Source organism: Taudactylus pleione, unplaced genomic scaffold (assembly GCF_031769625.1).
Source record: "Taudactylus pleione unplaced genomic scaffold, aTauple2 ptg000760l, whole genome shotgun sequence".
Classification (NCBI taxonomy): domain Eukaryota; kingdom Metazoa; phylum Chordata; class Amphibia; order Anura; family Myobatrachidae; genus Taudactylus; species Taudactylus pleione.
The window spans coordinates 8,545,893-8,690,071 of NW_028285162.1; positions in this window are offsets into that span (position 1 = coordinate 8,545,893).

The window sequence follows — 144,179 nt, forward strand, 5'->3', positions numbered from 1 at the left end:
CTGGGGTTCGAATCATGGAAGGGGAGTTTTTTTTCCTTTTCTTTTGAATCTTTATATTTAGATTAAAAATAAATCACTTTGTGGTGTGTGTGAATTCTGTTATGGCATGGTGTGATTCGGTAGCGCGAGCATCTTTAATGCAACTTTTTACCTTCAATTACATCTGAATCATACAGCGAATCAAATTGAAAGCACAAGCAGCTTTTGCTGATGAAAACAATATGCAAATTGATTATAATCTGTGAGCCAGTTCAGGTATTTCTGCATGTTTTATGTTACGTTACACTAATAGCGACTATAACACTTAAATGTAGTGGTTTTCTTGAAGATACATCTGTACTGGATCACAGAACATAGGCATGCTTCATATCATTTTAATCAGCAGAAGCAGATTGTTCTAATAAGATGCACTTAAGTGTAAAAAGACGCATTAAAAGATGCACGATGCTACCAAGTCACACAGCACTCCTATGACCTTGGACTCAAAACAAATCTCTCAACATCCTATCACTTGAAATTTCTGCTATACAATAGAAATTGTATTTAACACATAACAGGTGGCAAGTTTCCCATAATGAGATATCATGTTAGGTTCAATACTTTTTAAAATACACTACTTTGTACTTTCCTTCTCACTTCCTCTCTGTGTATGGACACCCAAGTTCCTAATCCACCTCCCCCCACCATCACACAATTATAATTCATCTGCATTGAGCTCATTATATGGCTCACCAACACACCACCTTCTTTTGCTTCTATTCAATGCTGCCGCATGCTGAGCCTGCGATTGACAAGGTATACATTGTCTACTTTAATTGCACACTTCACATCAAAAACACAACAGGTGATGTTCTCAACATGGATAGACTGTTTAGGCTAGTGGGTACTGTCTGTGCTTTGCACATTGAGGTATGGGGTTGGGATCATGGAAGGGGAGTTTTTTTTCCTTTTCTTTTGAATCTTTATTTTTAGATTAAAAATAAATCACTTGGTGGTGTGTGTGAATTCTGTTATGGCATGGTGTGACTCGGTAGCGCGAGTATCTTTAATGCAAGTTTTTACCTTCAATTACATCTGAATCATACAGCGAATCAAATTGAAAGCACAAGCAGCTTTTGCTGATGAAAACAATATGCAAATTGATTATAATCTGTTAGCCAGTTCAGGTGTTTCTGCATGTTTTATGTTACGTTACACTAATAGCGACTATAACACTTAAACGTAGTGGTTTTCTTGAAGATACATCTGTACTGGATCACAGAACATAGGCATGCTGCATATAATTTTAATCAGCAGAAGCAGATTGTTCTATAAAGATGCATTTTAGGGTAAAAAGATGCATTAAAAGATGCACAATGCTACCAAGTCACACAGCTCTCCTATGACCTTAGACTCAAAACATTTCTCTCAACATCCTATCCAATGAAATTTCTGCTATACAGTAGAAATTGTATTACACACAAAACAGGGGGCAAGTTTCACATAATGAGAGATCATGTTAGGTTCAATACTTTTTAAAATACACTACTTTGTACTTTACTTCTCCCTTCCTCTCTGTGTATGGACACCCAAGTTCCTAAACCACCTCCCCCCACCATCACACAATTATAATTCATCTGCATTGAGCTCATTATATCGCTCACCAACACCCCACCCTCTTTTGCTTCTATTCAATGCTGCCGCATGCTGAGCCTGCTAATGACAAGGTATTCATTGTCTGCTTTAATTGCATACTTCACATCAAATACACAACAGGTGATGTTCTCAACATGGATAGACTGTTTAGGCTAGTGGGTACTGTCTGTGCTTTGCACATTGAGGTCTGGGGTTCGGATCATGGAAGCGGAGTTTTTTTTCCTTTTCTTTTGAATCTTTATTTTTAGATTAAAAATAAATCACTTTGTGGTGTGTTTGAATTCTGTTATTGGATGGTGTGACTCGGTAGCGCGAGCATCTTTAATGCAACTTTTTACCTTCAATTACATCTGAATCATACAGCGAATCAAATTGAAAGCACAAGCAACTTTTGCTGATTAAAACATTAAGCAAAGTGATTATAATCTGTTAGCCAGTTCAGGTGTTTCTGCATGTTTTATGTTACGTTACACTAATATCGACTATAACACTTAAACGTAGTGGTTTTCTTGAAGATACATCTGTACTGGATCACAGAACATAGGCATGCTGCATATCATTTTAATCAGCAGAAGCAGATTGTTCTAATAAGATGCATTTTAGGGTAAAAAGATGCATTAAAAGATGCACGATGCTACCAAGTCACACAGCACTCCTATGACCTTAGACTCAAAACATTTCTCTCAACATCCTATCACTTGAAATTTCTGCTATACAGTAGAAATTGTTTTGTACACATAACAGGGGGCAATTTTCACATAATGAGAGATCATGTTAGGTTCAATACATTTTAAAATACTCTACTTTGTACTTTCCTTCTCACTTCCTCTCTGTGTATGGACACCCAAGTACCTAAACCACCTCCCCCCACCTACACACAATTATAATTCATCTGCATTGAGCTCATTATATCGCTCACCAACACCCCACCTTCTTTTGCTTCTATTCAATGCTGCCGCATGCTGAGCCTGCTAATGACAAGGTATTCATTGTCTGCTTTAATTGCATACTTCACATCAAATACACAACAGGTGATGTTCTCAACATGGATAGACTGTTTAGGCTAGTGGGTACTTTCTGTGCTTTGCACATTGAGGTCTGGGGTTCGAATCATGGAAAGGGAGTTTTTATTCCTTTTCTTTTGAATCTTTATTTTTAGATAAAAAGTAAATCACTTGGTGGTTTGTTTGAATTCTGTTATGGCATGGTGTGACTCGGTAGCGCGAGTATCTTTAATGCAACTTTTTACCTTCAATTACATCTGAATCATACAGCGTATCACATTGAAAGCACTAGCAACTTTTGCTGATTAAAACATTATGCAAAGTGATTATAATCTGTGAGCCAGTTCAGGTGTTTCTGCATGTTTTATGTTACGTTACACTAATAGCGACTATAACACTTAAACGTAGTGGTTTTCTTGAAGATACATCTGTACTGGATCACTGAACATAGGCATGCTACATATCATTTTAATCAGCAGAAGCAGATTGTTCTAATAAGATGCATTTTAGGGTAAAAAGATGCATTAAAAGATGCACGATGCTACCAAGTCACACAGCACTCCTATGACCTTAGACTCAAAATATTTCTCTCAACATCCTATCACTTGAAATTTCTGCTATACTGTAGAAATTGTTTTGTACACATAACAGGGGGCAAGTTTCACATAATGAGAGATCATGTTAGGTTCAATACTTTTTAAAATACACTACTTTGTATTTTCCTTCTCACTTCCTCTCTGTGTATGGACACCCAAGTTCCAAAACCACCTCCCCCCTCCATCACACAATTATAATTCATCTGCATTGAGCTCATTATATGGCTCACCAACACCCCTCCTTCTTTTGCTTCTATTCAATGCTGCCGCATGCTGAGCCTGCTATTGACAAGGTATACATTGTCTACTTTAATTGCACACTTCACATCACATACACAACAGGTGATGTTCTCAACATGGATAGACTGTGTAGTCTAGTGGGTACTGTCTGCGCTTTGCACCTTGAGGTATGGGGTTTGGATTATGGAAGGGGAGTATTTTTTCTTTTTCTTTTGAATCTTTATTTTTAGATTAAAAATAAATCACTTGGTGGTGTGTGTGAATTCTGTTATGGCATGGTGTGACTCGGTAGCACGAGTATCTTTAATGCAACATTTTACCTTCAATTACATCTGAATCATACAGTGAATCAAATTGAAAGCACAAGCAGCTTTTGCTGATGAAAACAATATGCAAATTGATTATAATCTGTGAGCCAGTTCAGGTGTTTCTGCATGTTTTATGTTACGTTACACTAATAGCGACTATAACACTTAAATGTAGTGGTTTTCTTGAAGATACATCTGTACTGGATCACAGAACATAGGCATGCTGCATATCATTTTATTCAGCAGAAGCAGATTGTTCTAATAAGATGCATTTTAGTGTAAAAAGACGCATTAAAAGATGCATGATGCTACCAAGTCACACAGCACTCCTATGACCTTAGACTCAAAACAAATCTCTCAACATCCTATTCATTGAAATTTCTGCTATACAGTAGACATTGTATTGTACACATAACAGGGGGCAAGTTTCACATAATGAGAGATCATGTTAGGTTCAATACTTTTAAAATACACTACTTTGTACTTTCCTTCTCCCTTCCTCTCTGTGTATGGCCACCCAAGTTCTTAAATGACCTCCCCCCACCATCACACAATTATAATTCATCTGCATTGAGCTCATTATATGGCTCACCAAAACCTGACATTCTTTGGCTTCTTATCAATGCAGCCGCATGCTGAGCCTGCTATTTACAAGGTATACATTGTCTACTTTAATTGCACACTTCACATCACATACACAACAGGTGATGTTCTCAACATGGATAGACTGTTTAGTCTAGTAGGTACTGTCTGCGCTTTGCACCTTGAGGTATGGGGTTCGGATCATGGAAGGGGAGTTTTTTTTCCTTTTCTTTTGAATCTTTATTTTTAGATTAAAAATAAATCACTTGGTGGTGTGTGTGAATTCTGTTATGGCATGGTGTGACTCAGTAGCGCGAGTATCTTTAATGCAACTTTTTACCTTCAATTACATCTGAATTATACAGCGAATCAAATTGAAAGCACAAGCAGCTTTTGCTGATGAAAACAATATTCAAATTGATTATAATCTGTGAGCCAGTTCAGGTGTTTCTGCATGTTTTATGTTACGTTACACTGATAGCGACTAAAACACTTAAACATAGTGGTTTTCTTGAAGATACATCTGTACTGGATCACAGAACATAGGCATGCAGCATATCATTTTAATCTGCAAAAGCAGATTGTTCTAATAAGATGCATTTTAGGGTGAAAAGATGCAATAAAAGATGCACGATGCTACCAAGTCACACAGCACTCCTATGACCTTAGACTAAAAACATTTCTCTCAACATCCTATCACTTGAAATTTCTGCTATACAGTAGAAATTGTTTTGTACACATAACAGGGGGCAAATTTCACATAATGAGACATCATGTTAGGTTCAATACTTTTTAAAATACACTACTTTGTATTTTCCTTCTCACTTCCTCTCTGTGTATGGACACCCAAGTTCCTAAACCACCTCCCCCCACCATCACACAATTATAATTCATCTGCATTGAGCTCATTATATGGCTCACCAACACCCCTCCTTCTTCTGTTTCTATTCAATGCTGCCGCATGCTGAGCCTGCAATTGACAAGGTATACATTGTCTACTTTAATTGCACACTTCACATCACATACACAACAGGTGATGTTCTCAACATGGATAGACTGTGTAGTCTAGTGGGTACTGTCTGCGCTTTGCACCTTGAGGTATGGGGTTGGGATCATGGAAGGGGAGTATTTTTTCATTTTCTTTTGAATCTTTATTTTTAGATTAAAAATAAATCACTTGGTGGTGTGTGTGTATTCTGTTATGGCATGGTGTGACTCGGTAGTGAGAGTATCTTTAATGCAACTTTTTACCTTCAATTACATCTGAATCATACAGTGAATCAAATTGAAAGCACAAGCAGCTTTTGCTGATGAAAACAATATGCAAATTGATTATAATCTGTGAGCCAGTTCAGGTGTTTCTGCATGTTTTATGTTACGTTTCACTAATAGCGACTATAACACTTAAACGTCGTGGTTTTCCTGAAGACACATCTGTACTGGAACACAGAACATAGGCATGCTGCATATCATTTTAATCTGCAGAAGCAGATTGTACTAATAAGATGCATTTTAGGGTAAAAAGATGCATTAAAAGATGCACGATGCTACCAAGTCACACAGCACTCCTATGACCTTAGACTCAAAACATTTCTCTCAACATCCTATCACTTGAAATTTCTGCTATACAGTAGAAATTGTTTTGTACACATAACAGGGGGCAAATTTCACATAATGAGAGATCATGTTAGGTTCAATACTTTTTAAAATACACTACTTTGTACTTTCCTTCTCACTTCCTCTCTGTGTATGGACACCCAAGTTCCTAAACCACCTCCCCCCACCTTCACGCAATTATAATTCATCTGCATTGAGCTCATTATATGGCTCACCAACACCCCACCTTCTTTTGCTTCTATTCAATGCTGCCACATGCTGAGCCTGCTAAAGACAAGGTATTCATTGTCTGCTTTAATTGCATACTTCACAGCAAATACACAACAGGTGATGTTCTCAACATGGATAGACTGTTTAGTTTAGTGGGTACAGTCTGCGCTTTGCACCTTGAGGTATGGGGTTCGGATCATGGAAGGGGAGTTTTTTTCCTTTTCTTTTGAATCTTTATTTTTAGATTAAAAATAAATCACTTGGTGGTGTGTGTGAATTCTGTTATGGCATGGTGTGACTCGGTAGCGCGAGTATCTTTAATGCATCTTTTTACCTTCAATTACATCTGAATCATACAGCGAATCAAATTGAAAGCACAAGCAGCTTTTGCTGATGAAAACAATATGCAAATTGATTATAATCTGTGAGCCAGTTCAGGTGATTCTGCATGTTTTATGTTACGTTACACTAATAGCGACTATATCACTTTAACGTAGTGGTTTTCTTGAAGATACACCTGTACTGGATCACTGAACATAGGCATGCTGCATATCATTTTAATCAGCAGAAGCAGATTGTTCTAATAAGATGCATTTTTTGGTAAAAAGATGCATTAAAAGATGCACGATGCTATCAAGTCACACAGTACTCCTGTGACCTTAGACTCAAAATATTTTTCTCAACATCCTATCCCTTGACATTTCTGCTATACAGTAGACAGTGTATTGTACACATAACATGGGCCAAGTTTCACATAATGAGAGATCATGTTAGGTTCAATATTTTTAAAATACACTACTTTGTACTTTCCTTCTCCCTTCATCTCTGTGTATGGCCACCCAAGTTCCTAAACCACCTCCCCCCACCATCACACAATTACAATTCATCTGCATTGAGCTCATTATATGGCTCAACAACACCACACCTTCTTTTGCTTCTATTCAATGCTGCCACATGCTGAGCCTGCTATTTACAATGTACACATTGTCTGCTTTCATTGCACACTTCAAATCACATACAGAACAGGTGATGCTCTCAACATGGATAGACTGTTTAGGCTAGTAGCTACAGTCTGCGCTTTGCATTTTGAGGTATGGGGTTTGGATCATGGAAGGGGAGTTTTTTTTCCTTTTCTTTTGAAACTTTATTTTTAGATTAAATATAAATCACTTGGTGGTGTGTGTGAATTCTGTTATGGCATGGTGTGACTCGGTAGCGCGAGTATCTTTAATGCAACTTTTTACCTTCAATTACAGCTGAATCATACAGCGAATCAAATTGAAAGCACAAGCAGCTTTTGCTGATGAAAACAATATGCAAATTGATTATAATCTGTGAGCCAGTTCAGGTGTTTCTGCATGTTTTATGTTACGTTACACTAATAGCGACTATAACACTTAAACGTAGTGGTTTTCTTGAAGATACATCTTTACTGGATCACAGAACATAGGCATGCAGCATATCATTTTAATCAGCAGAAGCCAATTGTTCTAATAAGATGCATTTTAGGGTAAAAAGAGGCATTAAAAGATGCACGATGCTACCAAGTCACACAGCACTACTATGACCTTAGACTTTAAACATTTCTCTCAACATCCTATCACTTGAAATTTCTGCTGTACAGTAGACATTGTATTGTACACATAACAGGGGGCAAGTTTCACATAATGAGAGATCATGTTAGCTTCAATACATTTTAAAATACACTACTTTGTACTTTCCTTCTCCCTTCCTCTCTGTGTATGGCCACCCATGTTCCTATACCACCTCCCCCCACCATCACACAATTATAATTAATCTGCATTGAGCTCATTATATGGCTCACCAACACCCCACCATCTTTTGCTTCTATTCAATGCTGCCGCATGCTGAGCCTGCTAATGACAAGGTATACATTGTCTAATTTAATTGCACACTTCACATCACATACACAACAGGTGATGTTCTCAACATGGATAGACTGTTTAGTCTAGTGGGTACTGCCTGCGCTTTGGACCTTGAGTTCTGGGGTTCGGATCATGGAAGGGGAGTTTTTTTTCCTTTTCTTTTGAATCTTTATTTTTAAATTAAAAATAAATATCTTGGTGGTGTGTGTGAATTGTGTTATGACATGGTGTGACTCGGTAGCGTGAGAATCTTTAATGCAACTTTTTACCTTCAATTACATCTGGATCATACAGCGAATCAAATTGAAAGCACAAGCAGCTTTTGCTGATGAAAACAATATGCAAATTGATTATAATCTGTGAGCCAGTTCAGGTGTTTCTGCATGTTTTAAGTTACGTTACACTAAAAGCAACTATAACACTTAAACGTGGTGGTTTTCTTGAAGATACATCTGTACTGGATCACAGAACATAGGCATGCTGCATATCATTTTAATCAGCAGAAGCAGATTGTTCTAATAAGATGCATTTTAGTGTAAAAAGACGCATTAAAAGATGCACGATGCTACCAAGTCACACAGCACTCCGATGACCTTAGACTCAAAACATTTCTCTCATCATCCTATCACTTGAAATTTCTGCTGTACAGTAGAAATTGTATTATACACATAACAGGGGGCAAGTTTCACATAATGAGAGATCATGTTAGGTTCAATACTTTTTAAAATACACTACTTTGTACTTTCCTTCTCCCTTCCTCTCTGTGTATGGACACCCAAGTTCCTAAACCACCTCCCCCCACCATCACACAATTATAATTCATCTGCATTGAGCTCATTATATCGCTCACCAACACCCCACCTTCTTTTGCTTCTATTCAATACTGCCGCATGTTGAGCCTGCTAATGACAAGGTATTCATTGTCTGCTTTAATTGCATACTTCACATCAAATACACAACAGGTGATGTTCTCAACATGGATAGACTGTTTAGGCTAGTGGGTACTTTCTGTGCTTTTCACATTGAGGTCTGGGGTTCGAATCATGGAAGGGGAGTTTTTTTTCCTTTTCTTTTGAATCTTTATATTTAGATTAAAAATAAATCACTTTGTGGTGTGTGTGAATTCTGTTATGGCATGGTGTGATTCGGTAGCGCGAGCATCTTTAATGCAACTTTTTACCTTCAATTACATCTGAATCATACAGCGAATCAAATTGAAAGCACAAGCAACTTTTGCTGATGAAAACAATATGCAAATTGATTATAATCTGTGAGCCAGTTCAGGTGTTTCTGCATGTTTTATGTTACGTTACACTAATAGCGACTATAACACTTAAATGTAGTGGTTTTCTTGAAGATACATCTGTACTGGATCACAGAACATAGGCATGCTGCATATCATTTTAATCAGCAGAAGCAGATTGTTCTAATAAGATGCACTTAAGTGTAAAAAGACGCATTAAAAGATGCACGATGCTACCAAGTCACACAGCACTCCTATGACCTTGGACTCAAAACAAATCTCTCAACATCCTATCACTTGAAATTTCTGCTATACAATAGAAATTGTATTTAACACATAATAGGTGGCAAGTTTCCCATAATGAGATATCATGTTAGGTTCAATACTTTTTAAAATACACTACTTTGTACTTTCTTTCTCACTTCCTCTCTGTGTATGGACACCCAAGTTCCTAATCCACCTCCCCCCACCATCAGACAATTATAATTCATCTGCATTGAGCTCATTATATGGCTCACCAACACACCACCTTCTTTTGCTTCTATTCAATGCTGCCGCATGCTGAGCCTGCGATTGACAAGGTATACATTGTCTACTTTAATTGCACACTTCACATCAAAAACACAACAGGTGATGTTCTCAACATGGATAGACTGTTTAGGCTAGTGGGTACTGTCTGTGCTTTGCACATTGAGGTATGGGGTTGGGATCATGGAAGGGGAGTTTTTTTTCCTTTTCTTTTGAATCTTTATTTTTAGATTAAAAATAAATCACTTGGTGGTGTGTGTGAATTCTGTTATGGCATGGTGTGACTCGGTAGCGCGAGTATCTTTAATGCAAGTTTTTACCTTCAATTACATCTGAATCATACAGCGAATCAAATTGAAAGCACAAGCAGCTTTTGCTGATGAAAACAATATGCAAATTGATTATAATCTGTTAGCCAGTTCAGGTGTTTCTGCATGTTTTATGTTACGTTACACTAATAGCGACTATAACACTTAAACGTAGTGGTTTTCTTGAAGATACATCTGTACTGGATCACAGAACATAGGCATGCTGCATATCATTTTAATCAGCAGAAGCAGATTGTTCTATAAAGATGCATTTTAGGGTAAAAAGATGCATTAAAAGATGCACAATGCTACCAAGTCACACAGCTCTCCTATGACCTTAGACTCAAAACATTTCTCTCAACATCCTATCCAATGAAATTTCTGCTATACAGTAGAAATTGTATTACACACAAAACAGGTGGCAAGTTTCACATAATGAGAGATCATGTTAGGTTCAATACTTTTTAAAATACACTACTTTGTACTTTACTTCTCCCTTCCTCTCTGTGTATGGACACCCAAGTTCCTAAACCACCTCCCCCCACCATCACACAATTATAATTCATCTGCATTGAGCTCATTATATCGCTCACCAACACCCCACCTTCTTTTGCTTCTATTCAATGCTGCCGCATGCTGAGCCTGCTAATGACAAGGTATTCATTGTCTGCTTTAATTGCATACTTCACATTATATACACAACAGGTGATGTTCTCAACATGGATAGACTGTTTAGGCTAGTGGGTACTGTCTGTGCTTTGCACATTGAGGTCTGGGGTTCGGATCATGGAAGCGGAGTTTTTTTTCCTTTTCTTTTGAATCTTTATTTTTAGATTAAAAATAAATCACTTTGTGGTGTGTTTGAATTCTGTTATTGGATGGTGTGACTCGGTAGCGCGAGCATCTTTAATGCAACTTTTTACCTTCAATTACATCTGAATCATACAGCGAATCAAATTGAAAGCACAAGCAACTTTTGCTGATTAAAACATTAAGCAAAGTGATTATAATCTGTGAGCCAGTTCAGGTGTTTCTGCATGTTTTATGTTACGTTACACTAATATCGACTATAACACTTAAACGTAGTGGTTTTCTTGAAGATACATCTGTACTGGATCACAGAACATAGGCATGCTGCATATCATTTTAATCAGCAGAAGCAGATTGTTCTAATAAGATGCATTTTAGGGTAAAAAGATGCATTAAAAGATGCACGATGCTACCAAGTCACACAGCACTCCTATGACCTTAGACTCAAAACATTTCTCTCAACATCCTATCACTTGAAATTTCTGCTATACAGTAGAAATTGTTTTGTACACATAACAGGGGGCAATTTTCACATAATGAGAGATCATGTTAGGTTAAATACTTTTTAAAATACTCTACTTTGTACTTTCCTTCTCACTTCCTCTCTGTGTATGGACACCCAAGTTCCTAAACCACCTCCCCCCACCATCACACAATTATAATTCATCTGCATTGAGCTCATTATATGGCTCATCAACACCCCACCTTCTTTTGCTTCTATTCAATGCTGCCACATGCTGAGCCTGCTATTGACAAGGTATACATTGTCTACTTTAATTGCACACTTCACATCACATACACAACAGGTGATGTTCTCAACATGGATAGACTGTTTAGTCTAGTGGGTACTGTCGGCGCTTTGCACCTTGAGGTATGGGGTTCGTATCATGGAAGGGGAGTTTTTATTCCTTTTCTTTTGAATCTTTATTTTTAGATAAAAAGTAAATCACTTGGTGGTGTGTTTGAATTCTGTTATGGCATGGTGTGACTCGGTAGCGCGAGTACCTTTAATGCAACTTTTTACCTTCAATTACATCTGAATCATACAGCGTATCACATTGAAAGCACAAGCAACTTTTGCTGATTAAAACATTAAGCAAAGTGATTATAATCTGTGAGCCAGTTCAGGTGTTTCTGCATGTTTTATGTTACGTTACACTAATATCGACTATAACACTTAAACGTAGTGGTTTTCTTGAAGATACATCTGTACTGGATCACAGAACATAGGCATGCTGCATATCATTTTAATCAGCAGAAGCAGATTGTTCTAATAAGATGCATTTTAGGGTAAAAAGATGCATTAAAAGATGCACGATGCTACCAAGTCACACAGCACTCCTATGACCTTAGACTCAAAACATTTCTCTCAACATCCTATCACTTGAAATTTCTGCTATACAGTAGAAATTGTTTTGTACACATAACAGGGGGCAAGTTTCACATAATGAGAGATCATGTTAGGTTCAATACATTTTAAAATACTCTACTTTGTACTTTCCTTCTCACTTCCTCTCTGTGTATGGACACCCAAGTACCTAAACCACCTCCCCCCACCTACACACAATTATAATTCATCTGCATTGAGCTCATTATATCGCTCACCAACACCCCACCTTCTTTTGCTTCTATTCAATGCTGCCGCATGCTGAGCCTGCTAATGACAAGGTATTCATTGTCTGCTTTAATTGCATACTTCACATCAAATACACAACAGGTGATGTTCTCAACATGGATAGACTGTTTAGGCTAGTGGGTACTTTCTGTGCTTTGCACATTGAGGTCTGGGGTTCGAATCATGGAAAGGGAGTTTTTATTCCTTTTCTTTTGAATCTTTATTTTTAGATAAAAAGTAAATCACTTGGTGGTTTGTTTGAATTCTGTTATGGCATGGTGTGACTCGGTAGCGCGAGTATCTTTAATGCAACTTTTTACCTTCAATTACATCTGAATCATACAGCGTATCACATTGAAAGCACTAGCAACTTTTGCTGATTAAAACATTATGCAAAGTGATTATAATCTGTGAGCCTGTTCAGGTGTTTCTGCATGTTTTATGTTACGTTACACTAATAGCGACTATAACACTTAAACGTAGTGGTTTTCTTGAAGATACATCTGTACTGGATCACTGAACATAGGCATGCTACATATCATTTTAATCAGCAGAAGCAGATTGTTCTAATAAGATGCATTTTAGGGTAAAAAGATGCATTAAAAGATGCACGATGCTACCAAGTCACACAGCACTCCTATGACCTTAGACTCAAAATATTTCTCTCAACATCCTATCACTTGAAATTTCTGCTATACTGTAGAAATTGTTTTGTACACATAACAGGGGGCAAGTTTCACATAATGAGAGATCATGTTAGGTTCAATACTTTTTAAAATACACTACTTTGTATTTTCATTCTCACTTCCTCTCTGTGTATGGACACCCAAGTTCCAAAACCACCTCCCCCCTCCATCACACAATTATAATTCATCTGCATTGAGCTCATTATATGGCTCACCAACACCCCTCCTTCTTTTGCTTCTATTCAATGCTGCCGCATGCTGAGCCTGCTATTGACAAGGTATACATTGTCTACTTTAATTGCACACTTCACATCACATACACAACAGGTGATGTTCTCAACATGGATAGACTGTGTAGTCTAGTGGGTACTGTCTGCGCTTTGCACCTTGAGGTATGGGGTTTGGATTATGGAAGGGGAGTATTTTTTCTTTTTCTTTTGAATCTTTATTTTTAGATTAAATATAAATCACTTGGTGGTGTGTGTGAATTCTGTTATGGCATGGTGTGACTCGGTAGCACGAGTATCTTTAATGCAACATTTTACCTTCAATTACATCTGAATCATACAGTGAATCAAATTGAAAGCACAAGCAGCTTTTGCTGATGAAAACAATATGCAAATTGATTATAATCTGTGAGCCAGTTCAGGTGTTTCTGCATGTTTTATGTTACGTTACACTAATAGCGACTATAACACTTAAATGTAGTGGTTTTCTTGAAGATACATCTGTACTGGATCACAGAACATAGGCATGCTGCATATCATTTTATTCAGCAGAAGCAGATTGTTCTAATAAGATGCATTTTAGTGTAAAAAGACGCATTAAAAGATGCATGATGCTACCAAGTCACACAGCACTCCTATGACCTTAGACTCAAAACAAATCTCTCAACATCCTATTCATTGAAATTTCTGCTATACAGTAGACATTGTATTGTACACATAACAGGGGGCAAGTTTCACATAATGAGAGATCATGTTAGGTTCAATACTTTTAAAATACACTACTTTGTACTTTCCTTCTCCCTTCCTCTCTGTGTATGGCCACCCAAGTTCTTAAATGACCTCCCCCCACCATCACACAATTATAATTCATCTGCATTGAGCTCATTATATGGCTCACCAAAACCTGACATTCTTTGGCTTCTTATCAATGCAGCCGCATGCTGAGCCTGCTATTTACAAGGTATACATTGTCTACTTTAATTGCACACTTCACATCACATACACAACAGGTGATGTTCTCAACATGGATAGACTGTTTAGTCTAGTAGGTACTGTCTGCGCTTTGCACCTTGAGGTATGGGGTTCGGATCATGGAAGGGGAGTTTTTTTTCCTTTTCTTTTGAATCTTTATTTTTAGATTAAAAATAAATCACTTGGTGGTGTGTGTGAATTCTGTTATGGCATGGTGTGACTCAGTAGCGCGAGTATCTTTAATGCAACTTTTTACCTTCAATTACATCTGAATTATACAGCGAATCAAATTGAAAGCACAAGCAGCTTTTGCTGATGAAAACAATATTCAAATTGATTATAATCTGTGAGCCAGTTCAGGTGTTTCTGCATGTTTTATGTTACGTTACACTGATAGCGACTAAAACACTTAAACATAGTGGTTTTCTTGAAGATACATCTGTACTGGATCACAGAACATAGGCATGCAGCATATCATTTTAATCTGCAAAAGCAGATTGTTCTAATAAGATGCATTTTAGGGTGAAAAGATGCAATAAAAGATGCACGATGCTACCAAGTCACACAGCACTCCTATGACCTTAGACTAAAAACATTTCTCTCAACATCCTATCACTTGAAATTTCTGCTATACAGTAGAAATTGTTTTGTACACATAACAGGGGGCAAATTTCACATAATGAGACATCATGTTAGGTTCAATACTTTTTAAAATACACTACTTTGTATTTTCCTTCTCACTTCCTCTCTGTGTATGGACACCCAAGTTCCTAAACCACCTCCCCCCACCATCACACAATTATAATTCATCTGCATTGAGCTCATTATATGGCTCACCAACACCCCTCCTTCTTCTGCTTCTATTCAATGCTGCCGCATGCTGAGCCTGCAATTGACAAGGTATACATTGTCTACTTTAATTGCACACTTCACATCACATACACAACAGGTGATGTTCTCAACATGGATAGACTGTGTAGTCTAGTGGGTACTGTCTGCGCTTTGCACCTTGAGGTATGGGGTTGGGATCATGGAAGGGGAGTATTTTTTCATTTTCTTTTGAATCTTTATTTTTAGATTAAAAATAAATCACTTGGTGGTGTGTGTGTATTCTGTTATGGCATGGTGTGACTCGGTAGTGAGAGTATCTTTAATGCAACTTTTTACCTTCAATTACATCTGAATCATACAGTGAATCAAATTGAAAGCACAAGCAGCTTTTGCTGATGAAAACAATATGCAAATTGATTATAATCTGTGAGCCAGTTCAGGTGTTTCTGCATGTTTTATGTTACGTTACACTAATAGCGACTATAACACTTAAACGTCGTGGTTTTCCTGAAGACACATCTGTACTGGAACACAGAACATAGGCATGCTGCATATCATTTTAATCTGCAGAAGCAGATTGTTCTAATAAGATGCATTTTAGGGTAAAAAGATGCATTAAAAGATGCACGATGCTACCAAGTCACACAGCACTCCTATGACCTTAGACTCAAAACATTTCTCTCAACATCCTATCACTTGAAATTTCTGCTATACAGTAGAAATTGTTTTGTACACATAACAGGGGGCAAATTTCACATAATGAGAGATCATGTTAGGTTCAATACTTTTTAAAATACACTACTTTGTACTTTCCTTCTCACTTCCTCTCTGTGTATGGACACCCAAGTTCCTAAACCACCTCCCCCCACCTTCACGCAATTATAATTCATCTGCATTGAGCTCATTATATGGCTCACCAACACCCCACCTTCTTTTGCTTCTATTCAATGCTGCCACATGCTGAGCCTGCTAAAGACAAGGTATTCATTGTCTGCTTTAATTGCATACTTCACAGCAAATACACAACAGGTGATGTTCTCAACATGGATAGACTGTTTAGTTTAGTGGGTACAGTCTGCGCTTTGCACCTTGAGGTATGGGGTTCGGATCATGGAAGGGGAGTTTTTTTCCTTTTCTTTTGAATCTTTATTTTTAGAATAAAATAAATCACCTGGTGGTGTGTTTGAATTCTGTTATGGCATGGTGTGACTCGGTAGCGCAAGCATCTTTAATGCAACTTTTTACCTTCAATTACATCTGAATCATACAGCGAATCAAATTGAAAGCACTAGCAGCTTTTGCTGATGAAAACAATATGCAAATTGATTATAATCTGTGAGCCAGTTCAGGTGTTTCTGCATGTTTTATGTTATGTTACACTAATAGCGACTATAACACTTAATCGTAGTGGTTTTCTTGAAGATATATCTTTACTGGATCACAGAACATAGGCATGCAGCATATCATTTCAATCAGCAGAAGCAGATTGTTCTAATAAGATGCATTTTAGGGTAAAAAGATGCATTAAAAGATGCACGATTCTACCAAGTCACACAGCACTACTATGACCTTAGACTCAAAACATTTCTCTCAACATCCTATCACTTGAAATTTCTGCTGTACAGTAGACATTGTATTGTACACAAAACAGGGGGCAAGTTTCACATAATGAGAGATCATGTTAGCTTCAATTCATTTTAAAATACACTACTTTGTACTTTCCTTCTCCCTTCCTCTCTGTGTATGGCCACCCAAGTTCCTATACCACCTCCCCCCACCATCACACAATTATAATTCATCTGAATTGAGCTCATTATATGGCTCACCAACACCCCACCATCTTTTGCTTCTATTCAATGCTGCCGCATGCTGAGCCTGCTAATGACAAGGTATACATTGTCTACTTTAAATGCACACTTCACATAACATACATAACAGGTGATGCTCTCAACATGGATAGACTGTTTTGTCTAGTGGGTACTGCCTGCGCTTTGGACCTTGAGGTCTGGGGTTCGGATCATGGAAGGGGAGATTTTTTTCCTTTTCTTTTGAATTTTTATTTTTAGATTAAAAATAAATAACTTGGTGGTGTGTGTGAATTGTGTTATGGCATGGTGTGACTCGGTAGTGTGAGCATCTTTATTGCAACTTTTTACCTTCAATTACATCTGAATCATACAGCAAATCAAATTGAAAGCACTAGCAGCTTTTGCTGATGAAAACAATATGCAAATTGATTATAATCTGTGAGCCAGTTCAGGTGTTTCTGCATGTTTTATGTTACATTACACTAATAGCGACTATAACACTTAAACGTCGTGGTTTTCTTGAAGACACATCTGTACTGGAACACAGAACATAGGCATGCTGCATATCATTTTAATCAGCAGAAGCAGATTGTTCTAATAAGATGCATTTTAGGGTAAAAAGATGCATTAAAAGATGCACGATGCTACCAAGTCACACAGCACTCCTATGACCTTAGACTCAAAACATTTCTCTCAACATCCTATCACTTGAAATTTCTGCTATACAGTAGAAATTGTTTTGTACACATATCAGGGGGCAATTTTCACATAATGAGAGATCATGTTAGGTTCAATACTTTTTAAAATACACTACTTTGTACTTTCCTTCTCACTTCCTCTCTGTGTATGGACACCTAAGTTCCTAAACCACCTCCCCCCACCTTCACGCAATTATAATTCATCTGCATTGAGCTCATTATATGGCTCACCAACACCCCTCCTTCTTCTGCTTCTATTCAATGCTGCCGCATGCTGAGCCTGCTATTGACAAGGTATGCATTGTCTACTTTTAATGCACACTTCACATCACATACACAACAGGTGATGTTCTCAACATGTATAGACTGTTTAGTCTAGTGGGTACTGCCTGCACTTTGGACCTTGAGGTTTGGGGTTCAGATCATGGAAGGGTAGTTTTTTTTTCTTTTCTTTTGAATCTTTATTTTTAGATTAAAAATAAATAACTTGGTGGTGTGTGTGAATTGTGTTATGACATGGTGAGACTCGGTAGCGTGAGCATCTTTAATGCAACTTTGTACCTTCAATTACATCTGGATCATACAGCGAATCAAATTGAATGCACAAGCAGCTTTTGCTGATGATAACAATATGCAAATTGATTATAATCTGTGAGCCAGTTCAGGTGTTTCTGCACGTTTTATGTTACGTTACACTAATAGCGACTATAACACTTAAACATTGTGGTTTTCTTGAAGATACACCTGTTCTGGATCACAGAACATAGGCATGCTGCAAATCATTTTAATCAGCAGAAGCAGATTGTTCTAATAAGATGCATTTTAGGGTAAAAAGATGCATTAAAAGATGCACGATGCTACCAAGTCACACAGCACTCCTATGACCTTAGACTCAAAACATTTCTCTCAACATCCTATCACTTGAAATTTCTGCTATACAGTAGAAATTGTTTTGTACACATAACAGGGGGCAAGTTTCACATAATGAGAGATCATGTTAGGTTCAATACTTTTTAAAATACACTACTTTGTACTTTCCTTCTCACTTCCTCTCTGTGTATGGACACCCAAGTTCCTAAACCACCTCCCCCCACCATCACACAATTATAATTCATCTGCATTGAGCTCATTATATGGCTCATCAACACCCCACCTTCTTTTGCTTCTATTCAATGCTGCCACATGCTGAGCCTGCTAAAGACAAGGTATTCATTGTCTGCTTTAATTGCATACTTCACATCAAATACACAACAGGTGATGTTCTCAACATGGATAGACTGTTTAGTCTAGTGGGTACTGTCTGCGCTTTGCACCTTGAGGTATGGGGTTTGGATCATGGAAGGGGAGTTTTTTTTCCTTTTCTTTTGAATCTTTATTTTTAGATTAAAATATAAATCACTTGGTGGTGTGTGTGAATTCTGTTATGGCATGGTGTGACTCGGTAGCGCGAGTACCTTTAATGCAACTTTTTACCTTCAATTACATCTGAATCATACAGCGAATCAAATTGAAAGCACAAGCAGCTTTTGCTGATGAAAACAATATGCAAATTGATTACAATCTGTGAGCCAGTTCAGGTGTTTCTGCATGTTTTATGTTATGTTACACTAATAGCGACTATAACACTTAATCGTAGTGGTTTTCTTGAAGATATATCTTTACTGGATCACAGAACATAGGCATGCAGCATATCATTTCAATCAGCAGAAGCAGATTGTTATAATAAGATGCATTTTAGTTTAAAAAGATGCATTAATAGATGCACGATGCTAAAAAGTCACACAGCACTACTATGACCTTAGACTCAAAACATTTCTCTCAACATCCTATCACTTGAAATTTCTGCTGTACAGTAGACATTGTATTGTACACAAAACAGGGGGCAAGTTTCACATAATGAGAGATCATGTTAGCTTCAATACATTTTAAAATACACTACTTTGTACTTTCCTTCTCCCTTCCTCTCTGTGTATGGCCACCCAAGTTCCTATACCACCTCCCCCCACCATCACACAATTATAATTCATCTGCATTGAGCTCATTATATGGCTCACCAACACCCCACCATCTTTTGCTTCTTTTCAATGCTGCCGCATGCTCAGCCTGCTATTGACAAGGAATACATTGTCTACTTTAATTGCACACTTCACATCACATACACAACAGGTGATGTTCTCAACATGGATAGACTGTTTAGTCTAGTGGGTACTGTCTGAACTTTGCACATTGAGGTATGGGGTTCGGATCATGGAAGGGGAGTTTTTTTTCCTTTTCTTTTGAATCTTTATTTTTAGATTAAAAATAAATCACCTGGTGGTGTGTTTGAATTCTGTTATGGCATGGTGTGACTCGGTAGCGCGAGCATCTTTAATGCAACTTTTTACCTTCAATTACATCTGAATCATACAGCGAATCAAATTGAAAGCACAAGCAGCTTTTGCTGATGAAAAGAATATGAAGCATGCCTATAATCTGTGAGCCAGTTCAGGTGTTTCTGCATGTTTTATGTTACGTTACACTAATAGCGACTATAACACTTTAACATAATGGTTTTCTTGAAGATACACCTGAAGTGGATCGCAGAACATAAGCATGCTGCATATCATTTTTATCAGCAGAAGCAGATTGTTCTAATAAGATACATTTTAGGGTGAAAAGATGCATTAAAAGATGCACGATACTACCATGTCATATAGCACTCCTATGACATTAGACTCAAAACAATTCTCTCCACATCCTTTCACTTGAAATTTCTGTTATACAGTAGTCATTGTATTGTACTCATAACAGGGGGCAAGTTTCACATAATGAGAGATCATGTTAGATTCAATACTTTTAAAATACACTACTTTGTTCTTCCCTTCTCCCTTCCTCTCTGTGTATGGCAACCCAAGTTCCTAGACCACCTCCCCCCACTATCACACAATTACTATTCATCTGCATTGAGCTCATTATATGGCTCACCAACACCCCACCTTCTTTTGCTTCTATTCAATGCTGCCGCATGCTGAGCCTGCTATTGACAATGAACACATTGTCTGCTTTAGTTGCACACTTCACATCACATACACAACAGGTGATGTTCTCAAGATGGATAGACTGTTTAGGCTAATGGGTTCCTTCTGCACTTTGCACTTTGAGTTCTGGGGTACAAATCATGGAAGGGGAGTTTTTTTTCCTTTTCTTTTGAATCTTTATTTTTAGATAAAAAAAAAATCACTTGGTGGTGTCCTTGAATTCTGTTATGGCATGGTGTGACTCGGTAGCGCGAGCATCTTTAATGCAACTTTATACCTTCAATTGCATCTGAATCATACAGCGAATCAAATTGAAAGCACAAGCAGCTTTTGCTGATGAAAAGAATATGAAGCATGCCTATAATCAGTGAGCCAGTTCAGGTGTTTCTGCATTTTTTATGTTATGTTACACTAACAGCGACTATAACACTTTAACGTAATGGTTTTCTTGAAGATACACCTGTACTGGATCACAGAACATAAGCATGCTGCATATCATTTTAATCAGCAGAAGCAGATTGTTCTAATAAGATGCATTTTAAGGTGAAAAGATGCATTAAAAGATGCATGATACTACCATGTCACACAGCACTCCTATGACCTTAGACTCAAAACAATTCTCTCCACATCCTTTCACTTGAAATTTCTGCTATACAGTAGACATTGTATTGCACTCATAACAGGAGGCAAGCTTCACATATTGAGAGATCATGTTAGCTTCAATACATTTTAAAATACACTACTTTGTACTTTACATCTCCCTTCCTCTCTGTGTATGGCCACCCAAGTTCCTATACCACCTCCCCCCACCATCACACAATTATAATTAATCTGCATTGAGCTCATTATATGGCTCACCAACACCCCACCATCTTTTGCTTCTATTCAATGCTGCCGCATGCTGAGCCTGCTATTGACAAGGTATACATTGTCTACTTTAAATGCACACTTCACATCACATACACAACAGGTGATGTTCTCAACATGTATAGACTGTTTAGTCTAGTGGGTACTGTCTGAACTTTGCACATTGAGGTATGGGGTTCGGATCATGGAAGGGGAGTTTTTTTTCCTTTTCTTTTGAATCTTTATTTTTAGATTAAAAATAAATCACCTGGTGGTGTGTTTGAATTCTGTTATGGCATGGTGTGACTCGGTAGCGCGAGCATCTTTAATGCAACTTTTTACCTTCAATTACATCTGAATCATACAGCAAATCAAATTGAAAGCACTAGCAGCTTTTGCTGATGAAAACAATATGCAAATTGATTATAATCTGTGAGCCAGTTCAGGTGTTTCTGCATGTTTTATGTTACCTTACACTAATAGGGACTATAACACTTAAACGCAGTGGTTTTCTTGAAGATACACCTGTTCTGGATCACAGAACATAGGCATGCTGCATATCATTTTAATCAGCAGAAGCAGATTGTTCTAATAAGATGCATTTTAGGGTAAAAAGATGCATTAAAAGATGCACGATGCTACCAAGTTACACAGCACTCCTATGACCTTAGACTCAAAACATTTCTCTCAACATCCTATCACTTGAAATTTCTGCTATACAGTAGAAATTGTTTTGTACACATAACAGGGGGCGATTTTCACATAATGAGAGATTATGTTAGGTTCAATACTTTGTAAAATACACTACTTTGTACTTTCCTTCTCACTTCCTCTATGTGTATGGATACCCAAGTTCCTAAACCACCTCCCCCCACCTTCACGCAATTATAATTCATCTGCATTGAGCTCATTATATGGCTCACCAACACCCCACCTTCTTTTGCTTCTATTCAATGCTGCCACATGCTGAGCCTGCTAATGACAAGGTATTCATTGTCTGCTTTAATTGCATACTTCACATCAAATACACAACAGGTGATGTTCTCAACATGGATAGACTGTTTAGTCTAGTGGGTACTGTCTGCGCTTTGCACCTTGAGGTATGGGGTTCGGATCATGGAAGGGGAGTTTTTTTTCCTTTTCTTTTGAATCTTCATTTTTAGATTAAAAATAAATAACTTGGTGGTGTGTGTGAATTGTGTTATGGCATGGTGTGACTCGGTAGCGCGAGAATCTTTAATGCAACTTTTTACCTTCAATTACATCTGAGTCATACAGCGAATCAAATTGAAAGCACAAGCAGCTTTTGCTGATGAAAACAATATGCAAATTGATTATAATCTGTGAGCCAGTTCAGGTGTTTCTGCATGTTTTATGTTACCTTACACTAATAGGGACTATAACACTTAAACGCAGTGGTTTTCTTGAAGATACACCTGTTCTGGATCACAGAACATAGGCATGCTGCATATCATTTTAATCAGCAGAAGCAGATTGTTCTAATAAGATGCATTTTAGGGTAAAAAGATGCATTAAAAGATGCACGATGCTACCAAGTTACACAGCACTCCTATGACCTTAGACTCAAAACATTTCTCTCAACATCCTATCACTTGAAATTTCTGCTATACAGTAGAAATTGTTTTGTACACATAACAGGGGGCACGTTTCACATAATGAGAGATCATGTTAGGTTCAATACTTTTTAAAATACACTACTTTGTACTTTCCTTCTCACTTCCTCTCTGTGTATGGACACCCAAGTTCCTAAACCACCTCCCCCCACCATCACACAATTATAATTCATCTGCATTGAGCTCATTATATGGCTCACCAACACCCCACCTTCTTTTGCTTCTATTCAATGCTGCCACATGCTGAACCTGCTAATGACAAGGTATTCATTGTCTGCTTTAATTGCATACTTCACATCAAATACACAACAGGTGATGTTCTCAACATGGATAGACTGTTTAGTCTAGTGGGTACTGTCTGCGCTTTGCACCTTGAGGTATGGGGTTCGGATCATGGAAGGGGAGTTTTTTTTCCTTTTCTTTTGAATCTTTATTTTTAGATTAAAAATAAATCACTTGGTGGTGTGTGTGAATTCTGTTATGGCATGGTGTGACTCGGTAGCGCGAGTATCTTTAATTCAACTTTTTACCTTAAATTACATCTGAATCATACAGCGAATCAAATTGAAAGCACAAGCAGCTTTAGCTGATGAAAACAATATGCAAATTGATTATGATCTGTGAGCCAGTTCAGGTGTTTCTGCATATTTGATGTTACGTTACACTAATAGCGACTATAACACTTGATCGTTGTGGTTTTCTTGAAGATATATCTTTACTGGATCACAGAACATAGGCATGCAGCATATCATTTCAATCAGCAGAAGCAGATTGTTCTAATAAGATGCATATTAGGGTAAAAAGATGCATTAAAAGATGCACGATTCTACCAAGTCACACAGCACTACTATGACCTTAGACTCAAAACAATTCTCTCAACATCCTATCACTTGAAATTTCTGCTGTACAGTAGACATTGTATTGTACACATAACAGGGGGCAAGTTTCACATAATGAGAGATCATCTTTGCTTCAATACATTTTAAAATACACTACTTTGTACATTCCTTCTCCCTTCCTCTCTGTGTATGGCCACCCAAGTTCCTATACCACCTCCCCCCACCATCACACAATTATAATTCATCTGCATTGAGCTCATTATATGGCTCACCAACACCCCACCATCTTTTGCTTCTATTCAATGCTGCCGCATGCTGAGCCTGCTAATGACAAGGTAAACATTGTCTACTTTAAATGCACACTTCACATCACATACATAACAGGTGATGTTCTCAACATGGATAGACTGTTTAGTCTAGTGGGTACTGCCTGCGCTTTGGACCTTGAGGTCTTGGGTTCGGATCATGGAAGGGGAGTTTTTATTCCATTTCTTTTGAATTTTTATTTTTAGATTAAAAATAAATAACTTGTTGGTGTGTGTGAATTGTGTTATGACATGGTGTGACTCGGTAGCGTGAGCATCTTTAATGCATCTTTTTACCTTCAATTACATCTGGATCATACAGCGAATCAAATTGAAAGCACAAGCAGCTTTTGCTATTGAGAACAATATACAAATTGATTATAATCTGTGAGCCAGTTCAAGTGTTTCTGCATGTTTTATGTTACATTACACTAATAGCAACTATAACACTTAAACGTAGTGTTTTTCTTGAAGATAAACCTGTTCTGGATCATAGAACATAGGCATGCTGCAAATCATTTTAATCAGCAGAAGCAGATTGTTCTAATAAGATACATTTTAGGGTGAAAAGATGCATTAAAAGATGCACAATACTACCATGTCATAGAGCACTCCTATGACCTTAGACTCAAAAATAATTCTCTCATCATCCTATCACTTGAAATTTCTGCTATACAGTAGACATTGTATTGAACTCATAACAGGGGGCAAGTTTCACATAATGAGAGATCATGTTAGATTCAATACTTTTAAAATACACTACATTGTTCTTCCCTTCTCCCTTCCTCTCTGTGTATGGCCACCCAAGTTCCTAGACCACCTCCCCCCACTATCACACAATTACTATTCATCTGCATTGAGCTCATTATATGGCTCACCAACACCCCACCTTCTTTTGCTTCTTTTCAATGCTGCCCCATGCTGAGCCTGCAATTGACAATGTACACATTGTCTGCTTTAATTGCACACTTCACATCACATACACAACAGGTGATGTTCTCAACATGGATAGACTGTTTAGGCTAGTGGGTTCCTTCTGCGCTTTGCACTTTGAGGTCTGGGGTTCAAATCATGGAAGGGGAGTTTTTTTTTCCTTTTCTTTTGAATCTTTATTTTTAGATTTAAAAAAAATCACTTTGTGGTGTCCTTGAATTAATTTATGGCATGGTGTGACTCGGTAGCGCGAGTATCTTTAATGCAACTTTATACCTTCAATTGCATCTGAATCATACAGCGAATCAAATTGAAAGCACAAGCAGCTTTTGCTGATGAAAAGAATATGAAGCATGCCTATAATCTGTGAGCCAGTTCAGGTGTTTCTGCATGTTTTATGTTACGTTACACTAATAGCGACTATAACACTTTAACGTAATGGTTTTCTTGAAGATACACCTTAAGTGGATCGCAGAACATAAGCATGCTGCATATCATTTTTATCAGCAGAAGCAGATTGTTCTAATAAGATACATTTTAGGGTGAAAAGATGCATTAAAAGATGCACGATACTACCATGTCATATAGCACTCCTATGACATTAGACTCAAAACAATTCTCTCCACATCCTTTCACTTGAAATTTCTGTTATACAGTAGTCATTGTATTGTACTCATAACAGGGGGCAAGTTTCACATAATGAGAGATCATGTTAGATTCAATACTTTTAAAATACACTACTTTGTTCTTCCCTTCTCCCTTCCTCTCTGTGCATGGCAACCCAAGTTCCTAGACCACCTCCCCCCACTATCACACAATTACTACTCATCTGCATTGAGCTCATTATATGGCTCACCAACACCCCACCTTCTTTTGCTTCTATTCAATGCTGCCGCATGCTGAGCCTGCTATTGACAATGTACACATTGTCTGCTTTAGTTGCACACTTCACATCACATACACAACAGGTGATGTTCTCAAGATGGATAGACTGTTTTAATCTAGTGGGTTCCTTCTGCACTTTGCACTTTGAGTTCTGGGGTACAAATCATGGAAGGGGAGTTTTTTTTCCTTTTCTTTTGAATCTTTATTTTTAGATTAAAAAAAATCACTTGGTGGTGTCCTTGAATTCTGTTATGGCATGATGTGACTCGGTAGCGCGAGCATCTTTAATGCAACTTTATACCTTCAATTGCATCTGAATCATACAGCGAATCAAATTGAAAGCACAAGCAGCTTTTGCTGATGAAATGAATATGAAGCATGCCTATAATCAGAGAGCCAGTTCAGGTGTTTCTGCATTTTTTATGTTATGTTACACTAATAGCGACTATAACACTTTAACGTAATGGTTTTCTTGAAGATACACCTGTACTGGATCACAGAACATAAGCATGCTGCATATCATTTTAATCAGCAGAAGCAGATTGTTCTAATAAGATGCATTTTAAGGTGAAAAGATGCATTAAAAGATGCATGATACTACCATGTCACACAGCACTCCTATGACCTTAGACTCAAAACAATTCTCTCCACATCCTTTCACTTGAAATTTCTGCTATACAGTAGACATTGTATTGCACTCATAACAGGAGGCAAGCTTCACATATTGAGAGATCATGTTAGATTCAATACTTTGAAAATACACTACTTTGTTCTTCCCTTCTCCCTTCCTCTCTGTGTATTGCCACCCAAGTTCCTAGACCACCTCCCCCCACTATCACACAATTACTTTTCATCTGCATTGAGCTCATTATATGGCTCACCAACACCCCACCTTCTTTTGCTTCTATTCAATGCTGCCGCATGCTGAGCCTGCTATTGACAATGTACACATTGTCTGCTTTAATTGCACACTTCACATCACATACACAACAGGTGATGTTTTCAAGATGGATAGACTGTTTAGGCTCGTGGGTTCCTTCTGCGCTTTGCACTTTGAGTTCTGGGGTACAAATCATGGAAGGGGAGTTTTTTTTTCCTTTTCTTTTGAATCTTTATTTTTAGATTAAAAATAAATCACTTGGTGGTGTCCGTAAATTCTGTTATGGCATGGTGTGACTCGGTAGCGCGAGCATCTTTAATGCAACTTTATACCTTCAATTGCATCTGAATCATAAAGCTAATCAAATTGAAAGCACAAGCAGCTTTTGCTGATGAAAAGATTATGAAGCATGCCTATAATCTGTGAGCCAGTTCAGGTGTTTCTGCATGTTTTATGTTACGTTACTCTAATAGCGACTATAACACTTTAACGTAATGGTTTTCTTGAAGATACACCTCTACTGGATCACAGAACATAAGCATGCTGCATATCATTTTAATCAGCAGAAGCAGATTGTTCTAATAAGTTACATTTTAGGGTGAAAAGATGCTTTAAAAGATGCTCGATACTACCATGTCATACAGCACTACTATGACCTTAGAATCAAAACAATTCTCTCCACATCCTTTCCCTTGAAATTTCTACTATACAGTAGACATTGTATTGTACTCATAACAGGGTGCAAGTTTCATATAATGAGAGATCATGTTAGATTCAATACTTTTAAAATACACTACTTTGTTCTTCCCTTCTCCCTTCCTCTCTGTGTATGGCCACCCAAGTTCCTAGACCACCACCCCCCACCTATCACACAATTACTATTCATCTGCATTGAGCACATTATATGGCTCACCAACACCCCACCTTCTTTTGCTTCTATTCAATGCTGCCGCATGCTGAGCCTGCTATTGACAATGTACACATTGTCTGCTTTAATTGCACACTTCACATCACATACACAACAGGTGATGTTCTCAAGATGGATAGACTGTTTAGGCTAGTGGGTTCCTTCTGCGCCTTGCACTTTGAGTTCTGGGGTACAAATCATGGAAGGGGAGTTTTTTTTTCCTTTTCTTTTGAATCTTTATTTTTAGATAAAAAAAAAATCACTTGGTGGTGTGTTTGAATTCTGTTATGGCATGGTGTGACTCGGTAGTGCGAGCATCTTTAATGCAACTTTATACCTTCAATTGCATCTGAATCATACAGCGAATCAAATTGAAAGCACAAGCAGCTTTTGCTGATGAAAAGAATATGAAGCATGCCTATAATCTGTGAGCCAGTTCAGGTGTTTCTGCATGTTTTATGTTACGTTACACTAATAGCGACTATAACACTTTAACGTAATGGTTTTCTTGAAGATACACCTGAAGTGGATCACAGAACATAAGCATGCTGCATATCATTTTTATCAGCAGAAGCAGATTGTTCTAATAAGATACATTTTAGGGTGAAAAGATGCATTAAAATATGCACGATACTACCATGTCATATAGCACTACTATGACATTAGACTCAAAACAATTATCTCCACATCCTTTCACTTGAAATTTCTGTTATACAGTAGACATTGTATTGTACTCATAACAGGGGGCAAGTTTCACATAATGAGAGATCATGTTAGATTCAATACTTTTAAAATACACTACTTTGTTCTTCCCTTCTCCCTTCCTCTCTGTGTATGGCCACCCAAGTTCCTAGACCACCTCCCACCACTATCACACAATTACTATTCATCTGTATTGAGCTCATTATAAGGCTCACCAACACCCAACCTTCTTTTGCTTCTATTCAATGCTGCCGCATGCTGAGCCTGCTATTGACAATGTACACATTGTCTGCTTTAATTGCACACTTCACATCACATACACAACAGGTGATGTTCTCAAGATGGATAGACTGTTTAGGCTAGTGGGTTCCTTCTGCGCTTTGCACTTTGAGTTCTGGGGTACAAATCATGGAAGGGGAGTTTTTTTTCCTTTTCTTTTGAATCTTTATTTTTAGATTAAAAAAAAATCACTTGGTGGTGTCCTTGAATTCTGTTATGGCATGGTGTGACTCGGTAGCACGAGCATCTTTAATGCAACTTTATACCTTCAATTGCATCTGAATCATACAGCGAATCAAATTGAAAGCAGAAGCAGCTTTTGATGATGAGAAGAATATGAAGCATGCCTATAATATGTGAGCCAGTTCAGGTGTTTCTGCATGTTTTATGTTACGTTACACTAATAGCGACTATAACACTTTAACGTAATGGTTTTCTTGAAGATTCACCTGTACTGGATGACAGAACATAGGCATGCTGCATATCATTTTAATCAGCAGAAGCAGATTGTTCTAATAAGATACATTTTAGGGTGAAAAGATGCATTAAAAGATGCACAATACTACCATGTCACACAGCACTCCAATGACCTTAGACTCAAAACAATTCTCTCCACATCCTTTCACTTGAAATTTCTGTTATACAGTAGTCATTGTATTGTACTCATAACAGGGGGCAAGTTTCACATAATGAGAGATCATGTTAGATTCAATACTTTTAAAATACACTACTTTGTTCTTCCCTTCTCCCTTCCTCTCTGTGTATGGCAACCCAAGTTCCTAGACCACCTCCCCCCACTATCACACTATTACTATTCATCTGCATTGAGCTCATTATATGGCTCACCAACACCCCACCTTCTTTTGCTTCTATTCAATACTGCCGCATGCTGAGCCTGCTATTGACAATGTACACATTGTCTGCTTTAGGTGCACACTTCACATCACATACACAACAGGTGATGTTCTCAAGATGGATAGACTGTTTAGGCTAGTGGGTTCCTTCTGCGCTTTGCACTTTGAGTTCTGGAGTACAAATCATGGAAGGGGAGTTTTTTTTCCTTTTCTTTTGAATCTTTATTTTTAGATTAAATAAAAATCACTTGGTGGTGTCCTTGAATTCTGTTATGGCATGGTGTGACTCGGTAGCGCGAGCATCTTTAATGCAACTTTATACCTTCAATTGCATCTGAATCATACAGCGAATCAAATTGAAAGCACAAGCAGCTTTTGATGATGAAAAGAATATGAAGCATGCCTATAATATGTGAGCCAGTTCAGGTGTTTCTGCATGTTTTATGTTACGTTACACTAATAGCGACTATAACACTTTAACGTAATGGTTTTCTTGAAGATTCACCTGTACTGGATCACAGAACATAGGCATGCTGCATATCATTTTAATCAGCAGAAGCAGATTGTTCTAATAAGATACATTTTAGGGTGAAAAGATGCATTAAAAGATGCACGATACTACCATGTCACACAGCACTCCTATGACCTTAGACTCAAAACAATTCTCTCCACATCCTTTCACTTGAAATTTCTGCTATACAGTAGACATTGTATTGTACTCATAACAGGGGGCAAGTTTCACATAATGAGAGATCATGTTAGATTCAATACTTTTAAAATACACTACTTTGTTCTTCCCTTCTCCCTTCCTCTCTGTGTATGGCCACCCAAGTTCCTAGACCACCTCCCCCCACTATCACACAATTACTATTCATCTGCATTGAGCTCATTATATGGCTCACCAACACCCCACCTTCTTTTGCTTCTATTCAATGCTGTCACATGCTGAGCCTGCTATTGACAATGTACACATTGTCTGCTTTAATTGCACACTTCACATCACTTACACAACAGGTGATGTTCTCAAGATGGATAGACTGTTTAGGCTAGTGGGTTCCTTCTGCGCTTTGCACTTTGAGTTCTGGGGTACAAATCATGGAAGGGGATTTTTTTTTTTCCTTTTCTTTTGAATCTTTATTTTTAGATTAAAATTAAATCACTCGGTGCTGTCCGTGAATTCTGTTATGGCATGGTGTGACTCGGTAGCGCGAGCATCTTTAATGCAACTTTATACCTTCAATTGCATCTGAATCATAAAGCGAATCAAATTGAAAGCACAAGCAGCTTTTGCTGATGAAAAGATTATGAAGCATGCCTATAATCTGTGAGCCAGTTCAGGTGTTTCTGCATGTTATATGTTACGTTACTCTAATAGCGACTATAACACTTTAACGTAATGGTTTTCTTGAAGATACACCTCTACTGGATCACAGAACATAAGCATGCTGCATATCATTTTAATCAGCAGAAGCAATTTGTTCTAATAAGTTACATTTTAGGGTGAAAAGATGCTTTAAAAGATGCTCGATACTACCATGTCATACAGCACTCCTATGACCTTAGACTCAAAACAATTCTCTCCACATCCTTTCACTTGAAATTTCTGTTATACAGTAGACATTGTATTGTACTCATAACAGGGGGCAAGTTTCACATAATGAGAGATCATGTTAGATTCAATACTTTTAAAATACACTACTTTGTTCTTCCCTTCTCCCTTCCTCTCTGTGTATGGCCACCCAAGTTCCTAGACCACCTCCCCCCACTATCACACAATTACTATTCATCTGCATTGAGCTCATTATATGGCTCACCAACACCCCACCTTCTTTTGCTTCAATTCAATGCTGCCGCATGCTGAGCCTGCTATTGACAATGTACACATTGTCTGCTTTAGGTGCACACTTCACATCACATACACAACAGGTGATGTTCTCAAGATGGATAGACTGTTTAGGCTAGTGGGTTCCTTCTGCGCTTTGCACTTTGAGTTCTGGAGTACAAATCATGGAAGGGGAGTTTTTTTTCCTTTTCTTTTGAATCTTTATTTTTAGATTAAATAAAAATCACTTGGTGGTGTCCTTGAATTCTGTTATGGCATGGTGTGACTCGGTAGCGCGAGCATCTTTAATGCAACTTTATACCTTCAATTGCATCTGAATCATACAGCGAATCAAATTGAAAGCACAAGCAGCTTTTGATGATGAAAAGAATATGAAGCATGCCTATAATATGTGAGCCAGTTCAGGTGTTTCTGCATGTTTTATGTTACGTTACACTAATAGCGACTATAACACTTTAACGTAATGGTTTTCTTGAAGATTCACCTGTACTGGATCACAGAACATAGGCATGCTGCATATCATTTTAATCAGCAGAAGCAGATTGTTCTAATAAGATACATTTTAGGGTGAAAAGATGCATTAAAAGATGCACGATACTACCATGTCACACAGCACTCCTATGACCTTAGACTCAAAACAATTCTCTCCACATCCTTTCACTTGAAATTTCTGCTATACAGTAGACATTGTATTGTACTCATAACAGGGGGCAAGTTTCACATAATGAGAGATCATGTTAGATTCAATACTTTTAAAATACACTACTTTGTTCTTCCCTTCTCCCTTCCTCTCTGTGTATGGCCACCCAAGTTCCTAGACCACCTCCCCCCACTATCACACAATTACTATTCATCTGCATTGAGCTCATTATATGGCTCACCAACACCCCACCTTCTTTTGCTTCTATTCAATGCTGTCACATGCTGAGCCTGCTATTGACAATGTACACATTGTCTGCTTTAATTGCACACTTCACATCACTTACACAACAGGTGATGTTCTCAAGATGGATAGACTGTTTAGGCTAGTGGGTTCCTTCTGCGCTTTGCACTTTGAGTTCTGGGGTACAAATCATGGAAGGGGATTTTTTTTTTTCCTTTTCTTTTGAATCTTTATTTTTAGATTAAAATTAAATCACTCGGTGCTGTCCGTGAATTCTGTTATGGCATGGTGTGACTCGGTAGCGCGAGCATCTTTAATGCAACTTTATACCTTCAATTGCATCTGAATCATAAAGCGAATCAAATTGAAAGCACAAGCAGCTTTTGCTGATGAAAAGATTATGAAGCATGCCTATAATCTGTGAGCCAGTTCAGGTGTTTCTGCATGTTATATGTTACGTTACTCTAATAGCGACTATAACACTTTAACGTAATGGTTTTCTTGAAGATACACCTCTACTGGATCACAGAACATAAGCATGCTGCATATCATTTTAATCAGCAGAAGCAATTTGTTCTAATAAGTTACATTTTAGGGTGAAAAGATGCTTTAAAAGATGCTCGATACTACCATGTCATACAGCACTCCTATGACCTTAGACTCAAAACAATTCTCTCCACATCCTTTCACTTGAAATTTCTGTTATACAGTAGACATTGTATTGTACTCATAACAGGGGGCAAGTTTCACATAATGAGAGATCATGTTAGATTCAATACTTTTAAAATACACTACTTTGTTCTTCCCTTCTCCCTTCCTCTCTGTGTATGGCCACCCAAGTTCCTAGACCACCTCCCCCCACTATCACACAATTACTATTCATCTGCATTGAGCTCATTATATGGCTCACCAACACCCCACCTTCTTTTGCTTCAATTCAATGCTGCCGCATGCTGAGCCTGCTATTGACAATGTACACATTGTCTGCTTTAATTGCACACTTCACATCACATACACAACAGGTGATGTTCTCAAGATGGATAGACTGTTTAGGCTAGTGGGTTCCTTCTGTGCTTTGCACTTTGAGTTCTGGGGTACAAATCATGGAAGGGGAGTTTTTTTTCCCCTTTCTTTTGAATCTTTATTTTTAGATTAAAATTAAATCACTTGGTGGTGTCCGTGAATTCTGTTATGGCATGGTGTGACTCGGTAGCGCGAGCATCTTTAATGCAACTTTATACCTTCAATTGCATCTGAATCATACAGCGAATCAAATTGAAAGCACAAGCAGCTTTTGGTGATGAAAAGAATATGAAGCATGCCTATAATGTGTGAGCCAGTTCAGGTGTTTCTGCATGTTTTATATTACGTTACACTAATAGCGACTATAACACTTTAACGTAATGGTTTTCTTGAAGATACACCTGTACTGGATCACAGAACATAGGCATGCTGCATATCATTTTAATCATCAGAAGCAGATTGTTCTAATAAGATACATTTTAGGGTGAAAAGATGCATTAAAAGATGCACTATACTACCAAGTCATACAGCACTCCTATGACCTTAGACTCAAAAATAATTCTCTCAACATCCTATCACTTGAAATTTCTGCTATACAGTCAACATTGTATTGTACTCATAACAGGGGGCAAGTTTCACATAATGAGAGATCATGTTAGATTCAATACTTTTAAAACACACTACTTTGTTCTTCCCTTCTCCCTTCCTCTCTGAGTATGGCCACCCAAGTTCCTAGACCACCACCCCACACTATCACACAATTACTATTCATCTGCATTGAGCTCATTATATGGCTCACCAACACCCCACTTTCTTTTGCTTCTATTCAATGCTGCCGCATGCTGAGCCTGCTATTGACAATGTATACATTGTCTGCTTTAATTGCACACTTCACATCACATACACAACAGGTGATGTTCTCAACATGGATAGACTGTTTAGGCTAGTGGGTTCCTTCTGTGCTTTGCACTTTGAGGTCTGGTGTTCAAATCATCGAAGGGGAGTTTTTTTTCCTTTTCTTTTGAATCTTTATTTTTAGATTAAAAAAAAATCACTTGGTGGTGTCCTTGAATTCTGTTATGGCATGGTGTGACTCGGTAGCACGAGCATCTTTAATGCAACTTTATACCTTCAATTGCATCTGAATCATACAGCGAATCAAATTGAAAGCAGAAGCAGCTTTTGATGATGAGAAGAATATGAAGCATGCCTATAATATGTGAGCCAGTTCAGGTGTTTCTGCATGTTTTATGTTACGTTACACTAATAGCGACTATAACACTTTAACGTAATGGTTTTCTTGAAGATTCACCTGTACTGGATGACAGAACATAGGCATGCTGCATATCATTTTAATCAGCAGAAGCAGATTGTTCTAATAAGATACATTTTAGGGTGAAAAGATGCATTAAAAGATGCACAATACTACCATGTCACACAGCACTCCAATGACCTTAGACTCAAAACAATTCTCTCCACATCCTTTCACTTGAAATTTCTGTTATACAGTAGTCATTGTATTGTACTCATAACAGGGGGCAAGTTTCACATAATGAGAGATCATGTTAGATTCAATACTTTTAAAATACACTACTTTGTTCTTCCCTTCTCCCTTCCTCTCTGTGTATGGCAACCCAAGTTCCTAGACCACCTCCCCCCACTATCACACTATTACTATTCATCTGCATTGAGCTCATTATATGGCTCACCAACACCCCACCTTCTTTTGCTTCTATTCAATACTGCCGCATGCTGAGCCTGCTATTGACAATGTACACATTGTCTGCTTTAGGTGCACACTTCACATCACATACACAACAGGTGATGTTCTCAAGATGGATAGACTGTTTAGGCTAGTGGGTTCCTTCTGCGCTTTGCACTTTGAGTTCTGGAGTACAAATCATGGAAGGGGAGTTTTTTTTCCTTTTCTTTTGAATCTTTATTTTTAGATTAAATAAAAATCACTTGGTGGTGTCCTTGAATTCTGTTATGGCATGGTGTGACTCGGTAGCGCGAGCATCTTTAATGCAACTTTATACCTTCAATTGCATCTGAATCATACAGCGAATCAAATTGAAAGCACAAGCAGCTTTTGATGATGAAAAGAATATGAAGCATGCCTATAATATGTGAGCCAGTTCAGGTGTTTCTGCATGTTTTATGTTACGTTACACTAATAGCGACTATAACACTTTAACGTAATGGTTTTCTTGAAGATTCACCTGTACTGGATCACAGAACATAGGCATGCTGCATATCATTTTAATCAGCAGAAGCAGATTGTTCTAATAAGATACATTTTAGGGTGAAAAGATGCATTAAAAGATGCACGATACTACCATGTCACACAGCACTCCTATGACCTTAGACTCAAAACAATTCTCTCCACATCCTTTCACTTGAAATTTCTGCTATACAGTAGACATTGTATTGTACTCATAACAGGGGGCAAGTTTCACATAATGAGAGATCATGTTAGATTCAATACTTTTAAAATACACTACTTTGTTCTTCCCTTCTCCCTTCCTCTCTGTGTATGGCCACCCAAGTTCCTAGACCACCTCCCCCCACTATCACACAATTACTATTCATCTGCATTGAGCTCATTATATGGCTCACCAACACCCCACCTTCTTTTGCTTCTATTCAATGCTGTCACATGCTGAGCCTGCTATTGACAATGTACACATTGTCTGCTTTAATTGCACACTTCACATCACTTACACAACAGGTGATGTTCTCAAGATGGATAGACTGTTTAGGCTAGTGGGTTCCTTCTGCGCTTTGCACTTTGAGTTCTGGGGTACAAATCATGGAAGGGGATTTTTTTTTTTCCTTTTCTTTTGAATCTTTATTTTTAGATTAAAATTAAATCACTCGGTGCTGTCCGTGAATTCTGTTATGGCATGGTGTGACTCGGTAGCGCGAGCATCTTTAATGCAACTTTATACCTTCAATTGCATCTGAATCATAAAGCGAATCAAATTGAAAGCACAAGCAGCTTTTGCTGATGAAAAGATTATGAAGCATGCCTATAATCTGTGAGCCAGTTCAGGTGTTTCTGCATGTTATATGTTACGTTACTCTAATAGCGACTATAACACTTTAACGTAATGGTTTTCTTGAAGATACACCTCTACTGGATCACAGAACATAAGCATGCTGCATATCATTTTAATCAGCAGAAGCAATTTGTTCTAATAAGTTACATTTTAGGGTGAAAAGATGCTTTAAAAGATGCTCGATACTACCATGTCATACAGCACTCCTATGACCTTAGACTCAAAACAATTCTCTCCACATCCTTTCACTTGAAATTTCTGTTATACAGTAGACATTGTATTGTACTCATAACAGGGGGCAAGTTTCACATAATGAGAGATCATGTTAGATTCAATACTTTTAAAATACACTACTTTGTTCTTCCCTTCTCCCTTCCTCTCTGTGTATGGCCACCCAAGTTCCTAGACCACCTCCCCCCACTATCACACAATTACTATTCATCTGCATTGAGCTCATTATATGGCTCACCAACACCCCACCTTCTTTTGCTTCAATTCAATGCTGCCGCATGCTGAGCCTGCTATTGACAATGTACACATTGTCTGCTTTAATTGCACACTTCACATCACATACACAACAGGTGATGTTCTCAAGATGGATAGACTGTTTAGGCTAGTGGGTTCCTTCTGTGCTTTGCACTTTGAGTTCTGGGGTACAAATCATGGAAGGGGAGTTTTTTTTCCCCTTTCTTTTGAATCTTTATTTTTAGATTAAAATTAAATCACTTGGTGGTGTCCGTGAATTCTGTTATGGCATGGTGTGACTCGGTAGCGCGAGCATCTTTAATGCAACTTTATACCTTCAATTGCATCTGAATCATACAGCGAATCAAATTGAAAGCACAAGCAGCTTTTGGTGATGAAAAGAATATGAAGCATGCCTATAATGTGTGAGCCAGTTCAGGTGTTTCTGCATGTTTTATATTACGTTACACTAATAGCGACTATAACACTTTAACGTAATGGTTTTCTTGAAGATACACCTGTACTGGATCACAGAACATAGGCATGCTGCATATCATTTTAATCATCAGAAGCAGATTGTTCTAATAAGATACATTTTAGGGTGAAAAGATGCATTAAAAGATGCACTATACTACCAAGTCATACAGCACTCCTATGACCTTAGACTCAAAAATAATTCTCTCAACATCCTATCACTTGAAATTTCTGCTATACAGTCAACATTGTATTGTACTCATAACAGGGGGCAAGTTTCACATAATGAGAGATCATGTTAGATTCAATACTTTTAAAACACACTACTTTGTTCTTCCCTTCTCCCTTCCTCTCTGAGTATGGCCACCCAAGTTCCTAGACCACCACCCCACACTATCACACAATTACTATTCATCTGCATTGAGCTCATTATATGGCTCACCAACACCCCACTTTCTTTTGCTTCTATTCAATGCTGCCGCATGCTGAGCCTGCTATTGACAATGTATACATTGTCTGCTTTAATTGCACACTTCACATCACATACACAACAGGTGATGTTCTCAACATGGATAGACTGTTTAGGCTAGTGGGTTCCTTCTGTGCTTTGCACTTTGAGGTCTGGTGTTCAAATCATCGAAGGGGAGTTTTTTTTTCCTTTTCTTTTGAATCTTTATTTTTAGATTAAAAATAAATCACTTGGTGGTGTCCGTGAATTCTGTTATGGCATTGTGTGACTCGGTAGCGCGAGCATCTTTAATGCAACTTTATACCTTCAATTGCATCTGAATCATACAGCGAATCAAATTGAAAGCACAAGCAGCTTTTGCTGATGAAAACAATATGAAGCATGCCTATAATATGTGAGCCAGTTCAGATGTTTCTGCATGTTTTATGTTACGTTACACTAATAGCCACTATAACACTTTAACGTAATGGTTTTCTTGAAGATACACCTGTAGTGGAGCACAGAACATAAGCATGCTGCATATCATTTTAATCAGCAGAAGCAGATTGTTCTAAGAAGATACATTTTAGGGTGAAAAGATGCATTAAAAGATGCACTATACTACCATGTCATACAGCACTACTATGACCTTAGACTCAAAATAATTCTCTCCACATCCTTTCACTTGAAATTTCTGTTATACAGTAGACATTGTATTGTACTCATAACAGGGGGCAAGTTTCACATAATGAGAGATCATGTTAGATTCAATACTTTTAAAATACACTACTTTGTTCTTCCCTTCTCCCTTCCTCTCTGTGTATGGCCACCCAAGTTCCTAGACCACCACCCCCCACTATCACACAATTACTATTCATCAGCATTGAGCTCATTATATGGCTCACCAACACCCCACCTTCTTTTGCTTCTATTCAATGCTGCCCCATGCTGAGCCTGCAATTGACAATGTACACATTGTCTGCTTTAATTGCACACTTCACATCACATACACAACAGGTGATGTTCTCAACATGGATAGACTGTTTAGGCTAGTGGGTTCTTTCTGTGCTTTGCACTTTGAGTTCTGGGGTACAAATCATGGAAGGGGAGTTTTTTTTTCCTTTTCTTTTGAATCTTTATTTTTAGATTAAAAATAAATCACTTGGTGGTGTCCGTGAATTCTGTTATGGCATGGTGTGACTCGGTAGCGCGAGCATCTTTAATGCAACTTTATACCTTCAATTGCATCTGAATCATAAAGCGAATCAAATTGAAAGCACAAGCAGCTTTTGCTGATGAAAAGATTATGAAGCATGCCTATAATCGGTGAGCCAGTTCAGGTGTTTCGGCATGTTTTATGTTACGTTACTCTAATAGCGACTATAACACTTTAACGTAATGGTTTTCTTGAAGATACACCTCTACTGGATCACAGAACATAAGCATGCTGCATATCATTTTAATCAGCAGAAGCAGATAGTTCTAATAAGTTACATATTAGGGTGAAAAGATGCTTTGAAAGATGCTCGATACTACCATGTCATACAGCACTCCTATGACCTTAGACTCAAAACAATTCTCTCCACATCCTTTCACTTGAAATTTCTGTTATACAGTAGACATTGTATTGTACTCATAACAGGGGGCAAGTTTCACATAATGAGAGATCATGTTAGATTCAATACTTTTAAGATACACTACTTTGTTCTTCCCGTCTCCCTTCCTCTCTGTGTATGGCCACCCAAGTTCCTAGACCACCTCCCCCCACTATCACACAATTACTATTCATCTGCATTGAGCTCATTATATGGCTCACCAACACCCCACCTTATTTTGCTTCTATTCAATGCTGCCGCATGCTGAGCCTGCTATTGACAATGTACACATTGTCTGCTTTAATTGCACACTTCACATCACATACACAACAGGTGATGTTCTCAAGATGGATAGACTGTTTAGGCTAGTGGGTTCCTTCTGCGCTTTGCACTTTGAGTTCTGGGGTACAAATCATGGAAGGGGAGTTTTTTTTTCCTTTTCTTTTGAATCTTTATTTTTAGATTAAAATTAAATCACTCGGTGGTGTCCGTGAATTCTGTTATGGCATGGTGTGACTCGGTAGCGCGAGCATCTTTAATGCAACTTTATACCTTCAATTGCATCTGAATCATAAAGCGAATCAAATTGAAAGCACAAGCAGCTTTTGCTGATGAAAAGATTATGAAGCATGCCTATAATCTGTGAGCCAGTTCAGGTGTTTCTGCATGTTTTATGTTACGTTACTCTAATAGCGACTATAACACTTTAACGTAATGGTTTTCTTGAAGATACACCTCTACTGGATCACAGAACATAAGCATGCTGCATATCATTTTAATCAGCAGAAGCAATTTGTTCTAATAAGTTACATTTTAGGGTGAAAAGATGCTTTAAAAGATGCTCGATACTACCATGTCATACAGCACTCCTATGACCTTAGACTCAAAACAATTCTCTCCACATCCTTTCACTTGAAATTTCTGTTATACAGTAGACATTGTATTGTACTCATAACAGGGGGCAAGTTTCACATAATGAGAGATCATGTTAGATTCAATACTTTTAAAATACACTACTTTGTTCTTCCCTTCTCCCTTCCTCTCTGTGTATGGCCACCCAAGTTCCTAGACCACCTCCCCCCTCTATCACACAATTACTATTCATCTGCATTGAGCTCATTATATGGCTCACCAACACCCCACCTTCTTTTGCTTCAATTCAATGCTGCCGCATGCTGAGCCTGCTATTGACAATGTACACATTGTCTGCTTTAATTGCACACTTCACATCACATACACAACAGGTGATGTTCTCAAGATGGATAGACTGTTTAGGCTAGTGGGTTCCTTCTGTGCTTTGCACTTTGAGTTCTGGGGTACAAATCATGGAAGGGGAGTTTTTTTTCCCCTTTCTTTTGAATCTTATATTTTTAGATTAAAATTAAATCACTTGGTGGTGTCCGTGAATTCTGTTATGGCATGGTGTGACTCGGTAGCGCGAGCATCTTTAATGCAACTTTATACCTTCAATTGCATCTGAATCATACAGCGAATCAAATTGAAAGCACAAGCAGCTTTTGGTGATGAAAAGAATATGAAGCATGCCTATAATGTGTGAGCCAGTTCAGGTGTTTCTGCATGTTTTATATTACGTTACACTAATAGCGACTATAACACTTTAACGTAATGGTTTTCTTGAAGATACACCTGTACTGGATCACAGAACATAGGCATGCTGCATATCATTTTAATCATCAGAAGCAGATTGTTCTAATAAGATACATTTTAGGGTGAAAAGATGCATTAAAAGATGCACTATACTACCAAGTCATACAGCACTCCTATGACCTTAGACTCAAAAATAATTCTCTCAACATCCTATCACTTGAAATTTCTGCTATACAGTCAACATTGTATTGTACTCATAACAGGGGGCAAGTTTCACATAATGAGAGATCATGTTAGATTCAATACTTTTAAAACACACTACTTTGTTCTTCCCTTCTCCCTTCCTCTCTGAGTATGGCCACCCAAGTTCCTAGACCACCACCCCACACTATCACACAATTACTATTCATCTGCATTGAGCTCATTATATGGCTCACCAACACCCCACTTTCTTTTGCTTCTATTCAATGCTGCCGCATGCTGAGCCTGCTATTGACAATGTATACATTGTCTGCTTTAATTGCACACTTCACATCACATACACAACAGGTGATGTTCTCAACATGGATAGACTGTTTAGGCTAGTGGGTTCCTTCTGTGCTTTGCACTTTGAGGTCTGGTGTTCAAATCATCGAAGGGGAGTTTTTTTTTCCTTTTCTTTTGAATCTTTATTTTTAGATTAAAAATAAATCACTTGGTGGTGTCCGTGAATTCTGTTATGGCATTGTGTGACTCGGTAGCGCGAGCATCTTTAATGCAACTTTATACCTTCAATTGCATCTGAATCATACAGCGAATCAAATTGAAAGCACAAGCAGCTTTTGCTGATGAAAACAATATGAAGCATGCCTATAATATGTGAGCCAGTTCAGATGTTTCTGCATGTTTTATGTTACGTTACACTAATAGCCACTATAACACTTTAACGTAATGGTTTTCTTGAAGATACACCTGTAGTGGAGCACAGAACATAAGCATGCTGCATATCATTTTAATCAGCAGAAGCAGATTGTTCTAAGAAGATACATTTTAGGGTGAAAAGATGCATTAAAAGATGCACTATACTACCATGTCATACAGCACTACTATGACCTTAGACTCAAAATAATTCTCTCCACATCCTTTCACTTGAAATTTCTGTTATACAGTAGACATTGTATTGTACTCATAACAGGGGGCAAGTTTCACATAATGAGAGATCATGTTAGATTCAATACTTTTAAAATACACTACTTTGTTCTTCCCTTCTCCCTTCCTCTCTGTGTATGGCCACCCAAGTTCCTAGACCACCACCCCCCACTATCACACAATTACTATTCATCAGCATTGAGCTCATTATATGGCTCACCAACACCCCACCTTCTTTTGCTTCTATTCAATGCTGCCCCATGCTGAGCCTGCAATTGACAATGTACACATTGTCTGCTTTAATTGCACACTTCACATCACATACACAACAGGTGATGTTCTCAACATGGATAGACTGTTTAGGCTAGTGGGTTCTTTCTGTGCTTTGCACTTTGAGTTCTGGGGTACAAATCATGGAAGGGGAGTTTTTTTTTCCTTTTCTTTTGAATCTTTATTTTTAGATTAAAAATAAATCACTTGGTGGTGTCCGTGAATTCTGTTATGGCATGGTGTGACTCGGTAGCGCGAGCATCTTTAATGCAACTTTATACCTTCAATTGCATCTGAATCATAAAGCGAATCAAATTGAAAGCACAAGCAGCTTTTGCTGATGAAAAGATTATGAAGCATGCCTATAATCGGTGAGCCAGTTCAGGTGTTTCGGCATGTTTTATGTTACGTTACTCTAATAGCGACTATAACACTTTAACGTAATGGTTTTCTTGAAGATACACCTCTACTGGATCACAGAACATAAGCATGCTGCATATCATTTTAATCAGCAGAAGCAGATAGTTCTAATAAGTTACATATTAGGGTGAAAAGATGCTTTGAAAGATGCTCGATACTACCATGTCATACAGCACTCCTATGACCTTAGACTCAAAACAATTCTCTCCACATCCTTTCACTTGAAATTTCTGTTATACAGTAGACATTGTATTGTACTCATAACAGGGGGCAAGTTTCACATAATGAGAGATCATGTTAGATTCAATACTTTTAAGATACACTACTTTGTTCTTCCCGTCTCCCTTCCTCTCTGTGTATGGCCACCCAAGTTCCTAGACCACCTCCCCCCACTATCACACAATTACTATTCATCTGCATTGAGCTCATTATATGGCTCACCAACACCCCACCTTATTTTGCTTCTATTCAATGCTGCCGCATGCTGAGCCTGCTATTGACAATGTACACATTGTCTGCTTTAATTGCACACTTCACATCACATACACAACAGGTGATGTTCTCAAGATGGATAGACTGTTTAGGCTAGTGGGTTCCTTCTGCGCTTTGCACTTTGAGTTCTGGGGTACAAATCATGGAAGGGGAGTTTTTTTTTCCTTTTCTTTTGAATCTTTATTTTTAGATTAAAATTAAATCACTCGGTGGTGTCCGTGAATTCTGTTATGGCATGGTGTGACTCGGTAGCGCGAGCATCTTTAATGCAACTTTATACCTTCAATTGCATCTGAATCATAAAGCGAATCAAATTGAAAGCACAAGCAGCTTTTGCTGATGAAAAGATTATGAAGCATGCCTATAATCTGTGAGCCAGTTCAGGTGTTTCTGCATGTTTTATGTTACGTTACTCTAATAGCGACTATAACACTTTAACGTAATGGTTTTCTTGAAGATACACCTCTACTGGATCACAGAACATAAGCATGCTGCATATCATTTTAATCAGCAGAAGCAATTTGTTCTAATAAGTTACATTTTAGGGTGAAAAGATGCTTTAAAAGATGCTCGATACTACCATGTCATACAGCACTCCTATGACCTTAGACTCAAAACAATTCTCTCCACATCCTTTCACTTGAAATTTCTGTTATACAGTAGACATTGTATTGTACTCATAACAGGGGGCAAGTTTCACATAATGAGAGATCATGTTAGATTCAATACTTTTAAAATACACTACTTTGTTCTTCCCTTCTCCCTTCCTCTCTGTGTATGGCCACCCAAGTTCCTAGACCACCTCCCCCCTCTATCACACAATTACTATTCATCTGCATTGAGCTCATTATATGGCTCACCAACACCCCACCTTCTTTTGCTTCAATTCAATGCTGCCGCATGCTGAGCCTGCTATTGACAATGTACACATTGTCTGCTTTAATTGCACACTTCACATCACATACACAACAGGTGATGTTCTCAAGATGGATAGACTGTTTAGGCTAGTGGGTTCCTTCTGTGCTTTGCACTTTGAGTTCTGGGGTACAAATCATGGAAGGGGAGTTTTTTTTCCCCTTTCTTTTGAATCTTTATTTTTAGATTAAAATTAAATCACTTGGTGGTGTCCGTGAATTCTGTTATGGCATGGTGTGACTCGGTAGCGCGAGCATCTTTAATGCAACTTTATACCTTCAATTGCATCTGAATCATACAGCGAATCAAATTGAAAGCACAAGCAGCTTTTGGTGATGAAAAGAATATGAAGCATGCCTATAATGTGTGAGCCAGTTCAGGTGTTTCTGCATGTTTTATATTACGTTACACTAATAGCGACTATAACACTTTAACGTAATGGTTTTCTTGAAGATACACCTGTACTGGATCACAGAACATAGGCATGCTGCATATCATTTTAATCATCAGAAGCAGATTGTTCTAATAAGATACATTTTAGGGTGAAAAGATGCATTAAAAGATGCACTATACTACCAAGTCATACAGCACTCCTATGACCTTAGACTCAAAAATAATTCTCTCAACATCCTATCACTTGAAATTTCTGCTATACAGTCAACATTGTATTGTACTCATAACAGGGGGCAAGTTTCACATAATGAGAGATCATGTTAGATTCAATACTTTTAAAACACACTACTTTGTTCTTCCCTTCTCCCTTCCTCTCTGAGTATGGCCACCCAAGTTCCTAGACCACCACCCCACACTATCACACAATTACTATTCATCTGCATTGAGCTCATTATATGGCTCACCAACACCCCACTTTCTTTTGCTTCTATTCAATGCTGCCGCATGCTGAGCCTGCTATTGACAATGTATACATTGTCTGCTTTAATTGCACACTTCACATCACATACACAACAGGTGATGTTCTCAACATGGATAGACTGTTTAGGCTAGTGGGTTCCTTCTGTGCTTTGCACTTTGAGGTCTGGTGTTCAAATCATCGAAGGGGAGTTTTTTTTTCCTTTTCTTTTGAATCTTTATTTTTAGATTAAAAATAAATCACTTGGTGGTGTCCGTGAATTCTGTTATGGCATTGTGTGACTCGGTAGCGCGAGCATCTTTAATGCAACTTTATACCTTCAATTGCATCTGAATCATACAGCGAATCAAATTGAAAGCACAAGCAGCTTTTGCTGATGAAAACAATATGAAGCATGCCTATAATATGTGAGCCAGTTCAGATGTTTCTGCATGTTTTATGTTACGTTACACTAATAGCCACTATAACACTTTAACGTAATGGTTTTCTTGAAGATACACCTGTAGTGGAGCACAGAACATAAGCATGCTGCATATCATTTTAATCAGCAGAAGCAGATTGTTCTAAGAAGATACATTTTAGGGTGAAAAGATGCATTAAAAGATGCACTATACTACCATGTCATACAGCACTACTATGACCTTAGACTCAAAATAATTCTCTCCACATCCTTTCACTTGAAATTTCTGTTATACAGTAGACATTGTATTGTACTCATAACAGGGGGCAAGTTTCACATAATGAGAGATCATGTTAGATTCAATACTTTTAAAATACACTACTTTGTTCTTCCCTTCTCCCTTCCTCTCTGTGTATGGCCACCCAAGTTCCTAGACCACCACCCCCCACTATCACACAATTACTATTCATCAGCATTGAGCTCATTATATGGCTCACCAACACCCCACCTTCTTTTGCTTCTATTCAATGCTGCCCCATGCTGAGCCTGCAATTGACAATGTACACATTGTCTGCTTTAATTGCACACTTCACATCACATACACAACAGGTGATGTTCTCAACATGGATAGACTGTTTAGGCTAGTGGGTTCTTTCTGTGCTTTGCACTTTGAGTTCTGGGGTACAAATCATGGAAGGGGAGTTTTTTTTTCCTTTTCTTTTGAATCTTTATTTTTAGATTAAAAATAAATCACTTGGTGGTGTCCATGAATTCTGTTATGGCATGGTGTGACTCGGTAGCGCGAGCATCTTTAATGCAACTTTATACCTTCAATTGCATCTGAATCATAAAGCGAATCAAATTGAAAGCACAAGCAGCTTTTGCTGATGAAAAGATTATGAAGCATGCCTATAATCGGTGAGCCAGTTCAGGTGTTTCGGCATGTTTTATGTTACGTTACTCTAATAGCGACTATAACACTTTAACATAATGGTTTTCTTGAAGATACACCTCTACTGGATCACAGAACATAAGCATGCTGCATATCATTTTAATCAGCAGAAGCAGATAGTTCTAATAAGTTACATATTAGGGTGAAAAGATGCTTTGAAAGATGCTCGATACTACCATGTCATACAGCACTCCTATGACCTTAGACTCAAAACAATTCTCTCCACATCCTTTCACTTGAAATTTCTGTTATACAGTAGACATTGTATTGTACTCATAACAGGGGGCAAGTTTCACATAATGAGAGATCATGTTAGATTCAATACTTTTAAGATACACTACTTTGTTCTTCCCGTCTCCCTTCCTCTCTGTGTATGGCCACCCAAGTTCCTAGACCACCTCCCCCCACTATCACACAATTACTATTCATCTGCATTGAGCTCATTATATGGCTCACCAACACCCCACCTTATTTTGCTTCTATTCAATGCTGCCGCATGCTGAGCCTGCTATTGACAATGTACACATTGTCTGCTTTAATTGCACACTTCACATCACATACACAACAGGTGATGTTCTCAAGATGGATAGACTGTTTAGGCTAGTGGGTTCCTTCTGCGCTTTGCACTTTGAGTTCTGGGGTACAAATCATGGAAGGGGAGTTTTTTTTTCCTTTTCTTTTGAATCTTTATTTTTAGATTAAAATTAAATCACTCGGTGGTGTCCGTGAATTCTGTTATGGCATGGTGTGACTCGGTAGCGCGAGCATCTTTAATGCAACTTTATACCTTCAATTGCATCTGAATCATAAAGCGAATCAAATTGAAAGCACAAGCAGCTTTTGCTGATGAAAAGATTATGAAGCATGCCTATAATCTGTGAGCCAGTTCAGGTGTTTCTGCATGTTTTATGTTACGTTACTCTAATAGCGACTATAACACTTTAACGTAATGGTTTTCTTGAAGATACACCTCTACTGGATCACAGAACATAAGCATGCTGCATATCATTTTAATCAGCAGAAGCAGATTGTTCTAATAAGTTACATTTTAGGGTGAAAAGATGCTTTAAAAGATGCTCGATACTACCATGTCATACAGCACTCCTATGACCTTAGACTCAAAACAATTCTCTCTATATCCTTTCACTTGAAATTTCTGTTATACAGTAGACATTGTATTGTACTCATAACAGGGGGCAAGTTTCACATAATGAGAGATCATGTTAGATTCAATACTTTTAAAATACACTACTTTGTTCTTCCCTTCTCCCTTCCTCTCTGTGTATGGCCACCCAAGTTCCTAGACCACCTCCCCCCACTATCACACAATTACTATTCATCTGCATTGAGCTCATTATATGGCTCACCAACACCCCACCTTCTTTTGCTTCTATTCAATGCTGCCGCATGCTGAGCCTGCTATTGACAAACTACACATTGTCTGCTTTAATTGCACACTTCACATCACTTACACAACAGGTGATGTTCTCAACATGGATAGACTGTTTAGGCTAGTGGGTTTCTTCTGCGCTTTGCACTTTGAGGTCTGGGGTTCAAATCATGGAAGGGGAGTTTTTATTTCCTTTTCTTTTGAATCTTTATTTTTAGATTAAAAAAAAATCACTTGGTGGTGTCCTTGAATTCTGTTATGGCATTGTGTGACTCGGTAGCCAGAGCATCTTTAATGCAACTTTATACCTTCAATTGCATCTGAATCATACAGCGAATCAAATTGAAAGCACAAGCAGCTTTTGCTGATGAAAACAATATGAAGCATGCCTATAATATGTGAGCCAGTTCAGGTGTTTCTGCATGTTTTATGTTACGTTACACTAATAGCGACTATAACACTTTAACGTAATGGTTTTCTTGAAGATACACCTGTAGTGGATCACAGAACATAAGCATGCTGCATATCATTTTAATCAGCAGAATCAGATTGTTCTAATAAGATACATTTTAGGGTGAAAAGATGCATTAAAAGATGCACGATACTACCATGTCATAGAGCACTCCTATGACCTTAGACTCAAAAATAATTTTCTCAACATCCTATCACTTGAAATTTCAGCTATACAGTAGACATTGTATTGAACTCATAACAGGGGGCAAGTTTCACATAATGAGAGATCATGTTAGATTCAATACTTTTAAAATACACTACTTTGTTCTTCCCTTCTCCCTTCCTCTCTGTGTATGGCCACCCAAGTTCCTAGACCACCACCCCCCACTATCACACAATTACTATTCATCTGCATTGAGCTCATTATATGGCTCACCAACACCCCACCTTCTTTTGCTTCTATTCAATGCTGCCCCATGCTGAGCCTGCAATTGACAATGTACACATTGTCTTCTTTAATTGCACACTTCACATCACATACACAACAGGTGATGTTCTCAACATGGATAGACTGTTTAGGCTAGTGGGTTCCTTCTGCACTTTGCACTTTGAGGTCTGGGGTTCAAATCATGGAAGGGGAGTTTTTTTTTCCTTTTCTTTTGAATCTTTATTTTTAGATTTAAAAAAAATCACTTGGTGGTGTCCTTGAATTCTGTTATGGCATGGTGTGACTCGGTAGCGCGAGCATCTTTAATGCAACTTTATACCTTCAATTGCATCTGAATCATAAAGCGAATCAAATTGAAAGCACAAGCAGCTTTTGCTGATGAAAAGCATATGAAGCATGCCTATAATCTGTGATCCAGTTCAGGTGTTTCTGCATGTTTTATGTAACATTACACTAATAGCGACTATAACACTTTAACGTAATGGTTTTCTTGAAGATACACCTGTAGAGGATCACAGAACATAAGCATGCTGCATATCATTTTTATCAGCAGAAGCAGATTGTTCAAATAAGATACATTTTAGGGTGAAGAGATGCATTAAAAGATGCACGATACTACCATGTCATATAGCACTCCTATGACATTAGACTCAAAACAATTCTCTCCACATCCTTTCACTTGAAATTTCTGTTATACAGTAGACATTGTATTGTACTCATAACAGGGGGCAAGTTTCACATAATGAGAGATCATGTTAGATTCAATACTTTTAAAATACACTACTTTGTTCTTCCCTTCTCCCTTCCTCTCTGTGTATGGCCACCCAAGTTCCTAGACCACCTCCCCCCACTATCACACAATTACTATTCATGTGCATTGAGCTCATTATAAGGCTCACCAACACCCCACCTTCTTTTGCTTCTATTCAATCCTGCCGCATGCTGAGCCTGCTATTGACAATGTACACATTGTCTGCTTTAATTGCACACTTCACATCACATACACAACAGGTGATGTTTTCAAGATGGATAGACTGTTTAGGCTAGTGGGTTCCTTCTGCGCTTTGCACTTTGAGTTCTGGGGTACAAATCATGGAAGGGGAGTTTTTTTTTCCTTTTCTTTTGAATCTTTATTTTTAGATTAAAATTAAATCACTTGGTGGTGTCAGTGAATTCTGTTATGGCATGGTGTGACTCGGTAGCGCGAGCATCTTTAATGCAACTTTATACATTCAATTGCATCTGAATCATAAAGCGAAACAAATTGAAAGCACAAGCAGCTTTTGCTGATGAAAAGATTATGAAGCATGCCTATAATCTGTGAGCCAGTTCAGGTGTTTCTGCATGTTTTATGTTACGTTACTCTAATAGCTACTATTACACTTTAACGTAATGGTTTTCTTGAAGATACACCTCTACTGGATCACAGAACATAAGCATGCTGCATATCATTTTAATCAGCAGAAGCAGATTGTTCTAATAAGTTACATTTTAGGGTGAAAAGATGCTTTAAAAGATGATCGATACTACCATGTCATACAGCACTCCTATGACCTTAGACTCAAAACAATTCTCTCCACATCCTTTCACTTGAAATTTCTGTTATACAGTAGACATTGTATTGTACTCATAACAGGGGGCAAGTTTCACATAATGAGAGATCATGTTAGATTCAATACTTTTAAAATACACTACTTTGTTCTTCCCTTCTCCCTTCCTCTCTGTGTATGGCCACCCAAGTTCCTAGACCACCACCCCCCACTATCACACAATTACTATTCATCTGCATTGAGCTCATTATATGGCTCACCAACACCCCACCTTCTTTTGCTTCTATTCAATGCTGCCCCATGCTGAGCCTGCAATTGACAATGTACACATTGTCTGCTTTAATTGCACACTTCACATCACATACACAACAGGTGATGTTCTCAACATGGATAGACTGTTTAGGCTAGTGGGTTCCTTCTGCGCTTTGCACTTTGAGGTCTGGGGTTCAAATCATGGAAGGGGAGTTTTTTTTTCCTTTTCTTTTGAATCTTTATTTTTAGATAAAAAAAAAATCACTTGGTGGTGTCCTTGAATTCTGTTATGGCATGGTGTGACTCGGTAGCGCGAGCATCTTTAATGCAACTTTATACCTTCAATTGCATCTGAATCATAAAGCGAATCAAATTGAAAGCACAAGCAGCTTTTGCTGATGAAAAGAATATGAAGCATGCCTATAATCTGTGATCCAGTTCAGGTGTTTCTGCATGTTTTATGTAACGTTACACTAATAGCGACTATAACACTTTAACGTAATGGTTTTCTTGAAGATACACCTGTAGAGGATCACAGAACATAAGCATGCTGCATATCATTTTTATCAGCAGAAGCAGATTGTTCAAATAAGATACATTTTAGGGTGAAGAGATGCATTAAAAGATGCACGATACTACCATGTCATATAGCACTCCTATGACATTAGACTCAAAACAATTCTCTCCACATCCTTTCACTTGAAATTTCTGTTATACAGTAGACATTGTATTGTACTCATAACAGGGGGCAAGTTTCACATAATGAGAGATCATGTTAGATTCAATACTTTTAAAATACACTACTTTGTTCTTCCCTTCTCCCTTCCTCTCTGTGTATGGCCACCCAAGTTCCTAGACCACCTCCCCCCACTATCACACAATTACTATTCATGTGCATTGAGCTCATTATAAGGCTCACCAACACCCCACCTTCTTTTGCTTCTATTCAATGCTGCCGCATGCTGAGCCTGCTATTGACAATGTACACATTGTCTGCTTTAATTGCACACTTCACATCACATACACAACAGGTGATGTTTTCAAGATGGATAGACTGTTTAGGCTAGTGGGTTCCTTCTGCGCTTTGCACTTTGAGTTCTGGGGTACAAATCATGGAAGGGGAGTTTTTTTTTCCTTTTCTTTTGAATCTTTATTTTTAGATTAAAAATAAATCACTTGGTGGTGTCAGTGAATTCTGTTATGGCATGGTGTGACTCGGTAGCGCGAGCATCTTTAATGCAACTTTATACATTCAATTGCATCTGAATCATAAAGCGAAACAAATTGAAAGCACAAGCAGCTTTTGCTGATGAAAAGATTATGAAGCATGCCTATAATCTGTGAGCCAGTTCAGGTGTTTCTGCATGTTTTATGTTACGTTACTCTAATAGCTACTATTACACTTTAACGTAATGGTTTTCCTGAAGATACACCTCTACTGGATCACAGAACATAAGCATGCTGCATATCATTTTAATCAGCAGAAGCAGATTGTTCTAATAAGTTACATTTTAGGGTGAAAAGATGCTTTAAAAGATGATCGATACTACCATGTCATACAGCACTCCTATGACCTTAGACTCAAAACAATTCTCTCCACATCCTTTCACTTGAAATTTCTGTTATACAGTAGACATTGTATTGTACTCATAACAGGGGGCAAGTTTCACATAATGAGAGATCATGTTAGATTCAATACTTTTAAAATACACTACTTTGTTCTTCCCTTCTCCCTTCCTCTCTGTGTATGGCCACCCACGTTCCTATACCACCTCCCCCCACTATCACACAATTACTATTCATCTGCATTGAGCTCATTATATGGCTCACCAACACCCCACCTTCTTTTGCTTCTATTCAATGCTGCCGCATGCTGAGCCTGCTATTGACAATGTACACATTGTCTTCTTTAATTGCACACTTCACATCACTTACACAACAGGTGATGTTCTCAACATGGATAGACTGTTTAGGCTAGTGGGTTTCTTCTGCGCTTTGCACTTTGAGGTCTGGGGTTCAAATCATGGAAGGGGAGTTTTTATTTCCTTTTCTTTTGAATCTTTATTTTTAGATTAAAAATAAATCACTTGGTGGTGTCCTTGAATTCTGTTATGGCATTGTGTGACTCGGTAGCGCGAGCATCTTTAATGCAACTTTATACCTTCAATTGCATCTGAATCATACAGCGAATCAAATTGAAAGCACAAGCAGCTTTTGCTGATGAAAACAATATGAAGCATGCCTATAATATGTGAGCCAGTTCAGGTGTTTCTGCATGTTTTATGTTACGTTACACTAATAGCGACTATAACACTTTAACGTAATGGTTTTCTTGAAGATACACCTGTAGTGGATCACAGAACATAAGCATGCTGCATATCATTTTAATCAGCAGAAGCAGATTGTTCTAATAAGATACATTTTAGGGTGAAAAGATGCATTAAAAGATGCACGATACTACCATGTCATACAGCACTCCTATGACCTTAGACTCAAAAATAATTTTCTCAACATCCTATTACTTGAAATTTCAGCTATACAGTAGACATTGTATTGAACTCATAACAGGGGGCAAGTTTCACATAATGAGAGATCATGTTAGATTCAATACTTTTAAAATACACTACTTTGTTCTTCCCTTCTGCCTTCCTCTCTGTGTATGGCCACCCAAGTTCCTAGACCACCACCCCCCACTATCACACAATTACTATTCATCTGCATTGAGCTCATTATATGGCTCACCAACACCCCACCTTCTTTTGCTTCTATTCAATGCTGCCCCATGCTGAGCCTGCAATTGACAATGTACACATTGTCTGCTTTAATTGCACACTTCACATCACATACACAACAGGTGATGTTCTCAACATGGATAGACTGTTTAGGCTAGTGGGTTCCTTCTGCGCTTTGCACTTTGAGGTCTGGGGTTCAAATCATGGAAGGGGAGTTTTTTTTTCCTTTTCTTTTGAATCTTTATTTTTAGATTAAAAAAAAATCACTTGGTGGTGTCCTTGAATTCTGTTATGGCATGGTGTGACTCAGTAGCGCGAGCATCTTTAATGCAACTTTATACCTTCAATTGCATCTGAATCATAAAGCGAATCAAATTGAAAGCACAAGCAGCTTTTGCTGATGAAAAGAATATGAAGCATGCCTATAATCTGTGAGCCAGTTCAGGTGTTTCTGCATGTTTTATGTAACGTTACACTAATAGCGACTATAACACTTTAACGTAATGGTTTTCTTGAAGATACACCTGTAGAGGATCACAGAACATAAGCATGCTGCATATCATTTTTATCAGCAGAAGCAGATTGTTCTAATAAGATACATTTTAGGGTGAAGAGATGCATTAAAAGATGCACGATAATACCATGTCATATAGCACTCCTATGACATTAGACTCAAAACAATTCTCTCCACATCCTTTCACTTGAAATTTCTGTTATACAGTAGACATTGTATTTTACTCATAAAAGGGGGCAAGTTTCACATAATGAGAGATCATGTTAGATTCAATACTTTTAAAATACACTTCTTTGTTCTTCCCTTCTCCCTACCTCTCTGTGTATGGCCACCCAAGTTCCTAGACCACCTCACCCCACTATCACACAATTACTATTCATGTGCATTGAGCTCATTATAAGGCTCACCAACACCCCACCTTCTTTTGCTTCTATTCAATGCTGCCGCATGCTGAGCCTGCTATTGACAATGTACACATTGTCTGCTTTAATTGCACACTTCACATCACTTACACAACAGGTGATGTTCTCAACATGGATAGACTGTTTAGGCTAGTGGGTTTCTTCTGCGCTTTGCACTTTGAGGTCTGGGGTTCAAATCATGGAAGGGGAGTTTTTATTTCCTTTTCTTTTGAATCTTTATTTTTAGATTAAAAATAAATCACTTGGTGGTGTCCTTGAATTCTGTTATGGCATTGTGTGACTCGGTAGCGCGAGCATCTTTAATGCAACTTTATACCTTCAATTGCATCTGAATCATACAGCGAATCAAATTGAAAGCACAAGCAGCTTTTGCTGATGAAAACAATATGAAGCATGCCTATAATATGTGAGCCAGTTCAGTTGTTTCTGCATGTTTTATGTTACGTTACACTAATAGCGACTATAACACTTTAACGTAATGGTTTTCTTGAAGATACACCTGTAGTGGATCACAGAACATAAGCATGCTGCATATCATTTTAATCAGCAGAAGCAGATTGTTCTAAGAAGATACATTTTAGGGTGAAAAGATGCATTAAAAGATGCACTATACTACCATGTCATACAGCACTCCTATGACCTTAGACTCAAAATAATTCTCTCCACATCCTTTCACTTGAAATTTCTGTTATACAGTAGACATTGTATTGTACTCATAACAGGGGGCAAGTTTCACATAATGAGAGATCATGTTAGATTCAATACTTTTAAAATACACTACTTTGTTCTTCCCTTCTCCCTTCCTCTCTGTGTATGGCCACCCAAGTTCCTAGACCACCTCCCCCCACTATCACACAATTACTATTCATCTGCATTGAGCTCATTATATGGCTCACCAAAACCCCACCTTCTTTTGCTTCTATTAAATGCTGCCGCATGCTGAGCCTGCAAATGACAATGTACACATTGTCTGCTTTAAATGCACACTTCACATCACATACACAACAGGTGATGTTCTCAACATGGATAGACTGTTTAGGCTAGTGGGTTTCTTTTGCGCTTTGCACTTTGAATTCTGGGGTTCAAATCATGGAAGGGGAGTTTTTTTTTCCTTTTCTTTTGAATCTTTATTTTTAGATTAAAAATAAATCATTTGGTGGTGTCCGTGAATTCTGTTATGGCATGGTGTGACTCGGTAGCGCGAGCATCTTTAATGCAACTTTATAGCTTCAATTGCATCTGAATCATACAGTGAATCAAATTGAAAGCACAAGCAGCTTTTGCTGATGAAAACAATATGAAGCATGCCTATAATATGTGAGCCAGTTCAGTTGTTTCTGCATGTTTTATGTTACGTTACACTAATAGCGACTATAACACTTTAACGTAATGGTTTTCTTGAAGATACACCTGTACTGGATCACAGAACATAGGCATGCTGCATATCATTTTAATCAGCAGAAGCAGATTGTTCTAATAAGATACATTTTAGGGTGAAAAGATGCATTAAAAGATGCACGATACTACCATGTCATACAGCACTCCTATGACCTTAGACTCAAAAATAATTTTCTCAACATCCTATCACTTGAAATTTCAGCTATACAGTAGACATTGTATTGAACTCATAACAGGGGGCAAGTTTCACATAATGAGAGATCATGTTAGATTCAATACTTTTAAAATACACTACTTTGTTCTTCCCTTCTCCCTTCCTCTCTGTGTATGGCCACCCAAGTTCCTAGACCACCTCCCCCCACTATCACACAATTACTATTCATGTGCATTGAGCTCATTATAAGGCTCACCAACACCCCACCTTCTTTTGCTTCTATTCAATGCTGCCGCATGCTGAGCCTGCTATTGACAATGTACACATTGTCTGCTTTAATTGCACACTTCACATCACATACACAACAGGTGATGTTCTCAAGATGGATAGACTGTTTAGGCTAGTGGGTTCCTTCTGCGCTTTGCACTTTGAGGTCTGGGGTACAAATCATGGAAGGGGAGTTTTTTTTTACTTTTCTTTTGAATCTTTATTTTTAGATTAAAAATAAATCACTTGGTGGTGTCCGTGAATTCTGTTATGGCATGGTGTGACTCGGTAGCGCGAGCATCTTTAATGCAACTTTATACCTTCAATTGCATCTGAATCATAAAGCGAATCAAATTGAAAGCACAAGCAGCTTTTGATGATGAAAAGAATGTGAAGCATGCCTATAATCTGTGAGCCAGTTCAGGTGTTTCTGCATGTTTTATGTTACGTTACTCTAATAGCGACTATAACACTTTAACGTAATGGTTTTCTTGAAGATACACCTGTACTGGATCACAGAACATAAGCATGCTGCATATCATTTTAATCAGCAGAAGCAGATTGTTCTTATAAGTTACATTTTAGGGTGAAAAGATGCATTAAAAGATGCTCGATACTACCATGTCATACAGCACTCCCATGACCTTAGACTCAAAACAATTCTCTACACATCCTTTCACTTGAAATTTCTGTTATACAGTAGACATTGTTTTGTACTCATAACAGGGGGCAAGTTTCACATAATGAGAGATCATGTTAGATTCAATACTTTTAAAATACACTACTTTGTTCTTCCCTTCTCCCTTCCTCTCTGTGTATGGCCACCCAAGTTCCTAGACCACCTCCCCCCACTATCACACAATTACTATTCATCTGCATTGAGCTCATTATATGGCTCAGCAACACCCCACCTTCTTTTGCTTCTATTCAATGCTGCCGCATGCTGAGCCTGCTATTGACAATGTACACATTGTCTGCTTTAGTTGCACACTTCACATCACATACACAACAGGTGATGTTCTCAAGATGGATAGACTGTTTAGGCTAGTGGGTTCCTTCTGCGCTTTGCACTTTGAGTTCTGGGGTACAAATCATGGAAGGGGATTTTTTTTTTCCTTTTCTTTTGAATCTTTATTTTTAGATTAAAAAAAATCACTTGGTAGTGTCCTTGAATTCTGTTATGGCATGGTGTGACTCGGTAGCACGAGCATCTTTAATGCAACTTTATACCTTCAATTGCATCTGAATCATACAGCGAATCAAATTGAAAGCACAAGCAGCTTTTGCTGATGAAAAGAATATGAAGCATGCCTATAATCTGTGAGCCAGTTCAGGTGTTTCTGCATTTTTTATGTTACGTTACACTAATTGCGACTATAACACTTTAACGTAATGGTTTTCTTGAAGATACACCTGTAGTGGATCACAGAACATAAGCATGCTGCATATCATTTTAATCAGCAGAAGCAGATTGTTCTAAGAAGATACATTTTAGGGTGAAAAGATGCATTAAAAGATGCACTATACTACCATGTCATACAGCACTCCTATGACCTTAGACTCAAAATAATTCTCTCCACATCCTTTCACTTGAAATTTCTGTTATACAGTAGACATTGTATTGTACTCATAACAGGGGGCAAGTTTCACATAATGAGAGATCATGTTAGATTCAATACTTTTAAAATACACTACTTTGTTCTTCCCTTCTCCCTTCCTCTCTGTGTTTCGCCACCCAAATTCCTAGACCACCTCCCCCCACTATCACACAATTACTATTCATCTGCATTGAGCTCATTATATGGCTCACCAAAACCCCACCTTCTTTTGCTTCTATTAAATGCTGCCGCATGCTGAGCCTGCAAATGACAATGTACACATTGTCTGCTTTAAATGCACACTTCACATCACATACACAACAGGTGATGTTCTCAACTTGGATAGACTGTTTAGGCTAGTGGGTTTCTTTTGCGCTTTGCACTTTGAGGTCTGGGGTTCAAATCATGGAAGGGGAGATTTTTTTTCCTTTTCTTTTGAATCTTTATTTTTAGATTAAAAATAAATCACTTGGTGGTGTCCGTGAATTCTGTTATGGCATGGTGTGACTCGGTAGCGCGAGCATCTTTAATGCAACTTTATAGCTTCAATTGCATCTGAATCATACAGTGAATCAAATTGAAAGCACAAGCAGCTTTTGCTGATGAAAACAATATGAAGCATGCCTATAATATGTGAGCCAGTTCAGTTGTTTCTGCATGTTTTATGTTACGTTACACTAATAGCGACTATAACACTTTAACGTAATGGTTTTCTTGAAGATACACCTGTACTGGATCACAGAACATAGGCATGCTGCATATCATTTTAATCAGCAGAAGCAGATTGTTCTAATAAGATACATTTTAGGGTGAAAAGATGCATTAAAAGATGCACGATACTACCATGTCATACAGCACTCCTATGACCTTAGACTCAAAAATAATTTTCTCAACATCCTATCACTTGAAATTTCAGCTATACAGTAGACATTGTATTGAACTCATAACAGGGGGCAAGTTTCACATAATGAGAGATCATGTTAGATTCAATACTTTTAAAATACACTACTTTGTTCTTCCCTTCTCCCTTCCTCTCTGTGTATGGCCACCCAAGTTCCTAGACCACCTCCCCCCACTATCACACAATTACTATTCATGTGCATTGAGCTCATTATAAGGCTCACCAACACCCCACCTTCTTTTGCTTCTATTCAATGCTGCCGCATGCTGAGCCTGCTATTGACAATGTACACATTGTCTGCTTTAATTGCACACTTCACATCACATACACAACAGGTGATGTTCTCAAGATGGATAGACTGTTTAGGCTAGTGGGTTCCTTCTGCGCTTTGCACTTTGAGGTCTGGGGTACAAATCATGGAAGGGGAGTTTTTTTTTACTTTTCTTTTGAATCTTTATTTTTAGATTAAAAATAAATCACTTGGTGGTGTCCGTGAATTCTGTTATGGCATGGTGTGACTCGGTAGCGCGAGCATCTTTAATGCAACTTTATACCTTCAATTGCATCTGAATCATAAAGCGAATCAAATTGAAAGCACAAGCAGCTTTTGATGATGAAAAGAATGTGAAGCATGCCTATAATCTGTGAGCCAGTTCAGGTGTTTCTGCATGTTTTATGTTACGTTACTCTAATAGCGACTATAACACTTTAACGTAATGGTTTTCTTGAAGATACTCCTGTACTGGATCACAGAACATAAGCATGCTGCATATCATTTTAATCAGCAGAAGCAGATTGTTCTTATAAGTTACATTTTAGGGTGAAAAGATGCATTAAAAGATGCTCGATACTACCATGTCATACAGCACTCCCATGACCTTAGACTCAAAACAATTCTCTACACATCCTTTCACTTGAAATTTCTGTTATACAGTAGACATTGTTTTGTACTCATAACAGGGGGCAAGTTTCACATAATGAGAGATCATGTTAGATTCAATACTTTTAAAATACACTACTTTGTTCTTCCCTTCTCCCTTCCTCTCTGTGTATGGCCACCCAAGTTCCTAGACCACCTACCCCCACTATCACACAATTACTATTCATCTGCATTGAGCTCATTATATGGCTCACCAACACCCCACCTTCTTTTGCTTCTATTCAATGCTGCCGCATGCTGAGCCTGCTATTGACAATGTACACATTGTCTGCTTTAATTGCACACTTCACATCACATACACAACAGGTGATGTTCTCAACATGGATAGACTGTTTAGGCTAGTGGGTTCCTTCTGCGCTTTGCACTTTGAGGTCTGGGGTTCAAATCATGGAAGGGGAGTTTTTTTCTCCTTTTCTTTTGAATCTTTATTTTTAGATTAAAAATAAATCACTTGGTGGTGTCCGTGAATTCTGTTATGGCATGGTGTGACTCGGTAGCGCGAGCATCTTTAATGCAACTTTATACCTTCAATTGCATCTGAATCATAAAGTGAATCAAATTGAAAGCACAAGCAGCTTTTGCTGATGAAAAGAATATGAAGCATGCCTATAATCTGTGAGCCTGTTCAGGTGTTTCTGCATGTTTTATGTTACGTTACTCTAATAGCGACTATAACACTTTAACGTAATGGTTTTCTTGAAGACACACCTGTACTGGATCACCGAACATAAGCATGCTGCATACCATTTTAATCAGCAGAAGCAGATTGTTCTTATAAGTTACATTTTAGGGTGAAAAGATGCATTAAAAGATGCTCGATACTATCATGTCATACAGCACTCCTATGACCTTAGACTCAAAACAATTCTCTCCACATCCTTTCACTTGAAATTTCTGTTATACAGTAGACATTGTATTGTACTCATAACATGGGGCAAGTTTCACATAATGAGAGATCATGTTAGATTCAATACTTTTAAAATACACTACTTTGTACTTCCCTTCTCCCTTCCTCTCTGTGTATGGCCACCAAAGTTCCTAGACCACCTCCCCCCACTATCACACAATTACTATTCATCTGCATTGAGCTCATTATACAGCTCACCAACACCCCACCTTCTTTTGCTTCTATTCAATGCTGCCGCATGCTGAGCCTGCTATTGACAATGTACTCATTGTCTGCTTTAGTTGCACACTACACATCACATACACAACAGGTGATGATCTCAAGATGGATAGACTGTTTAGGCTAGTGGGTTCCTTCTGCGCTTTGCACTTTGAGTTCTGGGGTACAAATCATGGAAGGGGAGTTTTTTTTTCCTTTTCTTTTGAATCTTTATTTTTAGATTTAAAAAAAATCACTTGGTGGTGTCCTTGAATTCTGTTATGGCATGGTGTGACTCGGTAGCGCGAGCATCTTTAATGCAACTTTATACCTTCAATTGCATCTGAATCATACAGCGAATCAAATTGAAAGCACAAGCAGCTTTTGCTGATGAAAAGAATATGAAGCATGCCTATAATCTGTGAGCCAGTTCAGGTGTTTCTGCATTTTTTATGTTACGTTACACTAATAGCGACTATAACACTTTAACGTAATGGTTTTCTTGAAGATACACCTGTACTGGATTACAGAACTTAAGCATGCTGCATATCATTTTAATCAGCAGAAGCAGATTGTTCTAATAAGATACATTTTAGGGTGAAAAGATGAATTAAAAGATGCACGATACTACCATGTCACACAGCACTCATATGACCTTAGACTCAAAAATAATTCTCTCAACATCCTATCACTTAAAATTTCTGCTATACAGTAGACATTGTATTGTACTCATAACAGGGGGGCAAGTTTCACATAATGAGAGATCATGTTAGATTCAATACTTTTAAAATACACTATTTTGTTCTTCCCTTCACCCTTCCTCTCTGTGTATGGCCACCCAAGTTCCTAGACCACCACCCCCCACTATCACACAATTACTATTCATCTGCATTGAGCTCATTATATGGCTCACCAACTCCCCACCTTCTTTTGCTTCTATTCAATGCTGCCGCATGCTGAGCCTGCTATTGACAATGTACACATTGTCTGCTTTAGTTGCACACTACACATCACATACACAACAGGTGATGTTCTCAAGATGGATAGACTGTTTAGGCTAGTGGGTTCCTTCTGCGCTTTGCACTTTGAGTTCTGGGGTACAAATCATGGAAGGGGAGTTTTTTTTTCCTTTTCTTTTGAATCTTTATTTTTAGATAAAAAAAAAATCACTTGGTGGTGTCCTTGAATTCTGTAATGGCATGGTGTGACTCGGTAGCGCGAGCATCTTTAATGCAACTTTATACCTTCAATTGCATCTGAATCATACAGCGAATCAAATTGAAAGCACAAGCAGCTTTTGCTGATGAAAAGAATATGAAGCATGCCTATAATCTGTGAGCCAGTTCAGGTGTTTCTGCATGTTTTATGTTACGTTACTCTAATGGCGACTATTACACTTTAACGTAATGGTTTTCTTGAAGATACACCTCTACTGGATCACAGAACATAAGCATGCTGCATATCATTTTAATCAGCAGAAGCAGATTGTTCTAATAAGTTACATTTTAGGGTGAAAAGATGCTTTAAAAGATGCTCGATACTACCATGTCATACAGCACTCCTATGACCTTAGACTCAAAACAATTCTCTCCACATCCTTTCACTTGAAATTTCTGTTATACAGTAGACATTGTATTGTACTCATAACAGGGGGCAAGTTTCACATAATGAGAGATCATGTTAGATTCAATACTTTTAAAATACACTACTTTGTTCTTCCCATCTCCCTTCCTCTCTGTGTATGGCCACCCAAGTTCCTAGACCACCTCCCCCCACTATCACACAATTACTATTCATCTGCATTGAGCTCATTATATGGCTCACCAACACCCCACCTTCTTTTGCTTCTATTCAATGCTGCCGCATGCTGAGCCTGCTATTGACAATGTACACATTGTCTGCATTAATTGCACACTTCACATCACTTACACAACAGGTGATGTTCTCAACATGGATAGACTGTTTAGGCTAGTGGGTTTCTTCTGCGCTTTGCACTTTGAGGTCTGGGGTTCAAATCATGGAAGGGGAGTTTTTATTTCCTTTTCTTTTGAATCTTTATTTTTAGATTAAAAATAAATCACTTGGTGGTGTCCTTGAATTCTGTTATGGTATTGTGTGACTCGGTAGTGCGAGCATCTTTAATGCAACTTTATACCTTCAATTGCATCTGAATCATACAGCGAATCAAATTGAAAGCACAAGCAGCTTTTGCTGATGAAAACAATATGAAGCATGCCTATAATATGTGAGCCAGTTCAGGTGTTTCTGCATGTTTTATGTTACGTTACACTAATAGCGACTATAACACTTTAACGTAATGGTTTTCTTGAAGATACACCTGTAGTGGATCACAGAACATAAGCATGCTGCATATCATTTTAATCAGCAGAAGCAGATTGTTCTAATAAGATACATTTTAGGGTGAAAAGATGCATTAAAAGATGCACGATACTACCATGTCATACAGCACTCCTATGACCTTAGACTCAAAAATAATTTTCTCAACATCCTATTACTTGAAATTTCAGCTATACAGTAGACATTGTATTGAACTCATAACAGGGGGCAAGTTTCACATAATGATAGATCATGTTAGATTCAATACTTTTAAAATACACTACTTTGTTCTTCCCTTCTCCCTTCCTCTCTGTGTATGGCCACCCAAGTTCCTAGACCACCACCCCCCACTATCACACAATTACTATTCATCTGCATTGAGCTCATTATATGGCTCACCAACACCCCACCTTCTTTTGCTTCTATTCAATGCTGCCCCATGCTGAGCCTGCAATTGACAATGTACACATTGTCTGCTTTAATTGCACACTTCACATCACATACACAACAGGTGATGTTCTCAACATGGATAGACTGTTTAGGCTAGTTGGTTCCTTCTGCGCTTTGCACTTTGAGGTCTGGGGTTCAAATCATGGAAGGGGAGTTTTTTTTTCCTTTTCTTTTGAATCTTTATTTTTAGATAAAAAAAAAATCACTTGGTGGTGTCCTTGAATTCTGTTATGGCATGGTGTGACTCGGTAGCGCGAGCATCTTTAATGCAACTTTATACCTTCAATTGCATCTGAATCATAAAGCGAATCAAATTGAAAGCACAAGCAGCTTTTGCTGATGAAAAGAATATGAAACATGCCTATAATCTGTGAGCCAGTTCAGGTGTTTCTGCATGTTTTATGTAACGTTACACTAATAGCGACTATAACACTTTAACGTAATGGTTTTCTTGAAGATACACCTGTAGAGGATCAAAGAACATAAGCATGCTGCATATCATTTTTATCAGCAGAAGCAGATTGTTCTAATAAGATACATTTTAGGGTGAAGAGATGCATTAAAAGATGCACGATACTACCATGTCATATAGCACTCCTATGACATTAGACTCAAAACAATTCTCTCCACATCCTTTCACTTGAAATTTCTGTTATACAGTAGACATTGTATTGTACTCATAAAAGGGGGCAAGTTTCACATAATGAGAGATCATGTTAGATTCAATACTTTTAAAATACACTTCTTTGTTCTTCCCTTCTCCCTACCTCTCTGTGTATGGCCACCCAAGTTCCTAGACCACCTCCCCCCACTATCACACAATTACTATTCATGTGCATTGAGCTCATTATAAGGCTCACCAACACCCCACCTTCTTTTGCTTCTATTCAATGCTGCCGCATGCTGAGCCTGCTATTGACAATGTACACATTGTCTGCTTTAATTGCACACTTCACATCACATACACAACAGGTGATGTTCTCAAGATGGATAGACTGTTTAGGCTAGTGGGTTCCTTCTGCGCTTTGCACTTTTAGGTCTTGGGTACAAATCATGGAAGGGGAGTTTTTTTTTACTTTTCTTTTGAATCTTTATTTTTAGATTAAAAATAAATCACTTGGTGGTGTCCGTGAATTCTGTTATGGCATGGTGTGACTCGGTAGCGCGAGCATCTTTAATGCAACTTTATACCTTCAATTGCATCTGAATCATAAAGCGAATCAAATTGAAAGCACAAGCAGCTTTTGTTGATGAAAAGAATATGAAGCATGCCTATAATCTGTGAGCCAGTTCAGGTGTTTCTGCATGTTTTATGTTACGTTACTCTAATAGCGACTATAACACTTTAACGTAATGGTTTTCTTGAAGATACACCTGTACTGGATCACAGAACATAAGCATGCTGCATATCATTTTAATTAGCAGAAGCAGATTGTTCTAATAAGATACATTTTAGGGTGAAAAGATGCATTAAAAGATGCACGATACTACCATGTCATACAGCACTCCTATGACCTTAGACTCAAAACAATTCTCTCCACATCCTTTCACTTGAAATTTCTGTTATACAGTAGACATTGTATTGTACTCATAACAGGGGGCAAGTTTCACATAATGAGAGATCATGTTAGATTCAATACTTTTAAAACACACTACTTTGTTCTTCCCTTCTCCCTTCCTCTCTGAGTATGGCAACCCAAGTTCCTAGACCACCACCCCACACTATCACACAATTACTTTTCATCTGCATTGAGCTCATTATATGGCTCACCAACACCCCACCTTCTTTTGCTTCTATTCAATGCTGCCGCATGCTGAGCCTGCTATTGACAATGTACACATTGTCTGCTTTAATTGCACACTTCACATCACATACACAACAGGTGATGTTCTCAACATGGATAGACTGTTTAGGCTAGTGGGTTCCTTCTGTGCTTTGCACTTTGTGGTCTGGGGTTCAAATCATCGAAGGGGAGTTTTTTTTCCTTTTCTTTTGAATCTTTATTTTTAGATTAAAAATAAATCACTTGGTGGTGTCTGTGAATTCTGTTATGGCATGGTGTGACTCGGTAGCGCGAGCATTTTTAATGTAACATTTTACCTTCAATTGCATCTGAATCATACAGCGAATCAAATTGAAAGCACAAGCAGCTTTTGCTGATGAAAAGATTATGAAGCATGCCTATAATCTGTAAGCCAGTTCAGGTGTTTCTGCATGTTATATGTTACGTTACACTAATAGCGACTATAACACTTTAAAGTAATAGTTTTCTTGAAGATACACCTGTACTGGATCACAGAACATAGGCATGCTGCACATCATTTTAATCAGCAGAAGCAGATTGTTCAAATAAGATACATTTTAGGGTGAAAAGATGCATTAAAAGATGCAGGATACTACCATGTCATACAGCACTCCTATGACCTTAGACTCAAAACAATTCTCTCCACATCCTTTCACTTGAAATTTCTACTATACTGTAGCCATTGTATTGTACTCATAACAGGGGGCAAGTTTCACATAATGAGAGATCATGTTAGATTCAATACTTTTAAAATACACTACTTTGTTCTTCCCTTCTCCCTTCCTCTCTGTGTATGGCCACCCAAGTTCCTGGACAACCTCCCCCAACTGTCACACAATTACTATTCATCTGCATTGAGCTCATTATATGGCTCACCAATACCCCACCTTATTTTGCTTCTATTCAATGCTGCCGCATGCTGAGCCTGCTATTGACAATGTACACATTGCCTGCTTTAGATGCACACTTAACATCACTTACACAACAGGTGATGTTCTCAACATGGATAGACTGTTTAGGCTAGTGGGTTCCTTCTGCGCTTTGCACTTTGAGGTCTGGGGTACAAATCATGGAAGGGGAGTTTTTATTTCCTTTTCTTTTGAATCTTTATTTTTAGATTAAAAATAAATCACTTGGTGGTGTCCGTGAATTCTGTTATGGCATGGTTTGACTCGGTAGCGCGAGCATCTTTAATGCAACTTTATACCTTCAATTGCATCTGAATCATACAGCGATTCAAATTGAAAGCACAAGCAGCTTTTGCTGATGAAAAGAATACGAAGCATGCCTATAATCTGTGAGCCAGTTCAGGTGTTTCTGCATGTTTTATGTTACGTTACACTAATAGCGACTATAACACTTTAACGTAATGGTTTTCTTGAAGAGACACCTGTACTGGATCACAGAACATAGGCATGCTGCATATCATTTTAATCAGCAGAAGCAGATTGTTCTAATAAGATACATTTTAGGGTGAAAAGATGCATTAAAAGATGCAGGATACTACCATGTCATACAGCACTCCTATGACCTTAGACTCAAAACAATTCTCTCCACATCCTTTCACTTGAAATTTCTACTATACTGTAGCCATTGTATTGTACTCATAACAGGGGGCAAGTTTCACATAATGAGAGATCATGTTAGATTCAATACTTTTAAAATACACTACTTTGTTCTTCCCTTCTCCCTTCCTCTCTGTGTATGGCCACCCAAGTTCCTGGACAACCTCCCCCAACTGTCACACAATTACTATTCATCTGCATTGAGCTCATTATATGGCTCACCAATACCCCACCTTATTTTGCTTCTATTCAATGCTGCCGCATGCTGAGCCTGCTATTGACAATGTACACATTGTCTGCTTTAATTGCACACTTAACATCACTTACACAACAGGTGATGTTCTCAACATGGATAGACTGTTTAGGCTAGTGGGTTCCTTCTGCGCTTTGCACTTTGAGGTCTGGGGTACAAATCATGGAAGGGGAGTTTTTATTTCCTTTTCTTTTGAATCTTTATTTTTAGATTAAAAATAAATCACTTGGTGGTGTCCGTGAATTCTGTTATGGCATGGTTTGACTCGGTAGCGCGAGCATCTTTAATGCAACTTTATACCTTCAATTGCATCTGAATCATACAGCGATTCAAATTGAAAGCACAAGCAGCTTTTGCTGATGAAAAGAATACGAAGCATGCCTATAATCTGTGAGCCAGTTCAGGTGTTTCTGCATGTTTTATGTTACGTTACACTAATAGCGACTATAACACTTTAACGTAATGGTTTTCTTGAAGATACACCTGTACTGGATCACAGAACATAGGCATGCTGCATATCATTTTAATCAGCAGAAGCAGATTGTTCTAATAAGATACATTTTAGGGTGAAAAGATGCATTAAAAGATGCACGATACTACCATGTCATACAGCACTCCTATGACCTTAGACTCAAAAATAATTCTCTCAACATCCTATCACTTAAAATTTCTGCTATACAGTAGACATTGTATTGTACTCATAACAGGGGGGCAAGTTTCACATAATGAGAGATCATGTTAGATTCAATACTTTTAAAATACACTATTTTGTTCTTCCCTTCTCCCTTCCTCTCTGTGTATGGCCACCCAAGTTCCTAGACCACCACCCCCCACTATCACACAATTACTATTCATCTGCATTGAGCTCATTATATGGCTCACAAACTCCCCACCTTCTTTTGCTTCTATTCAATGCTGCCGCATGCTGAGCCTGCAATTGACAATGTACACATTGTCTGCTTTAATTGCACACTTCACATCACATACTCAACAGGTGATGTTCTCAACATGGTTAGACTGTTTAGGCAAGTGGGTTCCTTCTGCGCTTTGCACTTTGAGGTCTGGGGTTCAAATTATGGAAGGGGAGTTTTTTTTTCCTTTTCTTTTGAATCTTTATTATTAGATTAAAAATATATCATTTGGTGGTGTCCGTGAATACAGTTATGGCATGGTGTGACTCGGTAGCGCGAGCATCTTTAATGCAACTTTATACCTTCAATTGCATCTGAATCATAAAGCGAATCAAATTGAAAGCACAAGCAGCTTTTGATGATGAAAAGAATATGAAGCATGCCTATAATATGTGAGCCAGTTCAGGTGTTTCTGCATGTTTTATGTTATGTTACACTAATAGCGACTATAACACTTTAACGTAATGGTTTTCTTGAAGATACACCTGTAGTGGATCACAGAACATAAGCATGCTGCATATCATTTTAATCAGCAGAAGCAGATTGTTCTAATAAGATACATTTTAGGGTGAAAAGATGCATTAAAAGATGCACAATACTACCATGTCATACAGCACTCCTATGACCTTAGACTCAAAAATAATTTTCTCAACATCCTATTACTTGAAATTTCAGCTATACAGTAGACATTGTATTGAACTCATAACAGGGGGCAAGTTTCACATAATGAGAGATCATGTTAGATTCAATACTTTTAAAATACACTACTTTGTTCTTCCCTTCTCCCTTCCTCTCTGTGTATGGCCACCCAAGTTCCTAGACCACCACCCCCCACTATCACACAATTACTATTCATCTGCATTGAGCTCATTATATGGCTCACCAACACCCTACCTTCTTTTGCTTCTATTCAATGCTGCCCCATGCTGAGCCTGCAATTGACAATGTACACATTGTCTGCTTTAATTGCACATTTCACATCACATACACAACAGGTGATGTTCTCAACATGGATAGACTGTTTAGGCTAGTTGGTTCCTTCTGCGCTTTGCACTTTGAGGTCTGGGGTTCAAATCCTGGAAGGGGAGTTTTTTTTTCCTTTTCTTTTGAATCTTTATTTTTAGATTTAAAAAAAATCACTTGGTGGTGTCCTTGAATTCTGTTATGGCATGGTGTGACTCGGTAGCGCGAGCATCTTTAATGCAACTTTATACCTTCAATTGCATCTGAATCATAAAGCGAATCAAATTGAAAGCACAAGCAGCTTTTGCTGATGAAAAGAATATGAAACATGCCTATAATCTGTGAGCCAGTTCAGGTGTTTCTGCATGTTTTATGTAACGTTACACTAATAGCGACTATAACACTTTAACGTAATGGTTTTCTTGAAGATACACCTGTAGAGGATCACAGAACATAAGCATGCTGCATATCATTTTTATCAGCAGAAGCAGATTGTTCTAATAAGATACATTTTAGGGTGAAGAGATGCATTAAAAGATGCACGATACTACCATGTCATATAGCACTCCTATGACATTAGACTCAAAACAATTCTCTCCACATCCTTTCACTTGAAATTTCTGTTATACAGTAGACATTGTATTGTACTCATAAAAGGGGGCAAGTTTCACATAATGAGAGATCATGTTAGATTCAATACTTTTAAAATACACTTCTTTGTTCTTCCTTTCTCCCTACCTCTCTGTGTATGGCCACCCAAGTTCCTAGACCACCTCCCCCCACTATCACACAATTACTATTCATGTGCATTGAGCTCATTATAAGGCTCACCAACACCCCACCTTCTTTTGCTTCTATTCAATGCTGCCGCATGCTGAGCCTGCTATTGACAATGTACACATTGTCTGCTTTAATTGCACACTTCACATCACATACACAACAGGTGATGTTCTCAAGATGGATAGACTGTTTAGGCTAGTGGGTTCCTTCTGCGCTTTGCACTTTTAGGTCTTGGGTACAAATCATGGAAGGGGAGTTTTTTTTTACTTTTCTTTTGAATCTTTATTTTTAGATTAAAAATAAATCACTTGGTGGTGTCCGTGAATTCTGTTATGGCATGGTGTGACTCGGTAGCGCGAGCATCTTTAATGCAACTTTATACCTTCAATTGCATCTGAATCATAAAGCGAATCAAATTGAAAGCACAAGCAGCTTTTGCTGATGAAAAGAATATGAAGCATGCCTATAATCTGTGAGCCAGTTCAGGTGTTTCTGCATGTTTTATGTTACGTTACTCTAATAGCGACTATAACACTTTAACGTAATGGTTTTCTTGAAGATACACCTGTACTGGATCACAGAACATAAGCATGCTGCATATCATTTTAATCAGCAGAAGCAGATTGTTCTTATAAGTTACATTTTAGGGTGAAAAGATGCATTAAAAGATGCTCGATACTACCATGTCATACAGCACTCCCATGACCTTAGACTCAAAACAATTCTCTACACATCCTTTCACTTGAAATTTCTGTTATACAGTAGACATTGTATTGTACTCATAACAGGGGGCAAGTTTCACATAATGAGAGATCATGTTAGATTCAATACTTTTAAAACACACTACTTTGTTCTTCCCTTCTCCCTTCCTCTCTGAGTATGGCAACCCAAGTTCCTAGACCACCACCCCACACTATCACACAATTACTTTTCATCTGCATTGAGCTCATTATATGGCTCACCAACACCCCACCTTCTTTTGCTTCTATTCAATGCTGCCGCATGCTGAGCCTGCTATTGACAATGTACACATTGTCTGCTTTAATTGCACACTTCACATCACATACACAACAGGTGATGTTCTCAACATGGATAGACTGTTTAGGCTAGTGGGTTCCTTCTGTGCTTTGCACTTTGTGGTCTGGGGTTCAAATCATCGAAGGGGAGTTTTTTTTCCTTTTCTTTTGAATCTTTATTTTTAGATTAAAAATAAATCACTTGGTGGTGTCTGTGAATTCTGTTATGGCATGGTGTGACTCGGTAGCGCGAGCATTTTTAATGTAACATTTTACCTTCAATTGCATCTGAATCATACAGCGAATCAAACTGAAAGCACAAGCAGCTTTTGCTGATGAAAAGATTATGAAGCATGCCTATAATCTGTAAGCCAGTTCAGGTGTTTCTGCATGTTATATGTTACGTTACACTAATAGCGACTATAACACTTTAAAGTAATAGTTTTCTTGAAGATACACCTGTACTGGATCACAGAACATAGGCATGCTGCACATCATTTTAATCAGCAGAAGCAGATTGTTCAAATAAGATACATTTTAGGGTGAAAAGATGCATTAAAAGATGCAGGATACTACCATGTCATACAGCACTCCTATGACCTTAGACTCAAAACAATTCTCTCCACATCCTTTCACTTGAAATTTCTACTATACTGTAGCCATTGTATTGTACTCATAACAGGGGGCAAGTTTCACATAATGAGAGATCATGTTAGATTCAATACTTTTAAAATACACTACTTTGTTCTTCCCTTCTCCCTTCCTCTCTGTGTATGGCCACCCAAGTTCCTGGACAACCTCCCCCAACTGTCACACAATTACTATTCATCTGCATTGAGCTCATTATATGGCTCACCAATACCCCACCTTATTTTGCTTCTATTCAATGCTGCCGCATGCTGAGCCTGCTATTGACAATGTACACATTGTCTGCTTTAATTGCACACTTAACATCACTTACACAACAGGTGATGTTCTCAACATGGATAGACTGTTTAGGCTAGTGGGTTCCTTCTGCGCTTTGCACTTTGAGGTCTGGGGTACAAATCATGGAAGGGGAGTTTTTATTTCCTTTTCTTTTGAATCTTTATTTTTAGATTAAAAATAAATCACTTGGTGGTGTCCGTGAATTCTGTTATGGCATGGTTTGACTCGGTAGCGCGAGCATCTTTAATGCAACTTTATACCTTCAATTGCATCTGAATCATACAGCGATTCAAATTGAAAGCACAAGCAGCTTTTGCTGATGAAAAGAATACGAAGCATGCCTATAATCTGTGAGCCAGTTCAGGTGTTTCTGCATGTTTTATGTTACGTTACACTAATAGCGACTATAACACTTTAACGTAATGGTTTTCTTGAAGATACACCTGTACTGGATCACAGAACATAGGCATGCTGCATATCATTTTAATCAGCAGAAGCAGATTGTTCTAATAAGATACATTTTAGGGTGAAAAGATGCATTAAAAGATGCAGGATACTACCATGTCATACAGCACTCCTATGACCTTAGACTCAAAACAATTCTCTCCACATCCTTTCACTTGAAATTTCTACTATACTGTAGCCATTGTATTGTACTCATAACAGGGGGCAAGTTTCACATAATGAGAGATCATGTTAGATTCAATACTTTTAAAATACACTACTTTGTTCTTCCCTTCTCCCTTCCTCTCTGTGTATGGCCACCCAAGTTCCTGGACAACCTCCCCCAACTGTCACACAATTACTATTCATCTGCATTGAGCTCATTATATGGCTCACAAACTCCCCACCTTCTTTTGCTTCTATTCAATGCTGCCGCATGCTGAGCCTGCAATTGACAATGTACACATTGTCTGCTTTAATTGCACACTTCACATCACATACTCAACAGGTGATGTTCTCAACATGGTTAGACTGTTTAGGCAAGTGGGTTCCTTCTGCGCTTTGCACTTTGAGGTCTGGGGTTCAAATTATGGAAGGGGAGTTTTTTTTTCCTTTTCTTTTGAATCTTTATTATTAGATTAAAAATATATCATTTGGTGGTGTCCGTGAATACAGTTATGGCATGGTGTGACTCGGTAGCGCGAGCATCTTTAATGCAACTTTATACCTTCAATTGCATCTGAATCATAAAGCGAATCAAATTGAAAGCACAAGCAGCTTTTGATGATGAAAAGAATATGAAGCATGCCTATAATCTGTGAGCCAGTTCAGGTGTTTCTGCATGTTTTATGTTACGTTACTCTAATAGCGACTATAACACTTTAACGTAATGGTTTTCTTGAAGATACACCTGTACTGGATCACAGAACATAAGCATGCTGCATATCATTTTAATCAGCAAAAGCAGATTGTTCTAATAAGATACATTTTAGGGTGAACAGATGCTTTAAAAGATGCACGATACTACCATGTCATACAGCACTCCTATGACCTTATACTCAAAAATAATTCTCTCAACATCCTATCACTTGAAATTTCTGCTATACAGTAGACATTGTATTGTACTCATAACAGGGGGCAAGTTTCACATAATGAGAGATCATGTTAGATTCAATACTTTTAAAATACACTACTTTGTTCTTCCCTTCTCCCTTCCTCTCTGTGTATGGCCACCCAAGTTCCTGGACAACCTCCCCCAACTATCACACAATTACTATTCATCTGCATTGAGCTCATTATATGGCTCACCAACACCCCACCTTCTTTTGCTTCTATTCAATGCTGCCGCATGCTGATCCTGCTATTGACAATGTACACATTGTCTGCTTTAATTGCACACTTAACATCACTTACACAACAGGTGATGTTCTCAACATGGATAGACTGTTTAAGCTAGTGGGTTCCTTCTGCGTTTTGCACTTTGAGGTCTGGGGTACAAATCATGGAAGGGGAGTTTTTATTTCCTTTTCTTTTGAATCTTTATTTTTAGATTAAAAATAAATCACTTGGTGGTGTCCGTGAATTCTGTTATGGCATGGTGTGACTCGGTAGCGCGAGCATCTTTAATGCAACATTTTACCTTCAATTGCATCTGAATCATACAGCGAATCAAATTGAAAGCACAAGCAGATTTTGCTGATGAAAAGAATATGAAGCATTCCTATAATATGTGAGCCAGTTCAGGTGTTTCTGCATGTTTTATGTTACGTTACACTAATAGCGACTATAACACTTTAACATAATGGTTTTCTTGAAGATACACCTGTAGAGGATCACAGAACATAAGCATGCTGCATATCATTTTAATCAGCAGAAGCAAATTGTTCTAATAAGTTACATTTTAGGGTGAAAAGATGCATTAAAAGATGCTCAATACTACCATGTCATACAGCACTCCTATGACCTTAGACTCAAAACAATTATCTCCACATCCTTTCACTTGAAATTTCTGTTATACAGTAGACATTGTATTGTACTCATAACAGGGGGCAAGTTTCACATAATGAGAGATCATGTTAGATTCAATACTTTTAAAATACACTACTTTGTTCTTCCCTTCTCCCTTCCTCTCTGTGTATGGCCACCCAAGTTCCTAGACCACCTCCCCCCACTATCACACAATTACTATTCATCTGCATTGAGCTCATTATATGGCTCACCAACACCCCACCTTCTTTTGCTTCTATTCAATGCTGCCGCATGCTGAGCCTGCTATTGACAATGTACACATTGTCTGCTTTAATTGCACACTTCACATCACAAACACAACAGGTGATGTTCTCAACATGGATAGACTGTTTAGGCTAGTGGGTTCCTTCTGCGCTTTGCACTTTGAGGTCTGGGGTTCAAATCATGGAAGGGGAGTTTTTTTCTCCTTTTCTTTTGAATCTTTATTTTTAGATTAAAAATAAATCACTTGGTGGTGTCCGTGAATTCTGTTATGGCAAGGTGTGACTCGGTAGCGTGAGCATCTTTAATGCATCTTTATACCTTCAATTGCATCTGAATCATAAAGTGAATCAAATTGAAAGCACAAGCAGCTTTTGCTGATGAAAAGAATATGAAGCATGCCTATAATCTGTGAGCCTGTTCAGGTGTTTCTGCATGTTTTATGTTACGTTACTCTAATAGCGACTATAACACTTTAACGTAATGGTTTTCTTGAAGACACACCTGTACTGGATCACCGAACATAAGCATGCTGCATATCATTTTAATCAGCAGAAGCAGATTGTTCTTATAAGTTACATTTTAGGGTGAAAAGATGCATTAAAAGATGCTCGATACTATCATGTCATACAGCACTCCTATGACCTTAGACTCAAAACAATTCTCTCCACATCCTTTCACTTGAAATTTCTGTTATACAGTAGACATTGTATTGTACTCATAACATGGGGCAAGTTTCACATAATGAGAGATCATGTTAGATTCAATACTTTTAAAATACACTACTTTGTTCTTCCCTTCTCCCTTCCTCTCTGTGTATGGCCACCCAAGTTCCTAGACCACCTCCCCCCACTATCACACAATTACTATTCATCTGCATTGAGCTCATTATACGGCTCACCAACACCCCACCTTCTTTTGCTTCTATTCAATGCTGCCGCATGCTGAGCCTGCTAATGACAATGTACACATTGTCTGCTTTAGTTGCACACTACACATCACATACACAACAGGTGATGTTCTCAAGATGGATAGACTGTTTAGGCTAGTGGGTTCCTTCTGCGCTTTGCACTTTGAGGTCTGGGGTTCAAACTATGGAAGGGGAGTTTTTTTTTTTCCTTTTCTTTTGAATCTTTATTTTTAGATAAAAAATAAATCACTTGGTGGTGTCCGTGAATTCTGTTATGGCATGGTGTGACTCGGTAGCGTGAGCATCTTTAATGCAACTTTATACCTTCAATTGCATCTGAGTCATACAGCGAATCAAATTGAAAGCACAAGCAGCTTTTGCTGATGAAAACAATATGAAGCATGCCTATAATATGTGAGCCAGTTCAGGTGTTTCTGCATGTTTTATGTTACGTTACACTAATAGCGACTATAACACTTTAACGTAATGGTTTTCTTGAAGATACACCTGTAGTGGATCACAGAACATAAGCATGCTGCATATCATTTTAATCAGCAGAAGCAGATTGTTCTAACAAGATACATTTTAGGGTGAAAAGATGCATTATAAGATGCACGATACTACCATGTCATACAGCACTCCTATGACCTTAGACTCAAAACAATTCTCTCCACATCCTTTCACTTGAAATTTCTGTTATACAGTAGACATTGTATTGTACTCATAACAGGGGGCAAGTTTCACATAATGAGAGATCATGTTAGATTCAATACTTTTAAAATACACTACTTTGTTCTTCCCTTCTCCCTTCCTCTCTGTGTATGGCCACCCAAGTTCCTAGACCACCTCCCCCCACTATCACACAATTACTATTCATCTGCATTGAGCTCATTATATGGCTCACCAACACCCCACCTTCTTTTGCTTCTATTCAATGCTGCCGCATGCTGAGCCTGCTATTGACAATGTACACATTGTCTGCTTTAATTGCACACTTCACATCACATACACAACAGGTGATGTTCTCAACATGGATAGACTGTTTAGGCTAGTGGGTTCCTTCTGCGCTTTGCACTTTGAGGTCTGGGGTTCAAATCATGGAAGGGGAGTTTTTTTCTCCTTTTCTTTTGAATCTTTATTTTTAGATTAAAAATAAATCACTTGGTGGTGTCCGTGAATTCTGTTATGGCATGGTGTGACTCGGTAGCGCGAGCATCTTTAATGCATCTTTATACCTTCAATTGCATCTGAATCATAAAGTGAATCAAATTGAAAGCACAAGCAGCTTTTGCTGATGAAAAGAATATGAAGCATGCCTATAATCTGTGAGCCTGTTCAGGTGTTTCTGCATGTTTTATGTTACGTTACTCTAATAGCGACTATAACACTTTAACGTAATGGTTTTCTTGAAGACACACCTGTACTGGATCACCGAACATAAGCATGCTGCATATCATTTTAATCAGCAGAAGCAGATTGTTCTTATAAGTTACATTTTAGGGTGAAAAGATGCATTAAAAGATGCTCGATACTATCATGTCATACAGCACTCCTATGACCTTACACTCAAAACAATTCTCTCCACATCCTTTCACTTGAAATTTCTGTTATACAGTAGACATTGTATTGTACTCATAACATGGGGCAAGTTTCACATAATGAGAGATCATGTTAGATTCAATACTTTTAAAATACACTACTTTGTACTTCCCTTCTCCCTTCCTCTCTGTGTATGGCCACCCAAGTTCCTAGACCACCTCCCCCCACTATCACACAATTACTATTCATCTGCATTGAGCTCATTATACGGCTCACCAACACCCCACCTTCTTTTGCTTCTATTCAATGCTGCCGCATGCTGAGCCTGCTATTGACAATGTACACATTGTCTGCTTTAATTGCACACTTAACATCACTTACACAACAGGTGATGTTCTCAACATGGATAGACTGTTTAAGCTAGTGGGTTCCTTCTGCGTTTTGCACTTTGAGGTCTGGGGTACAAATCATGGAAGGGGAGTTTTTATTTCCTTTTCTTTTGAATCTTTATTTTTAGATTAAAAATAAATCACTTGGTGGTGTCCGTGAATTCTGTTATGGCATGGTGTGACTCGGTAGCGCGAGCATCTTTAATGCAACATTTTACCTTCAATTGCATCTGAATCATACAGCGAATCAAATTGAAAGCACAAGCAGATTTTGCTGATGAAAAGAATATGAAGCATTCCTATAATATGTGAGCCAGTTCAGGTGTTTCTGCATGTTTTATGTTACGTTACACTAATAGCGACTATAACACTTTAACATAATGGTTTTCTTGAAGATACACCTGTAGAGGATCACAGAACATAAGCATGCTGCATATCATTTTAATCAGCAGAAGCAAATTGTTCTAATAAGTTACATTTTAGGGTGAAAAGATGCATTAAAAGATGCTCAATACTACCATGTCATACAGCACTCCTATGACCTTAGACTCAAAACAATTATCTCCATTTCCTTTCACTTGAAATTTCTGTTATACAGTAGACATTGTATTGTACTCATAACAGGGGGCAAGTTTCACATAATGAGAGATCATGTTAGATTCAATACTTTTAAAATACACTACTTTGTTCTTCCCTTCTCCCTTCCTCTCTGTGTATGGCCACCCAAGTTCCTAGACCACCTCCCCCCACTATCACACAATTACTATTCATCTGCATTGAGCTCATTATATGGCTCACCAACACCCCACCTTCTTTTGCTTCTATTCAATGCTGCCGCATGCTGAGCCTGCTATTGACAATGTACACATTGTCTGCTTTAATTGCACACTTCACATCACATACACAACAGGTGATGTTCTCAACATGGATAGACTGTTTAGGCTAGTGGGTTCCTTCTGCGCTTTGCACTTTGAGGTCTGGGGTTCAAATCATGGAAGGGGAGTTTTTTTCTCCTTTTCTTTTGAATCTTTATTTTTAGATTAAAAATAAATCACTTGGTGGTGTCCGTGAATTCTGTTATGGCATGGTGTGACTCGGTAGCGTGAGCATCTTTAATGCATCTTTATACCTTCAATTGCATCTGAATCATAAAGTGAATCAAATTGAAAGCACAAGCAGCTTTTGCTGATGAAAAGAATATGAAGCATGCCTATAATCTGTGAGCCTGTTCAGGTGTTTCTGCATGTTTTATGTTACGTTACTCTAATAGCGACTATAACACTTTAACGTAATGGTTTTCTTGAAGACACACCTGTACTGGATCACCGAACATAAGCATGCTGCATATCATTTTAATCAGCAGAAGCAGATTGTTCTTATAAGTTACATTTTAGGGTGAAAAGATGCATTAAAGATGCTCGATACTATCATGTCATACAGCACTCCTATGACCTTAGACTCAAAACAATTCTCTCCACATCCTTTCACTTGAAATTTCTGTTATACAGTAGACATTGTATTGTACTCATAACATGGGGCAAGTTTCACATAATGAGAGATCATGTTAGATTCAATACTTTTAAAATACACTACTTTGTACTTCCCTTCTCCCTTCCTCTCTGTGTATGGCCACCCAAGTTCCTAGACCACCTCCCCCCACTATCACACAATTACTATTCATCTGCATTGAGCTCATTATACGGCTCACCAACACCCCACCTTCTTTTGCTTCTATTCAATGCTGCCGCATGCTGAGCTTGCTAATGACAATGTACACATTGTCTGCTTTAGTTGCACACTACACATCACATACACAACAGGTGATGTTCTCAAGATGGATAGACTGTTTAGGCTAGTGGGTTCCTTCTGCGTTTTGCACTTTGAGTTCTAGGGTACAAATCATGGAAGGGGAGTTTTTTTTTCCTTTTCTTTTGAATCTTTATTTTTAGATTAAAAAAAAATCACTTGGTGGTGTCCTTGAATTCTGTTATGGCATGGTGTGACTCGGTAGCGCGAGCATCTTTAATGCAACTTTATACCTTCAATTGCATCTGAATCATACAGCGAATCAAATTGAAAGCACAAGCAGCTTTTGCTGATGAAAAGAATATGAAGCATGCCTATAATCTGTGAGCCAGTTCAGGTGTTTCTGCATTTTTTATGTTACGTTACACTAATAGCGACTATAACACTTTAACGTAATGGTTTTCTTGAAGATACACCTGTACTGGATCACAGAACTTAAGCATGCTGCATATCATTTTAATCAGCAGAAGCAGATTGTTCTAATAAGATACATTTTAGGGTGAAAAGATGAATTAAAAAATGCACGATACTACCATGTCACACAGCACTCCTATGACCTTAGACTCAAAACAATTCTCTCCACATCCTTTCTCTTGAAATTTCTGCTATGCAGTAGACATTGTATTGCACTCATAACAGGAGGCAAGTTTCACATATTGAGAGATCATATTAGATTCAATACTTTTAAAATACACTACTTTGTTCTTCCCTTCTCCCTTCCTCTCTGTGTATTGCCACCCAAGTTCCTAGACCACCTCCCCCCACTATCACACAATTACTATTCATCTGCATTGAGCTCATTATATGGCTCACCAACACCCCACCTTCTTTTGCTTCTATTCAATGCTGCCGCATGCTGAGCATGCTATTGACAATGTACACATTGTCTGCTTTAATTGCACATTTCATATCACATACACAACATGTGATGTTCTCAACATGGATAGACTGTTTAGGCTAGCGGGTTCCTTCTGCGCTTTGCACTTTGAGGTCTGGGGTTCAAACTATGGAAGGGGAGTTTTTTTTTTTCCTTTTCTTTTGAATCTTTATTTTTAGATAAAAAATAAATCACTTGGTGGTGTCCGTGAATTCTGTTATGGCATGGTGTGACTCGGTAGCGTGAGCATCTTTAATGCAACTTTATACCTTCAATTGCATCTGAGTCATACAGCGAATCAAATTGAAAGCACAAGCAGCTTTTGCTGATGAAAACAATATGAAGCATGCCTATAATATGTGAGCCAGTTCAGGTGTTTCTGCATGTTTTATGTTACGTTACACTAATAGCGACTATAACACTTTAACGTAATGGTTTTCTTGAAGATACACCTGTAGTGGATCACAGAACATAAGCATACTGCATATCATTTTAATCAGCAGAAGCAGATTGTTCTAACAAGATACATTTTAGGGTGAAAAGATGCATTATAAGATGCACGATACTACCATGTCATACAGCACTCCTATGACCTTAGACTCAAAACAATTCTCTCCACATCCTTTCACTTGAAATTTCTGTTATACAGTAGACATTGTATTGTACTCATAACAAGGGGCAAGTTTCACATAATGAGAGATCATGTTAGATTCAATACTTTTAAAATACACTACTTTGTTCTTCCCTTCTCCCTTCCTCTCTGTGTATGGCCACCCAAGTTCCTAGACCACCTCCCCCCACTATCACACAATTACTATTCATCTGCATTGAGCTCATTATATGGCTCACCAACACCCCACCTTATTTTGCTTCTATTCAATGCTGCCGCATGCTGAGCCTGCTATTGACAATGTACTCATTGTCTGCTTTAATTGCACACTTCACATCACATACACAACAGGTGATGTTCTCAACATGGATAGACTGTTTAGGCTAGTGGGTTCCTTCTGCGCTTTGCACTTTGAGGTCTGGGGTTCAAATCATGGAAGGGGAGTTTTTTTCTCCTTTTCTTTTGAATCTTTATTTTTAGATTAAAAAAAAATCACTTGGTGGTGTCCTTGAATTCTGTTATGGCATGGTGTGACTCGGTAGCGCGAGCATCTTTAATGCAACTTTATACCTTCAATTGCATCTGAATCATACAGCGAATCAAATTGAAAGCACAAGCAGATTTTGCTGATGAAAAGAATATGAAGCATGCCTATAATCTGTGAGCCAGTTCAGGTGTTTCTGCATTTTTTATGTTACGTTACACTAATAGCGACTATAACACTTTAACGTAATGGTTTTCTTGAAGATACACCTGTACTGGATCACAGAACTTAAGCATGCTGCATATCATTTTAATCAGCAGAAGCAGATTGTTCTAATAAGATACATTTTAGGGTGAAAAGATGAATTAAAAGATGCACGATACTACCATGTCACACAGCACTGCTATGAGCTTAGACTAAAAACAATTCTCTCCACATCCTTTCTCTTGAAATTTCTGCTATGCAGTAGACATTGTATTGCACTCATAACAGGAGGCAAGTTTCAAATATTGAGAGATCATGTTAGATTCAATACTTTTAAAATACACTACTTTGTTCTTCCCTTCTCCCTTCCTCTCTGTGTATTGCCACCCAAGTTCCTAGACCACCTCCCCCCACTATCACACAATTACTATTCATCTGCATTGAGCTCATTATACGGCTCACCAACACCCCACCTTCTTTTGCTTCTATTCAATGCTGCCACATGCTGAGCCTGCTAATGACAATGTACACATTGTCTGCTTTAGTTGCACACTACACATCACATACACAACAGGTGATGTTCTCAAGATGGATAGACTGTTTAGGCTAGTGGGTTCCTTCTGCGCTTTGCACTTTGAGGTCTGGGGTTCAAACTATGGAAGGGGAGTTTTTTTTTTTCCTTTTCTTTTGAAGATTTATTTTTAGATAAAAAATAAATCACTTGGTGGTGTCCGTGAATTCTGTTATGGCATGGTGTGACTCGGTAGCGTGAGCATCTTTAATGCAACTTTATACCTTCAATTGCATCTGAGTCATACAGCGAATCAAATTGAAAGCACAAGCAGCTTTTGCTGATGAAAACAATATGAAGCATGCCTATAATATGTGAGCCAGTTCAGGTGTTTCTGCATGTTTTATGTTACGTTACACTAATAGCGACTATAACACTTTAACGTAATGGTTTTCTTGAAGATACACCTGTAGTGGATCACAGAACATAAGCATGCTGCATATCATTTTAATCAGCAGAAGCAGATTGTTCTAACAAGATACATTTTAGGGTGAAAAGATGCATTATAAGATGCACGATACTACCATGTCATACAGCACTCCTATGACCTTAGACTCAAAACAATTCTCTCCACATCCTTTCACTTGAAATTTCTGTTATACAGTAGACATTGTATTGTACTCATAACAGGGGGCAAGTTTCACATAATGAGAGATCATGTTAGATTCAATACTTTTAAAATACACTACTTTGTTCTTCCCTTCTCCCTTCCTCTCTGTGTATGGCCACCCAAGTTCCTAGACCACCTCCCCCCACTATCACACAATTACTATTCATCTGCATTGAGCTCATTATATGGCTCACCAACACCCCACCTTCTTTTGCTTCTATTCAATGCTGCCGCATGCTGAGCCTGCTATTGACAATGTACACATTGTCTGCTTTAATTGCACACTTCACATCACATACACAACAGGTGATGTTCTCAACATGGATAGACTGTTTAGGCTAGTGGGTTCCTTCTGCGCTTTGCACTTTGAGGTCTGGGGTTCAAATCATGGAAGGGGAGTTTTTTTCTCCTTTTCTTTTGAATCTTTATTTTTAGATTAAAAATAAATCACTTGGTGGTGTCCGTGAATTCTGTTATGGCATGGTGTGACTCGGTAGCGCGAGCATCTTTAATGCATCTTTATACCTTCTATTGCATCTGAATCATAAAGTGAATCAAATTGAAAGCACAAGCAGCTTTTGCTGATGAAAAGAATATGAAGCATGCCTATAATCTGTGAGCCTGTTCAGGTGTTTCTGCATGTTTTATGTTACGTTACTCTAATAGCGACTATAACACTTTAACGTGATGGTTTTCTTGAAGACACACCTGTACTGGATCACCGAACATAAGCATGCTGCATATCATTTTAATCAGCAGAAGCAGATTGTTCTTATAAGTTACATTTTAGGGTGAAAAGATGCATTAAAAGATGCTCGATACTATCATGTCATACAGCACTCATATGACCTTACACTCAAAACAATTCTCTCCACATCCTTTCACTTGAAATTTCTGTTATACAGTAGACATTGTATTGTACTCATAACATGGGGCAAGTTTCACATAATGAGAGATCATGTTAGATTCAATACTTTTAAAATACACTACTTTGTACTTCCCTTCTCCCTTCCTCTCTGTGTATGGCCACCCAAGTTCCTAGACCACCTCCCCCCACTATCACACAATTACTATTCATCTGCATTGAGCTCATTATACGGCTCACCAACACCCCACCTTCTTTTGCTTCTATTCAATGCTGCCGCATGCTGAGCCTGCTATTGACAATGTACACATTGTCTGCTTTAATTGCACACTTAACATCACTTACACAACAGGTGATGTTCTCAACATGGATAGACTGTTTAAGCTAGTGGGTTCCTTCTGCGTTTTGCACTTTGAGGTCTGGGGTACAAATCATGGAAGGGGAGTTTTTATTTCCTTTTCTTTTGAATCTTTATTTTTAGATTAAAAATAAATCACTTGGTGGTGTCCGTGAATTCTGTTATGGCATGGTGTGACTCGGTAGCGCGAGCATCTTTAATGCAACATTTTACCTTCAATTGCATCTGAATCATACAGCGAATCAAATTGAAAGCACAAGCAGATTTTGCTGATGAAAAGAATATGAAGCATTCCTATAATATGTGAGCCAGTTCAGGTGTTTCTGCATGTTTTATGTTACGTTACACTAATAGCGACTATAACACTTTAACATAATGGTTTTCTTGAAGATACACCTGTAGAGGATCACAGAACATAAGCATGCTGCATATCATTTTAATCAGCAGAAGCAAATTGTTCTAATAAGTTACATTTTAGGGTGAAAAGATGCATTAAAAGATGCTCAATACTACCATGTCATACAGCACTCCTATGACCTTAGACTCAAAACAATTATCTCCACATCCTTTCACTTGAAATTTCTGTTATACAGTAGACATTGTATTGTACTCATAACAGGGGGCAAGTTTCACATAATGAGAGATCATGTTAGATTCAATACTTTTAAAATACACTACTTTGTTCTTCCCTTCTCCCTTCCTCTCTGTGTATGGCCACCCAAGTTCCTAGACCACCTCCCCCCACTATCACACAATTACTATTCATCTGCATTGAGCTCATTATATGGCTCACCAACACCCCACCTTCTTTTGCTTCTATTCAATGCTGCCGCATGCTGAGCCTGCTATTGACAATGTACACATTGTCTGCTTTAATTGCACACTTCACATCACAAACACAACAGGTGATGTTCTCAACATGGATAGACTGTTTAGGCTAGTGGGTTCCTTCTGCGCTTTGCACTTTGAGGTCTGGGGTTCAAATCATGGAAGGGGAGTTTTTTTCTCCTTTTCTTTTGAATCTTTATTTTTAGATTAAAAATAAATCACTTGGTGGTGTCCGTGAATTCTGTTATGGCAAGGTGTGACTCGGTAGCGTGAGCATCTTTAATGCATCTTTATACCTTCAATTGCATCTGAATCATAAAGTGAATCAAATTGAAAGCACAAGCAGCTTTTGCTGATGAAAAGAATATGAAGCATGCCTATAATCTGTGAGCCTGTTCAGGTGTTTCTGCATGTTTTATGTTACGTTACTCTAATAGCGACTATAACACTTTAACGTAATGGTTTTCTTGAAGACACACCTGTACTGGATCACCGAACATAAGCATGCTGCATATCATTTTAATCAGCAGAAGCAGATTGTTCTTATAAGTTACATTTTAGGGTGAAAAGATGCATTAAAAGATGCTCGATACTATCATGTCATACAGCACTCCTATGACCTTAGACTCAAAACAATTCTCTCCACATCCTTTCACTTGAAATTTCTGTTATACAGTAGACATTGTATTGTACTCATAACATGGGGCAAGTTTCACATAATGAGAGATCATGTTAGATTCAATACTTTTAAAATACACTACTTTGTTCTTCCCTTCTCCCTTCCTCTCTGTGTATGGCCACCCAAGTTCCTAGACCACCTCCCCCCACTATCACACAATTACTATTCATCTGCATTGAGCTCATTATACGGCTCACCAACACCCCACCTTCTTTTGCTTCTATTCAATGCTGCCGCATGCTGAGCCTGCTAATGACAATGTACACATTGTCTGCTTTAGTTGCACACTACACATCACATACACAACAGGTGATGTTCTCAAGATGGATAGACTGTTTAGGCTAGTGGGTTCCTTCTGCGCTTTGCACTTTGAGGTCTGGGGTTCAAACTATGGAAGGGGAGTTTTTTTTTTCCTTTTCTTTTGAATCTTTATTTTTAGATAAAAAATAAATCACTTGGTGGTGTCCGTGAATTCTGTTATGGCATGGTGTGACTCGGTAGCGTGAGCATCTTTAATGCAACTTTATACCTTCAATTGCATCTGAGTCATACAGCGAATCAAATTGAAAGCACAAGCAGCTTTTGCTGATGAAAACAATATGAAGCATGCCTATAATATGTGAGCCAGTTCAGGTGTTTCTGCATGTTTTATGTTACGTTACACTAATAGCGACTATAACACTTTAACGTAATGGTTTTCTTGAAGATACACCTGTAGTGGATCACAGAACATAAGCATGCTGCATATCATTTTAATCAGCAGAAGCAGATTGTTCTAACAAGATACATTTTAGGGTGAAAAGATGCATTATAAGATGCACGATACTACCATGTCATACAGCACTCCTATGACCTTAGACTCAAAACAATTCTCTCCACATCCTTTCACTTGAAATTTCTGTTATACAGTAGACATTGTATTGTACTCATAACAGGGGGCAAGTTTCACATAATGAGAGATCATGTTAGATTCAATACTTTTAAAATACACTACTTTGTTCTTCCCTTCTCCCTTCCTCTCTGTGTATGGCCACCCAAGTTCCTAGACCACCTCCCCCCACTATCACACAATTACTATTCATCTGCATTGAGCTCATTATATGGCTCACCAACACCCCACCTTCTTTTGCTTCTATTCAATGCTGCCGCATGCTGAGCCTGCTATTGACAATGTACACATTGTCTGCTTTAATTGCACACTTCACATCACATACACAACAGGTGATGTTCTCAACATGGATAGACTGTTTAGGCTAGTGGGTTCCTTCTGCGCTTTGCACTTTGAGGTCTGGGGTTCAAATCATGGAAGGGGAGTTTTTTTCTCCTTTTCTTTTGAATCTTTATTTTTAGATTAAAAATAAATCACTTGGTGGTGTCCGTGAATTCTGTTATGGCATGGTGTGACTCGGTAGCGCGAGCATCTTTAATGCATCTTTATACCTTCAATTGCATCTGAATCATAAAGTGAATCAAATTGAAAGCACAAGCAGCTTTTGCTGATGAAAAGAATATGAAGCATGCCTATAATCTGTGAGCCTGTTCAGGTGTTTCTGCATGTTTTATGTTACGTTACTCTAATAGCGACTATAACACTTTAACGTAATGGTTTTCTTGAAGACACACCTGTACTGGATCACCGAACATAAGCATGCTGCATATCATTTTAATCAGCAGAAGCAGATTGTTCTTATAAGTTACATTTTAGGGTGAAAAGATGCATTAAAAGATGCTCGATACTATCATGTCATACAGCACTCCTATGACCTTACACTCAAAACAATTCTCTCCACATCCTTTCACTTGAAATTTCTGTTATACAGTAGACATTGTATTGTACTCATAACATGGGGCAAGTTTCACATAATGAGAGATCATGTTAGATTCAATACTTTTAAAATACACTACTTTGTACTTCCCTTCTCCCTTCCTCTCTGTGTATGGCCACCCAAGTTCCTAGACCACCTCCCCCCACTATCACACAATTACTATTCATCTGCATTGAGCTCATTATACGGCTCACCAACACCCCACCTTCTTTTGCTTCTATTCAATGCTGCCGCATGCTGAGCCTGCTATTGACAATGTACACATTGTCTGCTTTAATTGCACACTTAACATCACTTACACAACAGGTGATGTTCTCAACATGGATAGACTGTTTAAGCTAGTGGGTTCCTTCTGCGTTTTGCACTTTGAGGTCTGGGGTACAAATCATGGAAGGGGAGTTTTTATTTCCTTTTCTTTTGAATCTTTATTTTTAGATTAAAAATAAATCACTTGGTGGTGTCCGTGAATTCTGTTATGGCATGGTGTGACTCGGTAGCGCGAGCATCTTTAATGCAACATTTTACCTTCAATTGCATCTGAATCATACAGCGAATCAAATTGAAAGCACAAGCAGATTTTGCTGATGAAAAGAATATGAAGCATTCCTATAATATGTGAGCCAGTTCAGGTGTTTCTGCATGTTTTATGTTACGTTACACTAATAGCGACTATAACACTTTAACATAATGGTTTTCTTGAAGATACACCTGTAGAGGATCACAGAACATAAGCATGCTGCATATCATTTTAATCAGCAGAAGCAAATTGTTCTAATAAGTTACATTTTAGGGTGAAAAGATGCATTAAAAGATGCTCAATACTACCATGTCATACAGCACTCCTATGACCTTAGACTCAAAACAATTATCTCCATTTCCTTTCACTTGAAATTTCTGTTATACAGTAGACATTGTATTGTACTCATAACAGGGGGCAAGTTTCACATAATGAGAGATCATGTTAGATTCAATACTTTTAAAATACACTACTTTGTTCTTCCCTTCTCCCTTCCTCTCTGTGTATGGCCACCCAAGTTCCTAGACCACCTCCCCCCACTATCACACAATTACTATTCATCTGCATTGAGCTCATTATATGGCTCACCAACACCCCACCTTCTTTTGCTTCTATTCAATGCTGCCGCATGCTGAGCCTGCTATTGACAATGTACACATTGTCTGCTTTAATTGCACACTTCACATCACATACACAACAGGTGATGTTCTCAACATGGATAGACTGTTTAGGCTAGTGGGTTCCTTCTGCGCTTTGCACTTTGAGGTCTGGGGTTCAAATCATGGAAGGGGAGTTTTTTTCTCCTTTTCTTTTGAATCTTTATTTTTAGATTAAAAATAAATCACTTGGTGGTGTCCGTGAATTCTGTTATGGCATGGTGTGACTCGGTAGCTTGAGCATCTTTAATGCATCTTTATACCTTCAATTGCATCTGAATCATAAAGTGAATCAAATTGAAAGCACAAGCAGCTTTTGCTGATGAAAAGAATATGAAGCATGCCTATAATCTGTGAGCCTGTTCAGGTGTTTCTGCATGTTTTATGTTACGTTACTCTAATAGCGACTATAACACTTTAACGTAATGGTTTTCTTGAAGACACACCTGTACTGGATCACCGAACATAAGCATGCTGCATATCATTTTAATCAGCAGAAGCAGATTGTTCTTATAAGTTACATTTTAGGGTGAAAAGATGCATTAAAGATGCTCGATACTATCATGTCATACAGCACTCCTATGACCTTAGACTCAAAACAATTCTCTCCACATCCTTTCACTTGAAATTTCTGTTATACAGTAGACATTGTATTGTACTCATAACATGGGGCAAGTTTCACATAATGAGAGATCATGTTAGATTCAATACTTTTAAAATACACTACTTTGTACTTCCCTTCTCCCTTCCTCTCTGTGTATGGCCACCCAAGTTCCTAGACCACCTCCCCCCACTATCACACAATTACTATTCATCTGCATTGAGCTCATTATACGGCTCACCAACACCCCACCTTCTTTTGCTTCTATTCAATGCTGCCGCATGCTGAGCCTGCTATTGACAATGTACACATTGTCTGCTTTAATTGCACACTTAACATCACTTACACAACAGGTGATGTTCTCAACATGGATAGACTGTTTAAGCTAGTGGGTTCCTTCTGCGTTTTGCACTTTGAGGTCTGGGGTACAAATCATGGAAGGGGAGTTTTTATTTCCTTTTCTTTTGAATCTTTATTTTTAGATTAAAAATAAATCACTTGGTGGTGTCCTTGAATTCTGTTATGGCATGGTGTGACTCGGTAGCGCGAGCATCTTTAATGCAACATTTTACCTTCAATTGCATCTGAATCATACAGCGAATCAAATTGAAAGCACAAGCAGATTTTGCTGATGAAAAGAATATGAAGCATTCCTATAATATGTGAGCCTGTTCAGGTGTTTCTGCATGTTTTATGTTACGTTACACTAATAGCGACTATAACACTTTAACATAATGGTTTTCTTGAAGATACACCTGTAGAGGATCACAGAACATAAGCATGCTGCATATCATTTTAATCAGCAGAAGCAAATTGTTCTAATAAGTTACATTTTAGGGTGAAAAGATGCATTAAAAGATGCTCAATACTACCATGTCATACAGCACTCCTATGACCTTAGACTCAAAACAATTATCTCCACATCCTTTCACTTGAAATTTCTGTTATACAGTAGACATTGTATTGTACTCATAACAGGGGGCAAGTTTCACATAATGAGAGATCATGTTAGATTCAATACTTTTAAAATACACTACTTTGTTCTTCCCTTCTCCCTTCCTCTCTGTGTATGGCCACCCAAGTTCCTAGACCACCTCCCCCCACTATCACACAATTACTATTCATCTGCATTGAGCTCATTATATGGCTCACCAACACCCCACCTTCTTTTGCTTCTATTCAATGCTGCCGCATGCTGAGCCTGCTATTGACAATGTACACATTGTCTGCTTTAATTGCACACTTCACATCACATACACAACAGGTGATGTTCTCAACATGGATAGACTGTTTAGGCTAGTGGGTTCCTTCTGCGCTTTGCAATTTGAGGTCTGGGGTTCAAATCATGGAAGGGGAGTTTTTTTCTCCTTTTCTTTTGAATCTTTATTTTTAGATTAAAAATAAATCACTTGGTGGTGTCCGTGAATTCTGTTATGGCATGGTGTGACTCGGTAGCGTGAGCATCTTTAATGCATCTTTATACCTTCAATTGCATCTGAATCATAAAGTGAATCAAATTGAAAGCACAAGCAGCTTTTGCTGATGAAAAGAATATGAAGCATGCCTATAATCTGTGAGCCTGTTCAGGTGTTTCTGCATGTTTTATGTTACGTTACTCTAATAGCGACTATAACACTTTAACGTAATGGTTTTCTTGAAGACACACCTGTACTGGATCACCGAACATAAGCATGCTGCATATCATTTTAATCAGCAGAAGCAGATTGTTCTTATAAGTTACATTTTAGGGTGAAAAGATGCATTAAAGATGCTCGATACTATCATGTCATACAGCACTCCTATGACCTTAGACTCAAAACAATTCTCTCCACATCCTTTCACTTGAAATTTCTGTTATACAGTAGACATTGTATTGTACTCATAACATGGGGCAAGTTTCACATAATGAGAGATCATGTTAGATTCAATACTTTTAAAATACACTACTTTGTACTTCCCTTCTCCCTTCCTCTCTGTGTATGGCCACCCAAGTTCCTAGACCACCTCCCCCCACTATCACACAATTACTATTCATCTGCATTGAGCTCATTATACGGCTCACCAACACCCCACCTTCTTTTGCTTCTATTCAATGCTGCCACATGCTGAGCTTGCTAATGACAATGTACACATTGTCTGCTTTAGTTGCACACTACACATCACATACACAACAGGTGATGTTCTCAAGATGGATAGACTGTTTAGGCTAGTGGGTTCCTTCTGCGCTTTGCACTTTGAGTTCTAGGGTACAAATCATGGAAGGGGAGTTTTTTTTTCCTTTTCTTTTGAATCTTTATTTTTAGATTAAAAAAAAATCACTTGGTGGTGTCCTTGAATTCTGTTATGGCATGGTGTGACTCGGTAGCGCGAGCATCTTTAATGCAACTTTATACCTTCAATTGCATCTGAATCATACAGCGAATCAAATTGAAAGCACAAGCAGCTTTTGCTGATGAAAAGAATCTGAAGCATGCCTATAATCTGTGAGCCAGTTCAGGTGTTTCTGCATTTTTTATGTTACGTTACACTAATAGCGACTATAACACTTTAACGTAATGGTTTTCTTGAAGATACACCTGTACTGGATCACAGAACTTAAGCATGCTGCATATCATTTTAATCAGCAGAAGCAGATTGTTCTAATAAGATACATTTTAGGGTGAAAAGATGAATTAAAAGATGCACGATACTACCATGTCACACAGCACTCCTATGACCTTAGACTCAAAACAATTCTCTCCACATCCTTTCTCTTGAAATTTCTGCTATGCAGTAGACATTGTATTGCACTCATAACAGGAGGCAAGTTTCACATATTGAGAGATCATATTAGATTCAATACTTTTAAAATACACTACTTTGTTCTTCCCTTCTCCCTTCCTCTCTGTGTATTGCCACCCAAGTTCCTAGACCACCTCCCCCCACTATCACACAATTACTATTCATCTGCATTGAGCTCATTATATGGCTCACCAACACCCCACCTTCTTTTGCTTCTATTCAATGCTGCCGCATGCTGAGCATGCTATTGACAATGTACACATTGTCTGCTTTAATTGCACATTTCATATCAGATACACAACAGGTGATGTTCTCAACATGGATAGACTGTTTAGGCTAGCGGGTTCCTTCTGCACTTTGCACTTTGAGGTCTGGGGTTCAAACTATGGAAGGGGAGTTTTTTTTTTTTCCTTTTCTTTTGAATCTTTATTTTTAGATAAAAAATAAATCACTTGGTGGTGTCCGTGAATTCTGTTATGGCATGGTGTGACTCGGTAGCGTGAGCATCTTTAATGCAACTTTATACCTTCAATTGCAACTGAGTCATACAGCGAATCAAATTGAAAGCACAAGCAGCTTTTGCTGATGAAAACAATATGAAGCATGCATATAATATGTGAGCCAGTTCAGGTGTTTCTGCATGTTTTATGTTACGTTACACTAATAGCGACTATAACACTTTAACGTAATGGTTTTCTTGAAGATACACCTGTAGTGGATCACAGAACATAAGCATGCTGCATATCATTTTAATCAGCAGAAGCAGATTGTTCTAACAAGATACATTTTAGGGTGAAAAGATGCATTATAAGATGCACAATACTACCATGTCATACAGCACTCCTATGACCTTAGACTCAAAACAATTCTCTCCACATCCTTTCACTTGAAATTTCTGTTATACAGTAGACATTGTATTGTACTCATAACAGGGGGCAAGTTTCACATAATGAGAGATAATGTTAGATTCAATACTTTTAAAATACACTTCTTTGTTCTTCCCTTCTCCCTTCCTCTCTGTGTATGGCCACCCAAGTTCCTAGATCACCTCCCCCCACTATCACACAATTACTATTCATCTGCATTGAGCTCATTATATGGCTCACCAACACCCCACCTTCTTTTGCTTCTATTCAATGCTGCCGCATGCTGAGCCTGCTATTGACAATGTACACATTGTCTGCTTTAATTGCACACTTCACATCACATACACAACAGGTGATGTTCTCAAGATGGATAGACTGTTTAGGCTAGTGGGTTCCATCTGCGCTTTGCACTTTGAGTTCTGGGGTACAAATCATGGAAGGGGAGTTTTTTTTTCCTTTTCTTTTGAATCTTAATTTTTAGATTAAAAATAAATCACTTGGTGGTGTCCGTGAATTCTGTTATGGCATGGTGTGACTCGGTAGCGTGAGCATCTTTAATGCAACTTTATACCTTCAATTGCATCTGAATCATAAAGCGAATCAAATTGAAAGCACATGCAGCTTTTGCTGATGAAAAGATTATGAAGCATGCCTATAATCTGTGAGCCAGTTCAGGTGTTTCTGCATGTTTTATGTTACGTTACTCTAATAGCGACTATAACACTTTAACGTAATGGTTTTCTTGAAGATACACCTCTACTGGATCACAGAACATAAGCATGCTGCATATCATTTTAATCAGCAGAAGCAGATTGTTCTAATAAGTTACATTTTAGGGTGAAAAGATGCATTAAAAGATGCTCGATACTACCATGTCATACAGCACTCCTATGACCTTAGACTCAAAACAATTCTCTCCACATCCTTTCACTTGAAATTTCTGTTATACAGAAATTATAAGTTAAAGGATGTGGAGAGAATTGTTTTGAGTCTAAGGTCATAGGAGTGCTGTATGACATGGTAGTATCGAGTATCTTTTAATGCATCTTTTCACCCTAAAATGTAACTTATTAGAAAAATAGACAGTAGACATTGTATTGTACTCATAACAGGGGGCAAGTTTCACATAATGAGAGATCATGTTAGATTCAATACTTTTAAAATACACTACTTTGTTCTTCCCTTCTCCCTTCCTCTCTGTGTATGGCCACCCAAGTTCCTAGACCACCTCCCCCCACTATCACACAATTACTATTCATCTGCATTGAGCTCATTATATGGCTCACCAACACCCCACCTTCTTTTGCTTCTATTCAATGCTGCCGCATGCTGAGCCTGCTATTGACAATGTACACATTGTCTGCTTTAATTGCACACTTCACATCACATACACAACAGGTGATGTTCTCAAGATGGATAGACTGTTTAGGCTAGTGGGTTCCTTCTGCGCTTTGCACTTTGAGTTCTGGGGTACAAATCATGGAAGGGGAGTTTTTTTTTCCTTTTCTTTTGAATCTTTATTTTTAGATTAAAAATAAATCACTAGGTGGTGTCCGTGAATTCTGTTATGGCATGGTGTAACTCGGTAGCGTGAGCATCTTTAATGCAACTTTATACCTTCAATTGCATCTGAATCATACAGCGAATCAAATTGAAAGCACAAGCAGCTTTTGGTGATGAAAAGAATATGAAGCATGCCTATAATCTGTGAGCCAGTTCAGGTGTTTCTGCATGTTTTATGTTACGTTACTCTAATAGCGACTATAACACTTTAACGTAATGGTTTTCTTGAAGATACACCTGTACTGGATCACAGAACATAAGCATGCTGCATATCATTTTAATCAGCAGAAGCAGATTGTTCTAATAAGATACATTTTAGGGTGAAAAGATGCATTAAAAGATGCACGATACTACCATGTCACACAGCACTCCTATGACCTTAGACTCAAAACAATTCTCTCCACATCCTTTCTCTTGAAATTTCTGCTATGCAGTAGACATTGTATTGCACTCATAACAGGAGGCAAGTTTCACATATTGAGAGATCATGTTAGATTCAATACTTTTAAAATACACTACTTTGTTCTTCCCTTCTCCCTTCCTCTCTGTGTATTGCCACCCAAGTTCCTAGACCACCTCCCCCCACTATCACACAATTACTATTCATCTGCATTGAGCTCATTATATGGCTCACCAACACCCCACCTTCTTTTGCTTCTATTCAATGCTGCCGCATGCTGAGCATGCTATTGACAATGTACACATTGTCTGCTTTAATTGCACATTTCATATCACATACACAACAGGTGATGTTCTCAACATGGATAGACTGTTTAGGCTAGCGGGTTCCTTCTGCGCTTTGCACTTTGAGGTCTGGGGTTCAAACTATGGAAGGGGAGTTTTTTTTTTTCCTTTTCTTTTGAATCTTTATTTTTAGATTCAAAATAAATCACTTGGTGGTGTCCGTGAATTCTGTTATGGCATGGTGTGACTCGGTAGCACGAGCATCTTTAATGCAACTTTATACCTTCAATTGCATCTGAATCATACAGCGAATCAAATTGAAAGCACAAGCAGCTTTTGCTGATGAAAAGAATATGAAGCATGCCTATAATCTGTGAGCCAGTTCAGGTGTTTCTGCATTTTTTATGTTACGTTACACTAATAGCGACTATAACACTTTAACGTAATGGTTTTCGTGAAGATACACCTGTTCTGGATCACAGAACACAGGCATGCTGCATATCATTTTAATCAGCAGAAGCAGATTGTTCTAATAAGATACAATTTAGGGTGAAAAGATGCATTAAAAGATGCACGATACTACCATGTCATACAGCACAACTATGACCTTATACTCAAAAATAATTCTCTCAACATCCTATCACTTGAAATTTCTGCTATACAGTAGACATTGTATTGTACTCATAACAGGGGGCAAGTTTCACATAATGAGAGATCATGTCAGATTCAATACTTTTAAAATACACTACTTTGTTCTTCCCTTCTCCCTTCCTCTCTGTGTATTGCCACCCAAGATCCTAGACCACCTCCCCCCACTATCACACAATTACTATTCATCTGCATTGAGCTCATTATATGGCTCACCAACACCCCACCTTCTTTTGCTTCTATTCAATGCTGCCGCATGCTGAGCATGCTATTGACAATGTACACATTGTCTGCTTTAATTGCACATTTCATATCACATACACAACAGGTGATGTTCTCAACATGGATGGACTGTTTAGGCTAGCGGGTTCCTTCTGCGCTTTGCACTTTGAGGTCTGGGGTTCAAACTATGGAAGGGGAGTTTTTTTTTTTCCTTTTCTTTTGAATCTTTATTTTTAGATAAAAAAAAAATCACTTGGTGGTGTCCGTGAATTCTGTTATGGCATGGTGTGACTCGGTAGCGTGAGCATCTTTAATGCAACTTTATACCTTCAATTGCATCTGAGTCATACAGCGAATCAAATTGAAAGCACAAGCAGCTTTTGCTGATGAAAACAATATGAAGCATGCCTATAATATGTGAGCCAGTTCAGGTGTTTCTGCATGTTTTATGTTACGTTACACTAATAGCGACTATAACACTTTAACGTAATGGTTTTCTTGAAGATACACCTGTAGTGGATCACAGAACATAAGCATGCTGCATATCATTTTAATCAGCAGAAGCAGATTGTTCTAACAAGATACATTTTAGGGTGAAAAGATGCATTATAAGATGCACGATACTACCATGTCATACAGCACTCCTATGACCTTAGACTCAAAACAATTCTCTCCACATCCTTTCACTTGAAATTTCTGTTATACAGTAGACATTGTATTGTACTCATAACAGGGGGCAAGTTTCACATAATGAGAGATCATGTTAGATTCAATACTTTTAAAATACACTTCTTTGTTCTTCCCTTCTCACTTCCTCTCTGTGTATGGCCACCCAAGTTCCTAGATCACCTCCCCCCACTATCACACAATTACTATTCATCTGCATTGAGCTCATTATATAGCTCACCAACACCCCACCTTCTTTTGCTTCTATTCAATGCTGCCGCATGCTGAGCCTGCTATTGACAATGTACACATTGTCTGCTTTAATTGCACACTTCACATCACATACACAACAGGTGATGTTCTCAAGATGGATAGACTGTTTAGGCTAGTGGGTTCCTTCTGCGCTTTGCACTTTGAGTTCTGGGGTACAAATCATGGAAGGGGAGTTTTTTTTTCCTTTTCTTTTGAATCTTTATTTTTAGATTAAAAATAAATCACTAGGTGGTGTCCGTGAATTCTGTTATGGCATGGTGTAACTCGGTAGCGTGAGCATCTTTAATGCAACTTTATACCTTCAATTGCATCTGAATCATACAGCGAATCAAATTGAAAGCACAAGCAGCTTTTGGTGATGAAAAGAATATGAAGCATGCCTATAATCTGTGAGCCAGTTCAGGTGTTTCTGCATGTTTTATGTTACGTTACTCTAATAGCGACTATAACACTTTAACGTAATGGTTTTCTTGAAGATACACCTGTACTGGATCACAGAACATAAGCATGCTGCATATCATTTTAATCAGCAGAAGCAGATTGTTCTAATAAGATACATTTTAGGGTGAAAAGATGCATTAAAAGATGCACGATACTACCATGTCACACAGCACTCCTATGACCTTAGACTCAAAACAATTCTCTCCACATCCTTTCTCTTGAAATTTCTGCTATGCAGTAGACATTGTATTGCACTCATAACAGGAGGCAAGTTTCACATATTGAGAGATCATGTTAGATTCAATACTTTTAAAATACACTACTTTGTTCTTCCCTTCTCCCTTCCTCTCTGTGTATTGCCACCCAAGTTCCTAGACCACCTCCCCCCACTATCACACAATTACTATTCATCTGCATTGAGCTCATTATATGGCTCACCAACACCCCACCTTCTTTTGCTTCTATTCAATGCTGCCGCATGCTGAGCATGCTATTGACAATGTACACATTGTCTGCTTTAATTGCACATTTCATATCACATACACAACAGGTGATGTTCTCAACATGGATAGACTGTTTAGGCTAGCGGGTTCCTTCTGCGCTTTGCACTTTGAGGTCTGGGGTTCAAACTATGGAAGGGGAGTTTTTTTTTTTCCTTTTCTTTTGAATCTTTATTTTTAGATTCAAAATAAATCACTTGGTGGTGTCCGTGAATTCTGTTATGGCATGGTGTGACTCGGTAGCACGAGCATCTTTAATGCAACTTTATACCTTCAATTGCATCTGAATCATACAGCGAATCAAATTGAAAGCACAAGCAGCTTTTGCTGATGAAAAGAATATGAAGCATGCCTATAATCTGTGAGCCAGTTCAGGTGTTTCTGCATTTTTTATGTTACGTTACACTAATAGCGACTATAACACTTTAACGTAATGGTTTTCGTGAAGATACACCTGTTCTGGATCACAGAACACAGGCATGCTGCATATCATTTTAATCAGCAGAAGCAGATTGTTCTAATAAGATACAATTTAGGGTGAAAAGATGCATTAAAAGATGCACGATACTACCATGTCATACAGCACAACTATGACCTTATACTCAAAAATAATTCTCTCAACATCCTATCACTTGAAATTTCTGCTATACAGTAGACATTGTATTGTACTCATAACAGGGGGCAAGTTTCACATAATGAGAGATCATGTCAGATTCAATACTTTTAAAATACACTACTTTGTTCTTCCCTTCTCCCTTCCTCTCTGTGTATTGCCACCCAAGATCCTAGACCACCTCCCCCCACTATCACACAATTACTATTCATCTGCATTGAGCTCATTATATGGCTCACCAACACCCCACCTTCTTTTGCTTCTATTCAATGCTGCCGCATGCTGAGCATGCTATTGACAATGTACACATTGTCTGCTTTAATTGCACATTTCATATCACATACACAACAGGTGATGTTCTCAACATGGATGGACTGTTTAGGCTAGCGGGTTCCTTCTGCGCTTTGCACTTTGAGGTCTGGGGTTCAAACTATGGAAGGGGAGTTTTTTTTTTTCCTTTTCTTTTGAATCTTTATTTTTAGATAAAAAAAAAATCACTTGGTGGTGTCCGTGAATTCTGTTATGGCATGGTGTGACTCGGTAGCGTGAGCATCTTTAATGCAACTTTATACCTTCAATTGCATCTGAGTCATACAGCGAATCAAATTGAAAGCACAAGCAGCTTTTGCTGATGAAAACAATATGAAGCATGCCTATAATATGTGAGCCAGTTCAGGTGTTTCTGCATGTTTTATGTTACGTTACACTAATAGCGACTATAACACTTTAACGTAATGGTTTTCTTGAAGATACACCTGTAGTGGATCACAGAACATAAGCATGCTGCATATCATTTTAATCAGCAGAAGCAGATTGTTCTAACAAGATACATTTTAGGGTGAAAAGATGCATTATAAGATGCACGATACTACCATGTCATACAGCACTCCTATGACCTTAGACTCAAAACAATTCTCTCCACATCCTTTCACTTGAAATTTCTGTTATACAGTAGACATTGTATTGTACTCATAACAGGGGGCAAGTTTCACATAATGAGAGATCATGTTAGATTCAATACTTTTAAAATACACTTCTTTGTTCTTCCCTTCTCACTTCCTCTCTGTGTATGGCCACCCAAGTTCCTAGATCACCTCCCCCCACTATCACACAATTACTATTCATCTGCATTGAGCTCATTATATAGCTCACCAACACCCCACCTTCTTTTGCTTCTATTCAATGCTGCCGCATGCTGAGCCTGCTATTGACAATGTACACATTGTCTGCTTTAATTGCACACTTCACATCACATACACAACAGGTGATGTTCTCAAGATGGATAGACTGTTTAGGCTAGTGGGTTCCATCTGCGCTTTGCACTTTGAGTTCTGGGGTACAAATCATGGAAGGGGAGTTTTTTTTTCCTTTTCTTTTGAATCTTAATTTTTAGATTAAAAATAAATCACTTGGTGGTGTCCGTGAATTCTGTTATGGCATGGTGTGACTCGGTAGCGTGAGCATCTTTAATGCAACTTTATACCTTCAATTGCATCTGAATCATAAAGCGATTCAAATTGAAAGCACAAGCAGCTTTTGCTGATGAAAAGATTATGAAGCATGCCTATAATCTGTGAGCCAGTTCAGGTGTTTCTGCATGTTTTATGTTACGTTACTCTAATAGCGACTATAACACTTTAACGTAATGGTTTTCTTGAAGATACACCTCTACTGGATCACAGAACATAAGCATGCTGCATATCATTTTAATCAGCAGAAGCAGATTGTTCTAATAAGTTACATTTTAGGGTGAAAAGATGCATTAAAAGATGCTCGATACTACCATGTCATACAGCACTCCTATGACCTTAGACTCAAAACAATTCTCTCTATATCCTTTCACTTGAAATTTCTGTTATACAGTAGACATTGTATTGTACTCATAACAGGGGGCAAGTTTCACATAATGAGAGATCATGTTAGATTCAATACTTTTAAAATACACTACTTTGTTCTTCCCTTCTCCCTTCCTCTCTGTGTATGGCCACCCAAGTTCCTAGACCACCTCCCCCCACTATCACACAATTACTATTCATCTGCATTGAGCTCATTATATGGCTCACCAACACCCCACCTTCTTTTGCTTCTATTCAATGCTGCCGCATGCTGAGCCTGCTATTGACAATGTACACATTGTCTGCTTTAATTGCACACTTCACATCACTTACACAACAAATGATGTTCTCAACATGGATAGACTGTTTAGGCTAGTGGGTTTCTTCTGCGCTTTGCACTTTGAGGTCTGGGGTTCAAATCATGGAAGGGGAGTTTTTATTTTCTTTTCTTTTGAATCTTTATTTTTAGATTAAAAATAAATCACTTGGTGGTGTCCTTGAATTCTGTTATGGCATTGTGTGACTCGGTAGCCCGAGCATCTTTAATGCAACTTTATACCTTCAATTGCATCTGAATCATACAGCGAATCAAATTGAAAGCACAAGCAGCTTTTGCTGATGAAAACAATATGAAGCATGCCTATAATATGTGAGCCAGTTCAGGTGTTTCTGCATGTTTTATGTTACGTTACACTAATAGCGACTATAACACTTTAACGTAATGGTTTTCTTGAAGATACACCTGTAGTGGATCACAGAACATAAGCATGCTGCATATCATTTTAATCAGCAGAATCAGATTGTTCTAATAAGATACATTTTAGGGTGAAAAGATGCATTAAAAGATGCACGATACTACCATGTCATAGAGCACTCCTATGACCTTAGACTCAAAAATAATTTTCTCAACATCCTATCACTTGAAATTTCAGCTATACAGTAGACATTGTATTGAACTCATAACAGGGGGCAAGTTTCACATAATGAGAGATCATGTTAGATTCAATACTTTTAAAATACACTACTTTGTTCTTCCCTTCTCCCTTCCTCTCTGTGTATGGCCACCCAAGTTCCTAGACCACCACCCCCCACTATCACACAATTACTATTCATCTGCATTGAGCTCATTATATGGCTCACCAACACCCCACCTTCTTTTGCTTCTATTCAATGCTGCCCCATGCTGAGCCTGCAATTGACAATGTACACATTGTCTGCTTTAATTGCACACTTCACATCACATACACAACAGGTGATGTTCTCAACATGGATAGACTGTTTAGGCTAGTGGGTTCCTTCTGCGCTTTGCACTTTGAGGTCTGGGGTTCAAATCATGGAAGGGGAGTTTTTTTTTCCTTTTCTTTTGAATCTTTATTTTTAGATTTAAAAAAAATCACTTGGTGGTGTCCTTGAATTCTGTTATGGCATGGTGTGACTCGGTAGCGCGAGCATCTTTAATGCAACTTTATACCTTCAATTGCATCTGAATCATAAAGCAAATCAAATTGAAAGCACAAGCAGCTTTTGCTGATGAAAAGCATATGAAGCATGCCTATAATCTGTGATCCAGTTCAGGTGTTTCTGCATGTTTTATGTAACGTTACACTAATAGCGACTATAACACTTTAACGTAATGGTTTTCTTGAAGATACACCTGTAGAGGATCACAGAACATAAGCATGCTGCATATCATTTTTATCAGCAGAAGCAGATTGTTCAAATAAGATACATTTTAGGGTGAAGAGATGCATTAAAAGATGCACGATACTACCATGTCATATAGCACTCCTATGACATTAGACTCAAAACAATTCTCTCCACATCCTTTCACTTGAAATTTCTGTTATACAGTAGACATTGTATTGTACTCATAACAGGGGGCAAGTTTCACATAATGAGAGATCATGTTAGATTCAATACTTTTAAAATACACTACTTTGTTCTTCCCTTCTCCCTTCCTCTCTGTGTATGGCCACCCAAGTTCCTAGACCACCTCCCCCCACTATCACACAATTACTATTCATGTGCATTGAGCTCATTATAAGGCTCACCAACACCCCACCTTCTTTTGCTTCTATTCAATGCTGCCGCATGCTGAGCCTGCTATTGACAATGTACACATTGTCTGCTTTAATTGCACACTTCACATCACATACACAACAGGTGATGTTCTCAAGATGGATAGACTGTTTAGGCTAGTGGGTTCCATCTGCGCTTTGCACTTTGAGTTCTGGGGTACAAATCATGGAAGGGGAGTTTTTTTTTCCTTTTCTTTTGAATCTTAATTTTTAGATTAAAAATAAATCACTTGGTGGTGTCCGTGAATTCTGTTATGGCATGGTGTGACTCGGTAGCGTGAGCATCTTTAATGCAACTTTATACCTTCAATTGCATCTGAATCATAAAGCGAATCAAATTGAAAGCACAAGCAGCTTTTGCTGATGAAAAGATTATGAAGCATGCCTATAATCTGTGAGCCAGTTCAGGTGTTTCTGCATGTTTTATGTTACGTTACTCTAATAGCGACTATAACACTTTAACGTAATGGTTTTCTTGAAGATACACCTCTACTGGATCACAGAACATAAGCATGCTGCATATCATTTTAATCAGCAGAAGCAGATTGTTCTAATAAGTTACATTTTAGGGTGAAAAGATGCATTAAAAGATGCTCGATACTACCATGTCATACAGCACTCCTATGACCTTAGACTCAAAACAATTCTCTCCACATCCTTTCACTTGAAATTTCTGTTATACAGAAATTATAAGTGAAAGGATGTGGAGAGAATTGTTTTGAGTCTAAGGTCATAGGAGTGCTGTATGACATGGTAGTATCGAGCATCTTTTAATGCATCTTTTCACCCTAAAATGTAACTTATTAGAACAATAGACAGTAGACATTGTATTGTACTCATAACAGGGGGCAAGTTTCACATAATGAGAGATCATGTTAGATTCAATACTTTTAAAATACACTACTTTGTTCTTCCCTTCTCCCTTCCTCTCTGTGTATGGCCACCCAAGTTCCTAGACCACCTCCCCCCACTATCACACAATTACTATTCATCTGCATTGAGCTCATTATATGGCTCACCAACACCCCACCTTCTTTTGCTTCTATTCAATGCTGCCGCATGCTGAGCCTGCTATTGACAATGTACACATTGTCTGCTTTAATTGCACACTTCGCATCACATACACAACAGGTGATGTTCTCAAGATGGATAGACTGTTTACTGTTTAGGCTAGTGGGTTCCTTCTGCGCTTTGCACTTTGAGTTCTGGGGTACAAATCATGGAAGGGGAGTTTTTTTTTCCTTTTCTTTTGAATCTTTAATTTTAGATTAAAAATAAATCACTAGGTGGTGTCCGTGAATTCTGTTATGGCATGGTGTGACTCGGTAGCGTGAGCATCTTTAATGCAACTTTATACCTTCAATTGCATCTGAATCATACAGCGAATCAAATTGAAAGCACAAGCAGCTTTTGGTGATGAAAAGATTATGAAGCATGCCTATAATCGGTGAGCCAGTTCAGGTGTTTCGGCATGTTTTATGTTACGTTACTCTAATAGCGACTATAACACTTTAACGTAATGGTTTTCTTGAAGATACACCTCTACTGGATCACAGAACATAAGCATGCTGCATATCATTTTAATCAGCAGAAGCAGATAGTTCTAATAAGTTACATGTTAGGGTGAAAAGATGCTTTGAAAGATGCTCGATACTACCATGTCATACAGCACTCCTATGACCTTAGACTCAAAACAATTCTCTCCACATCCTTTCACTTGAAATTTCTCTTATACAGTAGACATTGTATTGTACTCATAACAGGGGGCAAGTTTCACATAATGAGAGATCATGTTAGATTCAATACTTTTAAGATACACTACTTTGTTCTTCCCGTCTCCCTTCCTCTCTGTGTATGGCCACCCAAGTTCCTAGACCACCTCCCCCCACTATCACACAATTACTATTCATCTGCATTGAGCTCATTATATGGCTCACCAACACCCCACCTTCTTTTGCTTCTATTCAATGCTGCCGCATGCTGAGCCTGCTATTGACAATGTACACATTGTCTGCTTTAATTGCACACTTCACATCACATACACAACAGGTGATGTTCTCAAGATGGATAGACTGTTTAGGCTAGTGGGTTCCTTCTGCGCTTTGCACTTTGAGTTCTGGGGTACAAATCATGGAAGGGAAGTTTTTTTTTCCTTTTCTTTTGAATCTTTATTTTTAGATTAAAATTAAATCACTCGGTGGTGTCCGTGAATTCTGTTATGGCATGGTGTGACTCGGTAGCGCGAGCATCTTTAATGCAACTTTATACCTTCAATTGCATCTGAATCATAAAGCGAATCAAATTGAAAGCACAAGCAGCTTTTGCTGATGAAAAGATTATGAAGCATGCCTATAATCTGTGAGCCAGTTCAGGTGTTTCTGCATGTTTTATGTTACGTTACTCTAATAGCGACTATAACACTTTAACGTAATGGTTTTCTTGAAGATACACCTCTACTGGATCACAGAACATAAGCATGCTGCATATCATTTTAATCAGCAGAAGCAGATTGTTCTAATAAGTTACATTTTAGGGTGAAAAGATGCTTTAAAAGATGCTCGATACTACCATGTCATACAGCACTCCTATGACCTTAGACTCAAAACAATTCTCTCTATATCCTTTCACTTGAAATTTCTGTTATACAGTAGACATTGTATTGTACTCATAACAGGGGGCAAGTTTCACATAATGAGAGATCATGTTAGATTCAATACTTTTAAAATACACTACTTTGTTCTTCCCTTCTCCCTTCCTCTCTGTGTATGGCCACCCAAGTTCCTAGACCACCTCCCCCCACTATCACACAATTACTATTCATCTGCATTGAGCTCATTATATGGCTCACCAACACCCCACCTTCTTTTGCTTCTATTCAATGCTGCCGCATGCTGAGCCTGCTATTGACAATGTACACATTGTCTGCTTTAATTGCACACTTCACATCACTTACACAACAGGTGATGTTCTCAACATGGATAGACTGTTTAGGCTAGTGGGTTTCTTCTGCGCTTTGCACTTTGAGGTCTGGGGTTCAAATCATGGAAGGGGAGTTTTTATTTCCTTTTCTTTTGAATCTTTATTTTTAGATTAAAAATAAATCACTTGGTGGTGTCCTTGAATTCTGTTATGGCATTGTGTGACTCGGTAGCCCGAGCATCTTTAATGCAACTTTATACCTTCAATTGCATCTGAATCATACAGCGAATCAAATTGAAAGCACAAGCAGCTTTTGCTGATGAAAACAATATGAAGCATGCCTATAATATGTGAGCCAGTTCAGGTGTTTCTGCATGTTTTATGTTACGTTACACTAATAGCGACTATAACACTTTAACGTAATGGTTTTCTTGAAGATACACCTGTAGTGGATCACAGAACATAAGCATGCTGCATATCATTTTAATCAGCAGAATCAGATTGTTCTAATAAGATACATTTTAGGGTGAAAAGATGCATTAAAAGATGCACGATACTACCATGTCATAGAGCACTCCTATGACCTTAGACTCAAAAATAATTTTCTCAACATCCTATCACTTGAAATTTCAGCTATACAGTAGACATTGTATTGAACTCATAACAGGGGGCAAGTTTCACATAATGAGAGATCATGTTAGATTCAATACTTTTAAAATACACTACTTTGTTCTTCCCTTCTCCCTTCCTCTCTGTGTATGGCCACCCAAGTTCCTAGACCACCACCCCCCACTATCACACAATTACTATTCATCTGCATTGAGCTCATTATATGGCTCACCAACACCCCACCTTCTTTTGCTTCTATTCAATGCTGCCCCATGCTGAGCCTGCAATTGACAATGTACACATTGTCTGCTTTAATTGCACACTTCACATCACATACACAACAGGTGATGTTCTCAACATGGATAGACTGTTTAGGCTAGTGGGTTCCTTCTGCGCTTTGCACTTTGAGGTCTGGGGTTCAAATCATGGAAGGGGAGTTTTTTTTTCCTTTTCTTTTGAATCTTTATTTTTAGATTTAAAAAAAATCACTTGGTGGTGTCCTTGAATTCTGTTATGGCATGGTGTGACTCGGTAGCGCGAGCATCTTTAATGCAACTTTATACCTTCAATTGCATCTGAATCATAAAGCAAATCAAATTGAAAGCACAAGCAGCTTTTGCTGATGAAAAGCATATGAAGCATGCCTATAATCTGTGATCCAGTTCAGGTGTTTCTGCATGTTTTATGTAACGTTACACTAATAGCGACTATAACACTTTAACGTAATGGTTTTCTTGAAGATACACCTGTAGAGGATCACAGAACATAAGCATGCTGCATATCATTTTTATCAGCAGAAGCAGATTGTTCAAATAAGATACATTTTAGGGTGAAGAGATGCATTAAAAGATGCACGATACTACCATGTCATATAGCACTCCTATGACATTAGACTCAAAACAATTCTCTCCACATCCTTTCACTTTAAATTTCTGTTATACAGTAGACATTGTATTGTACTCATAACAGGGGGCAAGTTTCACATAATGAGAGATCATGTTAGATTCAATACTTTTAAAATACACTACTTTGTTCTTCCCTTCTCCCTTCCTCTCTGTGTATGGCCACCCAAGTTCCTAGACCACCTCCCCCCACTATCACACAATTACTATTCATGTGCATTGAGCTCATTATAAGGCTCACCAACACCCCTCCTTCTTTTGCTTCTATTCAATGCTGCCGCATGCTGAGCCTGCTATTGACAATGTACACATTGTCTGCTTTAATTGCACACTTCACATCACATACACAACAGGTGATGTTTTCAAGATGGATAGACTGTTTAGGCTAGTGGGTTCCTTCTGCGCTTTGCACTTTGAGTTCTGGGGTACAAATCATGGAAGGGGAGTTTTTTTTTCCTTTTCTTTTGAATCTTTATTTTTAGATTAAAATTAAATCACTTGGTGGTGTCAGTGAATTCTGTTATGGCATGGTGTGACTCGGTAGCGCGAGCATCTTTAATGCAACTTTATACATTCAATTGCATCTGAATCATAAAGCGAAACAAATTGAAAGCACAAGCAGCTTTTGCTGATGAAAAGATTATGAAGCATGCCTATAATCTGTGAGCCAGTTCAGGTGTTTCTGCATGTTTTATGTTACGTTACTCTAATAGCTACTATTACACTTTAACGTAATGGTTTTCTTGAAGATACACCTCTACTGGATCACAGAACATAAGCATGCTGCATATCATTTTAATCAGCAGAAGCAGATTGTTCTAATAAGTTACATTTTAGGGTGATAAGATGCTTTAAAAGATGATCGATACTACCATGTCATACAGCACTCCTATGACCTTAGACTCAAAACAATTCTCTCCACATCCTTTCACTTGAAATTTCTGTTATACAGTAGACATTGTATTGTACTCATAACAGGGGGCAAGTTTCACATAATGAGAGATCATGTTAGATTCAATACTTTTAAAATACACTACTTTGTTCTTCCCTTCTCCCTTCCTCTCTGTGTATGGCCACCCAAGTTCCTAGACCACCACCCCCCACTATCACACAATTACTATTCATCTGCATTGAGCTCATTATATGGCTCACCAACACCCCACCTTCTTTTGCTTCTATTCAATGCTGCCCCATGCTGAGCCTGCAATTGACAATGTACACATTGTCTGCTTTAATTGCACACTTCACATCACATACACAACAGGTGATGTTCTCAACATGGATAGACTGTTTAGGCTAGTGGGTTCCTTCTGCGCTTTGCACTTTGAGGTCTGGGGTTCAAATCATGGAAGGGGAGTTTTTTTTTCCTTTTCTTTTGAATCTTTATTTTTAGATTAAAAAAAAATCACTTGGTGGTGTCCTTGAATTCTGTTATGGCATGGTGTGACTCGGTAGCGCGAGCATCTTTAATGCAACTTTATACCTTCAATTGCATCTGAATCATAAAGCGAATCAAATTGAAAGCACAAGCAGCTTTTGCTGATGAAAAGAATATGAAGCATGCCTATAATCTGTGATCCAGTTCAGGTGTTTCTGCATGTTTTATGTAACGTTACACTAATAGCGACTATAACACTTTAACGTAATGGTTTTCTTGAAGATACACCTGTAGAGGATCACAGAACATAAGCATGCTGCATATCATTTTTATCAGCAGAAGCAGATTGTTCAAATAAGATACATTTTAGGGTGAAGAGATGCATTAAAAGATGCACGATACTACCATGTCATATAGCACTCCTATGACATTAGACTCAAAACAATTCTCTCCACATCCTTTCACTTGAAATTTCTGTTATACAGTAGACATTGTATTGTACTCATAACAGGGGGCAAGTTTCACATAATGAGAGATCATGTTAGATTCAATACTTTTATAATACACTACTTTGTTCTTCCCTTCTCCCTTCCTCTCTGTGTATGGCCACCCAAGTTCCTAGACCACCTCCCCCCACTATCACACAATTACTATTCATGTGCATTGAGCTCATTATAAGGCTCACCAACACCCCACCTTCTTTTGCTTCTATTCAATGCTGCCGCATGCTGAGCCTGCTATTGACAATGTACACATTGTCTGCTTTAATTGCACACTTCACATCACATACACAACAGGTGATGTTTTCAAGATGGATAGACTGTTTAGGCTAGTGGGTTCCTTCTGCGCTTTGCACTTTGAGTTCTGGGGTACAAATCATGGAAGGGGAGTTTTTTTTTCCTTTTCTTTTGAATCTTTATTTTTAGATTAAAAATAAATCACTTGGTGGTGTCAGTGAATTCTGTTATGGCATGGTGTGACTCGGTAGCGCGAGCATATTTAATGCAACTTTATACATTCAATTGCATCTGAATCATAAAGCGAAACAAATTGAAAGCACAAGCAGCTTTTGCTGATGAAAAGATTATGAAGCATGCCTATAATCTGTGAGCCAGTTCAGGTGTTTCTGCATGTTTTATGTTACGTTACTCTAATAGCTACTATTACACTTTAACGTAATGGTTTTCTTGAAGATACACCTCTACTGGATCACAGAACATAAGCATGCTGCATATCATTTTAATCAGCAGAAGCAGATTGTTCTAATAAGTTACATTTTAGGGTGAAAAGATGCTTTAAAAGATGATCGATACTACCATGTCATACAGCACTCCTATGACCTTAGACTCAAAACAATTCTCTCCACATCCTTTCACTTGAAATTTCTGTTATACAGTAGACATTGTATTGTACTCATAACAGGGGGCAAGTTTCACATAATGAGAGATCATGTTAGATTCAATACTTTTAAAATACACTACTTTGTTCTTCCCTTCTCCCTTCCTCTCTGTGTATGGCCACCCACGTTCCTATACCACCTCCCCCCACTATCACACAATTACTATTCATCTGCATTGAGCTCATTATATGGCTCACCAACACCCCACCTTCTTTTGCTTCTATTCAATGCTGCCGCATGCTGAGCCTGCTATTGACAATGTACACATTGTCTTCTTTAATTGCACACTTCACATCACTTACACAACAGGTGATGTTCTCAACATGGATAGACTGTTTAGGCTAGTGGGTTTCTTCTGCGCTTTGCACTTTGAGGTCTGGGGTTCAAATCATGGAAGGGGAGTTTTTATTTCCTTTTCTTTTGAATCTTTATTTTTAGATTAAAAATAAATCACTTGGTGGTGTCCTTGAATTCTGTTATGGCATTGTGTGACTCGGTAGCGCGAGCATCTTTAATGCAACTTTATACCTTCAATTGCGTCTGAATCATACAGCGAATCAAATTGAAAGCACAAGCAGCTTTTGCTGATGAAAACAATATGAAGCATGCCTATAATATGTGAGCCAGTTCAGGTGTTTCTGCATGTTTTATGTTACGTTACACTAATAGCGACTATAACACTTTAACGTAATGGTTTTCTTGAAGATACACCTGTAGTGGATCACAGAACATAAGCATGCTGCATATCATTTTAATCAGCAGAAGCAGATTGTTCTAATAAGATACATTTTAGGGTGAAAAGATGCATTAAAAGATGCACGATACTACCATGTCATACAGCACTCCTATGACCTTAGACTCAAAAATAATTTTCTCAACATCCTATTACTTGAAATTTCAGCTATACAGTAGACATTGTATTGAACTCATAACAGGGGGCAAGTTTCACATAATGAGAGATCATGTTAGATTCAATACTTTTAAAATACACTACTTTGTTCTTCCCTTCTGCCTTCCTCTCTGTGTATGGCCACCCAAGTTCCTAGACCACCACCCCCCACTATCACACAATTACTATTCATCTGCATTGAGCTCATTATATGGCTCACCAACACCCCACCTTCTTTTGCTTCTATTCAATGCTGCCCCATGCTGAGCCTGCAATTGACAATGTACACATTGTCTGCTTTAATTGCACACTTCACATCACATACACAACAGGTGATGTTCTCAACATGGATAGACTGTTTAGGCTAGTGGGTTCCTTCTGCGCTTTGCACTTTGAGGTCTGGGGTTCAAATCATGGAAGGGGAGTTTTTTTTTCCTTTTCTTTTGAATCTTTATTTTTAGATTAAAAAAAAATCACTTGGTGGTGTCCTTGAATTCTGTTATGGCATGGTGTGACTCAGTAGCGCGAGCATCTTTAATGCAACTTTATACCTTCAATTGCATCTGAATCATAAAGCGAATCAAATTGAAAGCACAAGCAGCTTTTGCTGATGAAAAGAATATGAAGCATGCCTATAATCTGTGAGCCAGTTCAGGTGTTTCTGCATGTTTTATGTTACGTTACTCTAATAGCGACTATAACACTTTAACGTAATGGTTTTCTTGAAGATACACCTGTACTGGATCACAGAACATAAGCATGCTGCATATCATTTTTATCAGCAGAAGCAGATTGTTCTAATAAGATACATTTTAGGGTGAAGAGATGCATTAAAAGATGCACGATAATACCATGTCATATAGCACTCCTATGACATTAGACTCAAAACAATTCTCTCCACATCCTTTCACTTGAAATTTCTGTTATACAGTAGACATTGTATTGTACTCATAAAATGGGGCAAGTTTCACATAATGAGAGATCATGTTAGATTCAATACTTTTAAAATACACTTCTTTGTTCTTCCCTTCTCCCTACCTCTCTGTGTATGGCCACCCAAGTTCCTAGACCACCTCACCCCACTATCACACAATTACTATTCATGTGCATTGAGCTCATTATAAGGCTCACCAACACCCCACCTTCTTTTGCTTCTATTCAATGCTGCCGCATGCTGAGCCTGCTATTGACAATGTACACATTGTCTGCTTTAATTGCACACTTCACATCACATACACAACAGGTGATGTTCTCAAGATGGATAGACTGTTTAGGCTAGTGGGTTCCTTCTGCGCTTTGCACTTTTAGGTCTTGGGTACAAATCATGGAAGGGGAGTTTTTTTTTACTTTTCTTTTGAATCTTTATTTTTAGATTAAAAATAAATCACTTGGTGGTGTCCGTGAATTCTGTTATGGCATGGTGTGACTCGGTAGCGCGAGCATCTTTAATGCAACTTTATACCTTCAATTGCATCTGAATCATAAAGCGAATCAAATTGAAAGCACAAGCAGCTTTTGCTGATGAAAAGAATATGAAGCATGCCTATAATCTGTGAGCCAGTTCAGGTGTTTCTGCATGTTTTATGTTACGTTACTCTAATAGCGACTATAACACTTTAACGTAATGGTTTTCTTGAAGATACACCTGTACTGGATCACAGAACATAAGCATGCTGCATATCATTTTAATCAGCAGAAGCAGATTGTTCTTATAAGTTACATTTTAGGGTGAAAAGATGCATTAAAAGATGCTCGATACTACCATGTCATACAGCACTCCTATGACCTTAGACTCAAAACAATTCTCTACACATCCTTTCACTTGAAATTTCTGTTATACAGTAGACATTGTTTTGTACTCATAACAGGGGGCAAGTTTCACATAATGAGAGATCATGTTAGATTCAATACTTTTAAAATACACTACTTTGTTCTTCCCTTCTCCCTTCCTCTCTGTGTATGGCCACCCAAGTTCCTAGACCACCTCCCCCCACTATCACACAATTACTATTCATCTGCATTGAGCTCATTATATGGCTCACCAACACCCCACCTTCTTTTGCTTCTATTCAATGCTGCCGCATGCTGAGCCTGCTATTGACAATGTACACATTGTCTGCTTTAATTGCACACTTCACATCACTTACACAACAGGTGATGTTCTCAACATGGATAGACTGTTTAGGCTAGTGGGTTTCTTCTGCGCTTTGCACTTTGAGGTCTGGGGTTCAAATCATGGAAGGGGAGTTTTTATTTCCTTTTCTTTTGAATCTTTATTTTTAGATTAAAAATAAATCACTTGGTGGTGTCCTTGAATTCTGTTATGGCATTGTGTGACTCGGTAGCGCGAGCATCTTTAATGCAACTTTATACCTTCAATTGCGTCTGAATCATACAGCGAATCAAATTGAAAGCACAAGCAGCTTTTGCTGATGAAAACAATATGAAGCATGCCTATAATATGTGAGCCAGTTCAGGTGTTTCTGCATGTTTTATGTAACGTTACACTAATAGCGACTATAACACTTTAACGTAATGGTTTTCTTGAAGATACACCTGTAGTGGATCACAGAACATAAGCATGCTGCATATCATTTTAATCAGCAGAAGCAGATTGTTCTAAGAAGATACATTTTAGGGTGAAAAGATGCATTAAAAGATGCACTATACTACCATGTCATACAGCACTCCTATGACCTTAGACTCAAAATAATTCTCTCCACATCCTTTCACTTGAAATTTCTGTTATACAGTAGACATTGTATTGTACTCATAACAGGGGGCAAGTTTCACATAATGAGAGATCATGTTAGATTCAATACTTTTAAAATACACTACTTTGTTCTTCCCTTCTCCCTTCCTCTCTGTGTATGGCCACCCAAGTTCCTAGACCACCTCCCCCCACTATCACACAATTACTATTCATCTGCATTGAGCTCATTATATGGCTCACCAAAACCCCACCTTCTTTTGCTTCTATTAAATGCTGCCGCATGCTGAGCCTGCAAATGACAATGTACACATTGTCTGCTTTAAATGCACACTTCACATCACATACACAACAGGTGATGTTCTCAACATGGATAGACTGTTTAGGCTAGTGGGTTTCTTTTGCACTTTGAGGTCTGGGGTTCAAATCATGGAAGGGGAGTTTTTTTTTCCTTTTCTTTTGAATCTTTATTTTTAGATTAAAAATAAATCATTTGGTGGTGTCCGTGAATTCTGTTATGGCATGGTGTGACTCGGTAGCGCGAGCATCTTTAATGCAACTTTATAGCTTCAATTGCATCTGAATCATACAGTGAATCAAATTGAAAGCACAAGCAGCTTTTGCTGATGAAAACAATATGAAGCATGCCTATAATATGTGAGCCAGTTCAGTTGTTTCTGCATGTTTTATGTTACGTTACACTAATAGCGACTATAACACTTTAACGTAATGGTTTTCTTGAAGATACACCTGTACTGGATCACAGAACATAGGCATGCTGCATATCATTTTAATCAGCAGAAGCAGATTGTTCTAATAAGATACATTTTAGGGTGAAAAGATGCATTAAAAGATGCACGATACTACCATGTCATACAGCACTCCTATGACCTTAGACTCAAAAATAATTTTCTCAACATCCTATTACTTGAAATTTCAGCTATACAGTAGACATTGTATTGAACTCATAACAGGGGGCAAGTTTCACATAATGAGAGATCATGTTAGATTCAATACTTTTAAAATACACTACTTTGTTCTTCCCTTCTGCCTTCCTCTCTGTGTATGGCCACCCAAGTTCCTAGACCACCACCCCCCACTATCACACAATTACTATTCATCTGCATTGAGCTCATTATATGGCTCACCAACACCCCACCTTCTTTTGCTTCTATTCAATGCTGCCCCATGCTGAGCCTGCAATTGACAATGTACACATTGTCTGCTTTAATTGCACACTTCACATCACATACACAACAGGTGATGTTCTCAACATGGATAGACTGTTTAGGCTAGTGGGTTCCTTCTGCGCTTTGCACTTTGAGGTCTGGGGTTCAAATCATGGAAGGGGAGTTTTTTTTTCCTTTTCTTTTGAATCTTTATTTTTAGATTAAAAAAAAATCACTTGGTGGTGTCCTTGAATTCTGTTATGGCATGGTGTGACTCAGTAGCGCGAGCATCTTTAATGCAACTTTATACCTTCAATTGCATCTGAATCATAAAGCGAATCAAATTGAAAGCACAAGCAGCTTTTGCTGATGAAAAGAATATGAAGCATGCCTATAATCTGTGAGCCAGTTCAGGTGTTTCTGCATGTTTTATGTTACGTTACTCTAATAGCGACTATAACACTTTAACGTAATGGTTTTCTTGAAGATACACCTGTACTGGATCACAGAACATAAGCATGCTGCATATCATTTTTATCAGCAGAAGCAGATTGTTCTAATAAGATACATTTTAGGGTGAAGAGATGCATTAAAAGATGCACGATAATACCATGTCATATAGCACTCCTATGACATTAGACTCAAAACAATTCTCTCCACATCCTTTCACTTGAAATTTCTGTTATACAGTAGACATTGTATTGTACTCATAAAAGGGGGCAAGTTTCACATAATGAGAGATCATGTTAGATTCAATACTTTTAAAATACACTTCTTTGTTCTTCCCTTCTCCCTACCTCTCTGTGTATGGCCACCCAAGTTCCTAGACCACCTCACCCCACTATCACACAATTACTATTCATGTGCATTGAGCTCATTATAAGGCTCACCAACACCCCACCTTCTTTTGCTTCTATTCAATGCTGCCGCATGCTGAGCCTGCTATTGACAATGTACACATTGTCTGCTTTAATTGCACACTTCACATCACATACACAACAGGTGATGTTCTCAAGATGGATAGACTGTTTAGGCTAGTGGGTTCCTTCTGCGCTTTGCACTTTTAGGTCTTGGGTACAAATCATGGAAGGGGAGGTTTTTTTTACTTTTCTTTTGAATCTTTATTTTTAGATTAAAAATAAATCACTTGGTGGTGTCCGTGAATTCTGTTATGGCATGGTGTGACTCGGTAGCGCGAGCATCTTTAATGCAACTTTATACCTTCAATTGCATCTGAATCATAAAGCGAATCAAATTGAAAGCACAAGCAGCTTTTGCTGATGAAAAGAATATGAAGCATGCCTATAATCTGTGAGCCAGTTCAGGTGTTTCTGCATGTTTTATGTTACGTTACTCTAATAGCGACTATAACACTTTAACGTAATGGTTTTCTTGAAGATACACCTGTACTGGATCACAGAACATAAGCATGCTGCATATCATTTTAATCAGCAGAAGCAGATTGTTCTTATAAGTTACATTTTAGGGTGAAAAGATGCATTAAAAGATGCTCGATACTACCATGTCATACAGCACTCCTATGACCTTAGACTCAAAACAATTCTCTACACATCCTTTCACTTGAAATTTCTGTTATACAGTAGACATTGTTTTGTACTCATAACAGGGGGCAAGTTTCACATAATGAGAGATCATGTTAGATTCAATACTTTTAAAATACACTACTTTGTTCTTCCCTTCTCCCTTCCTCTCTGTGTATGGCCACCCAAGTTCCTAGACCACCTCCCCCCACTATCACACAATTACTATTCATCTGCATTGAGCTCATTATATGGCTCACCAACACCCCACCTTCTTTTGCTTCTATTCAATGCTGCCGCATGCTGAGCCTGCTATTGACAATGTACACATTGTCTGCTTTAATTGCACACTTCACATCACTTACACAACAGGTGATGTTCTCAACATGGATAGACTGTTTAGGCTAGTGGGTTTCTTCTGCGCTTTGCACTTTGAGGTCTGGGGTTCAAATCATGGAAGGGGAGTTTTTATTTCCTTTTCTTTTGAATCTTTATTTTTAGATTAAAAATAAATCACTTGGTGGTGTCCTTGAATTCTGTTATGGCATTGTGTGACTCGGTAGCGCGAGCATCTTTAATGCAACTTTATACCTTCAATTGCGTCTGAATCATACAGCGAATCAAATTGAAAGCACAAGCAGCTTTTGCTGATGAAAACAATATGAAGCATGCCTATAATATGTGAGCCAGTTCAGGTGTTTCTGCATGTTTTATGTAACGTTACACTAATAGCGACTATAACACTTTAACGTAATGGTTTTCTTGAAGATACACCTGTAGTGGATCACAGAACATAAGCATGCTGCATATCATTTTAATCAGCAGAAGCAGATTGTTCTAAGAAGATACATTTTAGGGTGAAAAGATGCATTAAAAGATGCACTATACTACCATGTCATACAGCACTCCTATGACCTTAGACTCAAAATAATTCTCTCCACATCCTTTCACTTGAAATTTCTGTTATACAGTAGACATTGTATTGTACTCATAACAGGGGGCAAGTTTCACATAATGAGAGATCATGTTAGATTCAATACTTTTAAAATACACTACTTTGTTCTTCCCTTCTCCCTTCCTCTCTGTGTATGGCCACCCAAGTTCCTAGACCACCTCCCCCCACTATCACACAATTACTATTCATCTGCATTGAGCTCATTATATGGCTCACCAAAACCCCACCTTCTTTTGCTTCTATTAAATGCTGCCGCATGCTGAGCCTGCAAATGACAATGTACACATTGTCTGCTTTAAATGCACACTTCACATCACATACACAACAGGTGATGTTCTCAACATGGATAGACTGTTTAGGCTAGTGGGTTTCTTTTGCACTTTGAGGTCTGGGGTTCAAATCATGGAAGGGGAGTTTTTTTTTCCTTTTCTTTTGAATCTTTATTTTTAGATTAAAAATAAATCATTTGGTGGTGTCCGTGAATTCTGTTATGGCATGGTGTGACTCGGTAGCGCGAGCATCTTTAATGCAACTTTATAGCTTCAATTGCATCTGAATCATACAGTGAATCAAATTGAAAGCACAAGCAGCTTTTGCTGATGAAAACAATATGAAGCATGCCTATAATATGTGAGCCAGTTCAGTTGTTTCTGCATGTTTTATGTTACGTTACACTAATAGCGACTATAACACTTTAACGTAATGGTTTTCTTGAAGATACACCTGTACTGGATCACAGAACATAGGCATGCTGCATATCATTTTAATCAGCAGAAGCAGATTGTTCTAATAAGATACATTTTAGGGTGAAAAGATGCATTAAAAGATGCACGATACTACCATGTCATACAGCACTCCTATGACCTTAGACTCAAAAATAATTTTCTCAACATCCTATTACTTGAAATTTCAGCTATACAGTAGACATTGTATTGAACTCATAACAGGGGGCAAGTTTCACATAATGAGAGATCATGTTAGATTCAATACTTTTAAAATACACTACTTTGTTCTTCCCTTCTGCCTTCCTCTCTGTGTATGGCCACCCAAGTTCCTAGACCACCACCCCCCACTATCACACAATTACTATTCATCTGCATTGAGCTCATTATATGGCTCACCAACACCCCACCTTCTTTTGCTTCTATTCAATGCTGCCCCATGCTGAGCCTGCAATTGACAATGTACACATTGTCTGCTTTAATTGCACACTTCACATCACATACACAACAGGTGATGTTCTCAACATGGATAGACTGTTTAGGCTAGTGGGTTCCTTCTGCGCTTTGCACTTTGAGGTCTGGGGTTCAAATCATGGAAGGGGAGTTTTTTTTTCCTTTTCTTTTGAATCTTTATTTTTAGATTAAAAAAAAATCACTTGGTGGTGTCCTTGAATTCTGTTATGGCATGGTGTGACTCAGTAGCGCGAGCATCTTTAATGCAACTTTATACCTTCAATTGCATCTGAATCATAAAGCGAATCAAATTGAAAGCACAAGCAGCTTTTGCTGATGAAAAGAATATGAAGCATGCCTATAATCTGTGAGCCAGTTCAGGTGTTTCTGCATGTTTTATGTTACGTTACTCTAATAGCGACTATAACACTTTAACGTAATGGTTTTCTTGAAGATACACCTGTACTGGATCACAGAACATAAGCATGCTGCATATCATTTTTATCAGCAGAAGCAGATTGTTCTAATAAGATACATTTTAGGGTGAAGAGATGCATTAAAAGATGCACGATAATACCATGTCATATAGCACTCCTATGACATTAGACTCAAAACAATTCTCTCCACATCCTTTCACTTGAAATTTCTGTTATACAGTAGACATTGTATTGTACTCATAAAAGGGGGCAAGTTTCACATAATGAGAGATCATGTTAGATTCAATACTTTTAAAATACACTTCTTTGTTCTTCCCTTCTCCCTACCTCTCTGTGTATGGCCACCCAAGTTCCTAGACCACCTCACCCCACTATCACACAATTACTATTCATGTGCATTGAGCTCATTATAAGGCTCACCAACACCCCACCTTCTTTTGCTTCTATTCAATGCTGCCGCATGCTGAGCCTGCTATTGACAATGTACACATTGTCTGCTTTAATTGCACACTTCACATCACATACACAACAGGTGATGTTCTCAAGATGGATAGACTGTTTAGGCTAGTGGGTTCCTTCTGCGCTTTGCACTTTTAGGTCTTGGGTACAAATCATGGAAGGGGAGGTTTTTTTTACTTTTCTTTTGAATCTTTATTTTTAGATTAAAAATAAATCACTTGGTGGTGTCCGTGAATTCTGTTATGGCATGGTGTGACTCGGTAGCGCAAGCATCTTTAATGCAACTTTATACCTTCAATTGCATCTGAATCATAAAGCGAATCAAATTGAAAGCACAAGCAGCTTTTGCTGATGAAAAGAATATGAAGCATGCCTATAATCTGTGAGCCAGTTCAGGTGTTTCTGCATGTTTTATGTTACGTTACTCTAATAGCGACTATAACACTTTAACGTAATGGTTTTCTTGAAGATACACCTGTACTGGATCACAGAACATAAGCATGCTGCATATCATTTTAATCAGCAGAAGCAGATTGTTCTTATAAGTTACATTTTAGGGTGAAAAGATGCATTAAAAGATGCTCGATACTACCATGTCATACAGCACTCCTATGACCTTAGACTCAAAACAATTCTCTACACATCCTTTCACTTGAAATTTCTGTTATACAGTAGACATTGTTTTGTACTCATAACAGGGGGCAAGTTTCACATAATGAGAGATCATGTTAGATTCAATACTTTTAAAATACACTACTTTGTTCTTCCCTTCTCCCTTCCTCTCTGTGTATGGCCACCCAAGTTCCTAGACCACCTCCCCCCACTATCACACAATTACTATTCATCTGCATTGAGCTCATTATATGGCTCACCAACACCCCACCTTCTTTTGCTTCTATTCAATGCTGCCGCATGCTGAGCCTGCTATTGACAATGTACACATTGTCTGCTTTAATTGCACACTTCACATCACTTACACAACAGGTGATGTTCTCAACATGGATAGACTGTTTAGGCTAGTGGGTTTCTTCTGCGCTTTGCACTTTGAGGTCTGGGGTTCAAATCATGGAAGGGGAGTTTTTATTTCCTTTTCTTTTGAATCTTTATTTTTAGATTAAAAATAAATCACTTGGTGGTGTCCTTGAATTCTGTTATGGCATTGTGTGACTCGGTAGCGCGAGCATCTTTAATGCAACTTTATACCTTCAATTGCGTCTGAATCATACAGCGAATCAAATTGAAAGCACAAGCAGCTTTTGCTGATGAAAACAATATGAAGCATGCCTATAATATGTGAGCCAGTTCAGGTGTTTCTGCATGTTTTATGTAACGTTACACTAATAGCGACTATAACACTTTAACGTAATGGTTTTCTTGAAGATACACCTGTAGTGGATCACAGAACATAAGCATGCTGCATATCATTTTAATCAGCAGAAGCAGATTGTTCTAAGAAGATACATTTTAGGGTGAAAAGATGCATTAAAAGATGCACTATACTACCATGTCATACAGCACTCCTATGACCTTAGACTCAAAATAATTCTCTCCACATCCTTTCACTTGAAATTTCTGTTATACAGTAGACATTGTATTGTACTCATAACAGGGGGCAAGTTTCACATAATGAGAGATCATGTTAGATTCAATACTTTTAAAATACACTACTTTGTTCTTTCCTTCTCCCTTCCTCTCTGTGTATGGCCACCCAAGTTCCTAGACCACCTCCCCCCACTATCACACAATTACTATTCATCTGCATTGAGCTCATTATATGGCTCACCAAAACCCCACCTTCTTTTGCTTCTATTAAATGCTGCCGCATGCTGAGCCTGCAAATGACAATGTACACATTGTCTGCTTTAAATGCATACTTCACATCACATACACAACAGGTGATGTTCTCAACATGGATAGACTGTTTAGGCTAGTGGGTTTCTTTTGCGCTTTGCACTTTGAGGTCTGGGGTTCAAATCATGGAAGGGGAGTTTTTTTTTCCTTTTCTTTTGAATCTTTATTTTTAGATTAAAAATAAATCATTTGGTGGTGTCCGTGAATTCTGTTATGGCATGGTGTGACTCGGTAGCGCGAGCATCTTTAATGCAACTTTATAGCTTCAATTGCATCTGAATCATACAGTGAATCAAATTGAAAGCACAAGCAGCTTTTGCTGATGAAAACAATATGAAGCATGCCTATAATATGTGAGCCAGTTCAGTTGTTTCTGCATGTTTTATGTTACGTTACACTAATAGCGACTATAACACTTTAACGTAATGGTTTTCTTGAAGATACACCTGTACTGGATCACAGAACATAGGCATGCTGCATATCATTTTAATCAGCAGAAGCAGATTGTTCTAATAAGATACATTTTAGGGTGAAAAGATGCATTAAAAGATGCACGATACTACCATGTCATACAGCACTCCTATGACCTTAGACTCAAAAATAATTTTCTCAACATCCTATCACTTGAAATTTCAGCTATACAGTAGACATTGTATTGAACTCATAACAGGGGGCAAGTTTCACATAATGAGAGATCATGTTAGATTCAATACTTTTAAAATACACTACTTTGTTCTTCCCTTCTCCCTTCCTCTCTGTGTATGGCCACCCAAGTTCCTAGACCACCTCCCCCCACTATCACACAATTACTATTCATGTGCATTGAGCTCATTATAAGGCTCACCAACACCCCACCTTCTTTTGCTTCTATTCAATGCTGCCGCATGCTGAGCCTGCTATTGACAATGTACACATTGTCTGCTTTAATTGCATACTTCACATCACATACACAACAGGTGATGTTCTCAAGATGGATAGACTGTTTAGGCTAGTGGGTTCCTTCTGCGCTTTGCACTTTGAGGTCTGGGGTACAAATCATGGAAGGGGAGTTTTTTTTTACTTTTCTTTTGAATCTTTATTTTTAGATTAAAAATAAATCACTTGGTGGTGTCCGTGAATTCTGTTATGGCATGGTGTGACTCGGTAGCGCGAGCATCTTTAATGCAACTTTATACCTTCAATTGCATCTGAATCATAAAGCGAATCAAATTGAAAGCACAAGCAGCTTTTGATGATGAAAAGAATGTGAAGCATGCCTATAATCTGTGAGCCAGTTCAGGTGTTTCTGCATGTTTTATGTTACGTTACTCTAATAGCGACTATAACACTTTAACGTAATGGTTTTCTTGAAGATACACCTGTACTGGATCACAGAACATAAGCATGCTGCATATCATTTTAATCAGCAAAAGCAGATTGTTCTTATAAGTTACATTTTAGGGTGAAAAGATGCATTAAAAGATGCTCGATACTACCATGTCATACAGCACTCCCATGACCTTAGACTCAAAACATTTCTCTACACATCCTTTCACTTGAAATTTCTGTTATACAGTAGACATTGTTTTGTACTCATAACAGGGGGCAAGTTTCACATAATGAGAGATCATGTTAGATTCAATACTTTTAAAATACACTACTTTGTTCTTCCCTTCTCCCTTCCTCTCTGTGTATGGCCACCCAAGTTCCTAGACCACCTCCCCCCACTATCACACAATTACTATTCATCTGCATTGAGCTCATTATATGGCTCACCAACACCCCACCTTCTTTTGCTTCTATTCAATGCTGCCGCATGCTGAGCCTGCTATTGACAATGTACACATTGTCTGCTTTAGTTGCACACTTCACATCACATACACAACAGGTGATGTTCTCAAGATGGATAGACTGTTTAGGCTAGTGGGTTCCTTCTGCGCTTTGCACTTTGAGTTCTGGGGTACAAATCATGGAAGGGGAGTTTTTTTTTCCTTTTCTTTTGAATCTTTATTTTTAGATTAAAAAAAATCACTTGGTAGTGTCCTTGAATTCTGTTATGGCATGGTGTGACTCGGTAGCGCGAGCATCTTTAATGCAACTTTATACCTTCAATTGCATCTGAATCATACAGCGAATCAAATTGAAAGCACAAGCAGCTTTTGCTGATGAAAAGAATATGAAGCATGCCTATAATCTGTGAGCCAGTTCAGGTGTTTCTGCATTTTTTATGTTACGTTACACTAATTGCGACTATAACACTTTAACGTAATGGTTTTCTTGAAGATACACCTGTAGTGGATCACAGAACATAAGCATGCTGCATATCATTTTAATCAGCAGAAGCAGATTGTTCTAAGAAGATACATTTTAGGGTGAAAAGATGCATTAAAAGATGCACTATACTACCATGTCATACAGCACTCCTATGACCTTAGACTCAAAATAATTCTCTCCACATCCTTTCACTTGAAATTTTTGTTATACAGTAGACATTGTATTGTACTCATAACAGGGGGCAAGTTTCACATAATGAGAGATCATGTTAGATTCAATACTTTTAAAATACACTACTTTGTTCTTCCCTTCTCCCTTCCTCTCTGTGTTTCGCCACCCAAATTCCTAGACCACCTCCCCCCACTATCACACAATTACTATTCATCTGCATTGAGCTCATTATATGGCTCACCAAAACCCCACCTTCTTTTGCTTCTATTAAATGCTGCCGCATGCTGAGCCTGCAAATGACAATGTACACATTGTCTGCTTTAAATGCACACTTCACATCACATACACAACAGGTGATGTTCTCAACTTGGATAGACTGTTTAGGCTAGTGGGTTTCTTTTGCGCTTTGCACTTTGAGGTCTGGGGTTCAAATCATGGAAGGGGAGTTTTTTTTTCCTTTTCTTTTGAATCTTTATTTTTAGATTAAAAATAAATCACTTGGTGGTGTCCGTGAATTCTGTTATGGCATGGTGTGACTCGGTAGCGCGAGCATCTTTAATGCAACTTTATAGCTTCAATTGCATCTGAATCATACAGTGAATCAAATTGAAAGCACAAGCAGCTTTTGCTGATGAAAACAATATGAAGCATGCCTATAATATGTGAGCCAGTTCAGTTGTTTCTGCATGTTTTATGTTACGTTACACTAATAGCGACTATAACACTTTAACGTAATGGTTTTCTTGAAGATACACCTGTACTGGATCACAGAACATAGGCATGCTGCATATCATTTTAATCAGCAGAAGCAGATTGTTCTAATAAGATACATTTTAGGGTGAAAAGATGCATTAAAAGATGCACGATACTACCATGTCATACAGCACTCCTATGACCTTAGACTCAAAAATAATTTTCTCAACATCCTATCACTTGAAATTTCAGCTATACAGTAGACATTGTATTGAACTCATAACAGGGGGCAAGTTTCACATAATGAGAGATCATGTTAGATTCAATACTTTTAAAATACACTACTTTGTTCTTCCCTTCTCCCTTCCTCTCTGTGTTTCGCCACCCAAATTCCTAGACCACCTCCCCCCACTATCACACAATTACTATTCATCTGCATTGAGCTCATTATATGGCTCACCAAAACCCCACCTTCTTTTGCTTCTATTAAATGCTGCCGCATGCTGAGCCTGCAAATGACAATGTACACATTGTCTGCTTTAAATGCACACTTCACATCACATACACAACAGGTGATGTTCTCAACTTGGATAGACTGTTTAGGCTAGTGGGTTTCTTTTGCGCTTTGCACTTTGAGGTCTGGGGTTCAAATCATGGAAGGGGAGTTTTTTTTTCCTTTTCTTTTGAATCTTTATTTTTAGATTAAAAATAAATCACTTGGTGGTGTCCGTGAATTCTGTTATGGCATGGTGTGACTCGGTAGCGCGAGCATCTTTAATGCAACTTTATAGCTTCAATTGCATCTGAATCATACAGTGAATCAAATTGAAAGCACAAGCAGCTTTTGCTGATGAAAACAATATGAAGCATGCCTATAATATGTGAGCCAGTTCAGTTGTTTCTGCATGTTTTATGTTACGTTACACTAATAGCGACTATAACACTTTAACGTAATGGTTTTCTTGAAGATACACCTGTACTGGATCACAGAACATAGGCATGCTGCATATCATTTTAATCAGCAGAAGCAGATTGTTCTAATAAGATACATTTTAGGGTGAAAAGATGCATTAAAAGATGCACGATACTACCATGTCATACAGCACTCCTATGACCTTAGACTCAAAAATAATTTTCTCAACATCCTATCACTTGAAATTTCAGCTATACAGTAGACATTGTATTGAACTCATAACAGGGGGCAAGTTTCACATAATGAGAGATCATGTTAGATTCAATACTTTTAAAATACACTACTTTGTTCTTCCCTTCTCCCTTCCTCTCTGTGTATGGCCACCCAAGTTCCTAGACCACCTCCCCCCACTATCACACAATTACTATTCATGTGCATTGAGCTCATTATAAGGCTCACCAACACCCCACCTTCTTTTGCTTCTATTCAATGCTGCCGCATGCTGAGCCTGCTATTGACAATGTACACATTGTCTGCTTTAATTGCACACTTCACATCACATACACAACAGGTGATGTTCTCAAGATGGATAGACTGTTTAGGCTAGTGGGTTCCTTCTGCGCTTTGCACTTTGAGGTCTGGGGTACAAATCATGGAAGGGGAGTTTTTTTTTACTTTTCTTTTGAATCTTTAATTTTAGATTAAAAATAAATCACTTGGTGGTGTCCGTGAATTCTGTTATGGCATGGTGTGACTCGGTAGCGCGAGCATCTTTAATGCAACTTTATACCTTCAATTGCATCTGAATCATAAAGCGAATCAAATTGAAAGCACAAGCAGCTTTTGATGATGAAAAGAATGTGAAGCATGCCTATAATCTGTGAGCCAGTTCAGGTGTTTCTGCATGTTTTATGTTACGTTACTCTAATAGCGACTATAACACTTTAACGTAATGGTTTTCTTGAAGATACACCTGTACTGGATCACAGAACATAAGCATGCTGCATATCATTTTAATCAGCAGAAGCAGATTGTTCTTATAAGTTACATTTTAGGGTGAAAAGATGCATTAAAAGATGCTCGATACTACCATGTCATACAGCACTCCCATGACCTTAGACTCAAAACAATTCTCTACACATCCTTTCACTTGAAATTTCTGTTATACAGTAGACATTGTTTTGTACTCATAACAGGGGGCAAGTTTCACATAATGAGAGATCATGTTAGATTCAATACTTTTAAAATACACTACTTTGTTCTTCCCTTCTCCCTTCCTCTCTGTGTATGGCCACCCAAGTTCCTTGACCACCTCCCCCCACTATCACACAATTACTATTCATCTGCATTGAGCTCATTATATGGCTCACCAACACCCCACCTTCTTTTGCTTCTATTCAATGCTGCCGCATGCTGAGCCTGCTATTGACAATGTACACATTGTCTGCTTTAGTTGCACACTTCACATCACATACACAACAGGTGATGTTCTCAAGATGGATAGACTGTTTAGGCTAGTGGGTTCCTTCTGCGCTTTGCACTTTGAGTTCTGGGGTACAAATCATGGAAGGGGAGTTTTTTTTTCCTTTTCTTTTGAATCTTTATTTTTAGATTAAAAATAAATCACTTGGTGGTGTCTGTGAATTCTGTTATGGCATGGTGTGACTCGGTAGCGCGAGCATTTTTAATGTAACTTTTTACCTTCAATTGCATCTGAATCATACAGCGAATCAAATTGAAAGCACAAGCAGCTTTTGCTGATGAAAAGAATATGAAGCATGCCTATAATCTGTGAGCCAGTTCAGGTGTTTCTGCATTTTTTATGTTACGTTACACTAATTGCGACTATAACACTTTAACGTAATGGTTTTCTTAAAGATACACCTGTACTGGATCACAGAACATAAGCATGCTGCATATCATTTTAATCAGCAGAAGCAGATTGTTCTAATAAGATACATTTTAGGGTGAAAAGATGCATTAAAAGATGCACGATACTACCATGTCATACAGCACTCCTATTACCTTAGACTCAAAACAATTCTCTCCACATCCTTTCACTTGAAATTTCTGTTATACAGTAGACATTGTATTGTACTCATAACAGGGGGCAAGTTTCACATAATGAGAGATCATGTTAGATTCAATACTTTTAAAACACACTACTTTGTTCTTCCCTTCTCCCTTCCTCTCTGAGTATGGCAACCCAAGTTCCTAGACCACCACCCCACACTATCACACAATTACTTTTCATCTGCATTGAGCTCATTATATGGCTCACCAACACCGCACCATCTTTTGCTTCTATTCAATGCTGCCGCATGCTGAGCCTGCTATTGACAATGTACACATTGTCTGCTTTAATTGCACACTTCACATCACATACACAACAGGTGATGTTCTCAACATGGATAGACTGTTTAGGCTAGTGGGTTCCTTCTGTGCTTTGCACTTTGTGGTCTGGGGTTCAAATCATCGAAGGGGAGTTTATTTTCCTTTTCTTTTGAATCTTTATTTTTAGATTAAAAATAAATCACTTGGTGGTGTCTGTGAATTCTGTTATGGCATGGTGTGACTCGGTAGCGCGAGCTTTTTAAATGTAACTTTTTACCTTCAATTGCATCTGAATCATACAGCGAATCAAATTGAAAGCACAAGCAGCTTTTGCTGATGAAAAGATTATGAAGCATGCCTATAATCTGTAAGCCAGTTCAGGTGTTTCTGCATGTTTTATGTTACGTTACACTAATAGCGACTATAACACTTTAAAGTAATAGTTTTCTTGAAGATACACCTGTACTGGATCACAGAACATAGGCATGCTGCACATCATTTTAATCAGCAGAAGCAGATTGTTCAAATAAGATACATTTTAGGGTGAAAAGATGCATTAAAAGATGCAGGATACTACCATGTCATACAGCACTCCCATGACCTTAGACTCAAAACAATTCTCTACACATCCTTTCTCTTGAAATTTCTACTATACAGTAGCCATTGTATTGTACTCATAACAAGGGGCAAGTTTCACATAATGAGAGATCATGTTAGATTCAATACTTTTAAAATACACTACTTTGTTCTTACCTTCTCCCTTCCTCTCTGTGTATGGCCACCAAGTTCCTGGACAACCTCCCCCAACTGTCACACAATTACTATTCATCTGCATTGAGCTCATTATATGGCTCACCAACACCCCACCTTCTTTTGCTTCTATTCAATGCTGCCGCATGCTGAGCCTGCTATTGACAATGTACACATTGTCTGCTTTAATTGCACACTTAACATCACTTACACAACAGGTGATGTTCTCAACATGGATAGACTGTTTAGGCTAGTGGGTTCCTTCTGCGCTTTGCACTTTGAGGTCTGGGGTACAAATCATGGAAGGGGAGTTTTTATTTCCTTTTCTTTTGAATCTTTATTTTTAGATTAAAAATAAATCACTTGGTGGTGTCCGTGAATTCTGTTATGGCATGGTTTGACTCGGTAGCGCGAGCATCTTTAATGCAACTTTATACCTTCAATTGCATCTGAATCATACAGCGATTCAAATTGAAAGTACAAGCAGCTTTTGCTGATGAAAAGAATACGAAGCATGCCTATAATCTGTGAGCCAGTTCAGGTGTTTCTGCATGTTTTATGTTACGTTACACTAATAGCGACTATAACACTTTAACGTAATGGTTTTCTTGAAGATAAACCTGTACTGGATCACAGAACATAGGCATGCTGCATATCATTTTAATCAGCAGAAGCAGATTGTTCTAATAAGATACATTTTAGGGTGAAAAGATGCATTAAAAGATGCACGATACTACCATGTCATACAGCACTCCTATGACCTTAGACTCAAAAATAATTCTCTCAACATCCTATCACTTGAAATTTCTGCTGTACAGTAGACATTGTATTGTACACAAAACAGGGGGCAAGTTTCACATAATGAGAGATCATGTTAGATTCAATACTTTTAAAATACACTATTTTGTTTTCCCTTCTCCCTTCCTCTCTGTGTATGGCCACCCAAGTTCCTAGACCACCACCCCCCACTATCACACAATTACTATTCATCTGCATTGAGCTCATTATATGGCTCACAAACTCCCCACCTTCTTTTGCTTCTATTCAATGTTGCCGCATGCTGAGCCTGCAATTGACAATGTACACATTGTCTGCTTTAATTGCATACTTCACATCACATACTCAACAGGTGATGTTCTCAACATGGATAGACTGTTTAAGCTAGTGGGTTCCTTCTGCGTTTTGCACTTTGAGGTCTGGGGTACAAATCATGGAAGGGGAGTTTTTATTTCCTTTTCTTTTGAATCTTTATTTTTAGATTAAAAATAAATCACTTGGTGGTGTCCGTGAATTCTGTTATGGCATGGTGTGACTCGGTAGCGCGAGCATCTTTAATGCAACTTTTTACCTTCAATTGCATCTGAATCATACAGCGAATCAAATTGAAAGCACAAGCAGAGTTTGCTGATGAAAAGAATATGAAGCATTCCTATAATATGTGAGCCAGTTCAGGTGTTTCTGCATGTTTTATGTTACGTTACACTAATAGCGACTATAACACTTTAACATAATGGTTTTCTTGAAGATACACCTGTAGTGGATCACAGAACATAAGCATGCTGCATGTCATTTTAATCAGCAGAAGCAGATTGTTCTAAGAAGATACATTTTAGGGTGAAAAGATGCATTAAAAGATGCACTATACTACCATGTCATACAGCACTCCTATGACCTTAGACTCAAAATAATTCTCTCCACATCCTTTCACTTGAAATTTCTGTTATACAGTAGACATTGTATTGTACTCATAACAGGGGGCAAGTTTCACATAATGAGAGATCATGTTAGATTCAATACTTTTAAAATACACTACTTTGTTCTTCCCTTCTCCCTTCCTCTCTGTGTTTCGCCACCCAAATTCCTAGACCACCTCCCCCCACTATCACACAATTACTATTCATCTGCATTGAGCTCATTATATGGCTCACCAAAACCCCACCTTCTTTTGCTTCTATTAAATGCTGCCGCATGCTGAGCCTGCAAATGACAATGTACACATTGTCTGCTTTAAATGCACACTTCACATCACATACACAACAGGTGATGTTCTCAACTTGGATAGACTGTTTAGGCTAGTGGGTTTCTTTTGCGCTTTGCACTTTGAGGTCTGGGGTTCAAATCATGGAAGGGGAGTTTTTTTTTCCTTTTCTTTTGAATCTTTATTTTTAGATTAAAAATAAATCACTTGGTGGTGTCCGTGAATTCTGTTATGGCATGGTGTGACTCGGTAGCGCGAGCATCTTTAATGCAACTTTATAGCTTCAATTGCATCTGAATCATACAGTGAATCAAATTGAAAGCACAAGCAGCTTTTGCTGATGAAAACAATATGAAGCATGCCTATAATATGTGAGCCAGTTCAGTTGTTTCTGTATGTTTTATGTTACGTTACACTAATAGCGACTATAACACTTTAACGTAATGGTTTTCTTGAAGATACACCTGTACTGGATCACAGAACATAGGCATGCTGCATATCATTTTAATCAGCAGAAGCAGATTGTTCTAATAAGATACATTTTAGGGTGAAAAGATGCATTAAAAGATGCACGATACTACCATGTCATACAGCACTCCTATGACCTTAGACTCAAAAATAATTTTCTCAACATCCTATCACTTGAAATTTCAGCTATACAGTAGACATTGTATTGAACTCATAACAGGGGGCAAGTTTCACATAATGAGAGATCATGTTAGATTCAATACTTTTAAAATACACTACTTTGTTCTTCCCTTCTCCCTTCCTCTCTGTGTATGGCCACCCAAGTTCCTAGACCACCTCCCCCCACTATCACACAATTACTATTCATGTGCATTGAGCTCATTATAAGGCTCACCAACACCCCACCTTCTTTTGCTTCTATTCAATGCTGCCGCATGCTGAGCCTGCTATTGACAATGTACACATTGTCTGCTTTAATTGCACACTTCACATCACATACACAACAGGTGATGTTCTCAAGATGGATAGACTGTTTAGGCTAGTGGGTTCCTTCTGCGCTTTGCACTTTGAGGTCTGGGGTACAAATCATGGAAGGGGAGTTTTTTTTTACTTTTCTTTTGAATCTTTATTTTTAGATTAAAAATAAATCACTTGGTGGTGTCCGTGAATTCTGTTATGGCATGGTGTGACTCGGTAGCGCGAGCATCTTTAATGCAACTTTATACCTTCAATTGCATCTGAATCATAAAGCGAATCAAATTGAAAGCACAAGCAGCTTTTGATGATGAAAAGAATGTGAAGCATGCCTATAATCTGTGAGCCAGTTCAGGTGTTTCTGCATGTTTTATGTTACGTTACTCTAATAGCGACTATAACACTTTAACGTAATGGTTTTCTTGAAGATACACCTGTACTGGATCACAGAACATAAGCATGCTGCATATCATTTTAATCAGCAGAAGCAGATTGTTCTTATAAGTTACATTTTAGGGTGAAAAGATGCATTAAAAGATGCTCGATACTACCATGTCATACAGCACTCCCATGACCTTAGACTCAAAACAATTCTCTACACATCCTTTCACTTGAAATTTCTGTTATACAGTAGACATTGTTTTGTACTCATAACAGGGGGCAAGTTTCACATAATGAGAGATCATGTTAGATTCAATACTTTTAAAATACACTACTTTGTTCTTCCCTTCTCCCTTCCTCTCTGTGTATGGCCACCCAAGTTCCTAGACCACCTCCCCCCACTATCACACAATTACTATTCATCTGCATTGAGCTCATTATATGGCTCACCAACACCCCACCTTCTTTTGCTTCTATTCAATGCTGCCGCATGCTGAGCCTGCTATTGACAATGTACACATTGTCTGCTTTAATTGCACACTTCACATCACATACACAACAGGTGATGTTCTCAACATGGATAGACTGTTTAGGCTAGTGGGTTCCTTCTGTGCTTTGCACTTTGTGGTCTGGGGTTCAAATCATCGAAGGGGAGTTTTTTTTCCTTTTCTTTTGAATCTTTATTTTTAGATTAAAAATAAATCACTTGGTGGTGTCTGTGAATTCTGTTATGGCATGGTGTGACTCGGTAGCGCGAGCATTTTTAATGTAACTTTTTACCTTCAATTGCATCTGAATCATACAGCGAATCAAATTGAAAGCACAAGCAGCTTTTGCTGATGAAAAGATTATGAAGCATGCCTATAATCTGTAAGCCAGTTCAGGTGTTTCTGCATGTTTTATGTTACGTTACACTAATAGCGACTATAACACTTTAAAGTAATAGTTTTCTTGAAGATACACCTGTACTGGATCACAGAACATAGGCATGCTGCACATCATTTTAATCAGCAGAAGCAGATTGTTCAAATAAGATACATTTTAGGGTGAAAAGATGCATTAAAAGATGCAGGATACTACCATGTCATACAGCACTCCCATGACCTTAGACTCAAAACAATTCTCTACACATCCTTTCTCTTGAAATTTCTACTATACAGTAGCCATTGTATTGTACTCATAACAGGGGGCAAGTTTCACATAATGAGAGATCATGTTAGATTCAATACTTTTAAAATACACTACTTTGTTCTTACCTTCTCCCTTCCTCTCTGTGTATGGCCACCAAGTTCCTGGACAACCTCCCCCAACTGTCACACAATTACTATTCATCTGCATTGAGCTCATTATATGGCTCACCAACACCCCACCTTCTTTTGCTTCTATTCAATGCTGCCGCATGCTGAGCCTGCTATTGACAATGTACACATTGTCTGCTTTAATTGCACACTTAACATCACTTACACAACAGGTGATGTTCTCAACATGGATAGACTGTTTAGGCTAGTGGGTTCCTTCTGCGCTTTGCACTTTGAGGTCTGGGGTACAAATCATGGAAGGGGAGTTTTTATTTCCTTTTCTTTTGAATCTTTATTTTTAGATTAAAAATAAATCACTTGGTGGTGTCCGTGAATTCTGTTATGGCATGGTTTGACTCGGTAGCGCGAGCATCTTTAATGCAACTTTATACCTTCAATTGCATCTGAATCATACAGCGATTCAAATTGAAAGTACAAGCAGCTTTTGCTGATGAAAAGAATAAGAAGCATGCCTATAATCTGTGAGCCAGTTCAGGTGTTTCTGCATGTTTTATGTTACGTTACACTAATAGCGACTATAACACTTTAACGTAATGGTTTTCTTGAAGATACACCTGTACTGGATCACAGAACATAGGCATGCTGCATATCATTTTAATCAGCAGAAGCAGATTGTTCTAATAAGATACATTTTAGGGTGAAAAGATGCATTAAAAGATGCACGATACTACCATGTCATACAGCACTCCTATGACCTTAGACTCAAAAATAATTCTCTCAACATCCTATCACTTGAAATTTCTGCTGTACAGTAGACATTGTATTGTACACAAAACAGGGGGCAAGTTTCACATAATGAGAGATCATGTTAGATTCAATACTTTTAAAATACACTATTTTGTTTTCCCTTCTCCCTTCCTCTCTGTGTATGGCCACCCAAGTTCCTAGACCACCACCCCCCACTATCACACAATTACTATTCATCTGCATTGAGCTCATTATATGGCTCACAAACTCCCCACCTTCTTTTGCTTCTATTCAATGTTGCCGCATGCTGAGCCTGCAATTGACAATGTACACATTGTCTGCTTTAATTGCATACTTCACATCACATACTCAACAGGTGATGTTCTCAACATGGATAGACTGTTTAAGCTAGTGGGTTCCTTCTGCGTTTTGCACTTTGAGGTCTGGGGTACAAATCATGGAAGGGGAGTTTTTATTTCCTTTTCTTTTGAATCTTTATTTTTAGATTAAAAATAAATCACTTGGTGGTGTCCGTGAATTCTGTTATGGCATGGTGTGACTCGGTAGCGCGAGCATCTTTAATGCAACTTTTTACCTTCAATTGCATCTGAATCATACAGCGAATCAAATTGAAAGCACAAGCAGATTTTGCCGATGAAAAGAATATGAAGCATTCCTATAATATGTGAGCCAGTTCAGGTGTTTCTGCATGTTTTATGTTACGTTACACTAATAGCGACTATAACACTTTAACATAATGGTTTTCTTGAAGATACACCTGTAGAGGATCACAGAACATAAGCATGCTGCATATCATTTTAATCAGCAGAAGCAAATTGTTCTAATAAGTTACATTTTAGGGTGAAAAGATGCATTAAAAGATGCTCAATACTACCATGTCATACAGCACTCCTATGACCTTAGACTCAAAACAATTATCTCCACATCCTTTCTCTTGAAATTTCTACTATACAGTAGCCATTGTATTGTACTCATAACAGGGGGCAAGTTTCACATAATGAGAGATCATGTTAGATTCAATACTTTTAAAATACACTACTTTGTTCTTACCTTCTCCCTTCCTCTCTGTGTATGGCCACCAAGTTCCTGGACAACCTCCCCCAACTGTCACACAATTACTATTCATCTGCATTGAGCTCATTATATGGCTCACCAACACCCCACCTTCTTTTGCTTCTATTCAATGCTGCCGCATGCTGAGCCTGCTATTGACAATGTACACATTGTCCGCTTTAATTGCACACTTAACATCACTTACACAACAGGTGATGTTCTCAACATGGATAGACTGTTTAGGCTAGTGGGTTCCTTCTGCGCTTTGCACTTTGAGGTCTGGGGTACAAATCATGGAAGGGGAGTTTTTATTTCCTTTTCTTTTGAATCTTTATTTTTAGATTAAAAATAAATCACTTGGTGGTGTCCGTGAATTCTGTTATGGCATGGTTTGACTCGGTAGCGCGAGCATCTTTAATGCAACTTTATACCTTCAATTGCATCTGAATCATACAGCGATTCAAATTGAAAGCACAAGCAGCTTTTGCTGATGAAAAGAATACGAAGCATGCCTATAATCTGTGAGCCAGTTCAGGTGTTTCTGCATGTTTTATGTTACGTTACACTAATAGCGACTATAACACTTTAACGTAATGGTTTTCTTGAAGATACACCTGTACTGGATCACAGAACATAGGCATGCTGCATATCATTTTAATCAGCAGAAGCAGATTGTTCTAATAAGATACATTTTAGGGTGAAAAGATGCATTAAAAGATGCACGATACTACCATGTCATACAGCACTCCTATGACCTTAGACTCAAAAATAATTCTCTCAACATCCTATCACTTGAAATTTCTGCTGTACAGTAGACATTGTATTGTACACAAAACAGGGGGCAAGTTTCACATAATGAGAGATCATGTTAGATTCAATACTTTTAAAATACACTATTTTGTTCTTCCCTTCTCCCTTCCTCTCTGTGTATGGCCACCCAAGTTCCTAGACCACCACCCCCCACTATCACACAATTACTATTCATCTGCATTGAGCTCATTATATGGCTCACAAACTCCCCACCTTCTTTTGCTTCTATTCAATGTTGCCGCATGCTGAGCCTGCAATTGAAAATGTACACATTGTCTGCTTTAATTGCATACTTCACATCACATACTCAACAGGTGATGTTCTCAACATGGATAGACTGTTTAAGCTAGTGGGTTCCTTCTGCGTTTTGCACTTTGAGGTCTGGGGTACAAATCATGGAAGGGGAGTTTTTATTTCCTTTTCTTTTGAATCTTTATTTTTAGATTAAAAATAAATCACTTGGTGGTGTCCGTGAATTCTGTTATGGCATGGTGTGACTCGGTAGCGCGAGCATCTTTAATGCAACTTTTTACCTTCAATTGCATCTGAATCATACAGCGAATCAAATTGAAAGCACAAGCAGATTTTGCTGATGAAAAGAATATGAAGCATTCCTATAATATGTGAGCCAGTTCAGGTGTTTCTGCATGTTTTATGTTATGTTACACTAATAGCGACTATAACACTTTAACATAATGGTTTTCTTGAAGATACACCTGTAGAGGATCACAGAACATAAGCATGCTGCATATCATTTTAATCAGCAGAAGCAAATTGTTCTAATAAGTTACATTTTAGGGTGAAAAGATGCATTAAAAGATGCTCAATACTACCATGTCATACAGCACTCCTATGACCTTAGACTCAAAACAATTATCTCCACATCCTTTCACTTGAAATTTCTGTTATACAGTAGACATTGTATTGTACTCATAACAGGGGGCAAGTTTCACATAATGAGAGATCATGTTAGATTCAATACTTTTAAAATACACTACTTTGTTCTTCCCTTCTCCCTTCCTCTCTGTGTATGGCCACCCAAGTTCCTAGACCACCTCCCCCCACTATCACACAATTACTATTCATCTGCATTGAGCTCATTATATGGCTCACCAACACCCCACCTTCTTTTGCTTCTATTCAATGCTGCCGCATGCTGAGCCTGCTATTGACAATGTACACATTGTCTGCTTTAATTGCACACTTCACATCACATACACAACAGGTGATGTTCTCAACATGGATAGACTGTTTAGGCTAGTGGGTTCCTTCTGCGCTTTGCACTTTGAGGTCTGGGGTACAAATCATGGAAGGGGAGTTTTTATTTCCTTTTCTTTTGAATCTTTATTTTTAGATTAAAAATAAATCACTTGGTGGTGTCCGTGAATTCTGTTATGGCATGGTTTGACTCGGTAGCGCGAGCATCTTTAATGCAACTTTATACCTTCAATTGCATCTGAATCATACAGCGATTCAAATTGAAAGCACAAGCAGCTTTTGCTGATGAAAAGAATACGAAGCATGCCTATAATCTGTGAGCCAGTTCAGGTGTTTCTGCATGTTTTATGTTACGTTACACTAATAGCGACTATAACACTTTAACGTAATGGTTTTCTTGAAGATACACCTGTACTGGATCACAGAACATAGGCATGCTGCATATCATTTTAATCAGCAGAAGCAGATTGTTCTAATAAGATACATTTTAGGGTGAAAAGATGCATTAAAAGATGCACGATACTACCATGTCATACAGCACTCCTATGACCTTAGACTCAAAACAATTATCTCCACATCCTTTCACTTGAAATTTCTGTTATACAGTAGACATTGTATTGTACTCATAACAGGGGGCAAGTTTCACATAATGAGAGATCATGTTAGATTCAATACTTTTAAAATACACTACTTTGTTCTTCCCTTCTCCCTTCCTCTCTGTGTATGGCCACCCAAGTTCCTAGACCACCTCCCCCCACTATCACACAATTACTATTCATCTGCATTGAGCTCATTATATGGCTCACCAACACCCCACCTTCTTTTGCTTCTATTCAATGCTGCCGCATGCTGAGCCTGCTATTGACAATGTACACATTGTCTGCTTTAATTGCACACTTCACATCACATACACAACAGGTGATGTTCTCAACATGGATAGACTGTTTAGGCTAGTGGGTTCCTTCTGCGCTTTGCACTTTGAGGTCTGGGGTACAAATCATGGAAGGGGAGTTTTTATTTCCTTTTCTTTTGAATCTTTATTTTTAGATTAAAAATAAATCACTTGGTGGTGTCCGTGAATTCTGTTATGGCATGGTTTGACTCGGTAGCGCGAGCATCTTTAATGCAACTTTATACCTTCAATTGCATCTGAATCATACAGCGATTCAAATTGAAAGCACAAGCAGCTTTTGCTGATGAAAAGAATACGAAGCATGCCTATAATCTGTGAGCCAGTTCAGGTGTTTCTGCATGTTTTATGTTACGTTACACTAATAGCGACTATAACACTTTAACGTAATGGTTTTCTTGAAGATACACCTGTACTGGATCACAGAACATAGGCATGCTGCATATCATTTTAATCAGCAGAAGCAGATTGTTCTAATAAGATACATTTTAGGGTGAAAAGATGCATTAAAAGATGCACGATACTACCATGTCATACAGCACTCCTATGACCTTAGACTCAAAAATAATTCTCTCAACATCCTATCACTTGAAATTTCTGCTGTACAGTAGACATTGTATTGTACACAAAACAGGGGGCAAGTTTCACATAATGAGAGATCATGTTAGATTCAATACTTTTAAAATACACTATTTTGTTCTTCCCTTCTCCCTTCCTCTCTGTGTATGGCCACCCAAGTTCCTAGACCACCACCCCCCACTATCACACAATTACTATTCATCTGCATTGAGCTCATTATATGGCTCACAAACTCCCCACCTTCTTTTGCTTCTATTCAATGTTGCCGCATGCTGAGCCTGCAATTGAAAATGTACACATTGTCTGCTTTAATTGCATACTTCACATCACATACTCAACAGGTGATGTTCTCAACATGGATAGACTGTTTAAGCTAGTGGGTTCCTTCTGCGTTTTGCACTTTGAGGTCTGGGGTACAAATCATGGAAGGGGAGTTTTTATTTCCTTTTCTTTTGAATCTTTATTTTTAGATTAAAAATAAATCACTTGGTGGTGTCCGTGAATTCTGTTATGGCATGGTGTGACTCGGTAGCGCGAGCATCTTTAATGCAACTTTTTACCTTCAATTGCATCTGAATCATACAGCGAATCAAATTGAAAGCACAAGCAGATTTTGCTGATGAAAAGAATATGAAGCATTCCTATAATATGTGAGCCAGTTCAGGTGTTTCTGCATGTTTTATGTTATGTTACACTAATAGCGACTATAACACTTTAACATAATGGTTTTCTTGAAGATACACCTGTAGAGGATCACAGAACATAAGCATGCTGCATATCATTTTAATCAGCAGAAGCAAATTGTTCTAATAAGTTACATTTTAGGGTGAAAAGATGCATTAAAAGATGCTCAATACTACCATGTCATACAGCACTCCTATGACCTTAGACTCAAAACAATTATCTCCACATCCTTTCACTTGAAATTTCTGTTATACAGTAGACATTGTATTGTACTCATAACAGGGGGCAAGTTTCACATAATGAGAGATCATGTTAGATTCAATACTTTTAAAATACACTACTTTGTTCTTCCCTTCTCCCTTCCTCTCTGTGTATGGCCACCCAAGTTCCTAGACCACCTCCCCCCACTATCACACAATTACTATTCATCTGCATTGAGCTCATTATATGGCTCACCAACACCCCACCTTCTTTTGCTTCTATTCAATGCTGCCGCATGCTGAGCCTGCTATTGACAATGTACACATTGTCTGCTTTAATTGCACACTTCACATCACATACACAACAGGTGATGTTCTCAACATGGATAGACTGTTTAGGCTAGTGGGTTCCTTCTGCGCTTTGCACTTTGAGGTCTGGGGTACAAATCATGGAAGGGGAGTTTTTATTTCCTTTTCTTTTGAATCTTTATTTTTAGATTAAAAATAAATCACTTGGTGGTGTCCGTGAATTCTGTTATGGCATGGTTTGACTCGGTAGCGCGAGCATCTTTAATGCAACTTTATACCTTCAATTGCATCTGAATCATACAGCGATTCAAATTGAAAGCACAAGCAGCTTTTGCTGATGAAAAGAATACGAAGCATGCCTATAATCTGTGAGCCAGTTCAGGTGTTTCTGCATGTTTTATGTTACGTTACACTAATAGCGACTATAACACTTTAACGTAATGGTTTTCTTGAAGATACACCTGTACTGGATCACAGAACATAGGCATGCTGCATATCATTTTAATCAGCAGAAGCAGATTGTTCTAATAAGATACATTTTAGGGTGAAAAGATGCATTAAAAGATGCACGATACTACCATGTCATACAGCACTCCTATGACCTTAGACTCAAAAATAATTCTCTCAACATCCTATCACTTGAAATTTCTGCTGTACAGTAGACATTGTATTGTACACAAAACAGGGGGCAAGTTTCACATAATGAGAGATCATGTTAGATTCAATACTTTTAAAATACACTATTTTGTTCTTCCCTTCTCCCTTCCTCTCTGTGTATGGCCACCCAAGTTCCTAGACCACCACCCCCCACTATCACACAATTACTATTCATCTGCATTGAGCTCATTATATGGCTCACAAACTCCCCACCTTCTTTTGCTTCTATTCAATGCTGCCGCATGCTGAGCCTGCTATTGACAATGTACACATTGTCTGCTTTAATTGCACACTTCACATCACATACACAACAGGTGATGTTCTCAACATGGATAGACTGTTTAGGCTAGTGGGTTCCTTCTGTGCTTTGCACTTTGTGGTCTGGGGTTCAAATCATCGAAGGGGAGTTTTTTTTCCTTTTCTTTTGAATCTTTATTTTTAGATTAAAAATAAATCACTTGGTGGTGTCTGTGAATTCTGTTATGGCATGGTGTGACTCGGTAGCGCGAGCATTTTTAATGTAACTTTTTACCTTCAATTGCATCTGAATCATACAGCGAATCAAATTGAAAGCACAAGCAGCTTTTGCTGATGAAAAGATTATGAAGCATGCCTATAATCTGTAAGCCAGTTCAGGTGTTTCTGCATGTTTTATGTTACGTTACACTAATAGCGACTATAACACTTTAAAGTAATAGTTTTCTTGAAGATACACCTGTACTGGATCACAGAACATAGGCATGCTGCACATCATTTTAATCAGCAGAAGCAGATTGTTCAAATAAGATACATTTTAGGGTGAAAAGATGCATTAAAAGATGCAGGATACTACCATGTCATACAGCACTCCCATGACCTTAGACTCAAAACAATTCTCTACACATCCTTTCTCTTGAAATTTCTACTATACAGTAGCCATTGTATTGTACTCATAACAGGGGGCAAGTTTCACATAATGAGAGATCATGTTAGATTCAATACTTTTAAAATACACTACTTTGTTCTTACCTTCTCCCTTCCTCTCTGTGTATGGCCACCAAGTTCCTGGACAACCTCCCCCAACTGTCACACAATTACTATTCATCTGCATTGAGCTCATTATATGGCTCACCAACACCCCACCTTCTTTTGCTTCTATTCAATGCTGCCGCATGCTGAGCCTGCTATTGACAATGTACACATTGTCTGCTTTAATTGCACACTTAACATCACTTACACAACAGGTGATGTTCTCAACATGGATAGACTGTTTAGGCTAGTGGGTTCCTTCTGCGCTTTGCACTTTGAGGTCTGGGGTACAAATCATGGAAGGGGAGTTTTTATTTCCTTTTCTTTTGAATCTTTATTTTTAGATTAAAAATAAATCACTTGGTGGTGTCCGTGAATTCTGTTATGGCATGGTTTGACTCGGTAGCGCGAGCATCTTTAATGCAACTTTATACCTTCAATTGCATCTGAATCATACAGCGATTCAAATTGAAAGTACAAGCAGCTTTTGCTGATGAAAAGAATAAGAAGCATGCCTATAATCTGTGAGCCAGTTCAGGTGTTTCTGCATGTTTTATGTTACGTTACACTAATAGCGACTATAACACTTTAACGTAATGGTTTTCTTGAAGATACACCTGTACTGGATCACAGAACATAGGCATGCTGCATATCATTTTAATCAGCAGAAGCAGATTGTTCTAATAAGATACATTTTAGGGTGAAAAGATGCATTAAAAGATGCACGATACTACCATGTCATACAGCACTCCTATGACCTTAGACTCAAAAATAATTCTCTCAACATCCTATCACTTGAAATTTCTGCTGTACAGTAGACATTGTATTGTACACAAAACAGGGGGCAAGTTTCACATAATGAGAGATCATGTTAGATTCAATACTTTTAAAATACACTATTTTGTTTTCCCTTCTCCCTTCCTCTCTGTGTATGGCCACCCAAGTTCCTAGACCACCACCCCCCACTATCACACAATTACTATTCATCTGCATTGAGCTCATTATATGGCTCACAAACTCCCCACCTTCTTTTGCTTCTATTCAATGTTGCCGCATGCTGAGCCTGCAATTGACAATGTACACATTGTCTGCTTTAATTGCATACTTCACATCACATACTCAACAGGTGATGTTCTCAACATGGATAGACTGTTTAAGCTAGTGGGTTCCTTCTGCGTTTTGCACTTTGAGGTCTGGGGTACAAATCATGGAAGGGGAGTTTTTATTTCCTTTTCTTTTGAATCTTTATTTTTAGATTAAAAATAAATCACTTGGTGGTGTCCGTGAATTCTGTTATGGCATGGTGTGACTCGGTAGCGCGAGCATCTTTAATGCAACTTTTTACCTTCAATTGCATCTGAATCATACAGCGAATCAAATTGAAAGCACAAGCAGATTTTGCCGATGAAAAGAATATGAAGCATTCCTATAATATGTGAGCCAGTTCAGGTGTTTCTGCATGTTTTATGTTACGTTACACTAATAGCGACTATAACACTTTAACATAATGGTTTTCTTGAAGATACACCTGTAGAGGATCACAGAACATAAGCATGCTGCATATCATTTTAATCAGCAGAAGCAAATTGTTCTAATAAGTTACATTTTAGGGTGAAAAGATGCATTAAAAGATGCTCAATACTACCATGTCATACAGCACTCCTATGACCTTAGACTCAAAACAATTATCTCCACATCCTTTCTCTTGAAATTTCTACTATACAGTAGCCATTGTATTGTACTCATAACAGGGGGCAAGTTTCACATAATGAGAGATCATGTTAGATTCAATACTTTTAAAATACACTACTTTGTTCTTACCTTCTCCCTTCCTCTCTGTGTATGGCCACCAAGTTCCTGGACAACCTCCCCCAACTGTCACACAATTACTATTCATCTGCATTGAGCTCATTATATGGCTCACCAACACCCCACCTTCTTTTGCTTCTATTCAATGCTGCCGCATGCTGAGCCTGCTATTGACAATGTACACATTGTCCGCTTTAATTGCACACTTAACATCACTTACACAACAGGTGATGTTCTCAACATGGATAGACTGTTTAGGCTAGTGGGTTCCTTCTGCGCTTTGCACTTTGAGGTCTGGGGTACAAATCATGGAAGGGGAGTTTTTATTTCCTTTTCTTTTGAATCTTTATTTTTAGATTAAAAATAAATCACTTGGTGGTGTCCGTGAATTCTGTTATGGCATGGTTTGACTCGGTAGCGCGAGCATCTTTAATGCAACTTTATACCTTCAATTGCATCTGAATCATACAGCGATTCAAATTGAAAGCACAAGCAGCTTTTGCTGATGAAAAGAATACGAAGCATGCCTATAATCTGTGAGCCAGTTCAGGTGTTTCTGCATGTTTTATGTTACGTTACACTAATAGCGACTATAACACTTTAACGTAATGGTTTTCTTGAAGATACACCTGTACTGGATCACAGAACATAGGCATGCTGCATATCATTTTAATCAGCAGAAGCAGATTGTTCTAATAAGATACATTTTAGGGTGAAAAGATGCATTAAAAGATGCACGATACTACCATGTCATACAGCACTCCTATGACCTTAGACTCAAAAATAATTCTCTCAACATCCTATCACTTGAAATTTCTGCTGTACAGTAGACATTGTATTGTACACAAAACAGGGGGCAAGTTTCACATAATGAGAGATCATGTTAGATTCAATACTTTTAAAATACACTATTTTGTTCTTCCCTTCTCCCTTCCTCTCTGTGTATGGCCACCCAAGTTCCTAGACCACCACCCCCCACTATCACACAATTACTATTCATCTGCATTGAGCTCATTATATGGCTCACAAACTCCCCACCTTCTTTTGCTTCTATTCAATGTTGCCGCATGCTGAGCCTGCAATTGAAAATGTACACATTGTCTGCTTTAATTGCATACTTCACATCACATACTCAACAGGTGATGTTCTCAACATGGATAGACTGTTTAAGCTAGTGGGTTCCTTCTGCGTTTTGCACTTTGAGGTCTGGGGTACAAATCATGGAAGGGGAGTTTTTATTTCCTTTTCTTTTGAATCTTTATTTTTAGATTAAAAATAAATCACTTGGTGGTGTCCGTGAATTCTGTTATGGCATGGTGTGACTCGGTAGCGCGAGCATCTTTAATGCAACTTTTTACCTTCAATTGCATCTGAATCATACAGCGAATCAAATTGAAAGCACAAGCAGATTTTGCTGATGAAAAGAATATGAAGCATTCCTATAATATGTGAGCCAGTTCAGGTGTTTCTGCATGTTTTATGTTACGTTACACTAATAGCGACTATAACACTTTAACATAATGGTTTTCTTGAAGATACACCTGTAGAGGATCACAGAACATAAGCATGCTGCATATCATTTTAATCAGCAGAAGCAAATTGTTCTAATAAGTTACATTTTAGGGTGAAAAGATGCATTAAAAGATGCTCAATACTACCATGTCATACAGCACTCCTATGACCTTAGACTCAAAACAATTATCTCCACATCCTTTCACTTGAAATTTCTGTTATACAGTAGACATTGTATTGTACTCATAACAGGGGGCAAGTTTCACATAATGAGAGATCATGTTAGATTCAATACTTTTAAAATACACTACTTTGTTCTTCCCTTCTCCCTTCCTCTCTGTGTATGGCCACCCAAGTTCCTAGACCACCTCCCCCCACTATCACACAATTACTATTCATCTGCATTGAGCTCATTATATGGCTCACCAACACCCCACCTTCTTTTGCTTCTATTCAATGCTGCCGCATGCTGAGCCTGCTATTGACAATGTACACATTGTCTGCTTTAATTGCACACTTCACATCACATACACAACAGGTGATGTTCTCAACATGGA